We start from the raw sequence: 144,179 nt of genomic DNA on the forward strand, positions 1-144,179 counted from the left end.
GGCACATATTTAATTTAGATCAAAAGTCTGTCATATAGTTCCACCGGGGGTATTTATATATACCATTGACAAACTTACTAACTATACTATCAGTGCTTCAATTTAAAAAAGTTTAACATGATCATGTCACATACTACTAGAAACAGTCTTAAATTGCTTTGCAAATGAGGGTCTTTTATGCCTAAAATGTTAGATATACAGATTGGCTGTTGTCATAGGGATTGGTATTGTAACTTAATAGGGCACTAATATATATATAATTGACCTAGTCTGAGAAAACTGGTCTTATAACCTATTTAAAACTATCAAGAATATGTTGGTTTTAAATATTTAGGGTGTTGTAGCTCACTATGCAATGGTTGAAGCTATGTGTGCCAATTAAATTTTCACATGTTTTACACCCCTTCCAGAGCATCTACTGTACAAGTAGCCAACAGCTACATTTCCTGTCATTTTAAACTGAGGTTGACTGTATCAGGCGAGCTCCAGAAGGGGTGGGTGGCGTTGGCCTGGAAGGTGGGCAAAAGACTGTTTAAGAAATTGAAGAGTCAGGCAGGCAAGCAGGCAGATGAAAATTCGAGTTTGGTGATTTTTAAATTACTATATCTGGCCACCTGTAAGTATTTTCTTGCTTTTAATGCTGTGTTAGATACTGGATGGACTAATATTATTCTATAAAGATGATTTTTGTTGTGTAAGATGTTTCTAGGATGATAAAGGTGGAATTTTAGGTCATTTTGGGGAATCCTTGTTTAAATGGTACTACCTTACATACTGTTTGACAATATTACCATACTGTTTGATATATATATATATATAAATATAATTGCAACACACATCATAACCGACTTCCATTCTACTGCCTACACACACTAACACACATTTAAAATACTAACTATCACAAAGCTAATAGAGATTAATATTATTAATAATTTGCTGGTCAAGGCCATTCCAGGCCACTGACAACATTATCAATACAGTTGCTGTGATCTTAAGATTGCACCTCAGAACAGACTTCCATAAACAGTATATGGATCAGGAGTGTACAAGCTGAGCGCTACTGGACATCTGGGAATTTCATCATTATCAATGCGTATTGTGACATGGCCACTGATGACAGAGGACAGCTTGTGATACAGTGAAACACGAAGAAAGTCAACTGAGTATCAACAGGATCTGGAGAGAATATGCCTTCTGGGCTGGACTTAAACTTTTGCATAATAACAGGTCATACTAACCAATATAAGATGAGAGTGGATTATCAAAGAAAGACAAGGATGGTCCTATTATCTCCTATACCTCCACTATAATCAGTGATTAACAATGGTCAATTAATCATTGATTGACCATTATTCATCTAATTAGCACTATATGATTGCAATTAGTTTACTTGTACTTTAGGTGTAACAGGCTGTCTGCCTGTCTAGCCTTACCAATTTACCTGTAATAAATAATTATCTAATCCAAAACAGCCAAGCTGTAAATTAACCTACCATCACAGCCATTTCTTGGCCGCCACCTTGTGTATCACAACTTTCTTGACCATAGCCTTTTTGAGGGCCGCACTCTTTTTTTACAGCTTGGCTCTTTTTATTTTCACCAATACTTTTCTTCCAACTAGTCAATGGACAGAGATGGGGCTATCCAGGGATTTTCCCTACAAGTAACTCAATTGTGTACTAATAATAGGAGGCAATAAAGAGAAGCAAGATCATGTGATTACAAAAAACCATGCAGCATTGTGAGAAGGAGTGAAGGACAGGAATTGGTACTAACTCTTCCAGTATAGTGGGATGGACAGTTAACATTTGGATTAACTTGTGTAACTATCAGTGTGGTCAAAACTCAGACCAGAGAATAGAGGTGAAGTAGCCTAGGAATTAGCACCCACCAAACAGTATGGAGTACTTGTTCAGTCAGTAATTGTTTTCTTTTTTGTTTCTAGGTTGACAACTGAACTCTTAGACTAGTGGCACTGGTAGGATATAGTCATCATGTGATACAACACTAAAAGCGCCTTGTGCTTTAATTCAGGCTTCTTCCTAATCTCATATTAAGACACATATACGTACAGAGATGTAGTTAGGAATAATAAGGCCAATAGCTAGCTAGCATTCACTTAGAGTAAGGCTACAGTACATTAGTCATCTTGCATACAGTAGTGTAGGTATGAGTAGTGATACATACACATTTTTTAAATGCTGTATTGATGTCCATAATTATGAAGATGGGCATGTGTATGTGTGTTGCATGGTCAAACATGGCTTGCCTGCCCAATGCCCTGACATGGCAAAAGGTCTGGCTACGCCACTGGCAGGTTCTGAGAAAAAACTGCTGCTTGACAGTTCTGATGACAAAGGCCAGAAACCAATTCTGGTAATAACGTGAGTTTTATTTTCTGTGCACTGAAGCTGGGCTAGCTATTATCAGATCTGGTCAGAATTGAATTGTGAGCATTCTAATGCATAATTATGATGACATAATAAAACACATACAACACAAGAAAACACACAGGAAACTAAGTAAAAAACATTGAAACAAAATTATTAAATAGGTCAGTTATTGTCTATATTGCTGCACCATCCTCAAAACCCAGACATCTCCAACGGGTCCGCGATCCATGCAGACACAACACAGTAGCCCTCACTAAAGCAAACCCCAACCTTGCACTCACCCATGAGACAACATCACTATAGCTCATATCTCATTGAGCAGCAAGGACACTTGCAAGTCTTCTAATGAAGGAGGATGCTTCACAACCTGTAAGACCATCCACTGAAAAGCACAAAGGTGTAAAGTGAGCCGGCGTGCACAACAAGCAGCAGAATATTTTTGCTTCTATTCAATTTCAGCATGTAGGAGTAATGATTTCAGGGTGTGAGACAAATAAGACTGGGCATCAGTATCTACCACACGGACATCAAACAATGCCTCATCTTGAGGTAACCAAGCACCCCTAACACTCAAGTCTGAAAACCAATGTTTCTCCACTGAACAGGTTCAATTGTTGAATCAGAAACAATAGGCTCACGTCTAACCTAACTCCATACCATTGCTGCCAAGTCATTTAAACCAAATCGTCGAGTTATTAAAGCATCCCCTGGGTAGGGACCAGTCTATTTTGCTTTTTTTTCTACCTATTTTTCTTTCCAGCAATTCTTTTATTTTTCACCTATTATGCTCCATATTTTGCTCAAGAATTATAGATTTTGCTCAGCACTGATCTTTGTTAATTGAATATTTCCAAGTGCAAAGCTACAGTTTCGCCTTAAAGTGACTGTTCTATTAGAGTATCTCGATCAGAAATTACTTCTAACATGTAAAGCAAGAAGCCAGCTAATATTGCTTAACATGTGTGACTGTTTTATTAGGGTACCTCGATTGTCACTTGTTGTTCCTGTAACAATTAGCTATGCATTGTCGATATTTTAGCGTTCCTGACTGTTCTATTAGAGTATCTCGATCTTTTGTGCAATTTTTATGTCCACTTCACAAAAATTGCACCTATTATGCCAGCATTTTGCTCATTGCTTTTACCCAACCATTATGCCAAAAATTTTGCTGGCGAAATCGACGGGTCCCTACCCCTGGGTATATAGAATTTCATAAATGATGAGATTTTCAAAATCAAAGCATGAATAAATCAGGGAACAGACTACCAAGGGCGGAGGAGACACGTTTATTTAAGGGGGGCTGGGGTCTAGATTGGTGATGCCATGGCCTAGCTGTAAGTTAAATACCTAAAAAACAAGTTGATGTTGTGCTACTTCTAAAAACCAGGCGCCAAGCAGCTAGCTAACTCATCTGGATTAACTATAGACAGTATATACTACTATGAATTAACCAACTATGTATTACTACTTTGCAATAGGGTAGTTTGATAATATAATTAGCTATTTCTTGTATTTCGTAATTCATGAAATATTCGTAATTCGTTCAATTACGTTGCTATGCACTGCTAAGGAAGCGTTTGTTAAATAAACCGCTTTAACCAACATATTACGCACAAAACTATCTTCTAAACTGTTTTATAGTGTGACTAACGTGTTTTTCCCCACAAATTCTCTCGACAAAGCCTCAAAGCTGCTCTTCATTTTCGTTCGCGTACGTAAGGGATACGCCCCCTTTCAACTCGAAGCGATAGGCTATTCCTGGCAGTGTACGCGGCCTGCACCGTTGTTTTTCAGTTGCTAAATGCCTGAAAACCTCAAGGGGAAGGTAGTCTGAGGAAAGTCACCACACCCGTATTTCAGTCCGCCGAAAAGAAACCACCTCAGAGCAAAGTTCACCTGTGCAGAAGTTTAATACAGACTTCATTTCACTTTTACTTCTTACGTAAAAGCTGTTTTTACCGTTATTAAACGATTTTGCTCACGTGGGTGCGTATACGGACAAACATAGGTAGATAGGTAGATAGGTAGATAGATAGGTACACACACACACTTTTACGGAAACAATTACAGTAAACCAGGCGCACGCCCACAGCCGGCCTTCGGCCGGCTGTGGGCGTGCGCCTGGTTAAAAAAAAGAAGTCCACTACTTGCTGGAAATAATTGCCTTCCACCAGCTAGACTATATCTCCTTAGTTATAACTACATACGTAGCTTGCTACACTGCTCCTCTAAGAATACTGTGACTGCTCTATTAGAGTATCTCGATCTTGACTGCATCATAATGTATACCATATCATAATGTATACCATATCATAATGTATACCATATCATAATGTATACCATTATGGCATATCATAATGTATACCATATCATAATGTATACCATATCATACATGTAATGTATATTAGGGATCATGGTGGTTTGGGTTTTTCTGGTCAAACAAATCACCCAAAAATTAAACCAGCTTCACAATACCATCCTGTTTCCTTGGCAGTATTGGTTAGGTGGTATAATCTAGTGCAAAAAGTGCCTTCTGTAAAATAAATTACTCAATGGGAAATCTCTACAGACTGACTAACTGCCTGCCTGCAGCTGCCTGCCTGCCTGCAGCTGCCTGCCTGCAGCTGCCTGCCTGCAGCTGCCTGCCTGCCTGCAGCTGCCTGCCTGCAGCTGCCTGCCTGCAGCTGCCTGCCTGCCTGCAGCTGCCTGCCTGCCTACTTATTTTGTATGCCCATAAATTGAATTACATTTTTGCCTGCTTCTAAGGATATGTGCATGTCATATTGAGGTCACCATTCAAAGCTATAGAATTATTTAAGACCAAAAACCTTGCTGAAAACCAGTTGAAGACCAAAAAAAAAAAAAAAGGTCACAACAATAATAACTAGTTATCCTTTACCAACTATATCACGTCTGTTATGTAAAATAAAATCCTATTTATAGCTTCATAGGTAAGCTACACTGCTTCATGAACATTGTGACTGCTTTATTAGAGTAATTGACTGCTCTATTAGAGTATCTCGATCTTGTATGCAATTTCTTGAAGGGGGGGAATTTGCCCCAAATGTCCCATCCTGGATCCGCCATTGCATTTTAATATTGAAGGTGTAGGGCAAAATATTTTATTAAACATTGTCAGTTTACTAATAATAACATGCCTTCTATTAAAGGAAGCATTATAAATGCATGTCACCTGAAAAAGAAACAGATGGATAATATCTGGATTCAGCATTGTGAGTTCTACAATAACCACATAGACAAAGTATAGTATGAGCAAGTTTGAATCTATTGCGCGGTAATGATAAAATTATTTCAAGGGGAATTATATGTATGTTAGTTGGCCCAAATGTTATTGTAAGTCAGTGTACCTTCCATCACAACAAAAATTCTTCAGTTCTTACAATGTTTACCTCATCATTAGAGAATATCAGTGTAACAATTGACAACACAGTAGTTTCACATTCTACATTATATGGAGCAAAAGCATTTTTATCTACAGAAAGAGTTAAAATTGACTTGATAGGTCCAGTATTATTTCATAACATCAGTAACATAAATGACACAATTATTTTTGCACATAGCAGTAATATAACGTGCTCAAGTTACATTGAGTTTACAAATGTTACAGGAAGAACCATTCTTGCATGAACATTCATTTCACGCCTACAACACATACAGGCATATCAGCTTGTTAGTAAAGGAAGGTTCTATTATCAATGTTACTAATAACAAGTTTAAAACTTTTGCATCCAATAATGAGTTTTCATCCCGATTTTGGTTGCCTCCATATAACTATCCACCTTGCTATTTTCAGTATATACATAATCCAAAGTCAAATGTTTTAGAAAATCAAGACAGTTGTTCTATAATGTTTCATAATAACAGTTATGAAAACTCAGCAAAAGTTGCATACAAAAATCTTCCTCTTACTCACTGCAGTTGGTTATCACAGTCAGCATTCAATGTTAGTACTACAATGCCACTGGAGATAAACAGGAAATACATAAAGCATATAGACAAATCAGGTACATTTGATATGTTACCATAACACATTTGACCAAAGAACTTGTGTTATTGTGATACCAACAACCATTATGATTGTAATAAGGAGATAATCCCTCGTCCTATATATCCTGGACAGACTATAGTACTAAATTTTTATACTAATGTTGCAGATTTCAGTGATTTCAATACGATAATTACAAAATATCACTTGGTTGCCACCTACTGCTTGTGCTATCACTAATTCTTCTGAAATGGTACAAATTGGCAAAAACAAAATTTGCACTACTATAAAATACACCATTGCATTTCCTAAACAAGGATGGTGTGAATTGTTTTTGAGAGGTTTACATAATGGGATTGATAAAATAGACATTTATTATATCAGAGAATTACCTTGTCCAAAAGGTTTCATTAAAATCAGCAGTACATGTCAGTGTTACCCATTCTTTGATCTGTTTAACATTAAATGCAACATAGATGATCAAACTATACTACACAAATTATTGGATTTTACCAAATATTTCGAAATATTTCATATCGTTATGAAGTGTCATTACACTGTCCATTCCACTACTGTCTACCTTACTCATCACATCATAACTTCTCTACTCCTAACTCACAGTGTCAGTTTAGCAGATCTGGTATATTGTGTGGACATTGTCAACAAGGTCTCAGCACTGTATTTGGTTCATCTAACTGTCAACAGTGTTCAAGTATCTACCTGTTTCTAATTGTACCCATTGCAATAGCAGGTCTTGTGTTGGTCTTACTACTCTTTATTCTCAACCTCACAGTAACTGATGGAACTATTAATGCATTTATATTATATGTTAACATCATCAGTATTAACACACCAGTGTTCTTTCCTCAGTTAGGTGGAATAACACCAGCTTACACATTCATTTCACTAGTTAATCTTGATTTGAGCATTCAAACATGTTTCTACAATGGTATGGATGACTATGCTAAGGATGACTATGCTAAGATGTGGTTACAATTAGCATTTCCTTTCTACCTCATCTTCATTGCTACATCACTCATCATAACAAGTCGTTACTCCACTACAATACAGAGGCTCACTGCACGTAGAGCACTACCAGTACTTGCTACACTCTTCCTATTGTCCTATACTAAAATACTTCTTATAATATCCAGGGTCTTGTTCTCTTACACCAATGTTATTCATCTTCCCAGTGGAGATACTACAGTAGTGTGGTCACCTGATGCTAATGTACTTCTGTTCAGTGTCAAATTCATTACAATGTTCATAGTGTGCTCCATCCTCTTCCTGGTACTAATCCCATTTAATGTCATTCTTCTATTTGCCAGACTACTCTCAAGATTTACTCTAATTACCAAATTTAAGCCACTACTAGATGCCTATCAAGGACCTTATAAAGACAAAATGTATTACTGGGTTGGATTACAACTTGTATTACGAGTTGTATTATTTGTGGTGCCAATCATTGGATAGAAACATCAACATTCTTATTGTATTACATTATTTATAATCATTGAAGCAATACATGGCATTTCAAGACCTTTTAAAATTAAGATTAAGAGTCATCAAGAGCACATTTTCAACGCTTTGTTTGTAACGGCTCTGTACAGTCAAGATGCTGCAAACACATTTGCTGTCAATATAATGATTGGATTGGCCATGGTTCACTTCTGTTTGATTATTATATATCACATAATTACATATGCGCTAAGTCGAGTAATCAGAAATAGATTATGACTACACAACAGTAGATTAGTTAGATGGATAAAAAGACTGCAAAAGAAACCCAAATTCCAGCAGTTTGAGATGCATGATGTCAATGTTAGGATTCCAGAAGCTGTCAACTATTATGAATACCGTGAACCACTGGTACTGCTGGGTCATCAATAGACAACTACAGTATATAGCTATATAGTTGAAAAGATATCTGAATAATGCACAGCACATGCATCATAAGAATAATAATAATAGCTACTGTATATTTCACATCTACATTCCATGGACACTTTCAAACAAGTTACTGTATATTATGCACAAGTTACATGCTATACGCATACTTCTACATATAATACAGTATATGAAATAATTAGGAAAGAGTTGTAACAAGGACAGAACAGGGTTAGGAGTTGTGAAAGGTGATGTGTGACCAAATAATTATGAGAGTTGGTGAAATAGGAGACTAAAGGACAGAGTTGGGGTATATTAATTTTAAAAGTACATGTGACTAGTTCCTACTTTTATCCTATATAGTTAGGTTGCTTAGCAAGAACATGTGGACGAAACTGACACAAAACTTTTTTTTTCTGAGAGTTCCTTACCACATAAGGTTAAACTTTTTGATAAGATCCATCTCAGGCATGCCTGTTGGGAAGCCATTCAAGGCTTGGAAATATTCCTTTTTCAATTTTGGTGTTTTAAAATAGTAATTTGAAACTATACAATAATCTAGAGTATTTCAAGTTACATTAAAATATAAAGTATGTCAATAAAATATAAAGTATGTCATTATATAAATTTAAATATTGATCAACACATGTCTATGGTTTTTGTTTTATTCACAATTACTCTATTAGAGCAGTTAGACTGTACTGTTGCCTCCTGTAACACAAAGATAAGCATATATCCACTCTGCCTTTTACATGCACTTGAACCACAATCACTTACAGCATGCAATAATCCACCAGACCACCACTACAAGTATCCCTAGGCCGTGTTGTGCCCCACAGAGAAATCCATATACACTCTCCTCAAGCATGCACATATGTATTTTGACAGATGGAACCTTTAGATTAGCTTGCTTTGAAGTGTACAATTTCCAGCCTATAGGAGTCCAGATCTAGGAGTGCTTACCCCTCAGAGATTTAACCATGAACTGAAGCTTGTACCTGCTAGTAGAGTACATGTTTGCTTATGATACAACAATTGTATCATAGCAGAAAGATAAAAATAGTAAGGAAAAAGAACTAAGCTTTTCTGAAAACTAACAGTGCTGCATGGTCTAACTTATATTTGCAGGACTGATTTATTGAATATAGGAATTTGAAAGAATAATACTGCTAGAACAGTCAACATCTATAAAGTTCTGCTATACACAGTGATAAAATTACCCACTGTGCTAGTTGCAATTGAATTCTTCTTTGCATGTGATTTCAGCACAGTCTGCACTTTTGATTACTTGATCAATGAAATTTAATATTGCAATTCTGTGTTCTTTAAATCCTAATTCCTAACCTAGTATGCCAAAACTATTTTTGGCTGCTAAGTTTCACAGTAATGGTGAATGTAAACATGCAATACTAAAAGTTATTTTTCACTGCTACAATTTGGATTGCAATACTTCATCAGATTGCATCATATGTCTGAAGCATCTTTAAACTATAGCATTTGATATATACATACTTGTAGAGATACCGTACCTGTCCAGTCAGGTTCTGGTATAGCAAGGCAATTATATACGTATAATGTAGTTAGTCATTTATACTCTACTATTACTAAAAGCTGTTTGGAAATTCATGAAAAATATTCATGGTGATTGTTCCCACAGTTATACTGTACACACTTTGCTCTCACAAACCCTGGTGAAATTCTGTACATTATATCCACAATGGCGGATCCAGGATGGGGCATTTGGGGCAAATGCCCCCCCCCCCTCCCTAACCTTGTGGAGGAGCCAGCCATACTTCTGATTAAAATAGCTACTAAACTTTGTCAGGCCAAGAAACTCATGAAAATATGCACATTTTACTAGCATTTATTACAAATTCACCTGAAACCAAAGCGAACCAAAGTCAAACTAGCCGTGAAATTGTCTTTCAGCACCTTCGTACGTACTAAGCGCCTCTAAAAATAATTATCGCGTCGCAGTTGTTTAAGACATTCAGGGCCTTTAAAACAACTTTTAAGACTTTACAACTATCTGGAAAGGCCAAAATGGCAAAAATCAACAGTGAGACACTACTAAGAGGTGATTATTTGCTACTTCAAAAATGCAGCACTGAACTAGAGAATTTGGCTCTCCCCAACCAATTACAACTTAGCCTGTTTGTGCCCCTCCCCTTGCCAACTCCTGGATCCGCCCCTGATCCACTACTACAAATACACATTTTTAGCATTAATTCAGCTTGAGGCTTGAGTAAAGGAATTTTAATTTACAAGGTATACAGCTGTACTGTTGGATTAATGGTATGAAGAACCACACTGTTGTAGTCATGCATGTGATTTCAGCATGAACACCTTTTTCATGCAGGCAACAATAAAACATGTTTTCATATAAATAACAAGAGCTGGTGTAGTATAAGCTGGTAGGTTATCAAGCTATAGCTACTTTGCAAACAAGTACAAAATGAATTCTGTAAGATGAATGCATCCTATGACATCTGAATGACTACAGTATATGTAAGAGATATTTCATTTATACATCGCAAATATTACAGTGTATGTATATTCATTTCCATAGTGGAGAAGAGAAATTCCTCTATACAGCCGGTTTGTGGATCATAAAAGCTGTACACACTGTGAACTATAGTATGAATGAAAAACTTACTTGTCTGCATTGAATAAAGCTTGTGAGAGGAGTGTTACTGTTTATCAGCAGGTCTTGGTTTAATGTTCAACCCTGCATAATGTTCTCTTGCATGAAACAGAGCAAAATTAGCAATTATATGGCTTGCTGGTTTTAAAAATTCTTTAGTTACATAACTATAAATGCTTTTATGAAACGGCCCTTTTTAGAATATGGATCCTGTCAAAAAATTGAAGTTAAGGATGCACTACATATGTGGAGAAAGTTTGATGCTTTTCTCACTTGTATCCACATAAGTTTTAAATTTGGCTTTAAGCAACCTAACTAATATAACTTACTTTTTAAATGGTAACTTGAAGTTAGGCTTGTTTGTTAATACTAGGGCTGAAATGATCATGGTTGTTTAGTATTCGAGTATGTACACTGCTTGAAGTATCTTAGTTTACTACAGTGGTATATCCCCAGTATATGGAACAGTTAATTGTTTGTTATTTTAGTAGTTTTTCAGTAAACCCGCATTCACTGATGTTTTACTGAGAGTTTAAAACTTAGTAAAATAATCATGTTCCATAATATACTTAAGTTTACTGACACTTTACTATCAGTATAACACAGTAAGGCATCTTAACAAATTAGTAAACTAAGAATCTTCAAGCAGTGGTATGTATAGAGTCAACGATCAAGTTATCACGAATCCTAGCTACTTGTAGTCATACCCATTAAACATATTTTACACTGACTTTAAGCAGTTTACAAGTAACAACAATGATACACACACTGTATTAAAGTACCGAGGTTAGTGTTCCTGACATGAAATTATGGCAATCAAATTCTATAGCCTTGATTGTGTCACTCCCTGATGACAAATGCATCATGTGAGCTGGGTCATGTGATCTTAACAAGTACTTGAGTACCAATTTTACTATCCAAGTACCAAAATCCTTAACAAGTACTCGAGTATTTGCAGTATTTGTTTCAGCCCTAGTTAATATTTCATAATAATATTATTGTAGTCAGATAAGCCTTAATCAGCAATAGAAGAAGATGTAACTGTACATAATTATTTAATAGGTAATTCTATGGTCATTTCAGCTCAGTTTTAACTGTTCTGTCTGTTACTCAAGTTGAATCATGAAGAACAGCACACAGAATGTGTCTAAATTGGCTGTGATGCAAAAATTGAAGAGTGTTGTAGCTTTTAAAACATGATAACTATGTAACTATTGTAACCAGTAACTGTTGCAACTTAGTTAGTCTTTGGTCAGCTATTGCTATCCTATAGATATAACTGGTTATATTATTGGTTATCCATGTAACTTAGTTACAAAACTAACCAGTTACTTGAAGGAAACAATGAATTAAAATATCTAAAGCAGCACTGGGAGGATCAAAGGGAATGTGTGCAGTTGCCCATTATTTAAGTTTATAGAGAAGTTACTGATGTTATTGTTATTTTTTAACTCTTTACAGTGACCAGCACTGAAGGTCTGACAGCAACATGTGCTGCAGCCTTACGATTACCTAACCTAATTTCAAGGACTTAGACTTAGCGACTTGTAGCAGAAAAGGTGTAACAGAAAACGGTCAAAGTAAGGAAAAAAAATCCCTCCAGCCCCGGATTCGAACTGTAGAACTACCTCTATCTAATAGTACTACTACGTACTACAGTGATATCCATTCTTCTTTGGACCAGAGCTACTAGGCAGTATGACAATGCTGTGCCTATTGGGCTTCCACATATTGACTTTTTGTCCAGTGTAATGACTACACCATCTCACATGAGATTAGCATACTAACCAAATTAGTAGTAATAATGTTACAGTACATGCACAGATCAAAGGCACCCACTAGTAGCACTTGGGGAGCTTTAAGCATGGAGTGGATAAAGTCATGATCACAGATATTTCCTAGCTTGGGATGCGAGTAAAAGAAATGAAACAAAAAGGAATACAAAAGTAAGCCCATGATATGTACAAGGTACTATAGCTAACTGTGGTATAATTTATATGCTAAAAGGCAGCTGTCTGATTATCAGCAAAAACATCAAGCTTATTCATAGCCATAATTATTGTTGAGTTTTTATTGTTATTAGAGCTTTACAGTGAACAGCATTGTTCCTGTGAAAATTCCACACAAAAAATTGTAGCAGCTTATTGGAAGCATTTGGGGTTACAAGAAAGGTGCATTTGGGCTTACTTACGCCTAACCAATACCATGAAGTTATTGTGAGGCTGATTTCTTGTAAACATTTTTCATGAAAATTGAAAGCCTTTATGATTCCTACTATAGAGTAGCTACTGCTGTACTGTATGGTATAAGTAGCCAATTAACTAGTGGTCACACTATGTAACTTGTGATAGTGCATACCTACATACTTTACATCCTGAAGTGATTTGTAATACTTGCAGTGGTAGCCTTAATGTACTATGGCACAAAATGTGACAATACACATGTTATTATGTTACAGGAACAATATCAGCCAGGTCTGTAGCAGTAAGTAAACAGCAATGTCTGACTTTGACATTTCCTTCTTTTGTTCATCATGATGTGCAGTGGTGGATCCAAGGGGAAGAGGGGAGGGAATGGGCCTGAGATACTCTAATAGAGCAGTCAGTCAAATACTCTAATAGAACGGTCACCACATATAACACTATTGAGAATCATCCATAGTTGCTGAATTTGAAAAAAAAAACAAAAAAAAAAACTAGAATCTGTAGCACTATATCTTGTATTAAATGCACATGGTCTTGTGTATGCCATTTTTTTAGGTCCATAATAATTATAGCCATACCTAGCTGAACTATATACTCATGACTTTCACTTATCCTTATACAACTATTGATCAATGTAGTCCACTTAGAAAGCAGATGTTGTCCTTAAAACCATTCTACATCTTTCTTTAGTCCTGAAGCTTATGAAATAGCTTTAAATTCTGGGGTCTGCTCCACCCAGACCCCTTGCTCCATGTACCTACTACCCCTTTTCCAAACCCTGTATGATGTGAGGAAGTGAACCACATGAAACATATTAAATTATTCACTGTTGCTTTACAAATTTTTTTCAAGGTGTCACAGCAGCAACTAACCTGACACAACTGCATAATAAAGCTTTATAGTAGTAACTAATGTTTCTTGCTGATATCTATCAAGAACTGTGCCAAACATTGCTCAGCCAGAGTATTCTCAGCTATGGCAAACAGTGACATGAGAAACAAACATGTGTATCAGTAAACATTGTGTCTGTAAGTGAGGTACGTATTTGTATTGTTATAGAATTTTCACTTGCTATTCTAGTCTTGTGGTAAACTCGCTGTTTTCCAGTATGTCACGAGGAAAAATGAGGCTGGTTTGTAGTGATATATATTTTAAGGCAAGAAAACTCAAATTTCCCTGATCCCTATTATACAGTACTACTGTACCATACTGCCATACCGTGTGATAACTTAGATACTTCTTGGTAATGAAGACAGGGATGAAATGATTTGCCATAGAAATAAATATAATATATTTCCAAACATGGTTATACAACCAAGTATTAAGCAAAGTTTGTGTATTTACTGCTACCAATAGTATTTCAACTACCAAGTGCTAAATGACCAGATACTATTCAATATCTGACCATAACATGATTGTTTGTAATTTGAGTAGTTTGATTTGTGAAGTCAAGTCTTTTATAAATTATACATATTTACATAATTTAGTACCATACTGTATTTTGTGATGCACTATGTATCATTACTGTAAAAATAGCTACTACAACTTGGCTTATTAACAAGTAGAAAGACAATACTGTAGCTAAATCAACCTTCAGAGTAAAGCAAACAATAGTAGCAGCATCCTAACAAGTTTTACAGTGGAACTTATTGAACTATGGCTCAAAGCTTCTAGTAACTTTTTAACGGGTTACAATTGCGCAAAGCAAGTATTTTTGCCTTTAGTGAAATACACTGTATGCGATTCTAATAAAACTGTCAAATCAAAGTTGCTAACTGACTGTCATTAATGTTACTGACCATTTTATAAGAATCATATTCCAATGTATGGCAGTACTTTAACATTCCAATGTTGTCATTTTCACATACATGTATTCACATAACACAGAACACTATACACAGTACATATACTATACACTCTAGTATAATAAATGTGTTAATTTATAGATCAGTACATGTGAACTTTGGTAACATAATCCAAATGGTGTAAAAGTGTCAAGTGTACTATTAGAGGTTTACAATAGGCATCTGGAGATTACATATGCTAGTCTAAGACTATATATTGCTTGTGGGCCCTGAATTAATGTAAAGTAACGCTAAACATAAAAGGCAGAAATTAATACTATGCATATTGTAACTCATTGCCTATCAATGGAAAAGAAGATGTTTCAAGGAAGTCAATCATTCAAGTCATATACAGTACCTACTATATTAAATTGAATGTTTAATAAGAGCATTTCACTCTTACTGTATATAAAGTTGCTAAAATGATACAAATTTTCAATAGTCAACAATATCATTTACTTCACAACAGTGTTAAGCTAAAAGTTGTGGAGTTATCAATTATATAATCCTCTGTAATTTAAGTTTTAGCCTAATAACACATAATTGTGCACCAGTCTGTTATTCTTTGCTGCAGCACTCAAAACATGTTCAATTTCTAATGTTTTGATAATAAATTAAAAGTTGATGATAATTTCTCTGAAAGATGTTGACTTATTAACCACTGTGTGTAAGCCTGTACTATAATGGTTGCCTATGGAAAATTTATCACTTTTTCTGCTTAATGAAAATTTTGATATAATTTATGCAGTATGCCACTGTCATAAAACAGTAATGTGAAATTCACTATAACTATCTGATTGCTCTATTGAAGTTACGAACTATACTATATATGTATTAGATTTTTTGTTGCATGTATTTTCACAGGCAAATGATTTAATATTCATGATGCAATTATTATGTTATTATGCTAGTATTAAATACTTGATGCACCACCTATTATGCCAGCATGTATAATTGGCAGGTGCTTGTAGGTATAAATTATTATGAGCATAATACAGTACATTTTGAACATTGCAGCATAGCACTATTCCCAGGGGCGGATCCAGGGGGGGGGCTTTGGGGGCTGAAGCCCCCCCCCCCCCCCCCCCCCCCCTTCATATTTAGGCTTTACTTGATCAATATGCTTAGTATTATAATGAAATTTTGTCTTAGCATAATTATATGATCACTAATAATACAAATACTCATAAAACCACGTTATAAACATCTTTCCAAGGTATTATCAGTGGATTTATGCTAATTTAATAAAAGTTTATGCAACAAGGACTCGGATCAGCATTGGAGGTGTACAAGATCGAGATACTCTAATAGAGCAGTCAGTTAACTACTCTAATAGAACATTCACTGGAAACATGTAGTTAGTTCTGTTATGGAATTTTTCCAAATCTACCTGCACCTATGCATACAATGAAGTGCATTGGTTTGTTTAAAGTGCTTCATTCATCTACTTGTGCAGTTTGTATGTATGGCAATACTTAATTCAGGTACACAATTTCCATTGAAAATGCTCTCAGATTCAATCTTGTATTGTTCAAGCTTCAAAATTTTCCACTTTCAACATTGTTATTCTAACATGCACCTATTCAGTGTTGTACAATTGTGAGAGGGGTGCATCATGTACTTGGTTGTCTGTAACCTACCCAAACTTTTCCATTAGCAAAATTCTTCAGAGAACCATACCTACAATCTAAAGGCAGTATATAAAATATCTACAGGCAGAAAATATTATGAATTTTATGTGGAAATGTCTCCAAATTGCAGTATTAAATATTTTAGCATCTATTTTCAAAAATTTTCCTGGGGGGGCATGCCCCCAGACCCCCCTAGTTCCAGCATGCTTCGCATGCTGGGAAGTGTGCTTCACACATCTCTACCCAAGAGATTAGTACCTTGAGTTAGCCCCCCCCCTTTTATAAATCCTAGATCCGCCCCTGATTCCTATACAGTATTTACAAGTCAACACTCAAACTGTAATAGTAGATCTTAAATGTACATGTGTTAAAGCGCATGCACTTAATCCCACTAATAAATTATATAACTGATGAGGAGGTATTATAATCTAATCCAAAACAGCCAAGCTCTAAAAAAACAGTGCGGCCCTCAAAAAGGCTACAGTGAAAAAAGATGTGAATTCCAAGGTGGCGGCCAAGAAATGGCTGTGATGGTAGGTTAATGGTACAAATTTTAATAACGACAATTCAGGTGAATCTTTGTGCCGCTCGGTCTTGGCAAAAAATTCACCTAAATTGCCATTATTAAAATTTTTACCATTAACCTACCATCACAGCCATTTCTTGGCCGCGACTTTGGATTTCACATCTTTTTTCACCATAGCCTTTTTGAGGGCCGCACTGTTTTTTTTACAGCTTGGCTGTTTTGGATTAGATTTCATTTCTTTTTGTATTTGTATACCACAAATAGGCCAGCCTTGGAGCTTTTTAACCTGTCTTTTTTTTCTCTACCACAGGAAGAAGAAAAGATGAAGCAGATGTACTTTAAATATTTCTGATTTTATCAGTAAATGTACAAATTATATATGTAATACATATATTTATTACAGAACTCTCCATGGTGGTTTCTTTGTAACTGATCACTCTACAAGGTGACTTCTTCTTGCTGCCCTCTCTACAGGGTGAATTGTTAGTAGCTGAACAATCTACAAGGTTACTTCTTCTAGCTGATCTCTCTACAGGGTGATTTGTTTGTAGCTGAAATATCTACAAGGTAACTTCTTCTAGCTGATCTCTATACAGGGTGATTTGTTTGTAGCTGAATTCTGTGCAGGTGATTTGTTTGCAGCTGAGCTCTTTACAGAATGGTTTCTTTGTAGCTGAACTCTCTACAAGGTAACTTCTTCTAACTGATCTTTCTACAGGGCAATTTGTTTGTGGCTGAATTTTCTACAGGGTGATTTCTTTGAAGCTGAACTCTCTACATGGTGGTTTCTTTGTAACTGAACTCTCTACAAGGTAATTTCTTCTGGCTGATCTCTCTACAGGGTGATTTGTTTGTAGCTGAACTCTCTACAGGTGATTTCGTTGCAGCCAAACTCTCTACATGATGGTTTCTTTGTAGCTGAACTCTCCACAAGGTAACTTCTTCTATCTGATCTCTCTATAGGGAGATTTGTTCGTAGCTTAACTCTCTATAGGTGATTTGTTTGCAGCTGAACTCTCTAAATGATGGTTTCTTTGTAGCTGGACTCTCTACAAGGTAACTTCTTCTAGCTGATCTTTCTACAGGGTGATTTGTTTGTAGCTGAACTCTCTACAATGAAACTTCTTATAGCTGATCTCTCTACAGGGAGATTTGTTTGTAGCTGAACTCGCTACAGGTGTTTTGTTTGCAGCTGAACTCTCTACATGATGGTTTCTTTGTAGCTGAACTCTCTACAAGGTAATTTCTTTTAGCTGATCTCTCTACAGGGTGATTTGTTTGTAGCTGAACTCTCTACAGGTGATTTGTTTGCAGCTGAACTCTCTACATGGTGGTTTCTTTGTAGCTGAACTCCGTACAAGGTAATTTCTTTTAGCTTATGTCTCTACAAGGTCACTAGTTTGTAGCTGAATTCTCTACATGATGGTTGCTTTGTAACTGAACTCTCTACAAAGTGACTCCTTCTAGCTGATCTTTCTACAGGGTGACTGATTTGTTTGTAGCTGAACTCTCTACAAGGAAACTTCTTCTAACTGATCTCTCTACAGGGAGATTTGTTTGTAGCTGAACTCTCTACAGGTGTTTTGTTTGCAGCTGAACTCTCTACATGATGGTTTCTTTGTAGCTGAACTCTCTACAAGGTAATTTCTTTTAGCTGATCTCTCTACAGGGTGATTTGTTTGTAGCTGAACTCTCTACAGGTGATTTGTTTGCAGCTGAACTCTCTACATGGTGGTTTCTTTGTAGCTGAACTCCGTACAAGGTAATTTCTTTTAGCTTATGTCTCTACAAGGTCACTAGTTTGTAGCTGAATTCTCTACATGATGGTTGCTTTGTAACTGAACTCTCTACAAAGTGACTCCTTCTAGCTGATCTTTCTACAGGGTGACTGATTTGTTTGTAGCTGAACTCTCTACAAGGAAACTTCTTCTAACTGATCTCTCTACAGGGAGATTTGTTTGTAGCTGAACTCTCTACAGGTGTTTTGTTTGCAGCTGAACTCTCTACATGATGGTTTCTTTGTAGCTGAACTCTCTACAAGGTAATTTCTTTTAGCTGATCTCTCTACAGGGTGACTTGTTTGTAGCTGAACTCTCTACAGGTGATTTCTTTGTAGCTGAACTCCGTACAAGGTAATTTCTTTTAGCTGATGTCTCTACAAGGTCACTAGTTTGTAGCTGAATTCTCTACATGATGGTTTCTTTGTAACTGAACTCTCTACAAGGTGACTCCTTCTAGCTGATCTTTCTACAGGGTGATTTGTTTGTAGCTGAACTCTCTACAAGGAAACTTCTTCTAACTGATCTCTCTACAGGGAGATTTGTTTTTAGCTTAACTCTCTACAGGCGTTTTGTTTGCAGCTGAACTCTATACATGATGGTTTCTTTGTAGCAGAACTCTCTACAAGGTAACTGATGTCTCTACAAGGTCACTAGTTTGTAGCTGAACTCTCTATATGGTGGTTTCTTTGTAACTGAACTCTCTACAAGGTTACTTCTTCTGGCTGACCTTTCTAGAGGGTGATCTGAACTCTCCACAAGGAAACTTCTTCTAGCTGATCTCTCTACAGGGAGATTTGTTTGTAACTGAACTCTCTACAGGTGATTTGTTTGCAGCTGAACTCTCTACATAATGGTTTCTTTGAAGCTGAACTCTCCACAAGGTAACTTCTTCTAGCTGATCTCTCTACAGGAAGATTTGTTTGTAGCTGAACTCTCTACATGATGGTTTCTTTGTAGCTGAACTCTCCACAAGGTAACTTCTTCTAGCTGATCTCTCTACAGGAAGATTTGTTTGTAGCTGAACTCTCTACATGATGGTTTCTTTGTAGCTGAACTCTCTACAACGTAATTTATTTTAGCAGATGTCTCTACAAGGTCACTAGTTTGTAGCTGAACTCTCTACATGATGGTTTCTTTGTAACTGAACTCTCTACAAAGTGACTCCTTCTAACTGATCTTTCTACAGGGTGATTTGTTTGTAGCTGAACTCTCTATAGGTGATTTGTTTGCAGCGGAACTCTCTACAATATGGTTTCTTTGTAGCTGAACTCTCCACAAGGTAACTTCTTCTAGCTGATCTCTCTACAAATTTGTTTGTAGCTGAACTCTCTACAAGTGATTTGTTTGCAGCTGAACTCTCTACATGGTGGTTTCTTTGTAGCAGAACTCTCTACAAGGTAATTTCTTTTAGCTGATGTCTCTACAAGGTCACTAGTTTGTAGCTGAATTCTCTACATGATGGTTTCTTTGTAACTGAACTCTCTACAAGGTGACTCCTTCTAGCTGATCTTTCTACAGGGTGATTTGTTTGTAGCAGAACTCTCTACAGGTGTTTTGTTTGCAGCTGAACTCTCTACCTGATGGTTTTTTTGTAGCTGATTCTGTGACAGAACTCTCTACAAGGTAATTTCTTCTAGCTGATCTTTCTACAGGGTGAATTGTTTCTAGCTGATCTCTATACAGGTTACTTGTTTCTAGCTGATCTCTTGAATTCTCTTCAGGGTGACTGTTCTATTAGGATGGCTGCTCTATTAGGGTATCTCGATCTCGCACTTGCTGCACTAAGTTGGATTTCGTGTTATAACTCCGTAGCTTTAAGTCTGATTCTTCTACACCATTGAAGAGCCTTTCTAAGCTGATTACTCCTTCTATACAGCGATTTTCAAAGCATTCCCCCTAGCGGTTTATCTGGTAGGCGTGCCAAGTAGTCGTTTTTTATTAGCTAATCTCGATTGCGTAATTGTTACACACTGTTGGTTTTTTTGTTGTATCTTCCTGGTTTTTAGCTCGATTTCTTTCAAACCACAAAAGGTTTGAGGTTCAATAGTTAACCTATTCACCCACCGATTTTCAGCTTCTTCCCATACGCGGTTTACCCTGTAGGCGTGACAACGTATTGGTGTTATTTTTCGTGAATAATCGATCATAACTCTTTGCCTGTTTATTGTATTCAAGCCAAAGTTGGTACAGAGATGCGCCTTTATACCCCCCTTCTGTGTGCCAAATTTCAAGGCAATCGGATATAGTGTTCGCGTTTTATAGCAGTTTTTGTAAGTGTGCGAAAAGAGGAAGAAAAATAAGAAGAAAAAAACCAAGAAACTAAGCCAATTTTTGAAGTCGCATATCTCGGGAACGGTTTCGCTCTAATTTGGAATGTGGAGTGCTGAAGGTGGAGGGAGTGTCCACAGCAACAATCGTCTTGTTTCATCAAGGCAGCACAGAGCTACGGAGGTGCGAAAATTGCGTTTTCTTTCTTCCTGTCAATATACTCACGGGTGTTACGCGCCGGCTTCTTGGGCCGCACGACACACTACCGTGTGTCTTGATATAGTAAAACAAATAGGATGTGACTATTACGATACATTACAATTAATACTTATGATGTAATAATACATCAACTACATTTTTCCTTATGTGGCTAAACAAGTATATAGTTATCTAATCCAAAACAGCCAAGCTGTAAAAAAAGTGTGCGGCCCTCAAAAAGGCTATGGTGAAAAGATGTGAAATCCAAGGTGGCGGCCAAGAAATGGCTGTGATGGTAGGTTAATGGTAAAAATTTTAATAACAACAATTCAGGTGAATTTTGGTGCCGCTTGGTCAATTGGCACAAAATTCACCTGAATTGTTGTTATTAAAATTTTTACCATTAACCTACCATCACAGCCATTTCTTGGCCGCCACCTTGGATTTCACATCTTTTTTCACCATAGCCTTTTTGAGGGCCGCACACTTTTTTTTACAGCTTGGCTGTTTTGGATTAGATTTCACTTCTTTTTGTATTTGTATACCCCAAAGCCGGCCTATGGCCTGCTTTGGGACTTTTTTAACCTATCTTTTTTTCTTTACCACAGGAAGAAGAAAAGATGAAGCAGATGTATATGTTTATTACAGAACTGTCCATGGTAGTTTCTGTGTAACTGAACACTCTTCAAGGCAACTTCTTCTAGCTGATCTCTCTACAGGGTGATTTGTTTGTAGCTGAACTATCAACAAGGTAACTTCTTCTAGCTGTTCTCTCTACTGGATGATTTATTTGTAGCTGGATTCTGTACAGGTGATTTTTTTTGCTGCTGAGCTCTTTACAGAATGGTTCCTTTGTAGCTGAACTCTCTACAAGGTAACTTCTTCTAACTGATCTCTCTACAGGGAGATTTGTTTGTAGCTGAACTCTCTACAGGTGATTTGTTTGCAGCTGAACTATCTAGATGATGGTTTCTTTGTAGCTGAACTCTCTTCAAGGTAATTTCTTCTAGCTGAACTCTCTACATGGTGGTTTCTTTGTAGCTGAACTCTCTACAAGATAACTTCTTCTAACTGATCAATCTACAGGGCAATTTGTTTGTGGCAGAATTTTCTACAGGGTGATTTCTTTGCAGCTGAACTCTCTACATGGTGGTTTCTTTTTACTGTAGCTGAACTCTCTACAAGGTAATTTCTTCTAGCTGATCTCTCTACAGGGTGATTTGTTTGTAGTTGATCATGAATTCTATACAGGTGATTTGTTTGCAGCTGAGCTCTTTACAGAATGGTTTCTTTGTAGCTGAACTCTCTATAAGGTAACTTCTTCTAACTGAACTCTTTACAGGGAGATTTGTTTGCAGCTGAACTCTCTTCATGATGGTTTCTTTGTAGCTGAACTCTCTACAAGGTAACTTCTTCTAACTGATCTTTCTACAGGGTGATTTGTTTGTAGCTGATTTTCTACAGGGTGATTTGTTTGCATCTGAACTCTCTATATGGTGGTTTCTTTGTAGCTGAACTCTCTACAAGGTGACTTCTTCTAGCTGATCTCTCTACAGGGTGATTTGTTTGTAGCTGAACTCTCTTCATGATGGTTTCTTTGTAGTTGAACTCTCTACAAGGTAACTTCTTCTAACTGAACTCTCTACAGGGAGATTTGTTTGCAGCTGAACTCTCTTCATGATGGTTTCTTTGTAGTTGAACTCTCTACAAGGTAACTTCTTCTAGTTGAACTCCCTATATGGTGGTTTCTTTGTAGCTGAACTCTCTACAGGTGATTTGTTTGCAGCTGAGCTCTTTACAGAATGGTTTCTTTGTAGCTGAACACTCTACAAGATAACTTCTTCTAACTAAACTCTCTACAGGGAGATTTGTTTGCAGCTGAACTCTCTTCATGATGGTTTCTTTGTAACTGAACTCTCTACAAGGTAACTTCTTCTAGCTGAACTCCCTACATGGTGACTTCTTCTAGCTGATCTTTCTACAGGGTGATTTGTTTATAGCTGAATTCTGTACAGGTGATTTGTTTGCAGCTGAGCTCTTTACAGAATGGTTTCTTTGTAGCTGAACTCTCTACAAGGTAGCTTCTTCTAGCTGATGTCTCCACAAGGTCACTAGTTTGTAGCTGAACTTTCTACATGGTAGTTTCTTTGTAACTGAACTCTCTACTAGGTAACTTCTTCTATCTGATCTCTCTACAGGGAGATTGGTTTGTAGCTGAACTCTCTACAGGTGATTTGTTTGCAGCTGAACTCTCCACATGATGGTTTCTTTGTAGCTGAACTCTCTACAAGGTAACTTCTTCTAGCTGATCTCTCTACAGGGTGATTTGTTTGTAGCTGAACTCTCTACAAGGTAACTTCTTCTAGCTGATTTCTCCACAGGGTGATTTGTTTGTAGCTGAATTCTGTACAGGTAATTTGTTTGCAGCTGAGCTCTTTACAGAATGGTTTCTATGTAGCTGAACTCTTTACAAGGTAACTTCTTCTAGCTGATGTCTCTACAGGGTCACTAGTTTGTAAATGAATTCTCTACATGGTGGTTTCTTTGCAACTGAACTCTCTACGAGGTAACTTCTTCTAGCTGATCTTTCTATAGGGTGATTTGTTTGTAGTGGAATTCTGGAAAGGTGATTTTTTTGCAGCTGAGCTCTTTACAGAATGGTTTCTTTGTAGCTGAACTCTTTACAAGGTAACTTCTTCTAGCTGATGTCTCTACAAGGTCACTAGTTTGTAAACGAATTCTCTACACGGTGGTTTCTTTGTAACTGAACTCTCTACAAGGAAACTTCTCCTGGCTGATCTCTCTACAGGGAGATTTGTTTGTAGCTGAACTCTCTACAGGTGATTTGTTTGCAGCTGAACTCTACACATGATGGTTTCTTTGTAGCTGAACTCTCTACAAGGTAACTTCTTCTAGCTGATCTCTCTACGTGATTTGTTTGTAGCTGAACTATCAACAAGGTAACTTCTTCTAGCTGATCTCTCTACAGGGTGATTTGTTTGTAGCTGAATTCTGTACAGGTGATTTGTTTGCAGCTGAGCTCTTCACAGAATGGTTTCTATGTAGCTGTACCTTTTACAAGGTAACTTCTTCTAGCTGATGTCTCTACAGGGTCACTAGTTTGTAAATGAATTCTCTACATGGTGGCTTCTTTGTAACTGAACTCTCTACAAGGAAACTTCTTATAGTTGATTTCTCTACTGGGAGATTTGTTTGTAGCTGAACTCTCTACAGGTGATTTGTTTGCAGCTGAACTCTCTACATGATGGTTTCTTTGTAGCTGAACTCTCTACAAGGTAACTTCTTCTAGCTGATCTCTCTACAGGGCGATTTGTTTGTAGCTGAACTCTCTACATTGTGGTTTCTTTGTAGCTGAACTCTACAAGGTGATTTCTTCTAGCTGAATTATCTCTTTCTATAGTTGCATGAATTCCCTGCAAGGTAATTTCTTCTAGCTGATCTCTCTACAGGGTGAATTGTTTGTGGCTGATCTCTCTACAGGGTGACTTGTTTGTAGCTGATCTCTATACAGTTTACTTGTTTCTAACTGATATCTTGAATTCTCTTCGGGTGACTGCTCTATTAGGATGACTGCTCTATTAGGATGACTGCTCTATTAGAGTATCTCGATCTCGCACTTGCTGCACCAAGTTGGATTTCGTGTTATAACTCCGTGGCTTTAAGTCTGATTCTTCTACACCATTGAAGAGCCTTTCTAAGATGATAACTCCATCTGTACAGCGATTTTCAAAGCATTACCCCAAGCGGTTTATCTGGTAGACGTGGCAAGCAGTCGCTTTTTATTAGCTAATCTCGATTGCGTAATTGTTACACACTGTTGGTTTTCTCGTTGTATCTTCCTGGTTTTTAGCTCGATTTCTTTCAAACCACAAAAGGTTTGAGGTTCAATAGTTAACCTATTCACCCACCGATTTTCAGCTTCATCCCATACGCGGTTTACCCTGTAGGCGTGACAACATATTGGTGTTATTTTTCGTGATTAATCGCTCATAACTCTTTGCCTGTTTATCGTATTCCAGCCAAAGTTGGTACAGAGATGCTCCTTTATACCCCCCTTCTGTGTGCCAAAGTTCAAGGCGATCGGATATGGCGTTCGCGTTTTATAGCAGTTTTTGTAAGTGTGCGAAAAGAGGAAGAAAAATAAGAAGAAAAAAAAAACGAAGAAACTAAGCCAATTTTTGAAGTCGCATATCTCGGGAACGCTTGAAGCGATTTCGCTCAAATTTGGAATGTGGAGTACTGAAGGTGGAGGGAGTGTCCACAGCAACAATCGTCTTGTTTCATCAAGGCAGCACAGAGCTACGGAGGTGCGAAAATTGCGTTTTCTTTCTTCCTGTCAATATACTCACGGGTGTTACGCGCCGGCTTCTTGGGCCGCACGACACACTACCGTGTGTCTTGATATTGAACTGCTTTAATTAGCAGTGATCATCTGCTATTTCCCATTATGGTATTAGACCAACTGTTCTATATCATTCAATGTATTAACCACAATGTGATTGGTTGTAACATGAGTAAGTAGTGTAATTTTATAAATGGTGCAAAAAATGGGGTATTTACCATAATTGGTGATGTTCTACACAACAATACACCACACATCTCACTATAAATAGTTTAATTTGGCTTGATAAGAAGAAGCAGAAAGACAAGAAAGAATACTCAACCTTCAGAGGAAAGAAAACAACAGGCCAGCAGGATCCTGACAAGTTGTACAGTGGAACTTATTGGACTTTAGCTCAATAACAAGCTTCTAGTAACTGTCTTCATTCTACTCTAACTGATCTACCAGACATTATCACCTACAACAACAGTTATGAACATCATTACACAACTTGTCATATTGACACTGTCACTACTACTGGTCAATGCTTATCAATACTGTGATAACCTCCTCAAACAGTACAACACATTCAAGACTAAATGCAGTCCAGACTTGATAACTATCAACAGTTGCTGTGACCTCACTGGCTTTACACTCAGTAAAGCACCTTCTGCTGTCTACCAGATGATGACAAATTGTACTTGTGCATCTCCTTTCAATACAGTAACTGCTGATGTATACTGTGACATGAACACTACTGATGGAGGATGGATTGTGATACAGAGAAACAGGAAGGATAGTACAGTGGACTTTAATAACAAGAACTGGATTCAATATGAGGCCGGATTTGGTGACCATAATCAGGACTTCTGGTATGGCCTGGAGGCAATTCATTGTTTGACACAATCTGGCCAATGGGAGATGAGAGTGAATTATCAAAAGAATGACAAGACTTGGTCATACCTCCACTACAATCAGTTCAGTGTAGGAAGTGCCAGTGAAGAATATCCACTGACTGTTGGAGGGTTCACTGGAGAAGGTAGTGCTTACAAGATGAAGGAGGTTTGCTGTTAAGTATTAGTACTAACTCCCCAGTCCCTTCTTTAGTAAGTAGCCGTCAGCCTACTCCTCAAGTATCCACCTCACATAGTTTCATTTAAAAATTTAGTGGAGGGCAAAGAGGAGCAGTTTACAAAGACACAGGTATTAGAATTAGAAGGAAGTCCAGTGAAGGAAGAAGGCTATGACAAAGAGTTGCCAGAACTAGAGGTAAAGTTGCAACAGCAGTTAGATAGCTTTGTAGGGGAGATTCAGTGCCTGAAATTGTGTTTAGGAGAGAAACAAAGTTAGTTAGATGCTGTTAAGTGTGCTTTGGTTAAAGAGAAGACTGTATCGGAGGAGTTGAGTCAGAACAAGTCATTGCAACAACAGCACAGTTGGCTGCTCAAGAAGTTGAGGTTGAATAAAGAGTTGGAAGCCAGGAAGAGTAGTGTCAAAGAGCTTCAGAATACTAACTGTGAGCAGTTAAAAGAGTTTGATCAAGCTATGTTGGCTAAAGACCAGGAGTTGCAGAGTCTGAGAAGTTTGTTGCTAAGCAAATGTCAGATTACGTATGGGCAATTTTCTGAACTTCTCAGTACACTGGAAGCCAACTCAACTCGACCTCTCTACAGCTCTTCAAGAGTCAGTGAAGTCTTACCTATAGTGTAGGTGAGGTATTGTTTATTGTACCTGTTGCACAAACAAGTGTAACTCTAACACATTCAGTACCTACATTGCTGAGTTCAGGTGGTGCAACAAGGTTCCCACCACCGATTCAATTTGACTATAGCCAACCCAGGCTGGTAACAACTGGATTAACAGGGGTAGGGTCAACACCCTTGAACACACCTGGGTCAATGACTCAAACTACTGACACTAACATTGCACCAACACATGTTCATGCATGTCCTCCATCAGTACCTTCTGGTCCAGTCTACACTACACAAGCAGTTCAGCAACGAGAAAAGGCTCCACCATTTGACTCCTTCACAGCTGAGGACCCTGAAATAAGATTTGATGACTGGCTCCCTACTTTGGAGAGAGCAGCTGTGTGGAACGGTTGGTCTCAAGAGGAGACTCTAATGCAATTGGCAGGGTACTTAAGAAACAGGGCTCTCCAGGAGTGGAATTTGTTGAATAGAGAAGATCGTGGCACTTGTGAGGAAGCTGTAAAAGCTCTACATGTACGACTAAACCCTGGAAATCAGACACTAGCAGCTCTTAATTTTCACCATGCAGTACAGTATGACTCTGAAACCGTTGCGGACTACATAAGACGTCTAGAACGCATCTTTCAAAAAGGTTTTGGGAAGGACAGGATATTCCCAGAAACTAGAAGTGTGTTGCTGTATGGCCAGCTGCAGAGTGGCCTTATATTTGAGTTGAGCAAAGCCCCTGCTGTGTCAGGAGCAAGAAGCTACACTGAGCTTTGTCTAGCTGCCAGAAATGAAGAGAATAGATTGGCAGAGTTGAGGAAGAGACAGCAATATAGGAGAGATTGGCCAAGATATTCTGAGCAGAGATATTCTGTTAGACAGCCACAAGGTATAGAGGTACAGTACTATTAGAACCTAGTTCTAACTTAGTAGATATGCTGCATATTGAAGATTCTTTGTTAGAGGTTGATAGGGATGGAACAGCTGTGGTAGTGGTATCGAATGCTAGTAACACCTGTCCAGTCACTTATTACTGAAGAAAGGAGAAGAGTTGGGAACAGTCCAGGATGTACATATGGTTAATCTTCCTAAACCTAATCTAAATGCTAGTTCACAAGTTCAAATTGTGTCATGTGCTGAGACGAGGGCACACCAGATTTAGCTACATGTGTAGAGGATGGTAAGTTTACCAAAGAGAGCGAGCAGTGGAGAAGACAACAAACGAAGTCATTATGTAATGTTAACCATAATCTTACACCAGAAGAGAGTTCACAGTTATTAGAGTTGTTAGCTAACCATCATGATGTGTTTTCCCTAGAAGAAGGAGAATGAGGAGAAACTAGTCTGGTTGAATTTAATATTGATACCGGAGACTCTACTCCTAAGAAGCAGGCAGTACATAGAATACCTTAATTATGCAGCCAGACAAGAAATTGCTAACCAGCTAAGGAAGATGCAGCTTGAGGGAGTAATATATACAGCCATCAGAAATTCCATGGTCTAGCTCTGTAGTTTTGGTTAGAAGGCAAAATGGTGACCTTCATTTTTGTGTAGATTACAGAGGTTTGAATGCAGTGACAATAGCAGATTTATTTCCCTTACCTAGGATAGATGATCTCCTTGATAAGTTGGGCAAGGCCAAGTGTTTTACTACACAGTCTACACTAGATTTAGCAGCAGGCAATAACTCATTTTCGATACCACCTGTATGGCCACAAAGTGACAGTATACACTGACCATGCAGCAGTGAAAGCTGTATTGGGTGCCCCTAATCTGAATGGGAAATATGCCAGATAGTGGAATAAGGTACATGGCAGTGGAATCCAGGAAGTTGATGTTATCTACTGAGCTAAACAGAACAACTGTCATGCAGATGCTTTATCTAGACAGCATCTGCATGACAGTTGCTGTTGAGGATGAGGACACTGAAGAAGTCCAAATAGCACTTATTTCCAGCAGAGATAATGTCAGTATAATCAATCTTGTATCACAGCCACCAATCACTGCAACTGTCTCTCCAAGCTCCTCTGATGAGCAGTGGAATGATGGCTTGTTGCAGCCAATGATATTGTATCTGAGGGATGGTGAGTTACCAGAAGATGGTTATGCAGCAAAGAAAGTAGTAACTTAATCTTTACTGTTTACACTAGCTGACGATATTCTTTATTACATAGGACCAAAGTCTGAGGAGATGCCCACAGCAGTAGTTCCTTCAAGCCTCCAGCAGCAAGTCATGTCAGAGTATCACAGTGGAAATCTGACTGGACACTTTTCTGGGCCCCGTCTCTACAAATCTCTGATGCACAAATGGTGGTGGAAATATATGTACAGAGGTGCCTTGAATTTATGCTCAGAGTTGTCCCCAATGTGCCATTGTCCAAGGAGTTGGGAGAAAACAGAAACCTCCGCTGCATCCCATTCCCACCGAACACCCATTCTAAATAGTTGGAGTTGATGTGATGGAATTACCAAGAGGTACAGTAACAAGTACGTGGTTGTATTTCAAGATCTGTTCACCAAGTAGCCAATGGTTTATCCCACCCCTGATCAAAAGGCAATAAGGATTGCTCGTCTATTTGTTGAGGAGATAGTGCCATTCTTTGGTGTGCCAGAGGCTCTTCTTTCTGATAGAGGAACTAATTTGTTGTCCCACCTGATGAAATATGTATGTGAACTATTGGTTATTAAGAAGTTGAATACCAATGCCCATCACCCTGAATGTGATGGAGCAGTTGAACACTTAAATCGCATGCTTAAGTCCATACTCAGGAAGCAAGCTGCAACACATGGAGCACAATGGGATCAATACACACATGGAGTCCTTTGGGCTTATCATAACATTCCACACACCTCAACCAGAGAAAAACCATATTAATTATTGTTTGGTATGGACTGTCGTAGCCCTACAGAAGCAGCTCTTTTGCCCCAAAGATTACTGACGTGTCTGATTATCGAGAAGAGATGGTATTTTCTCTCTCAACAAGAGCTTTAGCTTTAAAAGTCAACCAGACGTCTCAGCAACTTAACGTTACAAACAACAACATGACAAGAAAGCTACTACAACAGAGACAGCTTAATATTATAGAATGGGTCCTTGTCTACTTCCCACAAGATGGTGTCGGTAAAATGAGAAAGTTATCTCAGCCATGACATGGCCCTTATAGAATAATATCACAAGATGACCCTGATGTGACTGTGAAGAAGATAAATTTTCCAGATGACCCACCTATCCAAGTACATCAGAGCATAGTGCAACAATGTCCTGAATTGTTTTCTAAAGGCTTTTACTGGTATGGTAGTAAGAGACATGGACCAGGACACCCACCAAAGAATGTACAGAAGAAACTAGAACAAATCGCTGCAGTACTAGATCAACCAGCAGCTATTAATCCCAATAAAGATACCTTAGCTGAGATAGTTACCGATGACTCTGATGGTGAAGATTCACAAAGTACATCTGACAGCATACCAGTGCTAAAGCGGCAAGTAACCAGCCCACGATCAACTGTAAGAAGACCAGAGTAGGAAGCTAAAAGGTCTATCCATGGATACAACCTAAGAAGAAGAATATGAGCCTAGGGTCTGGCTCAAAGTAGCAGAGGAGGTGTGTAATGTGGTGTCCTTTTGAAATTCCAGCCTGTTCTAGATTGTTCCAGATTATTTCAGAACACTGAACAATAAACAGTTACATATATAGGTCACATGATGTATAGGTCACCTTTGTGTATAAAAACCTTGTAGTTGTCATGATTTTTTGGGGACTTTAATAATTATTGAGGCTGAGTTGGAGTGCTGTAAACCAGTAGTCTTGCAATATTCAATTTAGTTCAAATATATTTATGTACTGCACATACTGCTGCTTTCAATTCACATTATTACCCGTCACAGTCACATACAATCACTACACTAACTATTATAATGTCAAAGTGACACAACATAACACGCAGTTCCTCCTGAGCTCCAAACAGCTATACTAATATAGTGTGTGTGTGCTGGTTGAAATAGAAAAAGCTTTACAATAATGCACTGCTCTAGCAGCTCTACTAACGCTACCTAGTAGGTGGTGTCTTCTGCTACTTCGCTCTTTGCGTTTGGCTAGAAAATGAAACAAAACACAACATTATAATATTACTGTAGATGTACAATGTGCATGACCTAATTTTTGAAATTGTTGATTTCGCATGCACACACACACACACACACACACACACACACACACACACACACACACACACACACACACACACACACACACACACACACACACACACACACACATCACTGAATGTTCAACCATGAATTACATGTCCTTCACATTATGAAATTAGTGTCAATAAGTGACACTATGAAGTCTTGGAACAGGTATGGTTACAAGCACATAGTTAATATTATCTAATCCAAAACAGCCAAGCTGTAAAAAAACAGTGCGGCCCTCAAAAAGGCTATGGTGAAAAAAGATGTGAAATCCAAGGTGGCGGCCAAGAAATGGCTGTGATGGTAGGTTAATGGTAAAAATTTTAATAACGACAATTCAAGTGAATTTTTGTGCCACTTGTTCTTGGCAAAAAATTCACCTAAATTGCCGTTATTAAAATTTTTACCATTAACCTACCATCACAGCCATTTCTTGGCCGCCACCTTGGATTTCACATCTTTTTTCACCATAGCCTTTTTGAGGGCCGCACTGTTTTTTTACAGCTTGGCTGTTTTGGATTAGATTTCATTTCTTTTTGTATTTGTATACCCCAAAGCCGGCCTATGGCCAGCTTTGGGACTTTTTTAACCTGTCTTTTTTCTTTACTACAGGAAGAAGAAAAGGTGAAGCAGATCTACTTCAAATATTTCTGATTTTATCAGTACATGTACAAATTATATATATAATACATATATTTATCATAGAACTCTCCATGGTGGTTTCTTTGTAACTGAACACTCTACAAGGTGACTTCTTCTTGCTGCTCTCTCTACAGTGTGAATGTTTGTAGCTGAATAATCTACAAGGTAACTTCTTCTAGCTGATCTATCTACAGGGTGATTTGTTTGTAGCTGAACTATCTACAAGTTAACTTCTTTTAGCTGATCTCTCTACAGGGTGATTTGTTTGTAGCTGAGCTCTTTATAGAATGGTTTCTTTGTATCTGAACTCTCTACAAGGTAACTTCTTCTAACTGATCTTTCTACAGGGCAATTTGTTTGTGGCTGAATTTTCTACAGGGTGATTTCTTTGCAGCTGAACTCTCTACATGGTGGTTTCTTTGTAACTGAACTCTCTACAAGGTAATTTCTTCTAGCTGATCTCTCTATAGGGAGATTTGTTTGTAGCTGAACTCTCTACAGGTGATTTGTTTGCAGCTGAACTCTCTACATGATGGTTTCTTTATAGCTGAACTCTCCACAAGGTAACTTCTTCTAGCTGATCTTTCTACAGGGTGATTTGTTTGTAGCTGAAATCTCTACAAGGAAACTTATTCTAGCTGATCTCTCTACAAGGAGGTTTGTTTGTAGCTGAACTCTCTACAGGTGATTTGTTTGCAGCTGAACTCTCTACATGATGGTTTCTTTGTAACTGAACTCTCTACAAGGTAATTTCTTCTAGCTGATCTCTCTACAGGAGATTTGTTTGTAGCTGAACGCTCTACAGGTGATTTGTTTGCAGCTGAACTCTCCACAAGGTAACTTCTTCTAGCTGATCTTTCTACAGGGTGATTTGTTTGTAGCTGAACTCTCTACATGATGGTTTCTTTGTAGCTGAACTCTCTACAAGGTGATTTCTTCTAGCTGATCTCTCTACAGGGGGATTTGTTTGTAGCTGAACTCTCTACAGGTGATTTCTTTGTAGCTGAACTCTCCACAAGGTAACTTCTTCTAGCTGATCTTTCTACAGGGTGATTTGTTTGTAGCTGAACTCTATACAAGGAAACTTCTAGCTGATCTCTCTACAGGGAGATTTGTTTGTAGCTGAACTCTCTACAGGTGATTTCTTTGCAGCTGAACTCTCTACATGATGGTTCTTTGTAGCTGAACTCTCTACAAGGTGATTTCTTCTAGCTGATCTTTCTACAGGGTGATTTGTTTGTAGCTGAACTCTATACAGGTGATTTGTTTGCAGCTGAACTCTCTACATGATGGTTTCTTTGTAGCTTAACTCTCTACAAGGTAACTGATGTCTCTACAAGGTCACTAGTTTGTAGCTGAACTCTCTACGTGGTGGTTTCTTTGTAACTGAACTCTCTACAAGGTGACTTCTTCTAGCTGATCTTTCTAGAGGGTAATTTGTTTGTAGCTGAACTCTCTACAAGGAAACTTCTTCTAGCTGATCTATCTACAGGGAGATTTGTTTGTAGCTTAACTCTCTACAGGTGATTTGTTTGTAGCTGAACGTTTCTTTGTAGCTGAACTCTCCACAAGGTAACTTCTTCTAGCTGATCTTTCTACAGGATGATTCGTTTGTAGCTGAACTCTCTACAGGTGATTTCTTTGCAGCTGAACTCTCTACATGATGCTTTCTTTGTAGCTGAACTCTCTACAAGGTGACTTCTTCTAGCTGATCTTTCTACAGGGAGATTTGTTTGTAACTGAACTCTCTACGTGATGGTTTCTTTGTAACTGAACTCTCTACAAGGTAATTTCTTCTAGCTGATCTCTCTACATGGAGATTTGTTTGTAGCTGAACTCTCTACAGGTGATTTGTTTGCAGCTGAACTCTCTACATGATGGTTTCTTTGTAGCTGAACTCTCCACAAGGTAACATCTTCTAGCTGATCTTTCTATAGGGTGATTTGTTTGTAGCTGAACTCTATACAAGGAAACTTCTTCTAGCTGATCTCTCTACAGGGAGATTTGTTTGTAGCTGAACTCTCTACAGGTGATTTCTTTGCAGCTGAACTCTCTACATGATGGTTCTTTGTAGCTGAACTCTCTACAAGGTGACTTCTTCTAGCTGATCTTTCTACAGGGTGATTTGTTTGTAGCTAAACTCTCTACAGGTGATTTATTTGCAGCTGAACTCTCTCTACATGATGGTTTCTTTGTAGCTTAACTCTCTACAAGGTAACTGATGTTTCTACAAGGTCACTAGTTTGTAGCTGAACTCTCTACGTGGTGGTTTCTTTGTAACTGAACTCTCTACAAGGTGACTTCTTCTAGCTGATCTTTCTAGAGGGTGATTTGTTTGTAGCTGAACTCTCTACAAGGAAACTTCTTCTAGCTGATCTCTCTACAGGGAGATTTGTTTGTAGCTTAACTCTCTACAGGTGATTTGTTTGCAGCTGAACGTTTCTTTGTAGCTGAACTCTCCACAAGGTAACTTCTTCTAGCTGATCTTTCTACAGGATGATTTGTTTGTAGCTGAACTCTCTACAAGGAAACTTCTTCTAGCTGATCTCTCTACAGGGAGATTTGTTTGTAGCTGAATTCTCTACAGGTGATTTGTTTGCAGCTGAACTCTCTACATGATGTTTCTTTGTAGCTGAACTCTCTACAAGGTGACTTCTTCTAGCTGATCTTTCTACAGGGTGATTTGTTTGTAGCTGAATTCTCTACAGGTGATTTGTTTGCAGCTGAACCCTCTACAGGTGATTTGTTTGTAGCTGAACCCTCTACAGGTGATTTGTTTGTAGCTGAACTCTCTACAAGGAAACTTCTTCTAGCTGATCTCTCTACAGGGAGATTTGTTTGTAGCTGAATTCTCTACAGGTGATTTGTTTGCAGCTGAACTCTCTACATGATGGTTTCTTTGTAGCTGAACTCTCTACAAGGTAACTGATGTCTCTACAAGGTCACTAGTTTGTAGCTGAACTCTCTACATTGTGGTTTCTTTGTAGCTGAACTCTACAAGGTGATTTCTTCTAGCTGAACTATCTCTTTCCATAGTTGCACGAACTCCCTACAAGGTAACTTCTTCTAGCTGATCTCTCTACAGGGTGAATTGTTTGTAGCTGATCACTCTACAGGGTGAATTGTTTGTAGCTGATCTCTATACAGGTTGCCTGTTTCTAGCTGATCTCTTGAATTCTCTTCAGGGTGACTGCTCTATTAGGATGACTGCTCTATTAGAGTATCTCGATCTCGCACTTGCTGCACCAAGTTGGATTTCGTGTTATAACTCCGTGGCTTTAAGTCTGATTCTTCTACACCATTGAAGAGCCTTTCTAAGATGATTACTCCATCTGTACAGCGATTTTCAAAGCATTACCCCAAGCGGTTTATCTGGTAGGCGTGGTAAGTAATCGTTTTTTATTAGCTAATCTCGATTGCGTAATTGTTACACACTGTTGGTTTTTTCGTTGTATCTTCCTGGTTTTTAGCTCGATTTCTTTCAAACCACAAAAGGTTTGAGGTTCAATAGTTATCCTATTCACCCACCGATTTTCAGCTTCATCCCATACGCGGTTTACCCTGTAGGCGTGACAACGTATTGGTGTTATTTTTCGTGAATAATCGCTCATAACTCTTTGCCTGTTTATCGTATTCCAGCCAAAGTTGGTACAGAGATGCACCTCTATACCCCCCTTCTGTGTGCCAAATTTCAAGGCGATCGGATATGGCGTTCGCGTTTTATAGCAGTTTTTGTAAGTGTGCGAAAAGAGGAAGAAAAATAAGAAGAAGAAGAAAAGAAAAACGAAGAAACTGAGCCAATTTTTGAAGCCGCATATCTCGGGAACGCTTGAAGCGATTTCTCTCAAATTTGGAATGTGGAGTACTGAAGGTGGAGGGAGTCTCCACAGCAAAAATCGTCTTGTTTCATCAAGGCAGCACAGAGCTACGGAGGTGCGAAAATTGCGTTTTCTTTCTTCCTGTCAATATACTCACGGGTGTTACGCGCCGGCTTCTTGGGCCGCACGACACACTACCGTGTGTCTTGATGTGAGTATACTCAATTAATAACTTTATACCAAAAATCTATGATTGCTTCAGCCCTAGTAATTACATGGTTGGTAATTATTGTACTGTACTGCTTAAGTAGCTTGATTTTTTCACTGATCAATGTTGCTTCATCCCAACAGGTGCTTTTTGGCATACCGCAGTACATACAATACACACATTGTGGACTTTTCTTTGTCCTCCATTGTGTCCCATTCTTTTTGCTGACAGCCCAAGGCTTCAAAAAACCACCATAAAAACATCTTTTAAAAGGGGCAAAAAGTACCTTTATGGAAGAGTCTTAGTGTATCTAAAGCATTAAACACCCTACTATTAATTTTAAAAGCAATTTTCCAAAACCTGATTTTTGGCCTGCCTGCCTGCCTGACCACAGTCGCAAGGCTAAAGATGTATTTTATGAACACCATTCTTTGCCACAATAACAAACTCATGTACCAGTGGCATGTGCTTTGTGGGGTTCCAATGAGTGTTCGCCATCTCTGTGCTTTGTGTTTCTATTTATCTTCAATCTACTTCTAGTCTTCTTCTCCATGCTAGAATCCATATCAAGGCATTAATTTTCCATACCAACACTAAGACATCACAAATTTATTTAAGCACTCACACTGATACATTACTGGTACACAGTTGGTAACATGCACCCCGCATGCATAGGTAGCAGAAAGAGGTTCTAGGAGGCCAAAACTACGTCCCTCAGTCTGTGGCTTCAGAGTGATATCTTACCGAAATTACCCTTCTTGGATTTGGCCTGTTTTACTAAGTTTTAAATTCTCAGTAAAACATCAGTGAATGTGGGTTTACTGAAAAACTACTAAAATAACAAACAATTAACTGTTCCATATACTGGGGATATACCACTCTAGTAAACTAAGAAACTTCACATTTTTATGAAGTTTTTGACTGCTTTATTAGGGTATTTGAGTGTTCTAGTACAGGATATCAAATTATCAATCTTTTCATATACCTAAAGTTGCTGACATTTTACTATCAGTATAACTGGGTACAAATACAGTAAAGCAGTTTAACAAATTAGTAAACTAAGAACCTTCAAGCAGTGTGTGTCTCTAAATGCAGTCCAAAAGCAGTCTAAAAGCAAAACAAAAGATTTCCTGCATGATAGGACCTCTCTGTCTTAAATCTATAGTTACACGCTCCCTAATTTTAAAACGAGTCAAAATAGATATTTGGGGTTTACATTACCATCCCAGTGATCTCTTTTTGTTTCATGGCTTTTTTCACCATATTCCCCTTCTAAAAGTTTCAATTTTAGTTCATGTACTTTTTATTAATCCAGTAATGGATTTATTTTATTGTTATAGAACTTTCAGTTTGTATGGGAAAGTTCAAAGGAAACAGTTGATTTAAATCTGATAAAGAACACTTTAGGGCAAATAGTGCTTTATTGTCCAAGAGTACTTTATTGTACGATTTAAATAATGTGCCTACTTTTTATACAGCCTAATGCCTAATTTTAATTGTTTTTATTTATCTATTGTTGTTGTAAAAATAAACTATTATAGATGCAAGCCTATAGTTCTTAGTAACTTCTTACCAGTTACCATTTTTGGTATGTATGGTGATATGTGTAGTGTTGTATCTGTCACAATGAAGAGTGAGTATGAATTAGAGATGAAATAAACGTAACAGCAATGTTACCTTCTCCCACACATCATCAAAGCATTTAGGTATGTCTATAAAAGCAATCCAGTGGTAGAATTCATATTGGCTGGGATGATTGATGACTCAGCGTGGCGAGTATCACCCTTCATTGGCTTGGGTGATTAGTCGTACTGGCGTGAGCCCCACAGGCTATTAGCCTGCTAAGGCATGTGGGAAACTGTGCTTTATTGTCCACAAAGAGTGTTTAATGAAACCAGCCTCAGTTCTTCAGCTTGGAAAAATTTGGTAAGCATAATCAATAACCCTTCCCACAAAATTTTCTATTTAACTAAAATGTTAATTATATTACAATACTAATACTAGTACACTAAACACAATACTAGTACATTGTACTAGTACTAGTGTGTGTGCTGGTTGAAAATAGAAAAAGTTTACAATAATAAACACTGCTCTACTAACACCACCTAGTAGGTGGTGTCTTCTGCTACTTTGCTCTTTGCCTTTGGCTAGAAAATGAAACAACACAACATTACAATACATACATGTTGGCTGTACAAAATATGCAGCCAAATATTTGAAATCATAACTTTGTACACACTATTGATGTTGATGTTCTATGGATAGTCACACCAATACATACACATTTACACTACAGCCATGCCGCTAGTTTGCTCAGGCTACTTTCACAAGTGGATTTCTACAATTATAAGTATAAGGAAAATAGGAATTTTAAGTTTGATTAGGAATCATAGAAAAAGCATAGAGAAATGAGGGAGGCTGCTTACACCTGCAGATATACTAGTGAACATTTAATCCCCAATTCAGTCATGTGTATAGGGACTAAATGTTCACTAATATATCTGCAGGTGTAGGCAACCTCCCTTGTTTCTCTATACTTTATCTATGATCCCTAATTGAACCTAAATTTCCTATTTTTTATACCTGTTTGTTTACTTTTTGTAGCATTAATTATTTTGACTGGCGAACTCACAACACAAAGGATGGTGACAGAGTTGATGTTTTCATCTGAACGCGCACCCCAACTATCAATTAGTGACTAGAAAGTGAAGTGGCCATTATGCTTCACAAGGGAAGGAGGGGACAAATAAGGATAAAGGTGCTCACTAGTGTTTACTTTTCAATTCATATTATTAGCCGTCAGGCCGTCACAGTCACAGTCACATACAATCACTACACTAACTAATATAATGTCAAAATGACACATCACATACAGTTCCTCCTGTGCTCCATACAGCTATAGTACTCATGTATTGAAATTAAATGACACTTTCTGAAGCTTTTGGTTTGTTAGTAACTGTGTGTAAAGATTAAAATATTGTTGCTTGTGGATTAATTTTATCCTTTGTAAAAAATTCTGATCAATACACTCTAATAAAACAGCCATGTCAAATATCCTGCATTATAGAGTACATTGATGTTATTTGTGACATGAGTTTTCACATACAAATGATTCATAGTATAACACAACTATTCTTAGTCTACCTATTTGCTAGCATTATGTTTGATGTTTCAGACACCTATTATTCTTGAAACTGTATACCAGCATGATTGGCAGGTTGCCTAAGCATAAATATTGAGCATCATAACACTGCATTTTGTACACTACAACATAGCATATTGAAGAGCATAATATACTTGTGCCTAATTCACAAGATGTAAGTCAACTGTGTCTTATGCTTGAGATGTGTTAATATTGCTATATCCTATACATGCACTGAATTCCACTATTCAGTTATATAACTAGATGAATACGCTTCATGCATCTCTTAATCTTAATAAAACAATACTGTGTTACAATATGTGACCGGGACTGCGAAAATAGGGCATGTAAGCACAAACTACATCCCATCACTCTACAGGTCATATCTCAGTACTGGTCTTCTTGCATTCTGTACCTTATGAATTAAATGCTTACTAAGAGCTGAAAATTGTAATGCCATGGCATAATGGTACAAAATGTTATGGATGATTAAAGTGTGAAAAAGTAGGCAAGAATCGTGTGCCCACATGCCCTATTATTGCAGGCCCGGTCACATATATCATGTTTGAGAGAACACTAACAAAATAAATTCCGGTATGGGTTCTGTGAATGTACTATGAAAGAGACTAAAATAATTACAGAAGTGGCCATGGAACACACTTGAGGATTACCACCTTTGTTCAAGTCATTATAGCACATTATCTGTGTGTACACTTACCAGAACCATCATCATAATTATAGGTACAATAAGTATTGGATTCTTAACAGCCATGCATGACTACTGGATCATGTAGGTAATACGTATGCAGTCAAGCTTTAAATTTACTATCTAGATACCTTGCACGTGATATGCTAGCTGTGTACTTCATTAATACAGCTATAATAATACACATGCATGCTGTAGTAAGAAGATTATGATGCAGCATATGAACAAGCATGCATCTTGTGTACAAGTAGCTACACCATCTTTGTAATTCAGTAGTAAATAATTAATTACTGTAGTTAAGGAAACTTTTTATGGTATGACTATGTCATTATTATAAAATATTATAGATATATCTCCGGGAGGTATATATGTCTTCTTGAGGGACGACTATTTTAGCCACACAGTGATCACAATGTATCAACATGAGATATCTATTATACAAACAAAAGTTTTCCTTTAAGTGGCTAAATCAGCATATATAGTTAATCATTTGCTATTTCCCTTATATGGTATTGGATCTACTATACTAACCATTCAATGTTTAACCATAATTGATTTCAAATTGGTTAGGGTATTTTTAATTTGTAGTGCAAAATATTATTTATAGTACCACATTTACCATTTTTATTGAGCCTTATTGTACCATATTCCCTCAAAAATAGCATATTTTTGTTATGGCATGCAATGAAAATGTCATAATTTTCAATAATGTAAGTCATTGTACACTACTAGAGAAACATCACACAGTAGGTATATGTGACCCGGTCTGCGAAAAGGGCTCTTATAGCCTTTCCAATTATCCATGTTTGGCTAATCGTAACTCCTAATCTACTAACGCTATCACCATGTAATTAAACCCACAGCTACTGCCAGGTTAGGGTTGTTGAGTGACCAAATTGTAGGCTTGTACCATATTCACCAGTCAAGTTATGGGTTACCATATATATGCAATTGGAAAGGCTATAAGAGCCCTTTTCACAGACCGGGTCACATATTTGTTTCTAAAAAATACATGTATGTACATGATGTATGTAGCTACATATCCATCCTGGTGTAACATTTACTAGTTACTGTACCTTCAATTCAACATACTGTAGTAAAAGTAACATCTCACTTTTGGTGGCATCACATCATGTGTATAATGTTATTCAGCAGTAATATTAATGAATTAGTTTAAGCAATTAGCAAGTTTTCATGTTGCATTGAGACTACAATTATAAATGTAAATAGACATTATGAACTCCCTGAAAATTCTCGTCTTCATGAGGGACCGGTGGCTTCAAGACCATACTGTGATAAAAAAAACCATACAGTAGTCTGATTGAAATATCTACAAAAATGTGTTATCCTTATGTGGCTAAACAAGTAATTATCTTTATTATCAGCAAGAGTTTCATAACAGAGCCTAAAATATTATATTAATTCTTGACATGACATCAGCAGTAATGATGTTTATCATCTGCTTTATGTTTCCCTTATATGGTATTGAACCAACTGTGCTAACGTTCTTTCCTCTGAAGGTTGACTTTGTCTTTCTGGCTTTTCTTATCAAGCCAAATTGCAGTGGCTATTTCTATAGTAAATGTGTGGTGTACTGTTTTGTTAGAATATCACCAAATATGGCACTACTGGACATTTTGTCCATGAAAATCCAATGAAAAAAATGGTCAACCTGTGAAAAGTAAAGTTTTGATTGGGTGGTTCCAATGAAATTTTATTTTAATGGAATTTTAATTGGATGAAGTAATGAAAAACCAATGGAAAGTTACCAATGAAAAGTCCATGAAAAGTGTTTCACAGAGTTTCCAGTGGAAATTTATCATTAGGTTTTCATTAATTTGCACGATTAAAATGCTATGAAATAAAATTACATTGGGGCCACTCAATGAATACTCACTTTTCACAGGTTGAACTTGTTTTTTATTGGATTTTCATAGACAAAATGTCCAATAGTGTGGTAACATGTTATATAGTTATTATATTTTTACACTACAAAATCACCCTTAAATTACTACCTTGCTCATAAAAATTATTATAATCAAACAGTAAATGGTATCTGGTTAGTTAGCACAGTTGGTTCAATACCATATAAGGGAAATATAAAGCAGATGATTAATATCATTACTGCTGATATCATGTCAAGAATTAATATAATATTTTAGGTTCTGTTATGAAACTCTTGCTGATACTAAAGCTAATTACTTGTTTAGCCACACACTAGGATAACATCTTTTGTAGATATTTCATTTCAGACCACTGTATGGTTTTTTTTATCACAGTATGGTCTTGAAGCCACTGGTCCCTCATGAAGGCGAGAATTTTCAGTGAGTACATAATGTCTATTTAAATTTTAAATATATATAGTCTCAATGCAATATGAAAACTTGATTCATTAATATTACTGCTGAATAACATCATTATATACACGATGTGATGACACCAAAAGTGAGATGTTACTTTTACTACAGTATGTTAAATTGAAGGTATGGTAACTAGTAAATGTTAAACCAGGATGGATATGTAGCTATGTACAACATGTACATACATGTATTGTTAAGAAACAAATATACCTACTGTGTGATGTTTCTCTAGTAGTGTACAATGACTTATGTAGTTGAAATTATATGACATTTTCATTTACATCCTATAACATAATTATGCCATTTTTTGAGGGAATATGGTACAATAAGGCTCTATATGGATAATATGGTACTGTAAGTAATGTTTTGCACTATATACAAATTAAAAATACCTTAACCAAATCAATTATGGTTAAACATTGAATGGTATCTGGTCAGTTAGTATAGTTGACCAAATTCCATATAAGGGAAATGGCAGATGATGATTAATGTCATTACTAACTATATTTTACTGATTTAGCCACTTAAAGGAAAACATTTTTTTTGTAAAATAGATATCTCATGTTTACGTTGTGATCACTGTGTGGCTAAAATATATAGTGATCCCTCAAGAAGACATAATTATATACCTCCAGAAGGTATATATATCCAGGGGCGGATCAAGAGTTTGAAAAGGGGGGTGCACTTTGCTGAAAAGTTGAAGAGCAAAAAAAAGGTCACTGCAGTAATGGCTGCCCTTTACCAAATGTATTATTGAGAGACCACTATATATTTTAGCCACACAGTGATCACAACGTATCAATATGAGATATCTATTATACAAGAAAACATTTTCCTTTAAGTGGATAAATCAGTATAATTATATAGTTAGTAATGGCATTAATCATCTGCTATTTCCCTTACAATATTATGGCTACTGGATCAACTATGTAAAAAGTTTTCCTTCAAGTGGCTAAATCAATTATGGTATTGGATCAACTATACTAACTGACCAGATACCATTCAATGTTTAACCATAATTGATTTGGTTAAGGTATTTTTAATTTGTGTATAGTGCAAAAAATTACTCACAGTACCATATTATCCATTTTATAAAGCCTTATTGTACCATATTCCCTCAAAAAAATGACATAATTACGTTATAGCATGTAAATGAAAATGTCATAATTTTCAAATACATAAGTCATTGTACACTACTAGACAAACATCACACAGTAGGTATATTTGTTTCTTAAAAATACATGTATGTAGATGATGTACGTAGCTACATATCCATCCCGGTTTTACATTTGTGACTGGATTTATGAAAAGGGATCTTTCACACACATCCAATTTACCAACTTTGACAACTCATCATTTCAGAATGGAAATCGCTATTGACTAAAATTTGGTCAGTAGTGAGCACCAACATAGCTGAGTGGATGGAAAAAGGTTTATATGTTTCTTGAACACTGTGTTACGGTCTTCCGCATTTATAGAGTTGGACGTGTGTGGAAGACCCCTTTTCACAAATCTGGTCACATTTACTAGTTCATCGCAGCCTAGTACTGTACCTTCAATTCAACATGCTGTAGTAAAGTAACATCTCACTTTTGATGGCATCACATCATGGGTATAATGTTATTCAGTAGTAATATTAATGAATCAAGTTTTCATGTTGCATTGAGACTACATTTATAAATTTAAATAGACATTACGTACTCCCTGAAAATTCTTGCTCAATTCATGAGGGATCAGTGGCTTCAAGACCATACTGTGATAAACAACCATACAGTAGTCTGAAATGAAACATTTACAAAAAAATGCTATTTTTATGTGGCTAAACAAGTAATTATCTTTAGTATCAACAAGAGTTTTATAACAGGGCCTAAAATATTATATTAATTCTTGACATGATATCAGTAGTAATGATAGTAATCATCTGTTTTATATTTCCTTATGGTATTGAATCAACTGTGCTAACTAACCAGATACCAATTACGTACTGTTTAATAATAATATGAGCAAGGTAGTAATTTAAGGGTAATTTTGTAGTGTAAAAAAAATATAACATGCTGGACATTAATTGTCTATGAAAATCCAATGAAAATAAAAGTTCAAGTGAGTTTTCATTGGATGGCCCCAGTGAAATTTTATTTTCATAGCATTTTAATTGAAATGAAAAACCAATGAAAACCTAATGAAAAATTACCACTGAAAACTCTGTGAAACACTTTTCATGGCCTTTCTTTGGTTTTCCATTGGTTTTTCATTAATTTGTCCAATTAAAATGCTAAAATTTCATTGGAATTACCTAATGAAAACTTTATACTCGGCTTTTCACATTGGATTTTCATGGACAAAATGTCCAGTAGTGCCATAGATATTCTAACAAAACACATTTACTATAAATAGCCACTACAACTTGGCTTGATAAGAAAAGCCAGAAAGACAAAGTCAACCTTGAGAGGAAAGAAAACAACAGGAGCAGGATCCTGACAAGTTGTACAGTGGAACTTGTTGAACTATAGTTCAAATCTAGTAACTGCCTTCATTCTACTCTAACTGATCTACCATCACCTAAAAACAACAGTTATGTGACGTTATCACCTACAACAACAGTTATGTACATCATTACACAACTTGTCATACTGACACTGTCACTACTACTGGTCAATGCTGATCAATACCGTGATAACCTCCTCAAACAGTACAACACATATTTTACACATTCAAGACCAAATGTAGTCCAGACTTGATAACTATCAATAGTTGCTGTGACCTCACTGGCTTTACATTCAGTAAAGCACCTTCTAGCTGCTGTCTATCAGATGATGACAAATTGTACTTGTGGATCTCCTTTCAATACAGTAACTGCTGATGTCTATTGTGACATGAACACTACTGATGGAGGATGGATTATGATACAGAGAAACAGGAACTATAGTACAGTGGACTTTAATAAGAACTGGATCCAATATGAGGTGACTATGTCATTTTTATAAAATATTATATATATATATATATATATAATATATATCCACTCAAAAACAGCCAAGCTGTAAAAAAATAAAAGTGCAGCCCTCAAAAGCCAGGGTGAAAAATGTTGTGAAATCAAAGGTGGCGGCCAAGAAATGGCTGCAATGATGTTAATGCTAATAAATTTTAACAATGTACACAGCCATTATTAAACTTTTTTAGCATTAACATCATTGTAGCTATTTCTTGGTAGCGACCTTTGATTTCACAACTTTTTCACCCAAGCTTTTGAGGGCCGCACTCTTTTTTTACAGCTTGGCTGTTTTTGAGTGGATTTCACTTCTTTTTTATATTTTCAAAACCCAAATCCTTACTGGGATATGATTTCCAGGCTGTTGTATCACAAGTTTTGCTAGCATATAGCCCTTATTATGATGACTATGATGATTGGTGCGAGTCGGTCATACTCGAGCAGACTGCCTGGGGCGAAACTAAGTTAATGCTACAAATATACCTGGCGGGGAGCAGGATAGTATAGCAACCGATTCGTGGACTGGAAGGACGCAATTGGCTCGTTATACACGGATACAACTCAATGAGCTCAACACCAAGTAATGACCTGTCAAAACTTCCAATTACAGCACACTATTACATCATATATTACGTGTATTATTGTTAAGTGTATGCGTAATGTCAACAATCTTTGAAATCCTCCAGGGGGGCATGGATGCGTTCTACCCACTGTTATCTGTTCTCTGGCTCGTTGAGCCGCAGCACACTGTGGACGATTGCTAGTAGGTTGATCACATGAGTCTTCAGTCACCACCTCATCATGAATGCTTTCAGCATCACCCTTGTCAGTCACTTCAAGTGGGTACAATTGTGTTACAGGCCTATTTGTAGTTCCATTTCCTGTACATATGTTTGCTGAACGAACTCTTCCGTCATTGCCCATGTTTAAACTCTCAATTATTGCCATCTTCCAGTTTGTCCATGGGCAGTCATCATAAACCTTGACTTGCTGTCCTCCTCTGTTAGAAGGGTGATGAAACTCCCTCAAGGATGTCAGGTACTCATGACGCCATCTTTTGGCAAAATGTTGCAGTAATTGGATTGTACTATTACTAAGCATCTTGCCTGATCTTACTAGCATCACGGTAGGTCGGATCCTGCAAGTCTTCAGTAGTTGCTTGCTCATGGGGTAGCTTGGTGAGTCTTCGCCCATGTAAGAGGTGTGCTGGTGTCAACGGTTGTGGATCAGCTGGATCATCAGAGATGTAGGTCAATGGGCGATCATTCAAAATTGTCTCGACTTCAACAACAATAGCTTCCAGTGTCACAAAGTTGATGCGTGCTCTTCCCAGCGTCTTCTTCACAGCCATCTTGGTGAACCCAATCAATCTTTCCCAATACCCACCAAACCAGGGTGCCTTCTTCGGGATAAACTTCCAAGTGATGCCTTCCCAGCCAAGAGTTGTCCTGATCTCCTCTGAGGAGAGTAATTCTGTTAATTCTTCAGCAGCTGAAGTGTAGGTGGTGGCATTGTCAGACATCATCACTTGTGGTAGCGATCATCTGGCAGCAAAATGTCAAAAAGCAAGTAGAAATGTGGCTGTTGAACGGTCTGCTACCACCTCAAGGTGCACTGCTCTAGATGTGGCACAAGTAAATAAACAGATATACACCTTCTGCTCTTCTCCACAGTCCTGTTTGACATAGAGGGCACCAGTGAATTCGAAGTCCACGCCTGTGATTGTAAAGGGTGGCACATCTTGTACTCGGACCTTTGGGAGTGGTGCTGTCTCTGGAGCAGTGTAGGGTCGGCCACCATGTCTTCTGCAGACTGTGCAACGATGGAGTATTTTCTTCACACATTGTCGTCCTGAAGGGATCCAAAATGATTGCCGAAGTGCTGTCAGGGTTGCTCCAACACCTGCATGGGAAAGAACAACATGCATATTGTTAACAATAAGTGTGGTTAAGTGATGGTTTAAGGGCAGCAGGTATGGAAACCTGGCCAGCTCACTTAGTGGAGCATTGTGAATCCGTCCCCCACACCGCAGGAGGCCCTTGTCATCCACAAACATCTGACAAGTGGAGGCTTCTTAACTGCAGGACGGTCACTCTTGGATCTGGCACTGGCCATCTCCTTAGGGTACACAAGTTCCTGGCAAGCTTGAACCCATCTGGATTGAGCAGAGCTGAGTTCTGCAGCTGTTAGTGGGTCGCCTAGCTTGGGCCTGGTTTTGTGCAAATTGTTGTTGAAGCTGTAAGTATATGCGGTAACTGCCAGAAGCCTATTCAATGTACTGTAGTTAGAGACATTGATAATTGTGTGGAGACCGCTGACTACAAGGATGGCTGGCTGTGGAGTAAATTCCTCAGCTATGGCTGCAGCTGCATGTAATTCTATGATAGGCTCTGGCTGCCATTGGGGCCAAGCAGTGGATGTGGTTAACCAAGACCGGCCTTTCCACCACAGGTTGTTGGGTGAGCTGAGGAGTTGGAAACTGATGCCATGTGTCAACAGGTCAGCCTGGTTGTCTATTGTAGGGCAATAGTTCCAGGTTACTTCAGGGACTGCTTCCCTGATCTCCAGGACTCAGCGACGTCAGCGTCTCACAAAGAGTGGCAGATCCTTGGTGCTCTTCAGCCAGTATAGGACAATTTGGCTATCTCCCCAACAGTAGGTAGGGGTGTTCTGTTGATGTAGAGCATCAAGGATGAACCTTGCAACTCTGGAGGCAACAACGGTAGCCATCAGTTCCAGCTTGGGCAATGTCAGGCTCTTCAAGGGGGCAACACGATTCTTGGCCATTACTAGGGTTGCATGGTCACCACTGGTAAGAAAGACTACTGCACCATATGCCTTGGTGCTGGCATCTGCAAACATGTGTAGCTGGGTGCCTTCTCTGACGAAGCCCTGCTGAAAGTAACGCCGGAGATAATTGAGTTGGATGTCCCTAATTATGGTGGTCCACTCTTCTTGAAGACTAGTATCTAAGGGTTCGTCCCAGTCAACACGACGCTGCCACAACATCTGCATGAAACATTTGGCTCGTACAGACACAGGACTGGCAATACCTAGAGGGTCAAACAACTTTGATATGTCTTTCAGTACCTCTCTCTTAGTGATTAGTTGTCGATTCATGGTGATGTTCACTCTCGGCGTCAGGGACAGTTGGTCAGTTTTGGTGTTCCACTGCAAACCCGAAATGTTTGCTAGATGGGAGTTGTTGGCTACGCCATCTTCCTATGCCTTCTTGTTGAGGGGCTCACAGTTGGATGTCCATGCCCTGAGGTTGAATCCTGCACTGGACATCAATGACTTCGCTTCCTCAAGGTACAGCAGCGTCGCCCTTGTTACACTCAGTAACAGGTTCAATAAAGCCTCTGGCTAATTGCTCCGTAAGGATTTTGTCGTATGACTGCAGCAGCCCAGGCGACTTGACAAGTCGATAAGCCAATGACCGAGTGCATTTCTGGCACACTTCAAAGTTGTTTGGCAGAGGGGGATGCTCCGCTTTCCAAGGGAAGCCAGCACAGTAGGTACCATCACTCCGTCTGGATATGTGAGAGTTACAGTACGATTGCAAAAACGTGACCGGATCTGCGAAAACCCGACATAATGGCGCATTTGACTGTTCTAATAGAGCGATTTGTGATATTTCTATTTGTTTCTCCAAAATAATTTTAGGAAAACTTTGGAAACACACTTGGCCCATAAGCAGTAATTACTTGCAACTTTCATGGGTAATGAAATCCTTACAAATGCAAATAAAATTCGTATAACTTTGAGGAATGCATTTTAAAGCCATTCCTCAAAACTTTCCAAGCCACGATTTGTAGCATCAATGAATTTATCACTTAACATGCTGCCAACTGCATTATTTTTAGGGGCCATGTGATAGTAGAATACAATAGTTATGGTTGGATCAGATAATTCCAAGAAATAGATTTGAAACACTCTAATTTAGATGCTTATATGAACTCCTTCTTTCCTTTTACAATAAAATTATGGAACCAACTAGATGATCATATTATCCAAGCTCCATCTCTTGATTTATTTAACAATTATATAAATTTGTAAATAAGTAGCTAACTACATATGTACGAATATACTCATGATTGAGTTTGTACATTAACAAATATATATATGAGAAGGAGAGAATAAACGTCTTAATGATTAAGACAAAATTCAAAAAGTAACCTTGATTTCAGCTAATGTTCCAAGTTGTTTATTATTGAATATTTATAATTTACTTAGCCACGTGTATGCTCTGGCCAAGTTTCAGCCTCATTTGGCAACAACTTTTGGAGTTACAGCCCTACAAAGCAGCAACAACAGAAAGATCGATTTGTACAGCAAGTATTGGGAAAATATATTACATGCGCTTACAAAAACGGCTGTAACTTACAAATACAATGCAGTACAGAGTTGCAACTTGTACCATTGTGTTCGCCATGAATAAGGGAGTCCATTCCTGGGTAGGTTTTGTCTTCTACTACCATTCTTCACTGTATACAGAGACGAAAGCAGTGAAGAAAAATCGATCGCGTACGATCGTTTCGACGTGACGTAAACAAACGCCAATAACGTACGTATGATTTAGTCTACTGCAACGCAACAAAGATTTGTGAACTCCTCTTGAGTAGGCGAATAAGATGATATCCAGGTTTTTATCATAGGATCCTTCCTTCACAAAGAACAAAGCGTTTAAATATTTTATGAAAATTTTTTTCGATTACGCAAATAATATTACCCATTGCAAATCAATGGCTTATACAAATATGCTATACAAAATTCTAACTAGCTTAACTACCAAACTAAGTACTTTAACTACAAAACTAGCTACCTTAACTACAAAACAACCTTAATTAATAACTTAGTTCAACAAGTCTATGCCATCTTCTGGGCATAAGCCATAATGCCTCAGGATCATTCAGTTTGGCATTATATCGCCAGAGAGTAACTGACAAGCGCTGAAGCTGTCTGGGAATACCACTTTAACAGTGGTACGGTCAGCAATCGTGGATAAGGTTGATAAAGCAAAGGGTGTCCAAACACCAAACGACTCGCAAACCAGGGTAAAAATTTCACCACCATGGTTGTTAACAGTTTCCAAATAATGGTCATCCTTAGCCTCCTCACCGGCAGCAGCAGCTACCCCAGCCTTAGATGCAGCAGCAGAAATAAAGGAAGGCTGAGTTGTGCACCTGACAGAGAGGTCAAAGCTTACACTGAAATTTTAGGCTTGCGCCATTATGTCGGGTTTTCGCGGATCCGGTCACAAATTGCTTACTCGAGTCAGTAGATGTTGTTACAGTGTCCTCAACTTGCCAGAATCTCATTAGGTTGTGTTCCTCCTGATCATGTCCTGCAGCAACATGTAGGGTACTGATACTAGCACTATATGTGATCTAGGGAGCAGAGCTGGTCCAGATAGCAGATATCCCAGTTTTGAACTCATTGCAGTTGGACCGGTTCCTCGTACAATATGGTCCCCTACCAGCTCCCAGTAGTAATCTGCACCTATAAGCAGGGATATTTCAAAATTTTCTGCTGCTGTAACTGGGTGTGCTAGTGGTAGTCCCAGTAGGCATGGTAACTGCAAGTAGCAATTTCCAACCTACCAATTTTTCACACATATTTTTGCTACTTAAATTATGCACCTTCAATAAACGTTTCACAAGCTGCCGTTCCAGTAAATGGTAGCCAATGCTTCGTACTTCGTAATGCACTTTACTGGATTAAAATCCATGCGGTATTTATTGAAATATAGCAAATCAAAGTTTGAGAAATAAAAATCCCCATAAGAAGCCCATACAAATAATTGCGTACGTAATTCTAATTGGAAGAATGCGGCACCTGTGATAGCCGAAGTTTCCGAGTGTTTCCGCGTGAATCTGCTGCTGATGAGGACGAAGAAAGTGGTTCTGGGCAAACCGTATATGCTGATATAGGACCAAGTGCCCTTGAACACTTTGATGTATGCAGGGTATACAGGTATACACGCATTGGCTAGTAGCGCTGCACCATTGTGGAGAGAGCTGAGCGACACATGCTGGCATACACAGGTTGTACACTGGTATACATGGGTATACACTCGTGTACACTGGTATACATGGGTATACACCAGTATATACATGGGTATACACTGGTATACAGGGGTATACACTCGTGTACACTGGTATACATGGGTATACACCAGTATAAGGTTCAAGAGAGGTTCCAGCCAGCTAGAGACCAAACTGGAAACGTCACTATATTCATAGTACAGCAGAAATCCGTTGACGACTTGGTAGTATCCATAACAAAGTCTATCTAGGGGTCACCGTCGACAACAAGTTTACCTTCAATAACCATATCCAAACAATCACCAATAAAGCTAACCAAATCAATGCCTTTATTTACAGAAACCTGCGCCACTGTCCAAGCACTGTGAAATGTAACTGCTGCAGAAGTATGGTCAGGCCAGTGCTTGAATATGCATCATCTGTATGGGATCCCCATACCTTAAAATAATTAATAGAATTGAATGCAGTAGTGTACAGAGAAGAGCAACCAGATTTTGGTTTTCAAGTTACTCTAGTGTTACTAACATGCTAAGCACACTTAACTTACCTCCTTTACAACAAAGAAGAGAGAGAGCTAAACTTATAATGAAGTATAAAATTATTAATGATCTTATTGATATCCCCAAAGAGTACTTTACCTGATGTATATCCTTGATGTAAATGATGTGATGTTCTTTCTGAAAAATCTCCACCACCCTCACAATGGATTTGACATCAATAATTTCATTAAATTTGCAACTGGTCACACACGTTAGCTTCTGGAAACAAGCTACTCCAAACAAGATCACCTGACAATTCTACTAGTAACTTCTATTTTAACCGGCTTCCTCGCATCTGGAATGCTGTTCCTATTATCAACTACCAGGACAACCCACTCAAGATAAAGGTCAAACGGCCTTATTATCTGTGGAACTATTTCACTGCCAATTTTACCTCCAACAACACCAGCTCTTTTTCATTTCTATGTCCATGCTCAAAATGTTCAAAGATCCCCCAACAACCTAACTTCAACTACCTTTAACCGTTAATTTCCCCTCTTTAAGTAATCAAGTAAGTAAACTTTGTAGCTAATCACTAGCTACTACAATTTAGCTTCTGGCCACTGACACAGGATGCCAGTGGACCATCAGTGTGCTGCCACGTGCGCCGATTCTATCATACCAACATCTGCAACTTGTATGTATATGTAAACTGTAAAGTTCATTATTATTATTATTATTAATACTTGTGTTGGTCTTCTACTGTGTATTAATCAGTACTATACTGAATAAAACTACGTGCAAAACCGAATCAGTACTGCCCAATTCGTCAGATGCGCGCGTATTGCTAGCGCATGGCGCTTTGTACACAGCAAGATCTTGGAAAAATACAGTACTATGTTCACCCAGAGGAGGTTGGACACGATACAAGTGCTTCTGAAATTTATTACTGTTAATTGCATATTTCTAATATGTGACGTGGAGTAAGTTTTAAAAGAAGTGTTTAGCAATATCCACACCACGTTACCTTGTAGACTGGCGGCGCCCGCCCTTTCGCATAGAGTAAGGGTCTGGTTTGCTTAGTATCACCGAGTTGTTCTGGAGGAATTTAATTTGAATGTAATGACGTAACAAAAATGGTCTTAACGGAAGTGCCTCACTCAAAATTGTGGCAGTGATATTGAACTTCCTACGGTGGCCGGTTCCGGGAGTTTCTCACTTATTTCTCAGTTATTTCCGAGAAATTTCTCACTTATTTCTCAGTTATTTCTCACTTCTCGGTTATTTTCTCACTTATTTCTCAAATGTTTCCCATTTCTCGCTTATTTTCCCGATTATTTCTCACTTCTCAGTTGTTTTCCCAGTTATTTCTCAGTTACATTTCTCATTTCTCAGTTACCTTCTCAGTTATTTCTCAATCGATTACGTGGTTTTGGCGCTTATTGGCGGGAGAAATTAAATCCTCGTGTTATGATGGATGAAGTAAAATTTCTTTATGAGTGTGTGAAAGCAGGAAAACTTTCCAATGCAGAAGCCAAAGAGTTTCTATCTTCTGGTGGGTCGTCTGAGAGTCGAGAACGAGGTCAACAACTGAAAGTCGCAGCGGGGGCTGCAACGGTTCCAGCGGTTCGAAATGAAGCAGATGCAGGTACGTATATAACTATTCTGAAGACAATTAGTGGCTAGTTGTTCCTTGTACAGCAGTAGGAGTATTAAGCAAGAAAGCTGAGTTGACGGCGAAATACAAAGCGATTCAAAAGGCAAACCGACAAGACAGTTTGAATTCAGGTAAAAAGGTTGGCGGTAAGATGAAGTCCACCGCTCGTAGCCCTGTCTTGATGAAGGTAAGTGTTGAATGTATCAAATGCGCTTAGATTCTGGTCTATATGTATACATAATGGTACTTTTGCACTTGTGAATTGTCCATTTACCAGTACTGCATGATCGTTTTAATTTCATGCTGCAATTTTCCAGGACAATGCCCAGCTCCCAAAATAGAATGAACTTTCAACACTTTACCACCCAATTTGGTACCTCTGCCACTCATTGGCCTGCCCTTGAGCTGATTGTTTCAATACCCAGTCCTGAAATTCATTTCACTTTAATGATCATAATTATAACTGGGGCATAATGAGGTGTACATTCACTCACTGCATGGTGTATTTATTCTTTTAGATTTCCATGGGGGGTATGAAATTCAATGGCCTCAAGCAATGTGGGACACGATGCAAGGAATTGGGTCCAATGGTTGCTATTTCACTACGCCCTGCAGCTACATATGAAGAGATAGTGGGAATGGCCAAGCAACAATTCTTTGCAGAGTCAAATGCCAGTACTGATGAGGAGAGATATGAGTACTTTTTTGGCAGACCCACAAGGTAGTAAACTTATGAACTCGATTGCTGGAAAACCGTGGAGTTTAGCACAGTACATCCATGTCCATGGATACTACCCATCAAAAACTAAAATTTACTGTGTTCAGGTATGTGCACATGGTAAACTACGTATGCACTTTAGTTTGGTAGCATGCACACCTTTTAGTGTGACATAATCTAGAGTTGGAATAGTTGACACATCTTCAAATGTATACACTGAGGAGAAATAATTATTGAGAATTTCTGCTTTGTCTTTTGGGGTAGTAAAGGTTTTTTCATCTTGTTTAAGAGGAGCAATTCCACAGTGGTCAGTTCTTTTAGATTTAACATAAGACCACATTCTTTTAGATATATTGTTGTTATCATCAATTAAACTCATTACATAACCGTTGTATGCTTTGCGGCACTCATGTTGACATTCTTTCTTGAGGCGGCCAGTCATCTTGATGGTGACTAAGCCTGGCTACATTGTATGAACGTTGCTTCCTCTTAGATAATCTCTTAATAAATGGAGTGATCCAAGGGTGGGTACATTTGTTACTTGTGACATTGGAAGGGATAGTATTTAAAATAGACAGGCAGAAATTCTTAAATTCATTCCACATTTGATCTATTGGGGTATCAATTGAAAAATTGGAAGTAAAAATATTACAAAAATATTTAGCACTGTCATGTATTTTGTCCCAGTCTGCTCTATTCCATTTATATACTGTTCTTCTAGCTGGTGATTGACGATTGGCTTTTATTAAAGAGTGAATTAAGACTGCCTCATGGTCACTTATTCCTGTACTGGCTTACAGGTAGTAATTAATGATGGACGATTTGTGACCAAAATATCTAACATGTTCTGTCTTCTAGTTGGAAAATCAACCATTTGGGTAAGCCCATAATCTTCTATAAAATTTAAGAAGAGATTGCATAATGCAGCTGTGTAGATGTTTCCGCTGATACAACTTCTTTCCCAGTTAACATTTGGGAGGTTAATATCACCAGCTATCCATATAGGAGAGTTAGGATGGTTTTTTTGCAATGTCGGCCAGTGAGTCACATAGGGTTTTCATGTATATGAGGTCATTATTAGGTGGGCAATAAAGAAAGCAAATGATTAAATGTTGGGATTCATTCTGATTAATACGACAAGCAACTACCTCTGCATTGTTGTCAAGATTGAGCTCTTCACTGATAATGCCACTTTGACATGCTACAAAAACTCCTCCATGTCCATCACTTCTATCTTTTCTATACACTGTATATCCAGCTAGAAAGATTTCATTGTCCTAGTTAAGCAAGCAGTTATCAACTTATGTTGATTTAGCAGTAGTTCATAACATAAGACCAGGTAAAGTTGATTGCTAGTTTCCTGTTTTGCATTGTTTTTTTTTTAACAGATGCAGGTGGGAGATACATTTTCTAAATGCATGCAGGCGGGCTGGAGGTATTGATTCATTATGGAATAAAAAATCAACACTGCTAGAATAGAGTACAGATTGTTACACAACAAAACGAGTATATCTACATAGAACTTACCATTTATAAATGACATGCAAGAACAATAGTTGAATTAAGAGTCAAATGTCCAATAGATTATCTGCAGGTGTAGGTGACCTCCCTTGTTTCTTTAATTTTTATTTCTAAAATCCCAAATTTTTATTTGTTTGCATTTTAAATAATATTGCAGTGCCTAGTGAGCCTATGAATAAAGATAGAACAGTGCCAGACTTCGTATTTTTGTCTGAATGCATGCCTCTACTATCAAATACTGACTCAAAAGTGACTGGCCATTCACACTCTCCAGCTACAGTATCAACCTCCTTTTGTGACAGTGTTACAAATGACATGGACAATCTTCATTATTTTATAAAAACATAAAGAATCTATCTCCACGGGCACTCCACCAATCAACCAACCAACCAACCATCAAATTGTGCTGGCATGATCGGTGCAGGCCTACTGCTGCTCCATTTTACATAGTGGATATGATGAATACAATACTCCTCATATTGTTGTATGCCACAATGGACTATTATGTATGCAAGCCCTTGGCCTTTCAACCTTGTAAATTGATAACCAAATACCGATACAGAGAGATAGAGGAGCTAATTGTATTTTTAGCTATACGATAGCTTTTAAATATCATCCCAATCCCAATATTTTATCACCAGCAATCAAGATTGTGGAATCCTTTACCAAGTCCTGTGTAATAGATGTGAGATGTCCAGAATAGCTATAGAAATTTTGTGAGGGACACTTTAATTCTTTAGCTACATACTTATGTGCACTATCAGTCATAATGAGCTGGTGAAGCTCACTATAGCTATAAATGAATAACACCAGAACAGATTTACACAACACATACTTACTTATGTGTCTCACGTATATGAATGGCGGTGTACCTGCTAAGGTTACTCCCAACTCCTTCAGTTGAAGAATTGTTGCTGCTGTACCGTATGCGTATGTCGTGTACCTTGTGCCAACAATAAGGCATAGGGATTTTATTTATTTATTATTTGCTTTACAGCATACATACAACAAGATACATACAGTATAAACATTAGTAGTCCTTAAAATCTAGTGTATGCTGAAGGTCCACTGGCATCCAGTGTCAGTGGCCAGGAGTAAGTAGTTATTAAGATTAGTTATAGCTGCTTATATCATATTATATAAACTCATTTAAAACAAGGGTTACAGATGATCAAAGTTGGGAGGTTTGGGGGACTTATTACAACAGCGGCAAACAAAAGAAAAAGCGCATGCATTGTCAGGATCAAAATTTAGTTCAAAATGATTCCATAGAAAGTTTGTAAGTTTGTACTTGATAGTAGGTAGGCTAAGATTGTAATTTATTATTGGTAAATGGTAAAACATTCCATATACGAGTGAGTTTGTTGAAATAGAAGTTGCTGCTGGAAACATTAGTATTTCTTATGTGTTGCAGTTTATAGCTAGATTCTGATCTTCTGTTTCCTGAAATGAATTTAATATAATCAGTAGGGGTTTTAAGGTTTTTAAACTTTATGTCACAGGTGTTCAAAACATACATTAAAGGCAAAATTTGAGCTCAAGTAATCGAGATTTATAGTAGCTGATATAGTCATTCAATATGTATTTTGTTGTGCGACACTGAAGCTGTTCTAGTTGTCTGATATCTGTTAATAAATATGGTTTCCATAGTGTTGAACAAAACATTAATTGGGATCTGACTAGTGATATATAGATGTTTCTTGGTTTATGTTAGTTGAAAAAGAATGTCGTAATAATCCTAACATCTGATAAGCCTTTGATATTATGTGTTGGTGGTGGGGTCTCCAGTCTAAATCTGATGAGATAATGATACCCAGATCTCTATGAGTAGTCACTTTGGATCAGAGGCGGAGGAAGTAGTTGATATGAGGGGGGCTGGGCTCACCCAGACTTAGTCTCTGGTTTGGTATGGTGAGACAAAAAAAAAAAAGGTCGTAACCAGCTGACAATAGCTGCCCACCTCACCAGCTACGCATTCATAGCTGATAAAGTACATAAAAATCCTTACATAGCTCGCTACACACTGCTCTAATACTGTGACTGCTTTATTAGAGTGACTGCTCTATTAGAGTACCTCGATCTTTATCGCGGTTTCAGCCCCACTACAAGAAGGATAACTTCGGCGTGGTATTATTCTGAGGGGGGCTTTGGCCTCCTAACCCCCCCCCCCCCCCCCCCCCCCCCCTTTCCGCCGCCTATGCTTTGGATATAACATTGTTGCCTATACAGTAGGATGTTTGCAGGTGAGGTTTAAAGGACATGGATGGCAGGTTCCATAAAGTTATTCAATCAGGTTTAACTGATGACCTTTCATCTGTATTAAATCACAATCATTCGTTTCAGCTGTGTGCCATGTGCTCTCTTAGCTTGCACCTGCAGGTGTGAGCAGGTGCACAGCAAATGCTTCTTTATTTCACGCGGCCTCGCGCTGAGTTATATTTTAGCGAAGGAGCTACCGAGGCTACATTCCCGGTAGATGTGGCGTAGTGGTGGCCCAACTGTTGGTATGAAGAGCGTTATTTTTTTTAAGTCCCGTCCCTTAAAGTAGTAATGTAGCATTTTCCCGAATTGCTCCGTCCCGTCTAGTTCCGGAAAGTAGATATGCACAAAATGGCCCAAAAATTACTTTAAACCACTTACCTTTTTTCGTAAATAAATTCTATCCTTTTAACTGTGATAAACATATTCCTTACCATTTGACAGAGGGAACCAGAGGAACTGTTGCTTGAAGAACGTCCAAGTATTTTCCATTTTTTGCCAAAGTTTAAACCACCTTGCAGTACAACGCAACTGTGTTGGTGACACGCCTAGCTCACCACAAGATTCGAAAGTGGAACCGGCTATACAAGAAGTGGTATGGACGAGGCATGAAGATACTATGAGCGAAAGTATTACGGCGTGTAACAATCACGGTTAATGCGATACGCTTTGTTACAAAATCTACGGTCTGAATTCTCTGCCCAAAATCTCTCAAAAAGGCCTAAATACTCACTGTAGTCTGTTGGATTACTATTTACGCTGCTCAGAACACTAATTCCCATGCTTGAGCACAAAACTGGCTTGTCCTTTCACGCGTAACGGAAATCAAACCGGAAATCGCTTGCGTTTCCTATCCCTTTACTCTATTATCTATGGTTTAATCACCCACTGGAGGTGCCACTGATAACTTGTAAGGGCAGTTTCAGCAATGGTAAGTTGCAAGCTCGAGCAAGCTTCAATTTGAGAAAGCATTCCGTTCCCTGGTTTAGTCCATCATTCCGTTCCGTTCCGTTCCGTTCTGTAGAATAGACCCAACCATGTTTACGAGGAAACCAGGATAAATTCATCAAACCATCTGCTACTGTTGATGCATACAAATTTAATTTTTACCCAAGATCAATTACCCTATGGAGTCAACTACCAATCAATGATATTTTTTTCCCTAAATGATTTTGATAGTATTCTGCAATCAACACTGACACATTCAATGAAAAATAGTAATTAATAATCTAAAGATATTGTTTTTATACTCAAATTTGTGAGTTTTACAATCACAATTAAACCCCAGTGCGTGGGAGTATCAAAGCGACGCGCTGGATTATAACTACCATACAGCTATACAGAGCGGCGCTGCTACTGTACGATATATTAGTTATCACCCAGTGATAACTAACTTATCACCCTGTTGCGGAGCCACTCAGTATCTTTCGTGACATCATAATAACCGCGAATGGCATTGTTTACCAATGGAACAAAGAGCCAAATAAGGAAATATTGATACAAAACACACCAATACAGCACTTAAAACTAGCTAAATCTTACAAGAAAACTGTTAATCCTTACATAATAACACTGCAAGTTACCAATACGATAGTTTAACAAATGTCAAGAATAGTCCGTGACGATTTTCACTCCAGCAATCACTCCCAACGGTCACTATGGTGAAGAACTAACTTCCTCTAGCTTCATCGTTCTGTCTCGGACTATGGTAGCCACTTGTTGGTCTTTATTTTTCTCTTACACACTACGCGACACCACCATACCAATTTCTGACGAAGGCGAATCGTACCTGGAACCGCTGCTTCATAACACCGCCCTTCGCTACAGTTTTGTAGGCAGTATGTAAGGTCTCTCTTGTAGCTACGAAGTAGAATCTCCACACAATTCGGACGAAATCTTGAGCACAGTGACAGGAACTCAAACCGGAACTTAATTTACTATCCGTAAACTTCTGCGCACTCCCGCGCACTGGGATATAAAACAGTTATATCCCGTATACTCGGATGATATCATTGTTATTCCACTCGTTCTCGGCTCCGCCTAGGACTCGTGTAATAACAATGATATCACCCTCGTACCGGGATATAACTATAACATATATATAATATACATATTTATACTGGAAATTGAGGCTTGCGCTATTGTGTCGGGTTTTAGCAGATCCGGTCACAAATGTTTATTGACCAAAATTCACCTGACAGTCATGTGGTGTAATATAGCCAAACATACTTATTAGCTAATATTGTTGCATACTGATTGGCTAGAGCATCAATATAAAATAGAACAACAGTAACCTTCTAAGTCCATTTGTACGGGTAAGATGTAGCAGATCGGTATGAAGTAATGATGCTACACTACTAGAGTATAGTATTTAAAAAACTGACTGGAAATAACCCGGGAGATACTCAATTGAGGTACATACAGTACGTAAACACCATGATGTGCGGTGTACAATGTATGAAAGTAAGCACATAGCTATAGGCTACAGAGCGTTAATAGCTGCTAAGCTATTTTCATATCTCCAAAGCCTCCTTAAACCCCCACTCACCGCCACAACCGTGGAAGACGGTTGTTCAAGAGTTGGTTGATGTCAAGTTGTTTTTTTCCGATCTCACCTTATTCCTCTACTAATGCAATAAATGAAGGGATCGCATCTAGTAAATGCCCTTTTCTGACTTATTTTTCCTAGCCATTTTCGAATGGGCTTTCAACGATTACGCAACTTCTCAATTCTAATTTATTTGTGACCTAATTTTAGAAAACCGTCCATATCCGCACAATTTTCAAAATGCATTTTATTTGTTCTTTGATTTCTACAGGGACAGAGGAATGGACTAGCCAACTTTCAGCTTCCTAAGTGAAGCAGCGTTGGAAATACAGCACTAGACAGCCGGACGAGCAAATAATTTGATACGTACAGAAGCTATCGAGAAAAGAATCTACAGGCGCTTACATAAACCATCATAACTTACTGATACAACGACGTATGGAATTGAATCTTGGCTCATTGTGTTCGCCATGAATTTGTGCATCCACCAAGGTATAGTTGTTCCCCTAGGCATGCTTCTTTGTTCGAGAAGGAAGGCAAATTCCCTGAAAAACGATCGTCGGTAAATTCTTTCGTCACCGCAACGTAAACAAACGTCTGTAACTTTGGAATCTTTTCGTGTGTGGAGATGAAAAAAGATTTTTTTACTAATTATGGACAGGCGAACAAGATGATGCCCAGGATTTATTCATTGGCGGCTTAATTCGCCCACCAGCGAGGCGATAAAAACTTACGTAATTTTTTTCTGGAGCTTGCGTTTTTTATCCATAGTAAGCATATGATAAGAATATGGGACATAACACATGTACATACTGAAAACTACACCATACTACTACTTATTACCTAACTATATACTTATTACTACCTACGTACTTAGCTTAACCAATGTCAAAGTAAGGAAATTCGTCCTCAGCAGTAAGCGAATACTGGCGGAGTATCATTTTCGCATTGTACCTCCACAAAGTCACAGACAGTTGCTGGAGAAGTTGGCGCCTAGCAAACTTTCGAGGTAAACCGTTTCTAACAGGCATTCCAGTACCCAAGATTTTTAAATTAAAAAATTCTCCGTTTTTTCCCCAATAGATCCCTGGCACAAAATAACAATTTGTGTTTAACTTGGGATTGCTCCGTCGTCCGACTCTAATTAGGATGAAAATCGCTGTGGGGTTTGTCCACACGCTGATCATCATGAAAATCTTAGTTTTATCGTGCGCGTTAAATATAAGTAAGTTTTGTGTTGTCTTATAATTTATTCAAGCCTTGTAATGTATGTAGAATACTTTAAAACTTTTAAAAACGTACGGTCGGGTGGAAGGTAGTTACTGGTGCTTACTTTAAAGTGCGTAGTTACTTCACTCAGGTTAGCGATTGTCAGCTCCAGAGCAATTTTCTGATGGTTGTGTCATCAGCTCAAAGTATAAACCACTTCAATTCTGGCATGACCGGCAATGCAATAATTGAAACCACAACTCCACCTTAGGTTAGCGATTCCGGAATTCCGTAAATTTTGCATAAAATTTTCTCCGTGAATCTTCCATTGGAGAGTTGACACAATCAATTCGCTGCCGTACGAGTGATTGATCAAACAATTGGATCATTTCTAGGGTTTCTGGGAGCAAGGAATACGATGGTGCAGTTAGTTTTCTACTACAAGTATGTTTGTGTGTAGTTTTATGCCAATTTTAAGATTATTTTGAAATATAGCCACCACAATGTAATGTTCTCTTTGCAAGAAACGACCTAGCACATGTTAGTTACACCAAGGTGAACATTTTTGTACATGTAGTTTTCAATATTACTATGCTAAAAGTTAGCAAATTTGCACCACAAATAGCTCATCTCTTTGATGCACCATTTTGGTAGCTGTCAAGGAGCTGTACATTAAGAGAAAAAATAATCATAAGCAGCTATAAATCAACAGTACAACTCCTTGCTTTGCATGCACATTGTATTTTTGAGTGGAGGTGACTGCTACAGAGTGGTTGCACTTCACCATGTGTATGCTGCTTTGCCATCCGCAAGATCCTAAACGCATGCAACTATTTAGTGGCTTTCTATGGAGGTGACCTTTATTCAGAGGGTCTTACAAGTAAGGTTACACTGTGGTCCATGTATTAAGGTATTGATAACAGAAAACAGAAGTTCAAAATGTTATTGCAAAGCTCAGTTATAAGCATTCATTCAATTGTGTCATTTTTGGGACTATTTTCAATGGAAAGATACAGAGAAAATTTTGCCTATTTTCCAGGACAAAATTGCTTATAACTCCACCATCCTATGACGGATTTTTAAAAACTAAGTGTTTATGAGATCCTTAGGGAGTACTGCACAAGGCTATGCTAAATAAAAACTATCTCCATTAATTTTAAAATTCTCCCTGAATCGCTACTTAGGTATTGTTGCATCATTGTTCCACCTCCACTTTAGTTGTTTACCTTTATAAGTTGCTAACTTGATGTTTTTACTAACTTGAGATAGCCACTTGCCTATGGGTATACACATATCGAAATAGCTACTTTCCTAGAACTATCATTGATTGGAAATCATTATCGACCTCATTAATTGAAATTACTGATAAGAAATTATTTCTAGATAACATTTGTAGCTAACTAATCATTTGTAAATAGCTGATCGTACATACTGTATGTTCCCCCCTTGTAATCCCCCCGTTCTGTAATTTTCCCACTGGCATTATCAGTAAACACTGCCTGCCCATGCCAGTAATAATAACAAATAAATGTGACCGAATTTTGGAAAACCGTCGATATACGCACAACAGTAGTTTTGTAATAAAATGCATTTAAAAACTATGGGTAGGCATTCCAACCCGATTTTTAAATTTTGGGAAAATGGGCTTTTATATGTTCAATAGATAGAGTATTGATTGCCGATCTCAGAAATATATAGTTTGTTGTGTTGGAATTAGCTACTTTGGCATGCACAGTGCTTAAAAACTGAAAAAAGGTACATTTTTTCTCTGGGCCTCCCCATACATTTTAAAGGGAAAATGGCACAATTGAATCAGGAAGCCATCTAGCAATCTGGACTATCTTGAAACTGCAGTTGCTTCTAGCTGCAAGTTTGTACATGTAATGAGAGTAACTTCAGGTCTTATTGGATCTCAGCAATCTCTGTATGCTTTGTGGTGAGCAAATATGTTTCACCTACTGCACACTTCTCAATACAATGGTTGTGGTGTTTGCGCTTGGTGAATAAAGTGAAGTGGATGGTGGTGGCGAGTGTGTCTAGTTGTCCTCAGAAAATGTGGTGGTATATTTACTCAGAGGCAGCCGAGACACCTATATTTAGGGGGTGCTTGGGGTTTAGCTTGATGATGCCATGGTAAGTCGAAGACCAAAAAAAACAAAAACAAAAGGTCATTACCTGCTGGCCACCTGCTGGTAATAGTTGCCCCCTACCAAATAGACCATATCTCCTTATCTATAACTACATATGTAGCTTGCTACACTGCTCCTCAAAGAATACTGTGACTGCTTCTATTAGAGTATCTCGATCTTGACTGCTCTATTAGAGTATCTCGAATAATGTTATTAAATAATTTTAGAGGGGCTAAGCCCCTCCATAATTTTTTCACAGGGGCTGCAGCCCCTCTTGCCCCCCTTCTCTGCCGCCCCTGTATTTACTACACTAGCTTTGTGTACAATATCATGGAAGAAGGATAATCTAGCAATCTTACGGCATTCTCTTAGAGTGACCCAATTTAGAGAATCTATCACAGTAGTTACACTACTATATGTGCTATAGTTGTTACATACCTATCTTGCACTTCTCCTCTGTTTTTTTTTTCAATGAGTATATATACTTGCTGGTAAGGGTCCCAAACAACAAATGCGTATTTTAAAATGGGACAAACAATTGTAAAATATGCAGATTCTTTGACTTTTTGAGAACAGTTTGATAAGATTCGCTTTAAAAATTAGTGTCCTGGAAGCTTTATTAACAATGCTATTTATATGAGAAGCCCATGACATACTGTTGTGTAAGATGATCCCCAGGTAAGTGTGTTCGGTTTTTGTGTCTAACACATGCCCATTAAGTGAATAGATAAAGGAGATGATAGATGGTGACTTGCTGCATTTCATGACTACACATTTAGTAATGTTGAAAGACATTTGCCAGATTTCAGCCCATCGAAATAAACAGTCTATATCCGATTGTAGTTGTTATGCATCAGTTTCAGTGTGGATTACCCTATATAGTAAACAGTCGTCAACAAATAGATGTAATGGAGATGATACTTGTTCTGAGATGTCATTAATATAATAAGAAACTAGGGACCCGCCGATTATGCTGGCATAATTATGAGCATAATAGGTGCCTGATAGCAATGAGCATAATGCTACCATAATAGGTAGAATATTTTATAACAGTATGAATTCTTGCTTATAAAAATAGATATCACAGAAAGATCGATATACTCTAATAGAACAGTCAGTAACTCTAATAGAACAATCACATAGTTGACTGTTCTATTAGAGTATATCGATCTTTTCTGTGATACGCAAGTAAGTTTGTCCACTATACTTTATCCATAAACTGGAAATTATTAGCAGAGCATGAGAACTGAGGCATAAATAATTGGGCATAATTTGAGCATATAAGGTAAGTATTGAGCATAAATTTAAGCATAATAGGTAAATTTTTGAGCAGTGCAGCATAGCATAATAGGTAAAATTATGAGCATAATCGGCGGGTCTCTATAAGAAACATCAATGGTCTTAAAACTGTTCCCTGTGGGACACCAGACAAGACAGAAGCAGGCAGAGAACACTCACCGTCCATTGCTACATATTGTGTTCTCTGAGTCAGCCATGTTTCTATCCATTGATATGTACAGCTATCAATTCCATAAGATGAAAGTTTTTGCATGAATCTTTTATGAGGCACTCTATCAAAAGCCTTAACAAAATCTAACAATATTAAATCAACCTGAAGATGATTGTCTAGAGCATATATATGTGATATCCTCAACCAGTGAAACAAGTTGTGTTTGGCATGAGTGGCCAGATCTAAATCCATGCTGGTTATGAATTATAATATTATTGCTATTGAGATGTTCCATAATAGTCTGATTGGCCAGTCAATGCCGGATCGCGCTTCTGGGCCCAGGAAACTCATCTGCATATGCATTCTTACCATTCTCATCATCTTCATGAAGCAGATCAAAATCCTAACATTTTGTTTTTGTACATTATATCATTGAGAAGAAACCACTTCTCTTGAAGCTAACTTAAACTCTAGTTGTATATTCCCTAGAGAACTGCTTTGCTGGTTACCCATGCACATGTAGTTAGGGCTAGTACTTTTATTTGCAATAAATTGAATAAGGTAGCCATATGATAATTACAATTATTCGTACTAACACAAAAGGCATGCACTTTGTATTCAAAAAAGTTAACCTTTATGCCTTGATTGTTAGAGTAAATATCACTATCACTAATAGTCTTGTGTGTATTAAACAAAAGTGTATTTGGTACTATGAAACCACCTGTATCTAGCTACTTGAAGAAGTATTTTGTATCTGTTATTGCTGCTAGAACAGGGAGAGTGTTTAAATATTATTAAACACTGCATACCAAAGTATGATCCTAAAGAGATGTATACATATTGTGAACAAACTAAATTCTTTTCAATATAGCCTGATTTCTGGTACTCAGGGTTTTCACAGTCTGCACTGCAACAGGGACCAGACATTGCCTTAGCCATGGATCATCATCTTATATTAGGCATATTAGCTAGACATCAACTACACAATTCAGTGAACTATAGAGTTGACACCCAGGACTATGCTAGTGACACATGTGACAGTGTTAGTATATGAATATTGAGTGTGGTGGGCCAGTTGTCATCCTCAAAATCACTCTGTATGTGAATGACTCTGATGGTGAACATTAGGACCACAATCATTAGCACAAGTGAAATACTATATCCAGTTGTGATAAAGTGGAACGTATATGTAGACAACAGTAAGTCAGCCAGCTTAACCAGATGGTGTTTGTGCATTAGCACAAGCCCAGCTGGGCACGAGACTATACTTTTGTACTCAGTGGCCTCGTGCATATACAAGGGTTTAACAAGAAGCCGTGACACAATATTACATCATTTTGTGTAATGTAATTTGGATTTGTGTAGAGCAAAAAGATCAGGAAAATCAATGTAGGACAACCAATTTTGAAGTGTTTCTGAGCACTGCAATATTGCATCAAGTAATCACTACCCAAAATACAAACCTTGTAGTCATACTTATTCAGTACTCAGGATTTGCTGAAAAAGAATGACGGGGTGACTTTTCTGTACAGCTAGTTTGTGAACTCAAAATTTAAATTACCTCCTAAAAACATCTGAAAGGTAACTTATTTCACCATGCCTGAGCTTATTACTGATTTTATTCTTCAAATTACCCAATTTTATTGGTGCTGATTGATAAGTTTCATATTTCTTTTGCCCTGCTACAAAAATGGCTGGTAATTTGTGCATGCAGTGCAGTTTTATGACCACATCTCTTCATTAAACACATCTATATGCGCATGCGCACTTGCTGAAACACCTGAAAACCAGACTTGGAGATAATTGCTTCAACTGTCAACACGATTGTGATGTTTACTGAGTTATTGTAAACAGTACTAGACTGACAAATTGTGAAATTTTATGTGCTTTGCACAGGCTAATTATTGCACTTTTAATAAAGGTGTATAATGGCTTTGTGGTTGCTGTTGTGTAAACAATAACCTTATTCTGTAGTGAGTATTTTGATATGTGACCCGCTGAGTGAAAACAAGCTTTTTTTGCAAAATTCTATTTTATCATAAAGCTGCATTATACACTGGATAAAAAAACACATGCTGCATGAAAAATTACGCACACTTTAATCAAATTTGTATGCACCAAATTAAGCTTGAATCAATAAATCCTATACACCTCTGGATTAGTCTGTTATAGAGAGTAAGAAAATCTATCGCACAGCAATGGATATGTGTGTTATGGGTGTTTATTTATGACGCAGTCAAAACAACATTCACCATCATCATTTCTTAGTTGGAATGGCCTTCTTCTTTGTCAACATGGGGGAGTACAGGGAAACCACTATACCTTGATTGAAATGCCAGTTCATGGTGCACAGATTGAGCCACGTCCCATCTTCATAGTGTGCTTCAATAACAAGTTATGATCGATTATCTAAATGCTTGTAATTTATTTCCTGTTACTATACAAATTGAATTTATTACTGTTCCAAATGTCAAGCACTATACAACTCTAAGATCATTCACCATAAAAGGAAGGCATTAGTTGGTCAGTCAGCCAGCCAGTCAGTCAGGCAATAGAAAATCCCACTAAATATATATATATATATTTTAATTTTGTAGCAACTTTAAGAAGTGTATTGAAGGCACTTTTGGGCTTGGTTATACCTAGCCAATACTGCCAAGGCACCATGAAGGTATTGTAAGGCTGGTTTTAGGGTGATATTTTTGGTCAGAAAAGCCCAAACTTTCATTATCCCTAATATGTGACCGAATTTTGGAAAATCACCCTTATGGGTGCATTTGACACATTAAATATTTAGTTCTGAAACACAGCATTATAAGTTAAATTCCTATCCAATTAAGGGTAGAATAAACCATAGATAACCTGAATTACAAGAATTTTTTTAGAAATATTTGAAAACTGTTTTCTTCTATTAACAGCACCATGCTAGTTTCAAAAATTCTAATTGTTTCAGGCGCGACCATAAGGGTGATTTTCCAAAATTCGGTCACATATGCAGTACTACCATACTGTATGATTGATACTTCAAGAGACTGAACATGTGTAAATAATTACTTTCTTTCAACATGCGTAATTCATAATGCTAGATTATTACCAAATTCATTCTCATACAGAATCAAAATTTCCTTGTGGAGACATTCCCCCAGACTCCTTAGAGCCAGACACTTGTTGAGTGACTTTCACTTTTGATTCCTAAGCAAATCTTAGAACTACCCAGCCAAAACCCTACTAAAAATTTTTGTAGTGGGTATTTGTCACTCAAGTATCAAGTTAGTTTTAGTCACCTGGGTATATAGATTCTTCTTTAACAGGTTACTTAATGAATCACATTTATAAGATAGAATAGTAAGGGATGTGGCAGTATCACAGCTGGTATCACACTGACCTTTGGTTCAGGGTTTGAATCCTGGAAATTTTGCATTTTCCCTTCATTTTGACAATCTTTGTTAATTACCTACATGTATGCAACTGGATGAATAGCCCTCCCAAACTTATTAGATCTGGTTGCATTTAATTTTGCTCACAAAGATATGGACAAACAACTTCAGGAAATAGAGGGATAGTTGTCCAATAAAAAAAAAATAATAATAATAAATGCAAAAGATGCAATGATAAACTATCATGTTCCATGTAATGCCATATTATTCTCCCATATAGTATTCGAGGAAGGATAAGGTATTGTAGCAACTGGGCAGCTGTACACATCCCCTGAATCTAAATTCATAAACTAGTATGACACACTTGCTCTTGCCAGCATACATGACATAAAAAGTGATTATGGATAAAAAGTACATCCGTTACATACAAGACAGTGTGAAAGACAAAATGAGAGAATTTGACATGATACCTCGCAACGATAGTGGCTATCAAGTTGAGATCATGACAACAAGTTATCTAATTAATGACACACATTCCTTTCCAAGTGATCATCGATTTCATGACTATGATTTATTTATGCTACCTTTACTCCCACAGCAGAGCTTAAGGAGAGATGATGCTAATGTGGTGATCCAAACATTTTACCATAGATGGAATTTCCTGCCAAAAAATGTTGAATTCCCCACACACATCACTGTACGATTCACAAATCCAGAGTATAGTAGAGACTTAATGAACTATACCAAACAACACAAAAAAATTACCAAAAATCTACTAGATCTGTTACAACTGCTACCAGATCAGAATCCTGACCTCAGAGTTATACTTATGTTTCTTTTACGCTGTACACGTTGGTTGGAGATCTTCTGTAGCAGGAAGCAAAAAAGAAGAGACAGGAATTATAACAAACATTTACATCAATTTGTCAGTGATTTGGTCATAATATTTCTCTTGCTTTTAAGTGAGTTATATCCTGTGGACATGATGCCTCTATTTACTGGTATTAAGAAACCCACATATGGCATAATTGATAGGCTCCCAAACAACCCAATATTTCTAGAACTGGTACTAACAGAAATGTGTAAAATACTTCGCATTTATATTGAAGACATTGTAGGCACTCCAAGCCATAGGGTACGAGCACTAGAAAAATCGCTGTACCATTACTTCACACGTCAAAATATGACATGGTTATCATGGTTAACTAATGCACGCAATGGAGAACTCTGTAAGATTATCAGTGACCAGGGTCATTATATGGCACTACAAAGTGAAAATATAAGGAGAAACCATATCACTACTATACACAATACTATACAAAAAATGCAAAACAGTAGAAAATTATTAAAACCTGAGACTTTTGCACAAGAGAGGCTCAGAATCTATGAAGATTGTGTATTAGTTATACCTCTAACCCAACTTGCACAACCAGATGCAGTGCCACAATTTCCTGAAAATGACAGAGTTGTTAACATATTTTATCATGTAACTTACCTTGGAGTTGTTTGGTGTATTCTTGAAGACTATGACCTTCCTGATGTTGACAGCGATGGCAGGTTTAATCTTAAGTATGGCAATTATATAGAGTTTTGTCGAGATATAGTGAGGAGTGTAATTACAAGGGTTAAGAGGAGCCATGATGTATTACCTAATGACAACATATATCATGTACTTTCTCAAATAGCAACATCCATACGAGAAATAATTATTTGTCGATGTTATCTATCAATAAAGAATTACAAAGGTGGAATTGCTCTAAATAGGAAACAGAAAGAACATATGATGGTTCTCATCCACTTTATTGCATTTCGGGTGCTTGTGATGTATCTATTACCACGAGATCCATGCCAATATGGTGAATCAAAAGTAAGTGATACGCTACCAGAGTACGCACAGAATATTCCACTTCCATTATAAGTACACATTTATGCACATTATTTTAGTCATTAATAATAGCAACATTACTTTTCACACGTATGTTACCAAACTTAAAAAAAATACTACAGTGTACATTCAACATTTATTGAGTACATATATAAAGGTTAACATCATGTACAGTGTATAAAATAGTGAATATTACATAGCTATATTTTATTAAGTCTGGACAATTATGATTACTGCAAACATAAGTTACATGAATTAATAGAGCCAAAAGTTTGTTGGAATTGGATTACTTGATATTTAGCACCAGCATTGCAGTTTATTACTGGTTGAGATTCAAATATTGATTATAATGTAATCTGCTGCTCAAAGCCGCACAAGTTTTTCCGCTTGTGAAAGTAACAATGTCTTTAACAATGAAGACATTGTAGTGAATTATTTTGTATGTTCATCGCTATGCTTGTATTTATACTTGTAGTGTGCTTAACTATATTGAACTGAAGGCTGCAAAACTAACAAAATAATGCCGTGTAAGTGTATGTTAATTAACAACTCATGCATGTACACATTCACACATGGATGGGTACAGCAGCACAAAATTTTACCTTGAGAAATATGACGTTAATACTAATAAATTTCAATAACATCGAATATTAAAATTTATTAGCATTAATATCATTGCCGCCATCTCTTGGCTGTCATTTGTTGTGATGGAATTGGATCACTTTAATAATTTCAACAATCACACACATCAGTGAGTACAACAGTTCAAAACTCAAAGCCTATTACACACACCTCATACATCCCGTACCTACTCATTGTTACAATCAATTACATATTACATAATAACTAGTCTGTTACTGCACTTCCTCCTTCCTTAAAACCTTAGTCTGTCTGGAGGTCCACAGTTACGTGTGGGATTTCTCCTAGAAAGAACCAGTTCAGAAGAGGGAGCAGGGGCGGATCCAGGGGGGGGGGGGGCTTTGGGGGCTGAAGCCCCCCCCCCCCTTCATATTTAGGCTTTACTTGATCAATATGCTGAGTATTATAATGACTTAGCATAATTATATGATCACTAATTATACAAATACTCATAAAACCACCTAATAAACATCTTTCCAAGGTATTATCAGTGGATTTATGCTAAAGTTTATGCATCAAGGACTCGGATCAACATTGGAGGTGTACAAGATCGAGATACTCTAATAGAGCAGTCAGCTAATTACTCTAATAGAACATTCACTGGAAACATGTAGTTGGTTCTGTTATGGAATTTTTCCAAATCTGCCTGCACTTATAAGTGCATTAGTCTGTTTAAAGGGCTTCATTCATGCATTTACTTGTGTAGTTAATATGTATGGCAATACTTAATTCAGGTACACAATTTCCATTGAAAATGCTCTCAGATTCAATCTTGTATTGTTCAAATTTCAAAATTTTCCACGTTCAACATTATTATTCTAACATGCAACTATTCAGTGTTGTGCAATTGTGAGAGGGGTGCATCATGTACTTGGTTGTCTGTATGCTTCAGAGAGCCATACCTATAATCTAAAGGCAGTATATAAAATATCTAGATATGAATTTTATGTGAAAATGTCTCCAAATTGCAGTATTTTAGCATCTATTTTTCAAAATTTTCCTGGGGGGGCATGCCCCCAGACCCCCCTAGTTCCAGCATGAGAAGCATACTGGGAAGTGTGCTTTGCACACCTCTACCCAAGAGATTAGTACCTTGAGTTAGCCCCCCCCCTTTTATATATCCTAGATCCGCCCCTAGGGAGTACTCTGTTCTCTGTGATTGTCTGTTGATACATTGGGACTATTTTGGTCTGGAGAAAGGACACACATGGATAAGTAGTCATCACTCTCATCAGATGCCATTGGGTTTTCTGTTGTGGTAGATTTCTCAGGTGAAAGAGTGTACCTGTGACTTTATTATGCAGCTGGTCAAAGTGATACCAAATTATGGAGCCATTTTCAAACTTAGAGTAGTGTAGCATACACTATAATCAGGGGCGGATCCAGGGGGGTTCAATGGGTTCCATGGAACCCCCCTTTTGAAAAAGCCTCTCTTACTCTAATAGAGCAGTCAAATCGAGATACTCTAATAGAGCAGTCACGGTAGTCTTTTTAAGAGCACTGTAGCAAGCTATGTATCTAGTTATAAAGAAGGAAATATAGTTGGTGAGAGCATCTGTGGTGGGGGGCAGCTATTGTCAGCAGGTGGTGACTTTTTTTTTGGTCTTCAAGTTACAGCTAGGTTGAAGTTGCAATTCCAAAGTGGAACCCCCCTTTTTAAAAGTCTGGATTCGCCCCTGATAATGTGCTAAAAGCTACATTGTCAGCAAATATAAAGCTACACGTATGTATGTATATATATTTCATCCTTCTCCATTCCCACTACCGTCATATATCACTGCTTGAAGGTTCTTAGTTTACTAATTTGTTAAGATGCCTTACTGTAGATATACTGATAGTAAAGTGTCAGTAAACTTAAGTATATGGAACACAATTATTTTACTAAGTTTTAAACTCTTAGTAAAACATCAGTGAATGCAGGTTTACTGAAAAACTACTAAAATAACAAACAATTAACTGTTCCATGTACTGGGGATATACCACTGTAGTAAACTAAGATACTTCAAGCAGTGTATTCACCCCAAAATATGTATCAGAAGAGCAAATCATAATGACTGTAACATACATGCCCTTAGCATACAAACATAGAAAGAATAAAGACACTAACTAAACTTTTAAGTCAGTTAATGTAGTTATCACAACAGCTACAGAATATACAATTAGATTTCCTTGACTAGGACACTTCATCTGGAAAACCCTGATCATGACAAATCCTAGCTTTAAGATTCTCATCACTGAATAGTGGCATTTGATGATAAAACCATGGCAGGTTAGGTTCTAAAATGTTTTCATTAGGACATCCTATACAAGGTCATCAGTCAATTAAAATTGCACTACTAGAGGGACCATTTAATGACCCAGACTCACAGTAATAGTTCTCATGGACAAACAATGGTGGCGGAGCACAAGTAGACTCTGCACATGGAAAACTTTATAACCTATTCCATAAGTCCAGATGTGTTTTCTGGGACTGCCATAAGTTGCTAGAAACTCCATCAACATATGGACTATCAATAGATCTACTACAATATGTAAGAACTCGAAACCCATCAGTGGTACCCTTCTGGTAACCTATCACCATTCCACATACTCTACTGCAAGGAACTCATTGAGTTGAGAATTGAGCAGAATAACATCCAGCAGCATCACTAGGAGCCCTCAAGCCAGAACAGGACTAGTAATCTTACTCCATTCATTGGGACAGGAATCTCCTTTGGTGACATTAATATCAATAATCCTCATCCAGTCTTTCTCTCCACCACACTAACTCCATATCAAAGTACCTAAACTTTTAAAAACGAAAAATGGTAGAGATTTTAAAGCTCCATACCATCATTTTTCGTAGTACATCAGAGCCCTAACCATTGTACTACTACTGCCCAATGCCAGCTCCAGAACCCTGTATAGTAAAATGCAAGATAATATTATAGTGATCTCTATAGCCTACGTTAAGGAATATGGCTGCACCCAAGCCCTAACTGGATTAACTTGCTAAAGTTGAACCTAACTTTGGACTACTAGAATTGTGAGAACTTTTAATTCCTTAGGTAGTAGAGGATGCTAATGCATTCTCTACTATTATTGGAACCAATTCTGTTATAATGTAATATGTGCACAGGCACGAAGCTTAAGCGTTGTAAAATTAGTGCGAAACTATTGTTTTCGGCTGACATGATGGGCTTAATTACTAAAATAGCAAAGTAGTTATTATGCCTTGCTTCAGCCTGTTACACTATGTTAGAAGCAAAGAACATTACAGGAAGGACCTCTGCAATCACAACAAAAACTCAGATGATTCCTGTTACAAATAATTTAATCCAAAACAGCCAAGCTGTAAAAAAAAAGAGTGCGGCCCTCAAAAAAAGGCTATGGGGAAAAAAAATGTGAAATCCAAAGTGGCAGCCAAGAAATGGCTGTGATGGTAGGTTAATGGTAAAAATTTTTAATAACGACAATTCAGGTGAATTTGGCCAAAACCAATCGGCACCAAATTCACCAGATTTTTGTCGTTATTGAAATTTTTACCATTAACTTACCATTTCTTGGCCGCCACCTTGGATTTCACATCTTTTTTCACCATAGCCTTTTTGAGGACCGCACTCATTTTTTACAGCTTGGCTATTTGGATTAGATATGTATATATGATGATACGTGTATATCAAGACACACGATAGTGGATGTCGTGACGACTGAACAGTAACTTCCCTATTTAGAACTCTAATTATTTAGTTATTATATTGTGCGCATGTCTGTACTGCACGTGTATGTTATATACTTTCGATTGTGGGTACAACACGAGGTGTTCAGATTGTACGTGGCTCGAATCTTCCTCCACTCCGCCAATCCCGAGTCGGACCTGTCCAGGATAGGAACGTTCCGCAGCATTTTGGTGCTGTGACCAGGTACAGTCCACTATATTATCATAACCTCCACCTCATTTTGGTGCTGTGAGCTGAAGAAGACGGATTATGGCGGACATTAAGCGAGCCCAATGTTCACGGAGAGGATACAGAACACACCTTAAGAAGATATTGGCGAGCGTCGACGAAGTGTTAGCGAACCCACAACCCCTCAGCGAAGATAATACAGCCACTCTGAGGGATCTCCATGATCAGCTTATACGTAAGCACGAACTTATAACCCCATTAGACGCTAAGATACTTGAAGCTACCGAAGAAGACGAGGCCATTGAAGCTGAAATACTGCAAGCTGAAGAGACCAACGCTGCGATATCAAGAGCAAAAGCCAAGATAACCCATCGCCTAAGTTCTATCACTGCAAGAGACACAACAATCTCTCCACGTGCACCTCCCCCACCTGCCACCGAGCGTCAGGCAGATCATGCAAGCACTGTTACCCGTCTACCTAAGTTAGAATTACCACAATTCAGTGGCAATCCCATTCTGTGGCAGTCATTCTGGGATACCTTTGAAGCATCTGTGCACAATAGCACCTCCTTAACTGGAGTACAGAAGTTGAGTTATCTCAGAAGCCAACTACAAGGAGAAGCAGCTCGTGTTATTGCAGGCTTCCAACTGACTAATGCTAATTACCAACACTCCATTGACCTGTTAAAGGAACGTTTTGGTCAACCACATAAACAGATAGAGGCTCACATGCAAGCTTTAATTGATATCCATAGTCCTAGTGGTACACTCGCCAGCCTACGTGAGTTTCATGACACTATTGAAGGGCACATCCGTAGCCTGGCTTCACTTGGAAAATCACAAGACACTTACAGCAGCATGCTTGTCACTATCATTCTTGGGAAAATTCCACCCAAGATCAAACAGAACCTAGCCAGGGCACATGGGAGACAAGAGTGGAAAATTGATGAACTGCAAGAAGCCATCCTCACTGAAATTTACATTCTTGAGGCAGGATCATCGTCACAGACAGATGCTCATAATTCTACCTTGCCACCGACTGCACTGTTTCATGCTGCAGCTACTAACAAGTCTATTGGTGGAGCCAGAGGTAAACCGCAGTGTCCATTCTGCAAAGGCCCACACTCCCCTTCTGTGTGTGATGTTATCAAGGACCCAAAGCAACGCTCAGCTGTAGTTCGTCAAGAAAAGCTCTGCTTCAATTGTTTGGGTCATCATAAGGTCTTCTACTGTAATTCCAAGCACAGATGTCACAATTGTAGGCGTAAGCATCACACGAGCCTATGCAGTTATGAGCCGCAACCCACTGGCCAACATGCTAAGCCACATACTGGACACTCCTCACAACCTACGCACGTTGGACAACACCACACTGGTGCAGTCTCAGGTTATCCCATTCCACCAGCTAACAATACACAGCCGCAGATCTGTAATCTCCCACCAACAAATCCTGTGAGCTCTAACACAACTGACACTACCTCATTGTCCATGACTTTGCCACCATCCTGCACTACACTGAACAGAGTATGCTTACTCAAGACTGCTATAGCAACAGTCTCACATGGGAACAGAAGTACAGTAGCCAACCTGCTATTTGACGAGGGATCCCAGCGATCATTTATCACTCAAGATCTGGCCTGCTCCTTAGTGCTACAACCTTATCAACAAGAAGACATCAACATCTCTTCCTTTGGAGCAAACTGTCAACTTAACCGCAAGATGGATGTTGCCATGATCAACTTGTTGACCAACGATGGACATGCTATACCGCTGTCAGTGATAATTGTACCACGTATCGCTACGCCACTACAGAACACTACTAGCATCAGTATGACTCACCTACCACACCTACAGAACCTCCAGTTGGCTCATCCACTTTCCGCAGAATGCGAATTTGAGATTTCTCTATTAGTTGGTGTGGACCACTACTGGGACATTGTAGGAGATCACATTGTAAGAGGAGTAGGAGGAGGACCTACTGCAGTGGCTTCTAAACTGGGCTACCTTCTCTCAGGACCAGTACAACTGGCTAACACTCAGCACTCAAACATCAGCACCATGATGTTAACAGTCAATCAACAATGTGACTTTGACCTTGAACGTTTTTGGAACCTGGAATCTGTAGGAGTGTCAATGAGTGATCTCAGTGCTGAAGAAGATATGCTTCAACACTACATCTCTTCGTGTATCACCAGAGACCCTGATGGGGCTTACGTTGCCAGGTTTCCTTGGCGACCCAATCCTCCCACCTTACCCAACAACCTCATTATTGCTCAGAACAGAACACGTCAAATGCTTAAACGGCTGGCTAAAACACCAAACCTACTAATGGTATACAATAGCATCATTGTCGAACAAGAGGCTAGAGGATTTATTGAACGTGTAAAGTCAACAGATAATGAATCCAGTATCCACTACATCCCACACCATGCAGTTGAGAAAGACTCGCCAACAACTCCTATACGGATTGTTTTTGATTGCAGCTGTCGGCAATCGTCTGGATATCCATGTCTCAATGACTGTCTGTTGATCGGTTCACCCTGTGTTAGTGATATATGCTCTATCCTCGTTCGTTTCAGGAGTCATCGCTTTGGAGTGTCTACTGATATAGAGAAGGCGTTCTTACACGTCCGTCTACATCCCGATGATAGAGACTATACTCGCTTCTTCTGGTTAACCGATCCTACTGATGTATCCAGCCAGTTTTGTATTTATCGGTTTAATGTCGTTCCATTTGGTGCGACAAGCTCACCTTTCATGCTCAATGCTGTTTTGCAGTACCATCTTCAGCAGCAAAACACAGCCGTTTCTGATGACATGAGATCAAACCTGTACGTAGACAATGTCATAACTGGTGGTGCAACAGAACAAGCAGTCATAAGCTACTACAGAGAAGCAAGAGCTATAATGTCCAGTGCTAACATGAATTTGCGCAGTTGGTCATCCAATAGTACTGAGTTGATGACAATTGCAGCTCAAGACAACGTCAGTGATGACAGTCAGTCAGTCAACATACTAGGTCTGCGATGGAATACTACAACAGACAAGCTCTCCCTAGCAGCCAAACCCACTATTTTGGCACATGATCATCTGGTGACTAAAAGAGAAGTCTTGCAAGATCTTTCCAAGATATTTGACCCACTAGGCCTTGCAGCTCCAGTAGTTATTAGAGCTAAAATACTGATGCAGAAGCTGTGGATACGTAAGGTTGCTTGGGATGAGCCCTTAGATGAAGAGATCCATAAAGAGTGGATAGATGTTGCCTCTGATTTGAAGTCAGTCACTCAACTTTCTGTTAGTAGAAGGTACTTTTCTTCAGCTTTCGTGCAACCAGTACTACACTCATTTGCTGATGCAAGCCTGAAGGCTTACGGTGCTGTAGTATTTCTCACACAGGGTGATGAAGTATCGTTCATAGTGGCTAAATCTCGTGTGGCACCCCTGAAAGAACTCACATTACCACGCTTGGAACTCATGGCGGCATTGGTTGCAACACGTTTGACCCACTTTGTGGTGAAGGCAATTCCCCTCAAAGACCCATCTATCTTCGTTTGGTCGGACAGCCAAATTGTATTACACTGGGTGAATAGTCGTAAGCAACTACCAACATTTGTTCGTCACCGCATAACTGAGATTCGGTCACTACTACCAACAGCTGATTGGAAATACTGCCCCACCCTGGAGAATCCAGCAGACTTACTTACAAGGGGAATCACCACAGAGGCACTGATGTCATCCACATTATGGCAGCACGGACCAGCATGGCTCACTACACCTAACAGATGGCCATCCTTTGATCAGCCAATTCTACCCCCCCTTCTTGTTGCAGCAGCAGTAGCAACTGAGTTTGTTCCAGCTGAACCCATCACACCTACAGTTGGTTTACATTGTGTCATCATGCTAGATCGCTTCAACACTCTTAGTAAGCTATTACGTGTAACTGCTTATGTGTTCCGCTTCATAGATAATGTAAGAGCTCAACCAGACCACCGACGTTATGGACCAATCAGTGCCATGGAGTTCACTACAGTGAGGTTCAAGTGGGTGAAAGATGTACAGCAGGATGTGTATAAGAAGGAGATAGCCAATCTGAAGCTTGTAGCCAGGCAACCGAAGACATCTAGACTACTACTTGTTCGTCAGCTTAGACTGTTTCTGGACGAACATGAATTCCTACACTGTGGTGGACGCATCCACAACGCTCCGGTGAGTAAAACAACCAAGTTCCCCTACCTCATACCTCCTAGACATCGGTTTTCCTATTTGATTATCCATGATGTACATGTGACACTGCACCATGCTGGCACTGGTGCCACACTAACTGCCTTACGCCAGACATACTGGATTCCAGCCGCACGCCAGTATATCAAATCAATTTTACGCCACTGTGTTACCTGCTTACGAGTGATAGGGCAGCCATATTCAGCACCAGATCCACCTCCACTACCTTGTTTGCGGACACAAGATGTTCATCCCTTCACATATACGGGGGTAGATTTTACCGGAGCACTATATGTGAAACGAGCTGAACAAGAAGTGAAGGTTTATTTGTGCCTTTTTACCTGCGCTACTACCCGCGCAGTTCACTTGGAAATTGTACAAGATCTATCTACTGAAACTTTCCTTTTGGCCTTCCGCAAATTTGCTGGCCGGAGGTCACTGCCGAAGTTGATGATATCTGACAATGGCTCTACATACATGTCGGCAGCTGAGGAACTTCGCTTACTAATGGAGAAGACAGAAGTTAAGGAGGAGTTAGGAAGGAGAGGTGTCACTTGGCAGTTCATACCCAAGAGAGCCCCCTGGTATGGTGGCTTCTGGGAAAGGCTAGTGGGGCTCACAAAAACCACCATTAAGAAGGTCCTTGGAAGGCGGCATGTATCTCTCCAAACCCTAGAGACTATTGTTGTGGAGATTGAGGCCATCTTGAATGATCGTCCCCTAACGTTTGTGTCATCAGAGATGGGTGACCCTGAGCCACTGACACCTGCTCACTTGCTGCACGGGAGAAGAATTACTTGCCTTCCCCATGAGATGGTGGATGTCGATGAGCTTACTGATCCCACATTTGGAAATGCCACTTCAATGAGGAAGAGTGCTAACACTCAAGCAGCCATAATCAGGGACTTTCAAACAAGATGGCGTCATGAATACTTGACTTCGTTAAGGGAACATCACAAGTCCTCAGGTAATAACATTCAACTGGTGAAGAAGGGTGATGTAGTGCTCATTCATGATGATGCTCCCCGAGCTACTTGGAAGATGGCTGTGATTGAGGACCTTATCATTGGAAGAGATGGATTAGTGCGAGCAGCAACAATTAGAACAAATAATGGGACAACTAACAGGGCTATCACAAGGCTCTACCCTTTGGAGGTAACTGCTGGACAGGAGGATACTGATGGGAATGTGCAGCCTACTCCAGGACCCAAGTTACAACCTGAGCAACCAGTGGTACGGACAGATTCAGAGACTGGGGGGTCTCATCCGAGACGAGCTTCAGCGAGAAGGGCAACTGAACAGTTCAAGACTTGGGCCAGAATCCTTGCTGCCCCCCCGGAGGATGTCGTGACGACTGAACAGTAACTTCCCTATTTAGAACTCTAATTATTTAGTTATTATATTGTGCGCATGTCTGTACTGCACGTGTATGTTATATACTTTCGATTGTGGGTACAACACGAGGTGTTCAGATTGTACGTGGCTCGAATCCTCCTCCACTCCGCCAATCCCGAGTCGGACCTGTCCAGGATAGGAACGTTCCGCAGCATTTTGGTGCTGTGACCAGGTACAGTCCACTATATTATCATAACCTCCACCTCAGTGGAAGCCGGCGCGCCACACCGTGGGTATATATACAAAATGCGCGTACAAAAATTACTTGACAACTGTTGCTACTCAGCCATACTTGGAGGCAAATTTCAATGGGACTAATTGTGACGAATGCTCTTGGTTTGCCACCACAAGCTAAACACAACGAGTATCACTGCCAGACGCTAGGATAAGGTTATAAATAAATATCAAAACTAGGTTTAACATATATAAGCGTAATATTAATTTTCGGTAGATTTCTCACGAATTAGCTATAGCTAGCGCTTTGTGGGATTTTGACTACAGCTATCATTATTATTTTATTATTATTATTAGTGCTTTACAGCGACCAGCACTGAAGGTCTGACAGCAACATGTGCTGCAGCCTTAGGATTACCTAACCTGCAACGACTTAGACCTAGTGACTTGACTTAGTAACTTGACATACTGACTGAATAAGGTGTAACAGAAAAGGGGCCAAAGTAAGGAAAAAAATCCCTCCAACCCCAGGATTCGAACTGCAGGTCACCCAATGTCTAGTCGGGGCCACACTCAGTATCCTAGTTTATACAAGTGACTATCCTAATGAACATGTCCTGTACTTCGCTAAACCATTGAGAACAGCTGTAGCCCTAATTTTGCCCTCAAACATGGCAGGACCTAGAAACTGTTGTTAAGCCCGCGCTTCGTACGCAAACTCCCTATTATTGACAGGAAGAAAGAAAACGTCATATTTACATTTTTGTATCTCTGTGATCCCTTATCCGATTGGAACCAAATTTGCTACAGAGTTTGCCGCCAGCCAGGGGAGTCTACATACCATATTTGAAATAAATCGCGTAAGCCATTTCCGATATACGAGCTGCCAAAGTTCGATTTTTTTTCTTTCTCATGTTTTCGCACTTGCAAAAATTGCTATAATACGCGAACGCGTACTCCGATCGCCTTCAACTTTGGCACACAGACAGAGAGAGTCCAACGGCTAATTCTAGCATCACATTTGGTGCAAATCCAATGAATGGTTCGGGAGTTATGACCGATTATTCGCGTAAAACAAGATCGATTTGTTGTCACACCTACAGGGTAAACTGCTACATGGAATGAGTTGAAAATTGCTATGTAGATAGAGTAACCATCGTAGGAGTGCCTTTTGGTGGTTTGGAAAGAATCGAGATAAAGACCATGGAGATATGACACAAAAACCCAACCTGTGTCACAATTACGCGATCGATTTTTATGAATAAAAAAGTATTAGTTTTCACGCCTACTAGGCAAACCACTTAGAGCAATGGTTGGGTGTTTCTTTGTTTCCGCTCTCTCCTTTGTGTACCTGTCTTTCTACCATCGATAACTATGGTGACCATCTGTTAGGTTGCTTTCAAGGCCCAATGAGAATACGTCGTCATGATGTTCTAGTAAACATCATTTATAATGCCCTTTCACAGGATCACCCTGGGGTTCTTAGGGAACAGAGAGCTTCTTATGATGATGGGTTGCGCCCTGGTGATGTTTTTCATCCTGACTTCCAGCATGGTCGTCCAGCTTACTTCGATGTCTCCATACGCTGCACCACTCAGCCTGCTTTTATCTCCTCCTGTGCTTCATGTGCTGGGGTGGCTGCTGCTCCTGGAGAGGTTGCCAAGGACGAGAAGCATTTGGCAGCTGTGGAGAAGGTGAGGTCAGATTTCATTCCATTAGTTGTGGAAACATTTGGAGTTTGGACACCTTTTGCTCTAAAAACTTTACAGAATATAGCTGACCGTACCACTCCTCGCAGCGGTGTCCCTCGGAAAGTTGCTAGAAAGAATTTACTACAACAACTGTCTGTGCAACTGTGGTCCAACAATGCTAAGATGATCTTGAGGTACTGGGCCCTTCAGGGCTCGGATGATGATAATCTCCTTTTCCCCTAGTAATAGTTTTCCCCCTGTAGCTAGCTGTAGTTTATGTAGTTGTAATAGTTGTTTTTAATTGTAATCTGTGCTCATTAAGTTTCCGTAAAAAAAAATATTTTTTCACCTTAGAGCAATGAATTGAAAATCGGTATATAGCTGGAATAATCTTCATAGAAAGTCCTTGCAGTAGTATAGAAGAATCGGATTACAAACCACTGAGTTATGATTCGAAAGCCAACTCCGTGTAGCAAATGCGAGATCGAGATACTCTAATAGAACAGTCACCCTAATAGAGCATTCAGCTAATTTATTTACTCCAATATAGAATTCTATTACATTACAAGTTATTCTGTAGGGAGTTCAGCTACAAACAGTTAATCTTATAGACCGGTCAACAAGAAGCAAGTCACCCTGTAGAGAGTTCAGCTACAAACAATTCACTCTATAGAAGTTCTGCTACAAACAAGTCTTCATGCAGAGAGTTTAACAACCAAAATCCACCATTTAAAGACTTCAGCTCCACTAGCAAGTTACTCTGTAGAGAGATCAGCTAGAAACAAGAGAGAGCTCAGCTAGAAAACGTCACCTTGTAGAGAGTTCAGCTACGAACAAATCACACTGTAGAGAGATCAGATATAGAAGAAGCCACCTTGTAGAGGGTTCAGCTGTGAAGTGATCATCCTCGAGAGAGTTCAGCTAGAAAATAATCATCCTGTAGAGAGTTCAGCTACAAAGAAACCACCCTGTAGAGAGATCAGCTAGAAACAAGTCATCTGTAGCGACATCAGCTACAAAGAAACCATCCTGTAGAGAGTTCAGCTACAAACAAATCACCCTACAGAGAATTTGGTTACAAAAAATCACCATATATATAGAGTATTCAGCTACAAACAAATCATCTTGTAGAGTGTACAACTAGACACAAGTCACCCAGTAGAGAGATCAGCTACAAGAAGTTACATTGTAGAGAGATCAGCTAGAAGAAGTTACCTTGTAGAGAATTCAGCTACAAAGAAACCATCATGTAGATAGTTCAGCTACAAACACATCACCCTGTAGAGAGATCGGCTACAAATAAGTCACCCTATAGAGATATCAGCTAGATACAAGTCGCCTTTTAGGGATCAGCTACAAACAAATCACCCTGTAGAAATATGTGTTGGAAACAAATCACCATGTAGAGAGTTCAGCTAGAAACAAGTCACTCTGAAAAGAGTTCAGCTACAAAGAATGGGAGTTTCAGCTACAGTTTGGTTATGTATAAGAAGTCACCTTATTACCTACAGTATGATTATCTTTAATTTCATTGTTAAATATACAAATATTTTTAGTTAGACAAAAAAACTGTACATAGTATTTCTTCCTTTGCTCCACAATTCCTGCATAAAAGAAAAAAACAAGTTAGAAGGAAGCACCACAGCCAGTTAATGGCTGGCTTTGTAGCTTGCAATACAAAAAGAAGTGATATCTAAACCAAAACCATCAAGCTGTAAAAAAAGAGTGCGGCCCCCAAAATGGCCAGGATGAAAAAAGATGTGAAATCCAAGGTGGCGCTGTCACAGTGATATATGTTTCCCCGGGTAACGTGTTTCCCGCACACATATCCCTAGGGATCCGTGTTTCCCCGCACACATATCACTAGGGATCCGTGTTTCCCACCAAAAGCTGTCAGTGATATGTGTTTCCCGTAGCGATTTTTTTAATATTTCACCGCACACACATATCCCTAGGGATTCGTGTTTCCCCGCACATATATCACCAGGGATCTGTGTTTCCCACTAAGATATAGCCATCGTGCAGTAACTCCAAGGTCCTATGCGGGCTAGTTGCAAACAGTACGTGATCCAACCATTCAGTAGATATATTGCTATCTAGCTAATAGACACCCATGCATATTGCATGTATATAGATGAAGGGGGGGGGGCTAACTCAAGGTACTAATCTCTTGGGTAGAGGTGTGCAAAGCACACTTCCCAGCTTTGCATGCTGGAACTAGGGGGGTCTGGGGGCATGCTCCCCAGGAAATTTTGAAAAATAGATGCTAAAATACTGCAATTTGGAGACATTCCCACATAAAATTCATAATATTTTCTGCCTGTATATTATATATACTGCCTTTAGATTATAGGTATGGCTCTCTGAAGCATTTTGCTAATGGAAAAGTTTGGGTAGGTACAGACAACCAAGTACATGATGCACCCCTCTCACAATTGCACAGCAATGAATAGGTGCATGTTAGAATAATAATGTTGAAAGTGGAAAATTTTGAAATTTGAACAATACAAATTCAAGATTGAATCCGAGAGCATTTTCAATGGAAATTGTGTACCTAAATTAAGTATTGCCATACATATTAACTACACAAGTGGATGGATGAAGCCCTTTAAACAGACCAATGCACTTGTTGGATGAAGCCCTTGGATGAAGCCCTTGGATGAAGCCCTTGCACAGACCAATGCACTTGTTGGATGAAGCCCTTTAAACAGACCAATGCACTTGTTGGATGAAGCACTTGATGGATGAAGCCCTTTAAACAGACCAATGCTAGGACTGCTCCAGCTGCGATGGAGCAGTCCTAGCATTCTGTAGGTCTTAGGGATTATGTTTTTGTAGTGTTGATCCCAAGATAGGTCTGATGATATTATAATACCGAGATTTTTATGTGAACTATTTGTTAAAACCTGTGTGTCAGCTATTTTGTAATTAGTGATGATTTTTGCATTAATATATAGGTGGACACTCTTTTTTGGATTAAAGAACATATTATATCTCGTACTCCACAAAGTTGCTGAGTCTAAATCATTTTGAAACAGTGAAATATCTCCATGCAGGACTACAAACAGTATTATAAATCTTGGTGTCATCAATGAATAGTAAAGTTTTACTGATGGTAACACAAGATGGTAAATCATTCATGTAAATAATGAAGAGTAGGGGTCCCAAAATACTGAACCCCAGATAGAACCGGCAAGGGGGTAGATAATGACTGACTGCATGCCAAAGCTGTAGCTACATTGATTAGTTATACATAGCTGCAATCACATGATTTACTCTATATATAGCTAGAGATAGTATTTTATTGTATACATGTACTTGTAGCTACTGTTTTATTAAACTGATGCTATAGCTACATAGCCAAATCACAGCACAGTTTAGCAGTTATAGTTGAATTCCAGTGAATGGCTTGATTTCCTCCATCAACATGTATAATTTATTACTTGTATAGGTATGGCTAGCTATGATTATTAAAAGTGCATGCGCGCCTATGCTAACACTACGTACGTTACACATGACTTTAGGGGAAACATATTACCCGGGGAAACACATATCACTGTGACTTGTAGGTCACTAGCGAGTTAGTGATATGTGTGCGGGGAAACACGGATCCCTAGGGATATGTGTGCGGGAAACACGTTACGCGGGGAAACATATATCACTGTGACAGTGCCAATAAATGGCTGTGATGGTAGGTTAATGGCAAAAATTGTAATTACGACAATTCAGGTGAATTTGGTGGCGAATCCTATGGAGGAGGAAACGCCAATTCACCTGAATTGTCGTAATTAAAATTTTTGCCATTAGTAGGGTCCGCAATCCGAAAAATCAGCTTTTACAAATCGATCCCCCTACCATTGTGAGTTGTTCATTGTAGTATCCCATTGCTAGATCCACCATGAAACCGGAGGCACGATTGTTGTCTTCACAGAAATATCGATTTTAGTATTTCTTGAGATGCAAAAATTGTTTTTAAAATTTCGTGCTCCACACAAAGAACAGGATAGAACTTGCTACTTAGCTACTGTTACATTTAAGGCTGCATAAGTTTAATTCATAGATTAGCATTATAATGTACTTATTTCAGCAAGATGATTTATATTTGAGTACTTGACAAAAGTTCCGTTATTCTATGCATCGTATGACGTGCAGAATCGATTTCTTTACACGTCGCTTCAACTTCCTTCTTAAGTTCATTGACTTCTCCTCGTAACTGCTGTATCTGTTCTGTGCAATGCTTTACTTCCAACTTCAAGGAATTGAATTCGTGCTTTGAGAAAGTATACTGTGCCTTACAACCTAAAAAGTAATACATTATTTTGTGCTATGTAAAAACTATGCGATACCTGTCTCAGCCATGTAGATAGTTAAACAATGCTGGAAATCAGAGCTATGTGTACATGTTAAAAATAATATAAAAACATGATTGGCAGATCCCTGTTTCCTCTACACTTGTTTGTTAACATGATTCATGATTTATTATGAGCAAGCTCATATATTATGTACACCACATGCATTGAATAGCACTACACAAGTTAGTATATAAGCTACCTGACTAACATACCCCAATTACTAATTATGGGCAAGTGAAATGGTCATTTCATTTTATTTCATTTTAGTTCCAACTACTGTAATTTCTGCCTGTTACACAGTTTTCCATATGGAGAACAGTATACAAAGTGCCACCTAGCTTATTTCAACTGTAAGAGGCATGAAAAATTAAGGACGCATTATTAACGTGTTTTGATTAAGGTGTTGCTTGTGAATCAACACCTTTGCGCTAGAGCAGAAATAGATGGGACACAAATAAAGATGAAAAGGGTCCATACAATTTTGCTTGTTTAAGGTAACAGTTAGTCAATCAGTCAGTAAACACCCCCAATTCTATATAAAAATTTAAAGGAAGCATTTCATGTCACTTCGAAGGAATGTGTGGTGTGGGCTTTATAGTACTCAACCATTACTGCCAAGCTACAATTACAGGGGTGGATCTAGGATTTTGCTAAGAGGGACAAACTGGTAGAAGTCACTACACAGTGTGTGAAGCACACACTGTGAAATTTTAGGGGGTCCAGGAAATTTGCTTATTGAGATTGAATTTGGTAACAATTTTGACTCCAAAGTAACACTGCAAGTTGTAAATGTCATGCAGACTGTTTCACTCAGACTTTACTCTGAAATCAATAGCTCATGACAAATATGTGCTAGCTAGTAGGCACAAACACTTAGCCTGGGCAATGCTGGCTAAAGTATCTGAAAACAATTAACTACAGTGGAACCTCAGTTATCCGAACCCCTGGGGACCACCTAGTGTTCAGATAACTGAAAAGTCCATAACTCTGAAGTTATGTGCAAAATCACCTTAAAACAATGTATTTAACACTTTTGCAAACAATAAAATTTTTATGAATTTTTCGACTACTCTAATAGAACACTCACTATAATAGAACGATCATTTTCGGCGTTCGGCTAACTGAGAATTCGGATAACTGGGGTTCCACTGTACACCTTTCTGTTGTGTCTCTAGCAGAAGTTTATAGATAGCTTTTTCAATATGAAGTAGCGTGACATAATGATTGCGAGACACTTCAGGTAACTTATTGTCCCATTAGTTTTTGATGAAGTCAGAAACTCTGTCTAGAATAAGAATTATATAGTTGTAATGTAACACTCTCAGCTCCTCTGCATTTGAGTATAGCTATTGAACTATGACTGCATATGTGACTGCTTCATTAGACTATCTCGATCTTTAAAAGTGGAAAATCTAAGTCATTTCAGGCTTTGAAATAAAGTAGAGGTCCCTCCCCTTCCTTGTGCTATTATTTGTTTATAAATGTATTTGGATATATTGTGTATAATGTACACCTGTTTGGATGCTGTTCAATGTGTCTATGGAATAATAAGCAGCACTATCTGAATGGGGCCTCATCCTAAATCTGTTCCTGTATTATGTAACAAAGAAACTAGTATATTATAAGGATGTAAATCAGAGGAATGACAACCACTTGTGTAATCACCAGACTTTTAAATGAAGTGGTTAGCAATATATCCTTAAAGCACCATCGATACACAATATTGCCTATAGCTAGACTTGAGCCAATTATGACGCTTTTGAGCAATTAAGCCTATACACAAAATTATGCTTGATTATGCTCGAGAGGTGACTTTTTGATAAGAATGCATCAGCACTTTTAGAGTCAAGTGACTGCTCTATTAGAGTATTTGAAACAAAAAATCGACTCTTGACTGAAATTCTACCGGGAGATCCATCGTGGTATCCACTTTACCAATAGTGCTTGTCCCTTTAACCTACTAGAAACGCCTTGTTTAACTTCTGACTTCCATTTTGACATGATTGGAGTACAGGAGTGTCATTGTTTAATTACCATACCACGCACACAACACTTGTTAACAAAATACCCTTTAAGCACTGTTGGACATACACAAAATAGACTGTGTACACAACTCATACATCCACGACAACTATATTTTACCACAACTCACCAAGATTGCTTGAGACACGTGGACACGATTAGGCGCTGGCGCTTCATAATACTTTTCATGTGCTCTCTACGATTCCATCTCGACAGTAAACGAAGACAGTTATGTTTCACTATTGTCGTGGTAGTTTTACAGTGATATTTCTACGTTGGCGAGGTAACAATCACGGTGAAAATCATGTCTACGTTGACGAGGTAACAATCACGGTGAAAATCATGTCATTTTCGGTGAATTGAGGCTCACCCAGATGGTTAACAAGTTTCAAAGTTAACTATACTTCGTATGTGAGTTCTTTGTTGATGGATGGTTACTACTGTGGTGTGAGGAAGTTTTGGCTATCATTCGTTTAGTCTCCGTGGACGAAAACCCGATTTTGGAGCAAGAAAACTTGTGTAAATGATGCAGCAGCGGGAAACCTGCTTCGCTAATCAAACTATCAATCTTTTTAGGTGAAGATTTACTCACAGAGGAAGGTTTAACTCCAGTATTAGAAGAAAAGATGAAGGCTACCGAGAGATATCGCTCGTAGTCTCGTGATTTGCAGATATTTCGATCGATTTGTACCCCAAGAAGGCAACAGAATTAGCCGCTACTGCAGCTGTATTCAAGTGAGAGTTAGTCGAACATGTAACAGCAGGTAGCATATAATTTTGAAGATGTTGATTTTTTACATTGGTAACCCTACTTTATACCCCCTTCTGTGTGCTAAATTTCAAGGCAATCGGATACGGCGTTTGCGTTTTATAGCAGTTTTTGTAAGTGTGCGAAAAGAGGAAGAAAAATAGGAATTAAAAAAACCAAGAAATTCAGCCAATTTTTGAAGTCGCATATCGCGGGAACGCTTGAAGCGATTTCGCTCTAATTTGGAATATGGAGTACTGACGTTGGAGGGCGTATCCACAGCAAAAATCGTCTTGTTTCATCAAGGCAGCACAGAGCTACGACGGTGCGAAAATTGCGTTTTCTTTCTTCATGTCAATATACTCACGTGTGTTGCGCGCCGGCTTCTTGGGCCGCACGACACACTACCGTGTGTCTTGATATAGCAACAGTTAGCATTTACAAGGTGGAATATCACATTATAACCGACTCCCATTCTACAGCCTATACACACTAACAAACATTTAAAATATTATCACATAGCTAATAGAGATTAATATTAGGCTGTTACAAGCCACTGACAAAATTACATATTTCTATACAGTTGCTATGATCTAAAGATTGCACTCAGAACAAACTGCCATAATACAGTATATGTGACCAGATTTGCAAAAAGGTACCTTTTCCACACATTTTACATACCAGCAAACAAAATGGTGTAACCCTTGAGTCCTTACACTGATCAACTTGCTCTTGGTTTCAACATGCAGCCAGATACATAGGCGGCGGAAAGGGGGGGGGCTAGGGGGCTAAAGCCCCCCTCGGTCTGCTGAGGGGGGCTTAGCCCCCCTCAGAATGATATCACACCGAAATTATCTCACTTGGAGTGGGGCTGCATGAAAACCGTGATAAAGATCGAGATACTCTAATAGAGCAGTCACTCTAATAAAGTAGTCAGTGTGTAGCGAGCTATGAAAGGATTTTTATGTAGTTTATCAGCTAGAAATGGTAGCTGGTCGAGTGGAAAGCTCTTGTCAGTTGGTTGCGACCTTTTTTTTTTTCTTTCTTTTTTTTGGTCTTACATTACCAAACTATAGAAATAAGTCTGGGTCAGCCCAGCCCCCCCCCCCCCTCATATCAACTATTTCCTCCGCCGCTGGTGGCTACACTCATAAAATATTTGAGGTAATTATAGGCTATGGGTTAAAAGTTATGGCATCTCAAAGTTCAAAAAATGGGTCAAAGTTTGTGTGAAAAAGGTACCTTTTTGCAAATCCGGTCACATATGGATCAGGAGTGTACAAGTTGAGTGCTACTGAACATCTGGAAGTTTCATCACTATCAATGTGTATTGTGACATGACCACTGATGACAGAGGACAGCTTGTGATACAGTGAAACACGAAGAAAGTCAACTGAGTATGAACAGGATCTGGAGAGAATATGCCTTCTGGGCTGAACTTAAACTTTTGCATAATAACAGGTTATACTAACCAATATAAGATGAGAGTGCATTGTAAAAGAAAGACAAAGAATGGTCCTATACCTCCACTATAATCAGTGATTAATAATGGTCAATCAATCATTGATTGACTCATTGTTCATCTAAAACTATATCTAATCCAAAACAGCCAAGCTGTGAAAAAAAAGAGTGTGCCCCTCAAAAAGGCTATGGTGACAAAAGATGTGAAATCCAAGGTGGCGGCCAAGAAATGGCTGTGATGGTAGGTTAATGGTAAAAATTTTAATAACAACAATTCAGGTGAATTTTGGTGCCGCTTGGTCTTGGCACAAAATTCACCTGAATTGTTATTATTAAAATTTTTACCGTTAACCTACCATCGCAGCCATTTCTTGGCTGCCACCTTGGATTTCACATCTTTTTTCACCATAGCCTTTTTGAGGGCCGCACTCTTTTTTTACAGCTTTGCTGTTTTGGATTAGATTTCACTTCTTTTTGCATTTATATACCCCAAAACTGGACTATGGCCAGTTTTGGGGCTTTTTAAACTTATCTTTTTTTTCTTTTCCACAGGAAGAAGAAAAGATGAAGCAGATGAATACTTTAAATATTTCTGATTTTATCAATAAAATTAATGTACAAATTATATATATATAATGCATATATTTATTACAAAACTCTACATGGTGGTTTCTTTGTAACTGAACACTCCACAAGGTGAGCCCTTCTAGCTGATCTCTCTACAGGGTGAATTGTTTGTAACTGAACTATCTACAAGGTAACTTCTTCTAGCTGATCTCTCTACAGGATGATTTGTTTGTAACTAAACTCTCTACAAGGTAACTTCTTCTAGCTGATGTCTCTACAGGGTCAGTAGTTAGTAGCTGAACTCTCTACAAGGTGACTTCTTCTAGCTGACCTTTCTACAAGGTAATTTGTTTGTAGCTGAACTTTCTATAGGTGATTTGTTTGCAGCTGAACTCTCTACATGATGGTTTCTTTGTAGATGAACTCTGTACAGGGTAATTTCTTCTAGCTGATTCCTCTACAGGACGATTTGTTTGTAGCTGAACTCTCTACATGGTGGTTTCTTTTTAGTTGACCTCTACAAGGTGATTTCTTCTAGCTGAACTACGTCTTTCCATAGTTGCATGAACTCCCTACAAGGTAACTTCTTCTAACCGATCTCTCTACAGGGTGAATTGTTTGTAGCTGATCTCTCTACAGGGGGACTTGTTTGTAGCTGATCTCTATACAGGTTACTTGTTTCTAGCTGATCTCTTGAATTCTCTTCAGGGTGACTGATCTATTAGGATGACTGCTCTATTAGAGTATCTCGATCTCGCACTTGCTACACCAAGTTGGATTTCTTGTTATAACTCCGTGGCTTTAAGTCTGGTTCTTCTACACCATTGAAGAGCCTTTCTAAGATGATTACTCCATCTGTACAGCGATTTTCAAAGGATTACCTCGCTCGGATTACCCCAAGCGGTTTATCTGGTTGGCGTGGCAAGCAGTCGTTTTTTATTAGCTAATCTCGATTGCGTAATTGTTACACCCTGTTGGCTTTTTCGATGTATCTTCCTGGTTTTCAGCTCAATTTCTTTCAAACCACAAAAGGTGTGAGGTTCAATAGTTAACCTATTCACCCACCGATTTTCAGCTTCTTCCCATACGCGGTTTACCCTGTAGGCGTGACAACATATTGGTGTTAATTTCGTGAATAATCGCTCATAATTCTTTGCCTGTTTATCATATTCCAGCCAATGTTGGTACCGAGGTGCGCCTTTATACCCCCCTTCTGTGTGTAAAATTTCAAGGCAATCGGATATGGCGTTCGCGTTTTATAGCAGTTTTTGTAAGTGTGCGAAAAGAGGAAGAAAAATAAGAAGAAAAAATGAAGAAACTAAGCCAAATTTTGAAGTCGCATATCTCGGGAACGCTTGAAGCGATTTAGCTCAAATGTGGAATGTAGAGTGCTGAAGTTGGAGGGCGTGTCCACAGCAAAACTCGTCTTGTTTCATCAAGGCAGCACAGAGCTACGGAGGTGCGAAAATTGCGTTTTCTTTCTTCCTATCAATATACTCACGGGTGTTGCGCGCCGGATTCTTGGGCCGAACGACACACTACCGTGTGTCTTGATAATAAATAGTTCAGAGTAGGAATGCTAGCACAAAACACAGATGACTATAGCAATTACTTGACCACTAATCCAGTAAATGGTATGGAGAGCGATATAGCACCTAGATAATGACAATGACTCAGACAGCTGGTAATTATCACCTTGTAGCTTTTATCACTCTGGATGGTGTTACCATAGCTTCTCAACAAAGACAGCAAAGATCTATTCTTGCTGAGATGAAAATCAATTGCAAGATTCATACTTATGCTTCACTGTGACAAATGTTGTACACCACTGCACATATTACCAAGTGTATATTTGAGATAATTTATCTCAGTTAATGTTACGTGTTACCCTGCAGTGTTTACTAAAATTTAAATACTAAACATTCTCAACTGGACATGGATAGCTAATGGCATACACACATACATGTTAGACCAGATAAATTTAATAACCCTGCAATAACCAGTCTATTAAGGCTATTTACTGCAGTGCACTTGAACATTATAGGTAATTTTGGACCTCAACATTACTACATAATCCATTTAGTAGAAATAATTTCAAACTTTTAATTTAAAACTTAATCATTATGACATGTAATTACATTATCTTCTCTTTACTGACTTATTATGTACATTGTTATTGCTCCTTTTTAACACTGACAATCACATCATAATATATTTACCAACCTACTACAAATTAAAAGAGAATTTGTTTTACCCATGCATGCAATTGCAAGCTCATAGTCATGGTCAATCCTCAGTGGATGATCCAGAAATTTGGTTTCACTCTGATGCAACATGCACGATCATGTGGTGACAAAGTATAGGGTAGATGCATATGCAGCCTACATATAATAGATCCATAACCATAAAATATCTATCGCCTAACTAGCTAGCAATTGGTACAAATCACCCATGCATAACATAACCTTTACAAAAACTTTTGAAGCCATAATAAAGTCAAAAGCAGTTACAGCACAAAACTGATTATTATTTTAGAGGCTCTTAACATGCTTGAATTACAATTTGGGTGATTTTATAATAAAGGAAATTAAGTTATGATGTTTGGCCACTAGAGGGGTGATTGAAAAATAAGCAATCTCTGTGGTTTTGGCTTTGGATATATTACTCTAACTGTTCTATTAGAGTATCTCAATTTTGTAATTTTTTACAATTTTAAATGAAGCTAACTGGTTTCCAGAAACCAGTGAGCCCCCTAGAGTCATGCCTGCATATTACTATGAACTTACAGAAAAAATAATACGTAATTATTATAGCTATATGTTGTACAGTATATGCACATCTACAAATAAAGCAAACTTTAATACAGCGTATTAAACTTGCATGTAATGTTAGCATAATATTGTTATGTTTGTGTTTTCTACAGTTACAGTTATTTGATACAATTAAATTTTACTAATTACAATCTTTTTGCTATAAAATAATTTTACGAACAGTTGTAACATTTTTGTGGCTCTTCTTATTCTGTGGTGACTGAAGTCACTGCAAATACTACAAAAGGTAACATCATCACATGTACACAGATTTTGTCACATATTTGTATCAGAATAATATACGCTGCACACAAACACTGCACTATGGGGCTGTATACTAATGTAACAGCAAAATAGGCCCATCATATATGCATATACACAGCAATTGATAAGTGATTATAATTATTATAGTAAAGAAATTTGCAAAGTAAATTCAAGTAAAATATGTAAGTACATGTCACATTATGTAAACAATTTAATGTTACATATGCAGCTACATTGTGCTTTGAGATATTTCCCAATCAAATCTTATCATGCAGATCTATATAGCTCCTTCTTATATAATAGAGAATTATCATCCATACACATGCGACTACTACAACTGTTGGTCCCTACACATATGACATTCATATTTACATGCATTTATCTTAATCTGTCTAAATAATTATCTATGTACTGTATATACTCATATGGGAAATACTGTATATCACCACATTCTTAAAATGATTTACAGTACATCACACTGTACTGTAAAATTGCAATAAGGCAATAAAAATTAATACAAAACTGATGTATGTATAAGCGGTAAATATATTTTACATTTATAACACGCTTACAAGGGATATGACAAAATATATACACGAGTGCTGCAGGTGCAAGTGCGTATATAGTCACCGGGTTGATAACAACGTGACCACCATGAATGCCAGTTTGTATTCAACAATGTGACCAACATGAATGCCAGTTTGTATTCATTCATGGCTTTAATAGACAATTTAATATCAACTGAAACCTTTGTTGTGTCAACAGAAACCTTTTATAGCAATAAACACCAGATTTAATGCTACTTTTGGATGAGCAATAGGTGCTCTAAAGAAATAAACTCCTGGGTCATAATTCAAGGTAATACGGTATAATTATGTGACCAGATTTGTGAAAGGTACCTTTTCACACAACCCCATTTTTTGCATTTTAAAACTTCATAACGTTTTGATCATGGCATATAATTGCCTGCAATTTTCTATGAGTGTAGCTACAATATTTGGCTGCATGTTGACACTAAGAACAAGTTAATCAGTATAAAGAGTCAAGTGTTATGTCATTTTCTTTACTGGTATGTGAAATGTGTGGAAAAGCACCTTTTTGCAAATCCAGTCATATATATACTGTATAGTCCTATAAACCACATGCTACCTGCTTGCCATGCCATCACTTTTTTCAACAAGAGTTATAAATGATTGGAATGTACTCCCACATGATTCAGTTGATGTAAGTTCAACAAATTTGTTTAAGACACACCTAGATAGATTTACCAATATGATATTGTATAATTATTTTTGTAGTAGTTTGATTATGTTTAGATCAGGTTTTAACAGGCTTTTCCTTCTTACCTGTACCCCCAATAACCCCCAATATATATATAATATATATCAAGGGCAGCCCCAGGAATTTTGGTGACTGGTTTAAAAACTTTTGTTATTCGCAAATTTAAATCTAGGTGGGTATGGGGGCAATATTTTCCAGAAGTTGTGTAATTTGAAATTGAATCTGGTAGCAATATTGACAGTTTAAAAATATAATTATGTTAGGTATAATGTAGGCTGCTTAATCAAGACTCACGGTAGTGAGTCGCGCGGCCAGTAAAGCAGAAACGCGCGCCGCAGACAATAAATGACGCGACCACTACGTGAGGATTTTACAAGAACGAACGTTCTCAAATTTGGCCTTCCTGTAATCCACCCGTCACTTACGCTATCCCTCTGAAACTCTGGAGTTGAACTCATCGTGTCACTAGTAACTACCACACAAGCAGTGAAGCAAATCCATGCCGATTGTTTCGTGATCGAGATTGCCGACATGAAAGGGGACGTTTCATTTTTTTTTTAATTTTTTTTTTTTATCGCATGCGGTTAGACGCAACCGCAGGTGTATGCCTTGCGTTCCTTTGTGCATTCCGAACATTGATCGCCCTGTTATCGCTTCAGTATTCACTCAATCACCTCAAGATTCACATCATCGATTTCACCATACATGATTACCCTACAGTCGTGATTTCAGCACCAAACGAAGTTTCAGTCGTCCTCAGTCGACCTAGAGGCCAAATACAAATCCCAGATTGTTGTTTTCCGCAATACTCGCTTGGCATGTAGGGCAATGTGTCTTTAAACTGTTCTGAAAGTTTCGTTCAGATTGAAACATTTGTTTTCGAGAATGGCTAGTTTGAAATTTGAATTTAGTCGCCCCCACGTCATTTGCTCTCTAAGAATTTTACTCGGAATTTAAAGAATGACGCAGAGCACAACTGCGGTCTCTGGGTATTGATGAACTGGCGCTCTATGTAGTTAATCAGTACATATAGCCACCAAGAAGTGTGCTGCCATAGATTATAGTCCATAGATATAGCTAATCTATGGTGCTGCATACCATCCTTCGTTTTGAAATTAGTCGCCCCCACATAATTTGTCCTCTAAGGGCGCGGCTTAAAGAATGACACAAGAGTACAACTGCGGTTACCAGTTGTTGACACAAGCTGTGAGTAATTAGCACATGTAGCTAGCTTAAAAGGAAGTGTGCAAAATCGCCTAATACAATTGTCACCATGCATTATTGCATTTTATAGCACCCCCACACAAAATTACACATGTAATTACAACATACAGAGGAGACACATGAATACCAAACACTTTTCACAACAATAATGTAAGAATTGTACAATAATGACTGTAATATAACTGCTATGCAAATGTTTTCCAGTGGCCCGCCATGGTAGCAAGTCTCACATGACGGCATGTATATTCATCCAAACACAATGGGAGTAACGAGTGAGTATGATGACAACAAGTTGGTATGACTCCATTTGTAGAATCCAGATGAGTGGGTGTGGCTCCAGTATGTCTAAACGGTTAACAAACATTCCTGTTATAAATACGTGCTAGAGTTGCAATATAATAGTATAGTATTTAAATGCAATAATACATAGTCTCCATTGCATCACTATCAAACGACACTAAGTGGAGGATATTGTTGCATCTCTAGTATGTACACTCTATCAGTACAACCTATCTTAATGGCCACTAGTATAGAAAGACAACCACTCTTGAAAAGCCAATTCCAATTGAGAATTTATACACTGTTACCTGCTGAATGAGTGAAGGTGGCAATAAACAAGTTCCACCGTAATTTATACACGTGATCTGATCCTGTATATTCTGTCAGTGGATGAGATCCACTTGGCCAGGACAAAATGTGACTCAAGTGCCCTGGATGATCCATACTCAACCAACTTATGACCCAGTGGCACAATGGAACTGACTATTTATAGAGAATACAATTACATTTATTTCTAAGATGTGTGGATGTGTGGACACATTACAACACATTACATGTACATACAAGACACGCTACGTACTGTTTTAGCATTTCAAGTCACCACATTATACACGTACCAGTCAACAATGCTTCATAGTGCCCATCAGTAAACCTGAAGAAAAGTTACGAAAAATAAAAATTCACATAAGTACAATGAAACCTCATTAATATGGCAGGCTGTGGGACCAAAAAATTTGGCCTGAATAACAAGGTGGCCTTATTAATGAGGTCATAAGTAATGCTTAGCTATATTTGGGACCTACTAGAGGTGGCCAATATAATGAGGTGGTCTTATTAAAGAGGTGGCCACTAAGTGAGGTTTCACTGTACATATAGTTCACAATATTGTGAACAATATTAATGGTTAACAATATACACTGAAACCTGCAGGTCACTTCTTGTGGAAGATTGCTCTCTACACAAAATGACACATTCAGAGATTGTATTTAGATGGATGATACAGTAACGCATTGTGACTTCAATACTCGTGATGTGTCACTGCTAGGCAGCAACCATATACACGGCACTGCCACATCGCACTTGCTCGCACACACAATTTTGCTAACGATTTTACAAATTGATAATTAAGGGGTGTGGCAACTAGCTGTTTCCCTTCTGTACAAGTGGCCACCAAGACAGGTCCACTGTGGATGAAAGCCAGGCATTAGATATTTGGTATTTCATGTGTTGAAGACATTCCAGGGCTTCTGGTAGTCTCAAATCTCACCACAGTTTAACTCAGGCAGTGTTGTGGTCACCACTAAACTACTGGAATGCTGTGTTATGTTCATCTTATGCTTGGCTACTATATTGTAGAACTGAAATGGATACTCTGAAAAATATATCCTATGGATAATGACTTCATCACTTTCTTCATCAGGAGCTTATAAGGACCAACAGTGAAACTTTTTACACTTGGGGCTGACAGTCAACTGCCTATGTCTGAAGCAGTGCTTTTGGTGCTCTAACAGATTGGCTGCCCCCTTGCTGCCAGCACTCACTGTCTCATACGCTGTCATACACTAAATCCATCTCTATAGCCAGTTAGAACAGCATGCTTCTTACCTTTTTTTAAGGCCGCATAATGCAGCCACCTCTTTAAAAGGCAAGGTTAGAAAATTTTGTCCCTACGGCCTGAATAATGACCAGTTTTCACTGTACTATTAGTGATTAGTGATCATGGGGGATTATTTATTAAGATACTAAGATATACAAACGCTACAACCTCTAAATATAGCAGTAAATTTTTTACCCTGGTCCAATGTCTCATAATAATCGTGACTTCGTGAGAGACTCTACTGTGACAAATACATGTTTATCATGATATGTGCTAATCGCCTTTTTACAATTAAGTTTTACAACACAAATACATGTATAGTTAAACTCACCAATTGCGACTAAATCCCTTCAACACGAAAAGACAAATAATGAGACAACCTTGGAGACAACAGCCACACAAGCCTATTCTGGTGCGTTTATTTAGTAGTAATATAAATTTTAAAGGCGTTTATTTACAACAGGACATAATTACGCGCCCCTCTATTGTCTCTGTACATACTTGCCTTTTCTTTACTATTCTCATTTCATTTCACAAGATCTCTTGGCAGGGGCGTAGCTTCTTCACTTGAATTAGTCAATGCTTGAAGTAGATCGAGATACTCTAATAAAACAGTCACATTTCTACAAGTGCCATATTTTTATATTGTAAAGTCTGTAAGTAGCTAGTAATTTAAACTATACAATCCGATGCTAAGCAGAAGTTGTAACTATGCTAAATATTGATTGCTGTGTTCAGCGGTGGAGCAAGTAGTTGATATGAGGGGGGCTGGGCTGACCCAGACTTATTTCTATAGTTTAGTAAGGTGAGACCAAAAAAAAAAAAAAAAAAAAAAAAAAAAGGTCGCAACCAACTGACAAGAGTTTCCACCTCACCAGCTACCATTTCTAGCTGATAAACTACATAAAAATCCTTACATAGCTCGCTACACACTGAATACTTTATTAGAGTGACTGCTCTATTAGAGTATCTCGATCTTTATCACGGTTTTCAGCCCCACTCCAAGAAAGATAATTTCGGTGTGATATCATTCTGAGGGGGGGCTAAGCCCCCCCCCCCCTTTCCGCCGCCTATGGCTGTGTTACAGCTGTTTTGTGACTGCTCTAATAGAGTATCTTGATCGTTTCAATGCAGTACAAGATGAAAGGCAAAGTGTTGTTAAGGGTTTACTAGTTAAAATGGGTGTTAGTTGACTGCAGTTGCATGCCACTAACAGGGCCGTCCAGAGAAATTAGAGGGCCCAGGGAAAAGAGTTAAAGAGGGGCCCAGGGGCAAGGAAGGGTCTAGATCCTGACTGCTCTATTAGAGTATATCGATCTTTCTTTAAACAGGTATTCAAGTGGCCCCTTTCAGGCTGTGGTAGGGGGAAAAATACCCCAGTTACCCCCAATGTGGGCGGCCCTGGCCACTAAAATTACAGTTATATTTTAATATTCTGTCACTGTAATCTGGGGTTTCTGTCAAAACCATGGAAACTACTGACTCACCTACTGTTATCAACAGTGCATTGCTTATTCTAACAAAAAGTATTGAAATCCCATCCAAAAACAGCTTATAGCTGTAAAAAAAGTGCGCGTCCAAGTAAAGCAGAGTTAACTGCGACAAAAAGTAATGATATCATAATGCGGCCATGTGCGAGGTGTGCAAGTTGTAATATTAGCTAATCAGATAATACAATGTTATTGTTAAAGTGTTAATGAGAACTATGTGATGCTGCTAGTTTTGAAGTGTGTGAGCATCTTCATAAATGCCACATAAATTTAATTCTCAATAAAGCAATGTGTATAGATTCTCTGATAGTAATAAATAGTTTGAGTTTGGCCGCCTTTCCTGTATACAGCAATGCTACGAACAAAGGAAAGGTGGCCAAACTCAAACTATTTATTACTATCAGAGAATCTATACACATTGCTTTATTGAGAATTAAATTTATGTGGCATTTATGAAGATGCTCACACACTTCAAAACTAGCAGCATCACATAGTTCTCATTAACACTTTAACAATAACATTGTATTATCTGATTAGCTAATATTACAACTTGCACACCTCGCACATGGCCGCATTATGATATCATTACTTTTTGTCGCAGTTAACTCTGCTTTACTTGGACGCGCACTTTTTTTACAGCTATAAGCTGTTTTTGGATGGGATTGTGCTTTACTGTAGGTAAGTATAGCTAGTTACTTACAGTTCTTAAGAGAAATACAAAATGTGGCTGTTCTATTAGAGTGGTTGACTGCCCTATTAGAGTATTTCGATCTGAACTTTTGTACCATTGCAATTAAATCACCGTAAAATATAATTTTGATTACCTGAATACACTTGACCAGTTTCTGGAAACCTCAGAAACCCCCTAGATTCGTTCCTATATATATGTAAGGCCACTCCAAATAAATTATCTGTTTCCCGTCCACCGCCCACATCTAGTTACTGTCAGCTCTAAATATTCTATTATTCCGTATTCTTCCATTATTTTCCGGTTATTCCTGTATACTGAAAAGCTCAATAAAAGCCATCTTGAAACAGTGTCAGCTCACGTGTCAACAGTGTTATCACGTCAGCACAAACCTCACGTTTGTGCTATTTTTGCAACTTAAAAAGAAAGGAACAAGCTTAAGCATGCTTTTATGCAGCTTTTTATGATTGTGCTAGGAAAATAATGGCTTGAAAGCTGCTAATCTTATAATGAAATAATGGAAATGGACCGCCCGCCCGCATGCAAATATGCTTGAGTCCAGGACGGGTAACAGAGAATTTATTTGGAGTGGCCTAATGAGCAAAACTCAAACTTTCAAAGATAGCCGGAGAGATGACGGCTCATATTTGTGACTGTCTCTGGGAAAACCGTTCTTATCGCCCATTTAAAAGTATCAAGAAACGTCGGTTTTAAATATTCAGAGTGTTGTAGCTGGCCAATGGTGGTAGCTACGCAACGAGCTACGCATACCAAATTTTCACACGTTTCACAACAATTTCTTACCTTCCTGATCATCCACTGAAGAAGTAGCCAACAGCTGAGTTTCCCGACATTTTAGATAATTTTTAAACCGAGGTTGTCTGTATCAGACGATCTCCAGAAGGGTGGGAAGCAGGGGCCCTGGAAGGCGGGAAAGATGGTGTTCAAAAATTGAAAAGAAACGCGTGGGGATGAATTAGGCCAAGTTATGGGCTATTCAGACCTCAAAACTGGCTAAAATGAAAGGAAATTTACAGCACAGGTCATTGTCCAACACCACGCCGGAGTAGTACAGCCACACACAACCATCATCTGGTTGGCCAGGGCTCCATCAAGACCCCAGACCACTCGTACGGCTCGCCACTGTGCTCTAAAAAAACAGACCACTTTACTCTGGTCGACTGTGGCAGTGAAACTTGATAGCTAGTGCATTCATTAAGCTTTGTGTTTGTGAGAATAAATCACACTTCCTGTCTTGGGCGATAAGAACGGTTTTCGTAGATCCAGTCACATTTTATCTTTCAAAACATACACTGTAATATTTTAGTTTATCTTGCTCCATAAAATTAAGCAATTTCAAAATTATTGGTAAAGTAGATTTTTACAAAATTCTGTCAAGTTCCGTTACATCTCTTCTATCACCAATTTTCATCTTTCAAATGAACAAAATTTCAAGCTATATAAATGTTTTCTGAGGTGACCTATGAAATTTCAAGTCATTACCTACACCTTGGTATTTCCTATTTAGGTAAACTTACGTAGTCTTCCAGATAAATCTCTTGCTGCATGGTAATCACTTTCATTCAATGCAGCAACAAACCCATTGTACTTTTGTGCAAAGCCAAGTCGTAAACTAGGTATTATGACATTATCCAACAAATACATCATTTTCTCTCTATTTAGTGCCTTGCTGTCAATTGCTTCTTTCTCATTGGTGATAATCGTTCCATTAGTAATCAACTGTGGTAACAGGTTATACCAGTTGGTAAGTGTGTCAACTGCTTATACTGTTGTATAATTTAGGTTTGAACAGTTGCACAAGAGCAACAAACTCCTGTAAAATAATAACAAATACTGAAACTACAGTGCATATAATTATATCATATAATAAAAGTACTGTAAGTGAACAATTCTACAAGTAAAAATTACAAAATTTTGTTACTTGTAACTCTTAGCAACTAAAATAACTTCTTGACTAAGATGAATTCAACAACTAGAGTGATATTGCTAATTAAATAGGTTAAATTTTTTAATTCATCTCTTTTGTGTGACGCTTCTTTTATGCCTAATTTCATAGCTTGTACCTTCCATGCTATTGTGCTATTTAAGTAAAAACCGGCCATGTAAATGCTTCATCTTATTAAATCTAGCCCTGTAATTGGCTTTACATATACTGTACTACAAGTTACAGGGTGTAGATACATAAAGTGCTGGTTCTGTGAAATAGCCAGCTGTTATGTGATGGATGTAGTTTGTACCCAATTGCAAATGCCAGGCATGGTTACATTTTGTGTTAACATAATTATCTTGGCACTAAATGATGTTAGCTGTCACTTTGGTAGATGTTGATTGCAGAGGAATCACTTCATTGCATTAAACATATATTGTATGTTGCATACCATGATCATGTAAAACTTCAAATGAGCTGCCTGGTGTATACACTGCTTGAAGTTTCTTAGTTTACTATAGAGTGGTATATCCACAGTATATGGAACAGTTAATTGTTAGGAATTTTAGTAGCTTTTCAGTAAACCTGCATTCACTGATGTTTACTGAGAGTTTAAAATTTAGTAAAACAATTATGTTCCATATACCTAAAGTTACTAACATTTTACTATCAGTATAACTGGATACAACTACAGTAAAGCAGCTTAACAAATTAGTAAACTAAGAACCTTCAAGCAGTGATATTAGGTAAGTATATAGACCTATCACCACAGGTAAGCATACATACCTACAGGTGCCTGGGAACAGGTGAGTATATTATATAAACTCATCGGCAGTCAGTGTATGTGACTGTCTCTGGGAAAACCGCTCTTATCGCTCATTTAAATTTAAAGTATCAAGAAATGCCAGTTTTAAATATCAGAGTGTTGTGGCTTGCCAATGGTGGTAGCTACGCGTACCAAATTTTCACACATTTTACAATTTATTACCTTCCAGATCATCCACTGAAGAAGTAGTCAACAGCTAAGTTTCCCACCATTTTAGATAGTTTTGTAACCAAGGTTGGCTTTATCAGGCGAGCTCCAAAAGGGGTGGGAGGTGGGGGCCTGGAAGGCGGGAAAGATGCTGTTTAAAATTGAAGAGGAATGTTTTGGGATGAATTAGGCTAAGTTATGGGCCATTCAGGGCTAAAATGAAAGAAAATTTACAGCACAGGTCATTGTCCAATACCACAGAGCTGTACAGCTACACGCAGCCATCTCCTGGTTGGCCAGGGCTCAATCAAGACCCCAAACCACTCGTACGGCTCACCACTGTGCATTAAAAAAGCACCCAATGCTGCAATTTCAAATTGACTGTTACACTACAATTCATGCATACAAATAGGTCATAGGCATAGAGAATGACACAGGAAAGGAGGCTATGCAGTTTTTATCTCAAAAAAAGTGAACAGATTTTCCTGTAGATCAGTGAGAAGAATAAGAACAAGAAGACAAGATGAGCATAATGGATTATTAATTATTTCTTTAAAGGGTTACCTTTTTCTGTTCCTTTTAAATCCATGTTTAAGGAGGTGTTTCTGAGGTAGTGTTTAGGTGGTTGTTCTATTAGGATTTTGGCAAAAACAAAACTAGGTGACCTGTATGCATTATAAAGTTATGAACCACTACTATTGTTCATTATTCTATATAATATACATAAATGCATACCTTTAATGCAGGATTTGCTGTAACAGCACTGTCTGCAAATGTTACTATTATTTAATGTGTACATAAACAAGTACTAGTGACCTGTAGTTGTCATGTTGCAATGTTTATCAGTATAGGGATTAATGATACTACTTGAGGAAAAGACTCTAATGGCTGTCAACAAAGATTCTACTGAACTAGTTCTCTTATTAGTGCACACAATGGTAAGCGTCCTATTTTTTGTGGTTGTCCAAGAAAATTTCATGAAGATTACAAGTTATACTCAAGTGAAATCATACCATTTATGGTGAAACCTGTTTAATAAGGTCAGAATATAGTGATCAAATTTTATACAGGTAGTTGCCCTGCAACAAATATGCCAGCATAATAAAAAGCATAATAGGCTGAAGTACTATGCCAGCATAATGCTAGCATACTAGGTGGATATTTCAAATTATGGAGCTTATTTCCATGAAAATAGATCGATAGTCCCTAATAGAGCAGTCAGTGGAACTACAGACTGCAATAGAACACTTAGCTTCTTAGATCAATGCTCTCTAATAGAACAGTCACTTTGTAGAGAAATATTCTAATAGAATATTAAATTCCTGAAAGCATTTTGGGAAACATTTTAAGCATATTTGACTGCTAGTCTGATCACCTGTCTATATATACCAGTCAATTTGATAATCTCCCAATGTGTCATGTAATTTATGTTACAGTATGTGCAAGGTGACCTCCTGCCTGTCTAACTCAAAGGTAACCACATTATATAGGTTTAACTGTACATTTATCTCTTTGAAATTCTAAATAGCTCATTTCTATTCTAGTTATCCCGCACCCCTTTTTGTGAAGTGTTTACAACTACTAGGGACAGTCACTGCACTATTCAGCACACACTATTGTGTACATGTAACTATAGACAACTTGAAATTGATACAGAAATTTTTAATTCAATTATGAATGGCACATTGTTATCAAGAAATCACTATATAATATTATGTATATAGATGAGCATTCCTTTATGTACATGAACTCAAAAGCATCACCAGAATAAGAGTAAATAAAGGTGTGGTGCAAAGACGAGTGCTGAAAATTTAAAAATTCAATATACAAAGGTATGTCGTACGTAGTTTAGATCACCACATAGCATTTTGTTATGTTAAAAAGGAGAATTGGTTGAATGTGTGTATATACTATAAAGTACCTCATGGATTGTATAGCAACCTATTGTCAATTTTACTGCAGGCAATATAGTATATAAACAGAGACATCATTCTATAGTATGAAAAGCACTTTATATTGTATGTTTGTGTAGAAACTACTGTGCAGTGTAGTTACTCCCTCTTGTGCTGTAACATGCTGAAGTTGTTAATATAAATGATTTTCAAGCTAAATTATACATGCACACACACACTGACACACACACACACACACACACACACACACACACACACACACACACACACACACTCATAACTGAGGTATTTGTGCATTAAAATATATAAATAAATAACACTGCAGGCAGGTAAATCCCTGCTTAACTTGCATCCCAAATCTCAGATGACCTAGTTGACAAAGCCAGCTAGAAATTTTGAACAGGTGAGGCAGACCTTGCAATGCTTATGTTGGACCAGGAAATGATGCATGCACTCTAGCATGTGAAGAATACTTAACTTGCATAGCATGCTCCAATTAGGGGATCTAGGGTATTCCCCCCATGATTTTTTTTTGAAAATATGGAAATACAAATTTTAATCTGGAGGTAATTTTAGTTATACTAGTATAACAAAAATACCACAATAGTATAATGTACTGTAGTTCAGGTCTTGACTCAACCGAGAAGTATAATTATGAGCACTACTGTTTGTAACAGACTATCTTCAATTTATCCTTAATATCTAGATTGTTAAACTTACCCCACAAAAACTGAATGTAGAATAGTCTTTTTAGCAGTAGTGACTCTATACTGTCCTTACATATCGTTGTTATCCATTCCAGCCAGCACACACAAAATGTCAGACTACTATTTGATTAATGTGTTAACTGTTGTTAAATATATATCATAGTAAAAAAATCTAGAGTATCTAAGTGTTTATTAAGGATTAAGTTCCGATATTTCAGGGTCCTCACATCTAGGAATTTTCTTTCTACATAACTTAATAATGTTATCAGATAGAAACTGTGTAACTGATAATCCTTCAGGCCCACCATGTATCCACTGTTGCAACTATCGTCACTACTTCACATTGCAACTGGTAATGTCTACAATGTACCACCTGATAATCACTACTATCCTAACACTACATGTCATCATTGTCATAACCTATAACACTACCTACTCAATACCACCAAATACTTCACCTCTAACACTCAACTACACTTCCTACCAGGACTACATATCCTTCACACTGATCTCATCATACAAAAGGTTCACAACATTACACTCATTGGTAGTACAACTAATGGTACAACACCAGACACAGTCATCCAGTGTAACTCATCAATTGGTATTGTAATGACTAACATTACTAACTTGATAGGAACTAATATAACAGTTAGGAGCTGCTTGGGTAATGAATATCACAATGCTACAGTCTTGATCAAGCAATGTACAAATGTTCAACTGAGACATGTAGTGATAGAGGAGAGCCATAACTCATATGGTATAGTTGGCATCAACATTTTGGGTGACTCACATTTCTCCTATATCACAAACAATGCTATAATGATCATTTACAATGACACTACAGTGGATATGGAGAATCACAGTCTTACAGTAGACCATTATCATGTCAGTAATATTGATAGTTTATTTCAACAAAAAGTAAAGCTTAAACTCCATCAACAAACCTACAGAGTAAGAATTAATTTGCTAAATTCAACCTTTCAAAGACTCAAAAAAGATATTGAAATTTCCTCTGATTTTACTAAGTAGCTATACATAAGTATATATATAGGTAGTTTACTAAAACTATGATTTACATAGGGAAATGGATAAGACAAATGAAGGAAGTTATACAACACCTTTATGCTCACTATGGGATAATGAATACTGATGAATATGTGATGGTTGCTGACCAACATGCTTCACAGCAAACTAAGAAGAAACAAGATGTTCCAGAAAGAGAGTCATCCACAGATCATGATGATGTTGCAGAAAGACATTCATCTCCAGCTGATGGCATCCCAGAAAGACAGTCATCTCCAGTTCCTGATGGCATCCCAGAAAGACAGTCATCTACAGATCCTGATGATGTTCCAAACAGACAGTCATTTCCAGATCCTGATTGCATCCCAGAAAGACAGTCATCTCCAGATCCTAATGGCATCCCAGAAAGACAGTCATCTCTAGATCCCGATGACATTCCAGAAATACAGCCATCTCCAGATCCCAATGCTGCAATAAACTATATACTAGCAGAAGCAAATGCCTTTCCACCTATTTCCCCATTAAAGACACCACCAATAAAAAAGAAGACCAAGAAGAGACATTTAGCTGAAGACTTTACTCCACTTGCTATCAGACGTCCTCGAAGAAAATGACTTGCATAGTTAGATAAGTAAATGTAGATTTAGTGTATTATTGTTCTCTTTAGTATGCATATTAATGATTAAAGTATAATACAAAAGTTTGATTGAGAAACAACAAATTGATTGTGGTCTTCAGCTTGTGGTATTCTAAGTGCAGAACTTTTATGAATCAGTGATCTGTAATTTTTTAGTACTAGACTATAATAATTCATGTAGTGATTGCATTATGCACTGTTGTCAATATCAAAATGCAGACTTGAAAGTTGCCAGTTTTAGCAGCCTATAAAATTGCTAGTTTTGAAATTTGCCAGGTTTGGCAGCCTTGAAAATTGCCAGTTTGACAGCCTCGAAAGTAGCCAGGTTTACTTGAGCAGCCTTGGTAATTGTCAGTTTTGCATGGCAGCCTTGAAAATTGCCCTATATATTTAATTGCCACAATTGGCAATTAGATAATTTCCCATTACTACCAAAATTAAAATCTATACCGCAATCAAATATATCACACACTGATATATAAAGTATAATACAAGTGTGGCATTGTGCATTGTTGTCAATATCAAAAGCCAGACTTGAAAATTGCCAATTGTGGCAGTTTTTTTTGAATTGCCACAATTGGCAAATAGATCATTTCCCATTACTAACAAATATGAATCTATACCACAATCAGATATATCACACACCAATATATAAAGTGCAATGCAAGTTCTGGAACATTAGTGTTACCAATGGTTAAACTATGAATTTACCAAATAGCTACGGCTAGATATAATTTGCAAAAAGTTGCCAGTTTTGGCAGCTTTTGAAGTTGCCAGTTTTGGCAGCTTTGAAAGTTTCCAAAAATGGCAAACAGTAGGTTTACCAAAACCTGCCAAAAATTGCTTGTGAACATAACTGTGAGAGATGCTTGTGTGCATGTAATGCTCTTGATGTTCAATTAAATGTTTATTTATTGGGATAGTGCTGGCCAGCTAACTATATAGCAAGGAAGTTCACAATAAAAAATATCTGCATGAGTATAAATTATTTGCAAAGTCCTAGCTCTTTCACTGATGTGGTGTACATGGGCAGGCATGCATGGGCTGGGGTTCTGAAAACTCCCCTCTGAAAATTCAAGCTAAAATAGCTGTAATAATAAAGGACTAACCATACAATAAGAAATCATGAATCAATGTAATTTTGAAGTATTTTAATGTTTAAAATGTGTCAGTAGTGGGGGCTATGCCTCAAGACCCCTGCACTTATGAATCACCATCAAATATGGGTATCACCACCAATTATATAGTAGTGAACCAGTTGCGGATCTATGATTTTTAAAAGGGAGTTTCTGAAAGTTTGTATAGCTAAATAAGGCATCTGATGACAATTCTCCGGAAAATTTTGAGATTTTAGAATCTCTGAGATCTGATTTTAGGCTATTTTTAGTTAGCAATTACAATAAATTCAATACTTTAAACTGTAAATAGTTACTAAATACTATAGCTAACTATAGGGCAAATATGGTGACTACAAGCTGTAGCTTTGATTGCTCTATTAGAGTAGTTACTTGACTGCTCTATTAGAGTATCTCGATCGTTTTAATGCGGTGGGAGATGAAAAGTGAAGTGTTGCTGATAGTTTAATAGCAATAAATAGTGTTGGTTAAGTGCAACTGCATGCATGCTACTGGTATATAGTTGTTTGTTATGATAAATTGTCAATACAACAATGTTTATGTAATGAGAATGCCACTAGCTAATTAAATTTAAAAGGGAGTTTCTGTCGAAACCCCAGAAACACGTCTGGATACCACCTTGGAAAAATGCCTTGTGTATTATTTTAGCTATGTACTTAACCATTTAGTCTGCATGTGCACTGTACACCTCTGTCCTAAGAAAACACATGCAACATTGTACAGTACAGTCAACTAGGCTTGAGCCAATTATGCTTTGAAAATTGCCTATTATGCTTTTGAGCAGTGCTCAATAATTCAGCCTATTATACTCAAAAGTATGCTCTCAAAATCAAGATTATGGTCGAGAATTGACTGTTTTATTAGAGTATATCTGCATTTCCTGACTGCTGTATTAGAGTAAGTGACTGCTCTATTAGAGTACCTCGATCTTATTTCCATAAGTGTGAATAAGCAGTCAAGAAATTAACACTGCAAGGTTTTTGTTATAAAATGCAGTAATAATGTGCAGTGTGCTCATGCTGTGCAGTATTTTTGGCGCGCGCATTGCGCGTTTTAATTATAATCCTTGAAAATCGTCCTATTATGCTGGCGTAATGCTTGATGCTTTTGCTAGCCTATTATGCTCGAAATTATGCCGGCATAATTGGCGCAAGCCTACAGCCAACAAGTCACATGTGACTTAGATAGCTCATGTCACTTAAGTGTGACACAAAGGAATAATATAGTTATTGATTAAGTAGAGGAATACTGAGCAAAACACTGATAAGTAGATAGTAAATGAATAACTTCATGTGTTGATTATTTCAATGTATAGAAGAAATGTATCTAGTTCAAGTTACTAAAATTAATCCAAGCATGCGCAGTTGCTGCACATACCTTAAACAGTAACCCCTTACCTGATATTCCATCTGTAATAAATCCACATGGAGTACAACATCTACTCGCTAAACTACAAACTCACAAATCAGGGGGCCCTGACAACCTTCCCGCCCATTTTTTAAAAGGAGTTTCAGCTGAAATTGCTCCTGCTTTAACTATGATTTTTCAAGCATCTCTTAATCAAGGTGTTCTGCCACATATTTGGAAGTCTGGAGCAGTAGTCCCAGTTCACAAGAAAGGCAGTCGTACTGAATGTGGCAATTACAGACCGATATCTCTTACCTGTATCTGTTCCAAGATCCTTGAACACATTATTGCTTCTAATAATCAGACCACCTGGATGCTTACCATGCATGTTCTTTGTGATGAACAGCATGGCTTTCGCCACCGTAGATGTTGTGAGTAGCAGTTAATCTCTACCATAGATGATTTTGCTAGTTGCCTTAATGGAGGGGCCAATGTGATGTTCTTTTTCTCGACTTCAGTAAAGCTTTTGACAGAGTGCCTCATTCCCGTTTACTTTACAAACTCAACCACTATGGCATATGTGGTCCTCTATTGAAATGGCTTGAATAATTCCTGACTAATCGATCCCAGCATGTTATCCTGAAAAATTGTACTAGCCATGAAACCAGTGTATTATCAGGTGTACCTCAGGGCACCGTCCTGGCACCCCTACTATTTCTACTTTATGTTAATGACCTTCCACAGTGCGTCCGCAACAAAATAAAACTCTACGCTGATGATGTTTTATTATATTCTGTTATACATTCTGAAGCGGACTGTGTCTGCCTGCAGAAGGATTTGAAATAGTTACATCAATGGTTTATATTGTGGCAAATGGAATTTAATCCCTCCAAGTGTGAATTTTTGCGGATGACTAATTGAGAGGAATCCTATCACATACCAGTACTCCATCAGTGATGCAGTCATACAACAAGTAACACATGCTAAATATCTGGGAGTTACAATTGATGAAAAGCTATCATGGAATGAACATATTCTGAAAGTAACCAATAAGGCAAGGCAAGTTAATGCATTTTTACGTCGCAATATTTCTAACTGTCCTACACATGTCAAATGTAACATCTATAAGATCATGGTGCGCCCAATACTTGAATATGGCTCTACCATCTGGGACCCCCACACCCACCTAAATATTAACTTACTAGAAATTATCCAATGAACTGCTGCAAGATTTTGTTACAATAATCATTTTAAACTTTCCAGTGTTTCTAGAATGTTGAACCAGCTCAGCTTACCTAATCTACAGCAAAGGAGAAAGAGAAGTAAATGTATCTTGATGTTCAAGATAATTAACGACCTTATAGACATTCCTGCCAGCCACTTTGTACCTAAACAATGTTCAAATTATACAGTATGTCAGATTTGAAGGGATTAGTCAGAATTATACACCTGCAACTGTTCTTTGGAGTTATTAGTGCGTACTATCAATTTTAGACCATTTAGGGGAAGTCAAATATTACAGTGTTGTCAGCCGCTGGGGACTGCGCCCCCAAACCCCCGCTGCCATAAACTCCTATACTATGTCAAATTTAACCCCCTTTGACAAATCCTGGTTACGGGCCTGTATTGCCTCGTTAAAGGGGCTATGTGCTTGATGAAGCCATTTAATATTTTACTGCCAGTTAAATCATGTAATATTTTAGTACGTAAGGTGCTGACGTCAAGCCAATAGCTGCGTGGGAGAGTAATGTCAAAAATCACCAAGGGTTAACATTGTACTACTGCAAAAGGAATAAACAAGCAGCTGAGGACTAATTAACACTACACAACAACTTTTGCTTTTGTATCGCAGCTAGGCGTGTTGTAAACAGCTGTAAACAGCGATGCTATTGCAATAAAACGAATCGCTCATCTCGGGCAGAATTATCACGCCTACTACAATGGACCGCCTTTGTCACGATATCAGGCAACTCGGGAACATTCTACGCTTGCTCACCTGGTTTACACTTGTTGTACAATGCCAGCAAAAACAAATTACACCATTTTACAGTGCACGTGTTTGTGTATAATGACGTGTTTTGTTTATGATTACATCATAAACTTAAATGGCTTCATGATGTTAACAAACTGAGCGCATAGCCCCTTTAACTGCGAACTTGAGAATCGCCGGAAGAAAAATACAGCGAATGTGATTGTGTGCAATCTGTGCATGCAGTTAGTACTGATAAATTGATCAAAGCTATGGGCAGCCATATAGCAAGAGGTCAATGAAAGCAGTGGGTACACTGCGGCTAATTAGATTGTCCACATCAGTAAAATATTCATGTACTTGAATGCATTCCTATCAGCTTCTTAGTCAGCCTTTACCCTATGCACTAACAAAGCAAAGCCTAACACACACATGAAAGGTAATTCCTTCAGCTACCACATGCCTTCAGCTACCACATGCCTGCCTGCATGGTGAACCAGAACTGGGACATCTGTGTGCTACTAACAGACATAATTCTCCTGGGCAGGACTAGTATAGCTAACCCACAGAAAGGTGTACCATATCTCATCTGAATGTGTGGGCAGCCCAAGTTACACCTGTACCTTCACCCACTATATATGCTATACCAGAGCTATGGATGGTCTGCATGCTTCCCCAGCTGTCACCAGGTCCCCATTTAATAGCTGGGTAAGCTGGAGCAATGTAAGTAAAATTTCTTGTTCAAGGAAACAAAAGCTCAAGGAAACAAAAACAGCAACTGGGCATCAAACCTGGCTGAAACCTTTCAATTGCCAAGCTCTGACCACTTGGCTATGCTGCCTCATTTACTTAGATACATACACACACACACACACAGAGTAAAAAATAAGTAGTGAATACTGTGGTAAATAGTGAACGTCACTGTATTGACATTTTAGTGACCGTCACTAAGAATTTTCAGTGACGTCACACTATTTTTTGCACAGTATTCACTGCTTATTTTTTGCTGTGCACACACATACACACACAACATTAAATAAGCCATAATTGTTACTCAGTTTAAAATGTGCCCATGCAAATTATTCCCTATATCAAGGCACTGATTGTGCCTACTAAAGATAATGGATTTGACAGTGACTGCAGACTGTTATAATTAGCAGCTATTATAGTAATTTTTTGTGATTCAAAACGTCTATAGGCCATGCTTGCATGCATGGGTCAAAAGCAATAGCAAAAGTAAAAGTCCTTCCAAGCATTGGCACTGCTTGAAGTTTCTTAGTTTACTATAGTGGTATATCCACAGTATATGGAACAGTTAATTGTTTGGAATTTTAGTAGCTTTTCAGTAAACCCGCATTCACTGATGTTTACTGAGAGTTTAAAACTTAGTAAAACAATTATGTTCCATATACTTAAAGTTACTGACATTTTACTGTCAGTATAACTGGGCACAACTACAGTAAAGCAGCTTAACAAATTAGTAAACTAAGAACCTTCAAGCAGTGTGGCAATGCAAAGACTAACAGCTGTTGCTTCAAGCCAATAATGAAATAATGTGCTGTGGTGGATACCCCATATGCAAATTCATAGAGTATATTACTATGCTACACATCAGTGTCTGCTTTGAAGTGCTATTACTCAATAAGCTTCACACATCACTGTGCCAATTGTGAACACTTGGCACTTTTTAAACACACACATTAGGGTATAAGGCTGCAGCTACTGCCAGGATCAGGTAACACAGTTAAGCAGGACACATATGCATAGCTGGATTACATTCCATCTTAAGAACCTCTAAGATTAAAGCAGCTCTTAACTTGCTTACATGCAGACACTAGTTGAGCTTTGGTGTGCATATGTAGCTGCTAATAGGTGACCAGAAACTCATTTACAGCAGAAAAAAGAAATACAGTAGGTAGCTATAGTTTATGTATTTAACTAAAAGCATTTAAATGTATAGGTCTACAGAATATGTAACCCAGTCTGAGAAAACCAGGCTTATCGCCTATGGCTGTTGCTATTGTTCCAGCAGTCACGTGAATAAAAATAAAACTTGGACAAAAAAGGTCCTCAGATGAAAAAAAAAGAAAAACACAAAATGCCTTGAGCGGTAATCGAACCCAGGACCTCCAGTGCTTGAAGCCAGACTCCTACCCATTGTGCTACATGGCTCCCATCTACCATGCTCCCTTAGTTTCTACCTTATATGTCTCCGAGTGGAGTAACTTCTATATAGTATATATTGAAGGTGAAGAAGAAACTAAAGCTGAACCCGACCCTAACCCTAACACTAGAGCTACTTTTCACGTCCCCTAAAGTTGAATGCTCGGGGCAACCTACTAGACGCATTTCCTAAAGTTGAATGCTCGGGGCAGCCTACTAGATGCGTTCCCTAAAGTCGAATACTCGGGGCAACCTACTAGACGTGTGCCCTAAAGTCGAATACTCGGGGCATACGTAGCATACAACTAGTGTGCTTAATAGTGAGAAATCTAGTGGACTGCCGGAACATTAGCACTGACAAAATATTTCCGGCTGCCAGAACAATAGCAACTTCGTAAAAGTATCGAGAAATGCCGGTTTTAAGTATTTAGTGTGTTGTAGACTTGTAGCTCGCCAATGGTTGAAGCTATATGTACCAAATTTTCACACGTTTTACACCAATTCCTTACCTTCCAGAGCATCCACTTTGCAAGTAGCCAACAACTAAGTTTCCCGCCATTTTAGATAGTTTTTAAACTGAGGTTGACTGTATCAGGCGAGGTGCAAATTGGGTGGGAGGCGGGCAAGATGGTGTTCAAAATTTGAAAAGGAAGGCAAAGGGATGAATTAGGCCATTGAGGTCTCAAAACTGGCTTATATGAAAGGAAATTTGCAGCAGAGGTACTCATTCAATACCACAGAGCTGTACAGCCACATACAGTCATCCCCAGGGTGACCAGAGCTCCATTAGGGCCCCACACCACACGTACGGATCGCCACTGGGCTTGGGAAAAGCAGTCAGCAAAACCAGACCACTCAAGTCTAGCTGATTTTGATTGTGAAATTAGATAGTTTATTCATGTAGCTTTGTGTCCTGGGTGAAAACTCAAATCTGCTGACATGGGCGATAAGACTGGTTTTCCCAGACTGGGTCACATATTTGAATATAGTTATGTGTAATTCTTCAACTCTATGAATACCACCAACCTTCTCTGATGTCATTACTCATGCAGTTTATTAGCAGATAGCCAACTTCAGAAGAATTTTACTCCTCATGCAAGTCCATGCACATTGCCAGCTACTAGCTACAATCACATTTAGATCTACAGTTGATCCCATAATGTTATTTAGGCCTACGGGTCTCCAAATCTCTAGTGCATCTGTAAACTGTCCTGGTCAACATAAAAATTATCATATGCATGGGTGGATTGCATTCAATCTTAAGACAGGGCTGGGGGAAGCATCAAATTATTGGTCAGGCAAAGCTATCAAAATAACTTGGTGATAATAAATTTTCATGGATAACTTACTGTTACAGTAAAATATTGGTCAGGCTCTTGCACGGGCTGCCTGGGCACTTCCCTCAGCCCTGTAAGAGCCTCTGAGATTAAAACAACTCTTAACTTGTTGACATGCAGACACTAGTAGAGTTTTGGTGTGCACAAGTAGCTGCTACTAGGTGACCAGAAACTCATTTACAACAGAAAAAAGAAATACAGTACGTAGCTATAGTTTATGTATTTAACTAAAAGCATTTAAATGTAGGTCTACAGAATATTTGAATATAGTTATGTGTAATTCTAGGCCCAGGCCTTACTACTGTCACACTTTTCGAGCAGGTGGAAGGTGGAATACTTGACAGCCTTGCACGTGTTTCATCGAACAACAGGGTCTAATACACAGACAGGAGACATTGTTCTTATTCATGATGATACCCCCAAGACAGTGAAGGTGGGAGACATTGTTCTTATTCATGATGATACCCCTAGAGTGCTGTGGAGGCTGGCTGTAATAGAATATGTTGTAAATAAAGGAGCTGATGGACTCATTCATTCAGCCACTGTGAGAACATCTACTGGGAGAACGAACTGGCCAATAGCCAAGTTATATCCCTTGGAAGTTACAGCAGCAGAGCTACCTACTTCATGTCATATTACTGAAGAGAATTCCACAACACCAACCCCACAGCCTCAGCAGCATAGAACACCTCGCCAGCACCAACCCCACAGCCTCAGCAGCATAGAACACCTCGCCAGGCCGCCTTACAGGGACGTCGGGGGGTGCAACAATGGACTCACTCCTTACTTGCCACCCACCCCCCCCCCCCCCGAGGATGTCAAGTATTGATTGACAGCCAATTATGCTATGGTAATTTAATATTATTTGGCTGTATATGTGCATGTGTGCTTCTAATACCTTAAGACAGATGAAACCGTAACTACACGTGGCACTGAAACTATAGTCACTGTAATCCGCCACTATACTTCACAGAGATGGTGGTTCTAGTAAGTGAATACAATTTTTTTTATTTGTATTACATAATTATTCATACCTTTGTTACCACAAGAGAATACAGTTCCACAGAAGAATGAGAACATTTTGATACCCCAGGAGACTGAGAGTACTGTTATCTCACAGGAAGCTGGGAGCATCCCCATGCCCTAGGACACTGAGATCATTCCACAGGAGGCTGAAAACACCCCCAATGCCACAGAATATAACACATAAATATATAAATATAAAATGCATAACACATACAATTATATACAGTTAGTCTTCTGGAAAGCAGTGAGCAAAATAATCATCTTTGAATTGGTTAAGGTTGATTTGGCAAGTACACAATGACCTTGTCTTCTTCAGTTTTTTTCTGATCCAATTTAAGAAAATACTCTGATAATGGGTAAACCCATTCACCTCCAGGCCTTGGATTTGTGAAACAAATTCTCTTATCAATCTGTAGTTTTTCATTCATAACATACACACGCATATGCATCGATGCTGTACTACGCCATTTATAATCATCATGGGGTGGGATGTATACAGAACATGACGGCTCACAGAAGTTTTTCACAATCGTCTGATAATCAAAAGCATTCTCGTTAGTGATCGTTTTTAAAGTATCAATCTCTGTGCTCTTGAACACTTCGGCCCACGAAGTAGGACTCTCCATCATACTACTCGTTTCGGTTGTATGTCCTAGTCTTACCCCATCATCTCCCATAATTAAACATCCAACTCCCTTGAGATTCCCTCTCTCATTAAACTGTGAAATGACGTGAGCGGAGAAATTTGTAAAATCTCTATCAAGATGATCTATTGCTTTAGCTACACCTCCACCTACAGGTAAATTCATTACGTATTTTATCCACACACCAAAATCTGTGTCATTCCTGATAGTACACTTCGACAAGAGTGCACCCATGCCAGTAGAGAGCCTCTAGCTAGTTGGTATATATGCACTGGCTGTATAGCTCTACAATATGTAACTGTATAAACATTGTCCGGTTAGCTATATATAGCACCACGCACAATACCTTTTATGGTGCTAACCGGACAAATACCTTACCATACCTTTTGTGGCTGTTAACGATATCCACAAAGATGAAATTTGATGTCATAGCTAATTGAAAAAAATGGCTGTGTTAGTGTGGGGGCTTGTCATGCTGCAGGTGGTCCCCGCCGCAAGTGGTCCGGCCGGACCAACTACCGCGCCTCAAGTAGTCCGGCCGGACCATGTAAAGTTGCTGCAGATGGTCCGCCCTGCTGCAACTGGTCCCCCCTCCACTATCAGCTTCCCAGTCCGTACTAGCTCAACGTCTTGATAAAAAAAAACGCAGTGCCCTCCACGAAATACGAGTCATGAAGCGAAATTTGAGTAACGCATGACCTATTATTAAACTAACTGAACATTGCCGCATTCCCGTGTAACATGTTGTGGGTACGTGTCCCTTTCGATTCTCCCTTCAAAAATACAAACATACTCTAATAGAGCAGTCAGTCATTTAATAGAACAGTTACCACTATATGACATGTCTTAGTAATTATTATTATTATTCTTATTGTTAATTAGCAAAGCCCACTAGGGGCAACACACTAATGAGCATTACAATCACTTATTATATTATATTACTTACAGCGTTGTTAAATGTTTCAAGATCTATTGTGTCGATGTTAGGAATTGAAGGGAGTTCCATTGAATAATTGTTCGAGGGAGGAAGGAGTATTTGTATACATCAACTCTTGTTTGCAATTGAGTTAGCTTGAGAGGATGTTGAGCACGGGTGGAGGACACTGGAGTTGGTGACGGTAAGCAATGATCAGGTATTGCTAGTAAGTTCCTGACAATCTTGAATAGGAAGGTGAGTCTAGCAATTGTTCTTCTGTTTTGAAGTGTAGGCCATTCAAGACTGGTTAACATGTCTGTGATGCTATCATGGTTTTGGTTAGATCTGTGCCAGGGTTTGTTCAAAACGAAACGAGCAGCGCAGTGTTGAATCATTTCTAGTTTACTAATACTAGTGTGATGATAGGGGTCCCAGATGGTTGAGCAGTATTCTAATGTCTAATGATTGTAAGAGCAATTGTTTGTAGATGTGTTCTTTAATTTCTGATGGTGCATTGTGGAGATTTCTTTTTAAGAATCCAAGGAGTCGATTTGCCTTGTTACAGATGTAATTGATGTGAGGATCCCATGATAATTTGTGGTGGAGACGGATTCCAAGGTAATTGTGTTCTAACTGTAGCCAGTGGAATGTCGGACATTTTGTATGTGAAAGTACTCTTGTTATGGTGTGTTGTTATCTGTAAAATTTTACATTTGGAGATGTTGAATTCCATCACCCAGTCAGTTGCCCATCTTGTCAGTGAGTTTAAATCATCTTGAAGTATTTTAATGGTTTTGTAAATAAGGATACACTGTATCATCTGCAAAAAGACGGAGGATGTTGGCAATGATGTCATTGGTACAAATCAAGAATAGAACTGGTCCAAGAACATGTGCAGATGCAGTTGCAGTTGCCAGCAGTATGTGACAGGATAACAATTCAATTCAACTATAAGCCAAGGCCGGAGGAGACGGTGTTTGGTCAGGCCTGAGCCGGACCAATAATCTGGAGTTGGAACCAACTAGCTGACCAGCTCGAACTACATTACTCTCATGCAATCTTTGGACGATCACATCTACATGTAGCTACGTACATTTTACAGATGTTATTGAAAATGCATGACACAAGTAGTTACCTAGTTTCTCAGCCTAACTAAAGCACAGAACTACACGTATAGTACCTCCAATTACCTTACAGTACAGCATAGCATTCGTATCGTTTCGTACAGAAATGATTGTGGGTTCTACGTACAGTATCACATGTGCTGACAGTTGGCATTTATCACATGTAAAGCATTAATACAATACAATACAATACAATAAGGCAGGTGCCTTCTTTGATTCTAAACCAACACACTTATATCACAATTCAATCTTCATAAAATAATCATTAGCATTCATTGGCTTGTCTCTCTTGGCTTCTTTTACTGGGCGAAGGGCTGGCAGTGACAAACCAGGTGTAACAATCTTAAGGTATCAGGGATAACTAACTGTAGGTGGCCCTGTGCTGATGACGAAGGGCAAAAACGTCTACACAGTACACCATCTTCCAGAACTGCATGCTTAAGGCCTGGGGCCACTGACAGACCTTCAACCTTATTTTATGCAAATAATCGGTCATAACTCCGTGAATGTTCATCGGATTCCTACCAAAGTTGGTACAGAGATCCGCCTTAATGAGCCCTTTAAGTGTGCCAAATTTCAGTCCGATCCGAGCACGCAACGTCTGCTGGTAGTGGGGAATCGCTATTCAGAACAGAAATGATCGGTGAGAGCATCTGATCGGCTTGCTGGGCAGTTTTGATATTAGCTATAGGAGGAGAAAACTGATGGAACATTCCAAGCACAGAATTTGATGGAGCAACACGAGACAAAGCATCTGTGTTTGTGTGATTCTTCCCTGCTCGGTGTTCCCATGTGAAATCAAACTGTTGCAAGTACAACATCCACCTTGTAAGGCGACCACCAACATCTTTGACATTACGGAGGGAGGTTAGTGGGTTGTGGTCGGTCGGTTAACAATTTGAATGTAAAGCCATAGAGGTAGGGATAAAACTCCTTAATAGCTCCAACAACCGCTAATGCCTCCCGTTCAATTGTTGAATAATTACGCTCTGGTTTTGTGAGTTGTCGGCTCCAATAGGAGATAACTGTTTCTCTTCCATTCTGATGTTGGCTAAGCATAGCACCAATTGCTAGTTCCGATGCATCGGTATAAAGCACAAATGGAATTGAAAAGTCTGGGTATCCCAGAATAGGAGGTTGTATCAACCGTGACTTTAAGTGATCAAATGCTTGTTGGCAAGGTGTGCTCCAATTAAACAACTTCTTGGGTCCCCGCAGTATTTTGTATAGTGGGTCTGCAATGTGGGCATAGTTAGATATGAACTTGCGATAATAGTTGGTAAGGCCCAAAAACTGCTTAAGCTCCTTAACATTGGTTAGTACTGGGTAATGTGATACAGCCTCAATTTTCCTTGGGTCTGGCTTTACTCCTACCGCAGATACAGTATGTCCCAGGTACTTTACTTCCCATTGTGCAAAGAGGCACTTGGATAACTTTAATTGTAGATTAACATGTTGTAGTGCTGTAAGTACATTCTCTAGCCATTCGAGGTGAGTTAAAAAAGCTAAACACAATAATATCATCCAGGTATATCAAACATTGTTCCTGAGTAAGGCCAGCAAGGGTGCGCTCCATGAGGTGCTGGAACGTGGCTGGAGCATTTGTAAGCCCGAAAGGCATGACATTGAACTCAAAGTGACCCAGCGTGGTTGAAAAAGCAGTCTTTTCCTTGTCATCTTCCTCCAACCCAACCTGCCACTAACCTGCTGCTAGGTCCAGGGTGGTAAAATAGCAAGATCCTGCTAAGGAGTCAATAGTAGAATCAATCCTGGGCAACGGGTACGCATCACCGTGTGTAACTGCATTTAACTTCCGATAATCGATGCAGAAACGCCATGAGCCATCTTTCTTCTGCACCATTACCACAGGAGATGACCATGGGCTGCAACTTGGTCGAATTACATTCTGTTCTAACATACGGTTAACTTCAGTGTTGATAGTGTCTTTCAGTGCCACAGGCACACGGCGCATGGGTTGATGGATAGGAGGCCCAATAGTTGGGATGGAGTGTTTTACTGTTGATGTGCAGCCTTGTGGTCCTGTGGTTGGTGCAAATATACCCTGGAATTTTGTCAGAAGATTTAGTAACTGGCTACGTTCATTTGCAGTTAGGTCTGGAGTAGCAATGTTGTCAAAACTAGGTGGATTGTTGGATGGATATGGCAGGTCTTCTGGAGATGCTCAATCTTGTATTGATACAGATAAAATGTTGTCCTCTGGTGTTGCTGCACCCAATCTCATTCCTTGAAAGATTGTCACAGGGGAAGGGCTAGTGTTCATCACCTGGATGGTCACGTTGTTATTTTCTATCATACCTAAGGAACAAGCTAGATAAAGATGAGCTGGCAGTGATGGTGTTGGCTCTATTAGGACAGTTACTCCATTCTTGTGGGTGGCTTCAACCCTTCCTGACAAAAGCTGAATAGACCTTCCTGGTATTTCTATGTCACTCACTGCACGCAGGATAGTATTCACACTATCAGGACATTGGGAAACTGAAGTTCTCTGGCTCAACACAATAGGAATAGAAGGCCCAGTGTTACCCCCAAATGACAAGGTGTTGTTGCAACAATCTAATATTGCACCATGTGTCTGCAAAAAACCTGCTCCAAGTAAGCAGTCTACAGCCAAGTTCCTAACAACAATGAACTTCTGGATTGTTGCAAACTCACCCAATAGTATGTCAGCACTTACTTGACCAATGACATCCAAGGGGGAGCCATTCGCACCTACTGCTATTGTCTTTATAGCGGTGATTGGGATATGTCTAACTATGTGATGACCTACTACTGACACTGTGACAGCAGCACCAGAATCCAGCATGAATTTAATAGGTGTAGTATGTATGCAGCCATTAACAGAAAAATTGAGTTTACATGTACAGTGTCTGAAAGTGTTTGGTGGATTTCATTTAAGGCCTCGCCCAACCCCCCACCTTTCGGGCTGACCTCTCCTCGTTTAAAGGACAGTCCCTTTGTAAATGTCCTGGTTCCCCACATGTCCAGCAAAGCCGCTGCCTTGGTGGTCTAGGTTGACGATAAGATACTCTAGGTGGCTTAAGTTTGGTTTGCAAAGCTTCGAGCTGTTTTGTCATTTTCTCCATTAGTATTTCCAACTGACCATTCTGTTGTGCTGGCTGTTGGTGGATTGCATTGATGTTGTGCACGTCTTCCTGAGCAGACTCAAAAGAAAGAGCATACTCAGCGTCAGTTGCATGCTTGACAGCTTCATCGAGCGTACCGGGTTGGCCCTTAAGGAGCAATTGGCGGCAAATAGGAGGTGATAAACCAGTTAAGAACCGCTGCAGAAGTATTGCAGAGGTGAGAGCTTCAGTAGGGTAAGATTCAACAAACAACTTTTTAAATTCCATTACAAAATCCCTAACCTTCTCACCCGGGAGTTGATGCCTTGACATAAACAGTTGTCCTGCAGTTAATGGGTCTCTAACCAGCCCAGCTTGTTTCATCAGAGCCTTTTTTAATTGCTCCAAATTACCACGAATAGTATCATCAAGGCTTACATAAATATCTACTAGCTTGCCCCGCAGTAGACTTGGCAGTAGACTATCAGCTTCCGTTTAGCCTCGTCCCACTCCTTAACTTCGGAGACCAGTTCAAATCGTATCCACGACCTCTGGAAATCTTCCACAGTGATCTCTGGAAGTGGCAAATCTAAGTGCTGTGCCATCGCTGTAACCTGAGAGCAATACATCATCTAATCAACAAAGAAACTTCTACTTCAACAGACTTCCTCGAACCTTCAACAGCTTACCAGTAATTGACCTAACTCAACCCTTTGTTACCATTAAATTTCAACTAACTAAAATCCTATGGCAGCATTTTATAAGAAACTTCGATCCAGACAACCAGCATAGTTTCCATTTTACATGTCCTTGTAGCATCTGCTCCAAACATCCCAAGCCACCTAACTTTGATACATTTAGCAGCTAATTGTAATTATATAAGTAAGGTACCTATTTGGTGATTATTAGTTTCTCATCCACCGCCCGCATCCTTCTTAAGCTACCGCATGGTAAGCCATTATTTACTCTGCGCATGCTCAGAAGAACACGTGATACCAAACTGTTATAATTTTTGTTAATGAACGCTACAATGCACTATATATCACTAGGAGAACTGTTGTTTTCCTTGGCAAATTGCTGCAGTGTCAGTTGCAATCGTGCTCTATCGACTTCATCAAAGCAGGCTTTCAGTTGACTGTCGAATAATAGTTGGCGATCACGAAAATTAGAATCAGCTGGTGAAGGAAATGTTTTTACTATTATTACTATTACTAACACTTTACAGTGACCAGCACTGAAGGTCTGACAGCAACATGTGCTGCGTTTGTAGTAAGAAAGAAAGACAATTTGGACAAGGTCTGTACATCAGTGTGTTAATATTATAAAATAATGGCATAATGGTAATACCCTCCCGCCCGCATCATAATAATTAGAAAGGCTGGATGAGAAACTAATAATCACCGAATAGGGGCCTAATGATAAGTACTTAATTTAAGTTATGGGATCTGGTACTTACCAGATTACCTTTAGTGCAATTGTATACAAACTCACTTCTATTGTTGTACAACCATGTACACCTGTAACATTGCACTATAAAGCTAATAATTGAATTAATTGAATACAGGAAACGAAAACAACTTGAACTCTAAATAAAGCCTACTCGCCTGTCCGGGTACCGTTATCGCAACTGATTCACCACGGTACCACAGCTTGTTTGGTTGTTTACGAAGAGTTCAGGCGATCCCACTCCTGTCACCAGTGTAACAATCGTCGAATTTACGTCTCGAGCCACAACAACAACGATTAGAGTAAGTCATCAATAACCGGACGATCCTTTTCCCGGACACCTGTAGCTGCCAAACGGATAAACCGATCAGTCTAACATTTGGAGCGTATAAAGTTCTAGGCTGAAGTACTTATAATATAAATTTTTAGCCCGAACGCTTGAAGCAACTAGGAATACGAAGCCAATATATCTGTCCGGAAAAGCAATCAATAACCTGACAAAGCGATCAATAATCCGGACAGTAGCCCTGAACTCAGTAACTACAGCTCCGATTTCCGCCAAACTCTAGGGCATGTAACATCAGTTTATGGTCGTGTGGTGATAAAAATTTGGAGTCTCAGCTATGTTTGGTTTGGAAGATACGGCTCGTTGAAGTCAGCCTGTTTCGTTGACTACCATTTCCGGACACAGCTATTCTTTGGTTTTTGGGAAACCAACGCATTTACAAGATCTCCACAGCCACCCAAATGATGGAAACAGTTGCTGTGAACATTGTGCTACTGCTGTTTGATCCAGGTATAGTCCTTTTTGTCTGCAGCAACTCCTTACATGCCATTAACTAATGTTTTCGAGCAGATGGGTTTAGTATACAGTGCATTAACATGCCCATGCAGTCCAAATCTCTGCATGTATGATGGTTTTGAGACATATTTTTATAGTTTAATGATGTAAAGGGTACACTATGAAAGAACATTCTTCAATTAGCAAGGGTGCTAGCTGGTTTGTCCCACCATTATAGTCAAAGTGTTCAACCTCTATACAGTGATACACGAGGTGATACATCAATAACTGGACAATCTTTTTTCCAGACACCTGTAGTTGTCGAATGGCTGAACCGATCAGTCTGGTATTTGGGACACATAAGGTCTTAGTTGAAGTGCTTTCACGTTATACTGTGCATAACTTTGCAACCAAAGTCACTTGGAAAGAACCTGTGGAGATTCATGAACACCTAAGGGCATCATTATTATATTGCTTGTTTCCTGTCACCCAACTGAACAAATGGTTATTTGGGTGGGAGGTGATATTGATTATTAATATTATTATACACTTAACTCAGTCTCTGACTGCTCTATTAGAGTATCTTGATCTTGAAGGCTGCCAGGGCTGTACACCCATGCACCTTGTTGAACAACAGTGGAGGAACTTCCAACCTTCTGCTATGTTTCCATGCACACGTGATAATATATTTACCTTAAAACTTGGTCACTCTGTGCCTCCTACTATCATGAAATAGTGCAATTCACGTGATCTATAATCACAGTTAAAATTTGGTGCGCCTACCTAAAAAAAGAAGGAATATAATAATTATGGCCTAACTATAGACAAGATCAGATATCACAAGATGCCTCCTAGACTCTAGAACAGTCCCTTTAGAGTTAAATGCCCTAATAGACCATTTCACTGATTAAAATGTTTCTGCATATTTGACTCTGGCTTAATTGCATCTCTTTCTTTCAAAGCATTATTGTGTGCATGGTGTGAAATGATGGTTATCATAGTTTGCAGTCAAATCATATACCATCAACCTTTATTTATTAATGTCATTGTAAACTAGCTACCTGCAGTGGCCAGCCATATTAACTTATTCTGAGCAACTACAGTGCTCCCTCGATATTCAACCTCATCGGTATCAAGACATGTTCAGATAATCAAAAAGTTCGGATAATCAAAGCCCATTCATTTATACAGAGTCCTGTCCAAATACTCTAATAGAACATCCATATTGGACAGAATGCTCTAATAGCGCAATCATTTCTACTGTTTGGATATCCAAGTGTTCGGATAATAGAGATTTGAATATCTGAAGGAGCACTGCATGTAGTTGAGGTATTGTAGAAGTTCCGACTTCGTCAGTCTATCAATAACACAGGGTTCAGCTGTACAGATGTCTACACACCGAAATAAAATTATGAGAGCTAAATTAAGATCATCAAGATCATCTTCATCAAGATCATCTTCATAGCATATATACTTCTTTGGTTATAATGGCATGTATACACATCAACTTAGGATATCCACCACAGTATATATGTACCTGTTCTTGTAAGTAGCTATCTTTTCCTATCTTACAAAACAGTGGTTATTATAAGTGACAGTGCTATAATCACTATAACTTAACAAAGAAGGTTGTAGCATTATATGTCACTGAATTTTACATAAAATATTCAATGATTAGCTATGTAATAAGCTTCTTGGTACAAATCCACATGTTAATGATATCAATTCTCAATTCCTTGAATTACGATTGAAATATTTTTAAAACTGGACCCTGCACTAAACAACATCACCTAAACATTAAAATGCTAATTATTTCATGTGTGACATTATGGGTGATTTTCTCACAAAGTGAACTTTGTATCAGGTAGTAAATTATAGACAAGCTTTTTAATTTAAATTATTTTGTTGGAGAGTTTATAATTATCCAATTTCCAATTATCAAATATCCAATTTAGTACATACTTAAAAAGCAGATATGTAGTTGGTGCAAAGTTAATCAAAATGTAACAGTGCTGCACATGCCCATGCTAGGTATTTGCATCAACTATAAGTTGCTGTAAGACCCTGCAATTGTGTCAAATTGAAAATATGATTTCCTGATTAGCTAGGTGTACATCTGCCATCTGAGACTATAAAGCCTTTTGTTTACAAGCAGACTGTAGTTATAAGTCAGTAGATTTTTATTAGTCCAAGGATTTTAGAGCTGCTGTTGGTAATTGATTAAGCAATTGGCAAGGGCTTAGGCAGGGGGGTTCGGATGGTTCGGATGAACCCCCCTTTCAGAGGAAAAAAAATTAAAAATTAAAAATCTTACAGCCCTGGAGCTCTCTGGTATAGCTACTTGCCCACTGGTGCTCCTCTTGAAGGTCACATCACATTAATGCTGAACCCTTTGCTGAACCATTGCAAATCATATCTATTGGATTACGTGATCAATTGCGCACGTGATGCATGAAATGGCACGAGTGAAATGGCGAAGGACTGTTCAATAGTTGGTTGAGACATATTACAAGGCAGCAGCTGCTAAACTTGAGTGCAGAGACAGATCCAGGGGGGGTTCCAAGGGTTCCATGGAACCCCCCTTTTGAAAAGCCTCTCTCACTCGAGATACTCTAATAGAGCAGTCAAATCGAGATACTCTAATAGAGCAGTCACAGTAGTCTTTTCAGGAGCATTGTAGCAAGCTATATCTCTAGTTATAAATAAGGAAGGAAATATAGTTGGTGAGGTGGCAGCTATTGTCAGCAGGTGATGACCTTCTTCAACTTATACAGCTAGGCTAAAGTTGCAAGTGGAACCCCCCTTTTTAGAAGTCTGGATCAGCCCCTGAGTGGTCATGTTATACATGTGTCAGGTTAGCACAAACTGTGAATTGTTGATGTATAATAACTGATGAATGGTTTGTTTATTTGTTACATGTTGTGGGCACGTGATGTCTTGAACATATTGGAGTACAAGCCAAGTCTGAAGCTATTGACCATCAACAGGAGAACCAGCCAAGAGTAATGTATATAGCTGGAAAGAGGTATTGCCAACTAAGGGACTCGAGTGTGGAGGGCTTCCATGTGCTAGGAATTGAAGTTGGCTGTCAGTATGCTGTCTGGAAGTGAAGATTAGTTAAGTTTTACAATAGGTTTATAGTTTCTATAAGCTACATAAACAGCAGTGTGTAGATTTTAGCTAGTTAGATGCACAAACAACAACATCTTTTAATGTTACTGCCTAAGGGCACATCTGTGTATGCATCATTTTAGTTCAAACATGGTCTAGGGGAAGCACCCAAGCCTTCCCCTTAAGACATTCCACTTTAAATCCGAACCCCCTTCAAAAAAAAATCCCGGCTATGCCCCTGATTGGTTGTTAGTAATTGGTTCAAGTAATTGGTTGTTTGCTGTGGATAAAATACATATTCATTTGCTCTGTAGTCTCAGGAAGAAGACGCATTAAACAATAAGGCAACATACTGTGCAGAAATTTAATAAACACACAAGTTAATGCACTGTAGGACAATCTGACAAATGCACTATACAGATTTGAAATTTCTTCAATAATAAGCAGGCTGGGGTGCTAGTATATCCCATGCAGCATTTCAGTAACATTGCAATGCTCATACATCGATTAGGTGGCTATGGAGATCATTAAAATGCATGAATAGCAGCGTCCGGAAATAGTTTATGAAATTAGATAATTTTAGCGTGCTATATCTCATTCTCATAGTTGAGGCTCCAGACTTTCGTCAACATAAACCATAGACTAATGTTACATTCCTTAGAGTTTCAGGAAAATCAGAGTTTTTGTTACAGACTTCAGGGCCACTATCTGAATTATTGATTGCTTTGTCCAGTTATTGGTTGTTTTTCTATACATATGTGCGTCATATTCCTAGCTGCTTCAAATGTGTTCTGGCTGATATTCTGCATTTAAAGTACTTTAGTCAAGACCTTGTATGGTCCAAATACCAGACTGATTGGTTCAGCTATACGACAGCTATACAGGTGTCCAGAGAAAGATTGTCTAGTTATTGATGTATCACAAAGGTTGAGCACTTTGACTATAATGCCTTAAATGGTGAGATAAACCAGCTAGCACCCTTGCTAATTGAAGAATGTTCTTTCATATTGTACCCTTTACATCATTAAACTATGAAAATACGTCTCAAAACCATCATACATGCAGAGATTTGGACTGCATGGGCATGTTAATGCACTGTATACTAAACCCATCTGCTCGAAAACATTAGTTAATGGCATGTAAGGAGTTGCTGCAGACAAAACGGACTATACCTGGATCAAACAGCAGTAGCACAATGTTCACAGCAACTGTTTCCATCATTTGGGTGGCTGTGGAGATCTTGTAAATGCGTTGGTTTCCCAAAAACCAAAGAATAGCTGTGTCCGGAAATGGTAGTCAACGAAACAGGCTGACTTCAACGAGCCGTATCTTCCAAACCAAACATAGCTGAGACTCCAAATTTTTATCAACACACGACCATAAACTGATGTTACATGCCCTAGAGTTTGGCGGAAATCGGAGCTGTAGTTACTGAGTTCAGGGCTACTGTCCGGATTATTGATCGCTTTGTCCGGTTATTGATTGCTTTTCCGGACAGATATATTGGCTTCGTATTCCTTGTTGCTTCAAGCGTACGGGCTAAAATTTTATATTCGAAGTACTTTAGCCTAGACCTTTATACGCTCCAAATGTTAGACTGATCGGTTTATCCGTTTGGCAGCTACAGGTGTCCGGGAAAAGGATCGTCCGGTTATTGCTGACTTACTCTATCATTAAACGTGGTCAACAATACAATTACGCATGCGTGAACTTATATATAGTGTTACATAACAATGTGTGCATGTACAAGTCAGCGTGTTACACAGGTGACTCATTCCGCGGCAAGAAGCTGTACACCCATACATTACATGGTGGCCATCTGGATGAGATGTTGAGTAGAAATCACTCCTCTTCAACTACCCACTCGTCCTGTCGAGATACTGAGCAAACTCTCAGTCTCACCCACATCGCGCCATTTTCGAATACTGATTGGTCTCGTGACTGTCCACCAGTATATTTACGTGATGATCCGTTCACTTCATACAAACCGGTATCAAGACACACGGTAGTGTGTCGTGCGGCCCAAGAAGCCGGCGCGCCACACCGTGAGTATATTGACAGGAAGAACGAAAACGTCATTTTCACACCTTTGTATCTCGGTGATCACTTATCTGATTGGAACCAAATTTGCTACACAGTTGCCCGCCAGCCAAGGGAGTCTACATTCCAAATTTGAAGGAAAGGAAATCGCTCCAGCCATTTCCGAGATACGAGCTGCCAAAGTTTCGTTTTTTTTTCTTCGTTTTTTCTTCTTCTTCTTCTTCGTCTTTTCGCACACTTGCAAAAATTGCTATAACAAGCAAACGCGTGCTCCGATCGCCTTGAAATTTGGCACACAGAAAGGGAGTCCAAAGGCGAATCCTAGCATCAAATTTGGTACAAATCCGATGAATGGTTTAGGAGTTATGACCGATTATTCGCGTAAAACAAGATCGATTTGTTGTCACGCCTACAGGGTAAACCGCTTCATGGAATAAGTTGAAAATTGCTATGTAGATGGAGTAACCATCGTAGGAGTGCCTTTTGGTGGTTTGAAAGGAATCGAGATAAAGACCACGGAGATATGACACAAAACCCAACCTGTGTCACAATTACGCGATCGATTTTTATGAATAAAAAAAGTATTAGTTTTCACGCCTACTAGGCAAACCGCTTAGAGCAATGAGCTGAAAATCGGTGTATAGCTGGAATAATCTTCATAGAAAGTCCTTGCAGTAGTCCAGAAGAATCGGATTACAAACCACTGAGTTATGATTCGAAAGCCAACTCCGTGTAGCAAATGCGAGATCGAGATACTCTAATAGAACAGTCACCCTAATAGAGCATTCGGCTAATTTATTTACTCCATTATAGAATTTTATTACATCACAAGTTATTCTGTAGGGAGTTCAGCTGCAAACAGTTAATCTTATAGACAGTTCAGCAAGAAGACAGTCACCATGTGGAGAGTTAAGCAAATATATCACTATAGAGATTCAGAACATTACAAGTCACACTGAAGAAAGTTCAGCTATAAACAAGTCATGCACTGTGTAGAGAATTCAGCTACAATTAAGTCACTCTCTAGAGAATTCAGTTACACAGAATTCAGCTACACACAAGTCACTGTGGAGAGAGTTCAGCTACAAACAAATTACCCTTTAAAGTGATCAGCAACAAACAAAACACTTTGCAGGGTGTTCAGCTGCAACAAATCAAACTTTAGAGCGATCAGCAATGAACAAATCAACACAAATCTACCTGTAGAGAGATCAGCTAGAAACAAATCACCCTGAAGAGAGTTCAGCTACAAAAAATCACCCTGTAGAGACATCAGCTAGAAACTAGACACAATGTAAGGAGTTCAGCTACAAGCAATCACCCTGTAGAGAGTTCAGCTAAAACAAATCAACCTGCAGAGAGATCAGCTACAAACAAATCACCTTATAGAGAGTTCAGCTACAAACAGATTACCTGTAGAGAGATTGGCTACAAACAAATCAACCTGCAGAGAGATCAGCTACACACAAATCAACTTGTAGAGAGATCAGCTACAAACAAATCACCCTGTAGAGAGATCAGCTAGAAACTACACACAATGTAAGGAGTTCAGCTACAAACAAATCACCCTGTAGAGAGATCAGCTACAAACTAGACACAAAGTAAGGAGTTCAGCTACAAGTAAATTACCCTGTAGAGAGTTCATCTACAAACAAATCAACCTGTAGAGCAATCAGCTAGAAACAAATCACCCTGAAGAGAGGTCAGCTACAAAAAATCACCCTGTAGAGAGATCAGCTAGAAACAAATCACCCTGAAGAGAGGTCAGCTACAAAAAAATCACCCTGTAGAGAGATCAGCTAAAAACAAATTGCCCTGTAGAGAGATCAGCTACAAGCAAAACACCCTGTAGAGAGTTCAGCAACAAAGAAACCACCATGTAGAGAGTTCAGCTACAAACAAATTACCCTGTAGAGAGATCGGCTACAAACAAATCAGCCTGTAGAGAGTTCAGCTAAAACAAATCAACCTGCAGAGAGATCAACTACAAACAAATCACCTTATAGAGAGTTCAGCTACAAACAAATTACCCTATAGAGAGATCGGCTACAAACAAATCAACCTGCAGAGAGATCAGCTACACACAAATCAACTTGTAGAGAGATCAACTACAAACAAATCACCCTGTAGAGAGATCAGCTAGAAACTACACACAATGTAAGGAGTTCAGCTACAAATAAATCACCCTGTAGAGAGTTCAGCTAAAACAAATCAACCTGCAGAGAGATCAGCTACAAACAAATCACCTTTTAGACAGTTCAGCTACAAATAAATTACCTTGTAGAGAGATCGGCTACAAACAAATCAACCTGCAGAGAGATCAGCTACACACAATTCAACTTGTAGAGAGATCAGCTACAAACAAATCACCCTGTAGAGAGATCAGCTAGAAACTAGACACAATGTAAGGAGTTCAGCTACAAGCAAATCACTGTGTAGAGAGTTCAGCTACAAACAAACCAACCTGTAGAGCGATCAGCTAGAAACAAATCACCCTGAAGAGAGGTCAGCTACAAAAAATCACCCTGTAGAGATATCAGCTAGAAACAAATCATCCTGAAGAGAGGTCAACTACAAAAAAATCACCCTGTAGAGAGATCAGCTAGAAACAAATCACCCTGAAGAGAGGTCAGCTACAAACAAAACACTTTGCAGAGAATTCAGCTACAAACAAATCAGCTTGTAGCGAGATCAGTTACACACAAATCAACCTGTAGAGAGATCAGCTAGAAACTAGACACAATGTAAGGAGTTCAGCTACAAGCAAATCACCCTTTAGTGAGTTCAGCTACAAATAAATCACTTTACAGACAGTTCAGCTACAAACAAATTACCTTGTAGAGAGATCGGCTGCAAATTAATCAACCTGCAGATAGATCAGCTACACACAAATCAACTTGTAGAGAGATCAGCTACAAACAAATCACCCTGTAGAGAGATCAGCTAGAAACTAGATACAATGCAAGGAGTTCAGCTTAGGCACCGGCCTATTATGCCCGAAATTTTACCTGTTATGCTTTTGAGCATTGCTCAAAAATTAAGCCTATTATGTTCACAAATTATGCTTTCAAAATCAAGATTATGCTCTAGAAGTGACTGTTTTATTAGAGTATATCAGCCTTTCCTGACTGCTCTATTAGAGTATCTCGATCACATTTCTGCAAAGTGTGAATAACCAACAAAGAAACGGTTTAATAAGTTATATTACGTGTTTTTGATTATAAAATGCACTAATAATACTATTGGCAGTGAATATTTGCTTTCTTTCAGTCGCACGTATTGCGCATTTAATTAATTTTTCAAACATCGTCCCTATTATGCTGGCATTATGCTTGATGCTTTTGGTCACCTATTATGCTTTAAATTATGCCGGCATAATCGGCCGGTGCCTAGTTCAGCTACAAGCAAAATCACCCCTTAGTGAGTTCAGCTACAAACAAATCAACCTGCAGTGAGATCACCCACAAAAACGCACTTGTACAGAGTTCAGTTACAAACAAATCACCCTGTAGAGAGATCAGGTAGAAGAATTCACCTTGTAGAGAGTTCAGCAACAAAGAAACCACCATGTAGAGAGTTCAGCTGCAAACAAATCACCCAGTAGAAAGATCAGCTAGAAGAAGTTACCTTGTAGAGAGTTCAGTTACAAAGAAACCATCATATATATAGAGAGTTCAGCTACAAAGAAATTACCCCGTAGAGAGTTCAGCTAGAAGAAGTCACCTTGTAAAGAGTTCAGCTACAAAGAAACCATCATGTACAGAGTTCAGCTACAAAGAAACCACCTGCACAGAATTCAACTACAAACAAATTACCCTGTATAGAGATCAGCTAGAAGAAGTTACCTTGTAGATAGTTCAGCTACAACAATTCATCCTGTAAAAAGTTCAGCTAGAAGAAGTCACCTTGTAGAGTGTTCAGTTACAAAGAAACCATCATGTAGAGAGTTCAGCTGCAAACAAATCACTCTGTAGAGAGTTCAGCTACAAAGAAACCGCCATGTAGAGAGTTCAGCCTCATACAAACCGCCTTGTAGAGAATTCAACTACAACAAATCACCCTGTAGAGAAGAAGTTACCTTGTAGAGAGTTCAGCTACAAAGAAACCATCATGTAGGGAGTTCAGCTACAAAGAAACCACCATGTAGAGAGTTTAGCTGCAAACAAATCACCTGTAGAGAGTTCAGCTAGAAACAAATCACCCCGTAGAGAGATCAGCTGGACGAAGTCACCTTGTAGAGAGTTCAGCTACAAAGAAATCATCATGTAGAGAGTTCAGCTGCAAACAAATCACCCTGCAGAGAGTTTAGCTACAAAAAAATCACCCTGTAGAGAGTTCAGCTAGACGAAGTCACCTTATAGAGAGTTCAGCTACAAAGAAACCATCATGTAGAGAGTTCGGCTACAAAGACACCACCATGTAGAGAGTTTAGCTGCAAACAAATCACCTGTAGAGAGTTCAGCTAGAAACAAAATACCCTGTAGAGAGACCAGCTAGAAGAGGTTACCTTGTAGAGAGTTCAGCTACAAAGAAACCATCCTGTATATAGTTCAGCTACATTTCAAGTCACCCAGTAGAGAGATCAGCTGCAAAAAAATATCCTGTGGAGAATAATGGGCATGTAATAAATATATGTATATAATTTGTATAATTACTAATAAAATCAAAAATAATTGAAGTACTAAAATTCTTCTTTAAGTTCTTTTCTTATTCCTGTAGTAAAGAAAAAAAACACATGGGTTAAAAAAGCCCCAAAGCCAGCCATAGGCCGGCTTTGCAGTATACAAATACAAAAAGAAGTGATATCTAATCAAAAACACCCAAGCTGTAAAAAAAGGTGCGGCCCCCAAAAAGGCCATGGTGAAAAAAGATGTGAAATCCAAGGTGGCGGCCAAGAAATGGCTGTGATGGTAGGTTAATGGTTACATTTTAATAACGACAATTCAGGTGAATTTTGTGCCGCTTGGTCTTGGCACCAAATTCACCTGAATTGTTGTTATTAAAATGTAACCATTAACCTACCATCACAGCCATTTCTTGGCCGCCACCTTGGATTTCACATCTTTTTTCACCATGGCCTTTTTGGGGGCCGCACCTTTTTTTACAGCTTGGGTGTTTTTGATTAGATAGTAGTATACTGTATTTTTGTAGCTGTGTAGCTTTTTATTGTAGCTGTGTAAATCCACTGTATAGTCCTAGCTAAAGGGGGCCATGCTGCATGGGTTCCCTGTGAAATTTGGGGGGAAAGTTGTAAGTTGCTAGCTAGTTTTACTTTAAAATTTAGCATCAATTTTAAATTTTAAGGCATTTTCAAGCCTTCAAATTGCAAAAATTCTGCAGCTCTTGGTGGTTGCATCCCCAGACCCCCTTGAACTTCTAATTGCTAGCTATAACTATATGAACCATACAGCAAGTTTCATGCTGTGTCCCCTGTATGTCAGGTCTACAATTATACATAGCATAGAAAGTCTGAAGAACAACAGATAGGCTTGAGCATACTTATATAGCTAGCTAGCAGTGAAATATCACTAAAATTGCATATCTGAGTGTCTAATTTTCAAAAATTTCCTGTGGGGGCATGCCCCCAGACCCCCCCCCCCCCCCCCCCCTAGAATGCTTGTGCTTCGCACACTGTGCAAACAACTCCTCTCTCATTGGCACGTATATAGTAGCAATTTCAACATTATAGTCAATGGCCTGACCAACTCAATTTTCCTTCCTCCGGCCCTGTAAGCTTTGCAGTGCAATGTTGCAGGTGTATAGCTACATGGTTGTAGCTACAGCAGTAAAAGTGAGTTAGTGTACAATTGCACTAAAGGTAATCTGGTAAGTACAGACCCCATAATAAATTACCTTAGCATTAAAATTAAGTACTTATTATTATATTTAATTACAATTAGCTGATAAGTGTATCGAAATTGGGTGGCTTGGGATGTTTGGAGCGGACAAGTAAAATGCAAACTATGTTCGTTGGGTGGATCAAAGTTTATCATAAAATGTTGCCATAGGAATTTAGTTAGTTGAATTTAGTGGTAGCAAAGGGTTGAGTTAAGTAAATTACTGGTAAGCTGTTGAAAGTTCAAGGAAGTCTGTTGAAGTAGAAGTTTCTTTGTTTATTAGATAATGTGAAAACATGTTCAAGTTTGTTACAGGAAGAAGACCTATGTAGTAGAATGGTGGCAGAATTTGATGGAGGTCTGGATATCGAAATGATCAGATGGATTTTGAAGTGATTTGATGGAGAGCAAAATGTCACACTGATCATAAATATACATTGATGGTAGTAGGTTGAGTTTAATAAGGCAAGTTTTGCAATCAGAAACATAATCATTGAGAATATATTTAGTAGCACTAAGATGCATCTCTGGAAGAGACTACAAATAAAGCTTCTGGGAACCTCCATCTAGGCCTGCGCCTATTATTCCGGCATAATCTTGAGAATAATAAGTCACCAAATTCGTGAGAATAATTCCGGAATAATAGGATGGTTACAGACATAATTTTAGAATAATCGGACGACCACGGAAATAATCGGTGGAATTAGGGGGTGTGTCTCTTCTTGAATACCTAGAAGAAAGAGTTAAGCTACCACAAATGATACAGGAGTGCTGGCTGAAAGGAGCCGAAAAACCTCTAAAAGATCGATATACTCTAATAGAACGCTCAAATACTCTAATAGAGCAGTCAGATCATTTCATGTTAACAATCTGCAGCCAGCATCAGGGATTTAACTGCATGCTTATCTGCAATTCTGAAACTTGTACATCTTATACCAGTGTACCTTCTTCTAGTCTTTGAGCATTATTATCTACCTAACTTAGTAGCTATACAGTAGTTACAACATATTATTATAATACACTAATAACTAAAATTAATACACTTGAATTATTATTGTAGATAGCTATTCTAAGTCTGCTGTAACTATTATGGATAGAAAATGATGTGTAAGGCGGAATGCTTCATATATGGCTATTAATAATTCTACTTCTAGCAGCATCTTGAAAACTAAGCGACTATCACAGATATATCTGATTGAGAATAATGATGGAATAATAGGCTGGATACAAGAATAACAAAAAGAATAATAGGAGAATTTTTTGGGAAATTCTGGAAAGAACAATAGGTAAAATTTTGAGCATAATAGGCTCAGGCCTACCTCCATCACTTTTAATTGGTGTAACTTGTAATGCTCAATTTACCATCTCCACTTACCAGAGGGCATGACACACCAACTGAACAGTTGACCAGCTTTCTTAGTTCTATAATAAAACATGGTTGAATCTCTATACTCTGATTTAGGCTGGAGTATACTGTATATGTGCCAGACACACTCGAAGTTGGAGTATGTCAAAGTGTGTCTGACACACTAAAAATGCTGCAATATACACACTTTTGCACATGGTGTGCATATTGTTGTGTCAGACACACTTCATTTTTTACAGTGTATGGGTTAGACAGCTGTTCTACCAATGGTGAAAACCATTGATTAATTTTGGATATAGGCTTGGACAGTGGTTGGGAACTAGTTACTAAATGTCTTTCTGGCAATGAGTATAAGCAGAATGCATAATATTTTATATAAACACACACAACTTAAGGCTAGTTGAAAATAAGCAATCATTAAATTTTGTTTAGTTAGTTATGTAGATTCTCCATTTTAGAATCTGTTATTAACTTTGATTTAACTTGATGTGCTTTTCAGTCACTTGGAACAACTAATTATGACAACCAGTAAGGATTAACATTTTAGGACTTACAATTACAGCAGATACTGTATACTCAGTCATGTTACTTAGCAGCTGTCAGCAGACTTGTGTGTGTGGAGCCAGTAAAGGTCACTGATAAAGACAAGCTGATTGAGTTGTACAAGAAATTTTTTGGACAAAAAGGTTGCATTGGAATTTTATTTTATTTCTATTTCAACTATTGTGATAATGAGTTAGTGCTACGTATACTTTCATGCTTTCCATTTCTTGAATCCTACATGTAGTTGAGATTCATACCAGCATTGGCAAAAATAAATTTGCATTTAGTGGATTCTCTATAATTATCCACTGTTTTACCCATGAATGTGTGAAGGCATCAGTGCTATGACCAGACCATTTGGCCAGTGTTACAGTAGGTTAGGATGATTACCAATCAAGTTAGATATAATTTCCAAATCTGAAAGCTCTACTTGATGTCCATGCAGCTATTAAAGTTACTATATATTTTCACCATTTTACACTGGGTCATGGGTGTCACATGCATAGTTATATAGGAAATGTTCGCAACAACACTTCACAAAAGCACTGACACACAATTCATCGCAAAGACTGTTACGGCCACTCAAAGTTGTAGGACTCTAAAAGAGTATATGCATGCAATATACAATAATATTATGTGTAAGTAATTATACTAAGTTATTTATTGATCACATAATTATTAACAGAGTTTTAAAAATTTATATGTTTTCTGATTTAATAATTTGATCAGGCATGCAGGCTGTTCCATAATCTAGTGCATGGTGGCCGGAAAGTATTTATGAACATTTATCCTTGAAAATGATGACATCTTCTTCTTGTGCATTGGCTGTGAAGGATATGGTTGGTAGCTGTAAAGAGCTCAAGTATTATAGCAGGTGAAATTACTATTGTTAATTTGCAGTTCCAGTTTACAACTGCCATGCACATATTGATTCAGATGGTACTGACCTTCCTGGTGACTTTAGGACTACAATATCAGCTCATCATGGGCTGTATAGTGTTGTACATGAGATCAGTGAAGGTGTTGCTGTACTTGTAGGGAAATCCAGCTCCTAATTTAATCATGGCTCATGTCAACGGTATAGAATTGCTTTTCCAAAAACCTCTTTTAATTGCATTTTTGTGATATGTATTATACTTTTTATATCGCACTGTAGCTGTATATGCGTGGATGTGGGTACATTATATGCAGCCGATATACCTCCAGTAGCCTCTTGCTCTGCCAGTGGATTGTGCCAATCAACCTCAATACTATATGCATGAACACTAACAGTTAGCTACTAATAATGCATGGTATCAGCTAAAGTTTTGTTTATATGTCATTTATCTTGTCAGCATAAAGCTACATTGCAAGTTTAACTGTATGTATTAGCTAGCTACAGTGTCCCCCAGAAGCTTATAAAGCTTTTTACAGGACTAAAAATTTTGGATGTAGAGTGGTTTAAATTGTACTGCTTTTTATGTGGACTACATTGATCAAGAGTTGCATAAGGACATTAAAGTGACAATCATGAGCAGTTTAGCTATAATTATTATTAAGGAATGGTATACTTAAGATCGCATGTATTTTCTTTGCAAGATATCCTTAGTAGTTAGGCTAAATGTACCAATGCAACTGTAAATGTTAGATGACTGTTCTATTAGAGTATTGACTGACTGCCCTATTAGAGCATAGATTATATACCTTACCCGGGTAAGGTATATTATCTATGATTAGAGTATCTCGATCTTGTATAACACGTACGCATACTCAGTAGTAAGGCCACAGTGGAAGGTCATAAAAGAAGCCAGGTCGGCCACGGCACAGTGGGGCACTTTGTGTCTAGCTGTATAAGATTCTCAAAGATCTATGATCGATTCTATGATAAAGCTAGTGGGGGACCACTTGTGGCAGAGGGGGACCAACTGTGGCGGCGTAAATTGTCTGGGGGGGACAAGTTGTAGTGCTGCAAGTAGTCCGGGGGGACCAAGTATGGTGGGGTCTATTCTACGGAACGGAACGGAAAGGAACGGAATGATGGACTAAACCACGGAACGGAACGCTTTCTCAAATTGAAGCTTGCAACTTACCATTGCTGAAACTGCCCTTATAAGTTAGCAGTGGCACCTACAGTGGGTGATTAAACATAAGATAAAAAGAATTAACGGATCGATTGTGGGTTTTTGTTAGTTGTCATTAGTAACGAAATATTAATTGTGGGATGAGCTGTATTAGTGATGTTCATCCATGGTCATCTATACGGAAGGGAACTTTATGTGAGCTGTTTTTCTTATTTAGACTTTAGAAAACAGTCTGGGCCAGCCTTTCAAGTCATAAGTCAGTGTACAAATAAAGCAAGCAGGAAGATACTGGTAACAGGAAAGAGCCAACTGAATTAAAACTTGAAGAATTTAGTGCAGTGTGTGAGGAGCAAACATTTTGGCAGACCGCAAGGAGGATATATTCTGCAAACATCGCTGAAGTGTATGCATGGAGTTATTTATATATTAGGCCACTCCAAATAAATTCTCTGTTTCCCGTCCTGGACTCAAGCATATTTGCATGCGGTTGGGCGGTTCATTTCCATTATTCATTATAAGATTGGCAGCTTTTCAAGCCATTATTTGCCTTGCCCAATCATAAAAAGCTGCATAAAAGTATGCTTAAGCTTGTTCCTTCCATTTGAGGTTGCAAAAATAGCACAAACGTGAAGTTTGTGCAGACTTGATAGCACTGCTGAGACGTGAGCTGACATGGTTTCAAATGAGCCTGTCAGTATGCAACAATAACCGGAAAATAATGGAAGAATATGGAATAATGGAATATAATAGAGCTGACAGTAACTAGATGCGGGCGGTGGACGGGAAACAGAGAATTTATTTGGAGTGGCCTTAACGGCTGGTGCAGTGGACTAATGCCTTATTCAATAGTGAGCAGATTTTATCTGTTGCACAATTTAAGGATGTGTCTGAATGCTAGCCTTGAATCAGGCTAAATGCCAAAACTCCTAGATTAGCCAAATCTCAATTATAAGCTGCATGTGAAACCATGCCCGTAGCCACCAGGCAAACGTGATTTGGACCAAGATGTGTGTGTAATTTCAATGTATCTAGTCAGACCTGAAATGGAACACTCACATTACATACCACCTAAGAATCCTAGGATTTCTTAAGTGTAACATTTCACATGCTTCACTTCAAACAAAACAGGTTAAATTTTTTCGTCTATTTTCAAATGATTCCCAGTCCAGCTGGTCCATGAAATTACAGAGGGATCACATGTATTTGTTACAGTGCAGGCTGTCCTGTGTGGATCTACTCTAGAGTTGAGATTTCAAGGTAGACTCACTGCCAATGTACTGACACAATGGCGGGTCCAGGATGGGGCATTTGGGGCAAATGCCCCCCTTCAAGAAATTGCATACAAGATCGAGATACTCTAATAGAGCAGTCAATTACTCTAATAAAGCAGTCAATTACTCTAATAAAGCAGTCACAATGTTCATGAGGCAGTGTAGCTTACCTATGAAGCTATAAATAGGATTTTATTTTACATAACAGACGTGATATATTTGGTAAAGGATAACTAGCTATTATTGTTGTGACCTTTTTTTTTTTTTTTTTGGTCTTCAACTGTTTTCCAGCAAGGTGCCCCCCCCCTCTTTCCAAACTCTGGATCCGCTCCTGCTGACACTAGTACTGTTGTAGCATATTTAAGTGGAGGACAAATGAATACAGTAATGTTAGATTATTTATGTATACAAATTTTTCATAATGAAATTGATATCCCATTTTGATTTATACTTCCACTTTGCAACATATTCAAGAACAAGAAGCTACCACACTTTTAATCTCCAACCACTGTCGTTAATTAACCAAGATCTCACTAGTCTGTAATTCACCTTATTGTAGTGATTTTATTGATTCATCTGTATGTTTTCTTCATTTTCCTTTGAAGTTGTACCAAGAGTTCATAATAAGGTGGAGAGTGTCTAACTTGAATGCATTCACCAAACACCCTGCTTAAAGTAACACCCCTGGCCTTATTTCAGAACAAAGGCTTTACCTTCAGCAACACTAATCAACAGTTTTCTATCCCCAGTAAAGGTGTTGATTTGATGAAAGGTGAGCTTTACACAGGGTGTTTGTACAGGCCATACTGAGAGTTAGACACTCTCCCCCATACAAATATTATGAACTCTTGAGGTAAACAAAGATACGTTTCTCTCCCATCTTATTCTAGGATTCTATTGACAAGGAAAATTCAATTAATTGTATACAGGCTCAAAATTGAGAAAATATAAAGAAAGTGAATTAATATTATACAATCAGTTTGCTTTTGGATATTTAATGTCTCTAACCGCAACAAAAAGAACCGACAATCGATCCTTAAATTCGTTTTATCTTTCTTGGGGTACGTTTGATTACCTGCTGGAAGTGCCACTGATAACTTGTACAGCAATGGTAAGCTGCAAGCTTCAATCTGAGAAAGCATTCCGTTCCGCAGTTTAGTCCATCATTCCGTTCCGTTCCGTTCCGTAGAATAGATCCCACCACCAAGTATGGTTGCTGCAACTGGTCCGGAGGGACCGATTTTGGGGGGACCGGTTGTAGCATGACAGGCTTCAGAGACTTTAGCACGCAGTATTCGAAATGAATGTTGTCTGTAGTTTTCTACACTTGGAACCACGAGATAAAGGGTGGGGTAAAACGGGGACTGGGGCAATAGGGGTAAAACCGGGACGGGGACAATAGGGGTAAAACTTGGGGAAGTAAGGATTAAACCTGGATGGGGACGGCCAACAGGGGTAAAACTGGGATAGGGACAGCAAGTACCACAGAAGTTATGCCCCTAGTTGAGAAAACAGGAACTGGTGATGTTTAATTAGAAAGAAGAGCCGAAATGGCGGCTTTTGTCTTCAAGTCAGTTCAAGGTGGCTAGCAAGATCGGCACGACATTTGCTGTAGTAGCTGTAAGAGTATCATGACATAGCTAGATAGTATAACTTGTTTTTGTTTATTATGTACTGTTTTCTTATGTCATTAATTAGAGTAAAATTTTTTTTAAAAACGTAATAATACTATCTATCTATGATCATCAGCGGAAAGGGAGCCTCAGAATGATATCGCGCCAAAATTATCCTTCTTGGAGTGGGGCTGAAAATATCGAGATACTCTAATAGAGCAGTCACTCTAATAAAGCAGTCAAAGTATTAGAGCAGTGTGTAGCGAGCTGTATATACGTAAAAAGTTTCGAGGTAGAAAACTTTCGTAGATGAGCGACTATGACAAGATTCAGAGGAAAATTTTCGTAGCTAGGCAGTTGCTATAGCTAATTATTTACACAATTACTCGATTCGGAGGAAAATTTTCGTGGGTGAAAGGTGATCTACGAAATCTACGAAAATTTTCCACCTCGAAATTTTTATGTATTTTTTATTTAGGCAGTCGCTATTCGCACGGTCACGTGTGAATAGCACAGAGCTATTCGTACGTGACCGTGCGAATTGCACAGAGCCTCGCTCAGAGCTATTCGCACGGTTACTAAGAGAAGACAGATGCAGTTGGCATGCATGTAC

The 144,179-nt window shown here is 38.5% G+C and overlaps 2 protein-coding genes and 3 long non-coding RNA genes across 16 annotated transcripts; 2 read left to right on the forward strand and 3 right to left on the reverse strand.

The window, feature by feature from the left end:
- Positions 1 to 38,268: 38,268 nt before the first annotated feature.
- On the reverse strand, positions 38,269 to 62,179 carry LOC136252100 (uncharacterized). The gene is made up of 3 exons (XR_010699354.1): positions 62,043 to 62,179; positions 41,208 to 41,421; positions 38,269 to 38,430 (listed from the first exon to the last, which is right to left on the reverse strand). It is a non-coding gene; the product is annotated as an uncharacterized lncRNA (long non-coding RNA).
- LOC136253435 (uncharacterized) lies at positions 53,379 to 54,482 on the forward strand. 2 transcript variants are annotated; one of them, XM_066046107.1, is made up of 3 exons: positions 53,379 to 53,654; positions 53,708 to 53,850; positions 54,182 to 54,482. In XM_066046107.1, the coding sequence occupies exons 1-3, from the start codon at positions 53,477 to 53,479 to the stop codon at positions 54,386 to 54,388; spliced, it is 528 nt and encodes a 175-aa protein (XP_065902179.1). In that variant the 5' UTR covers positions 53,379 to 53,476; the 3' UTR covers positions 54,389 to 54,482. The 2 variants fall into 2 exon arrangements, with proteins under 2 accessions (XP_065902179.1, XP_065902180.1); XM_066046108.1 differs by having other exon boundaries at positions 53,711 to 53,850.
- LOC136252097 (E3 ubiquitin-protein ligase RNF12-B-like) lies at positions 60,338 to 108,798 on the forward strand. Of its 11 annotated transcripts, XM_066044471.1 has the most exons (8): positions 60,339 to 60,575; positions 69,155 to 70,741; positions 71,235 to 71,286; positions 85,724 to 85,894; positions 103,233 to 103,314; positions 105,317 to 106,302; positions 107,390 to 108,044; positions 108,174 to 108,798. In XM_066044471.1, the coding sequence occupies exon 8, from the start codon at positions 108,191 to 108,193 to the stop codon at positions 108,728 to 108,730; it is 540 nt and encodes a 179-aa protein (XP_065900543.1). In that variant the 5' UTR covers positions 60,339 to 60,575; positions 69,155 to 70,741; positions 71,235 to 71,286; positions 85,724 to 85,894; positions 103,233 to 103,314; positions 105,317 to 106,302; positions 107,390 to 108,044; positions 108,174 to 108,190; the 3' UTR covers positions 108,731 to 108,798. The 11 variants fall into 11 exon arrangements, 9 of the variants coding, with proteins under 9 accessions (XP_065900541.1, XP_065900543.1, XP_065900536.1 ...); XM_066044469.1 differs by having other exon boundaries at positions 60,338 to 60,575; positions 107,390 to 108,798; XR_010699352.1 differs by lacking the exons at positions 71,235 to 71,286; positions 85,724 to 85,894; positions 107,390 to 108,044; positions 108,174 to 108,798 and having other exon boundaries at positions 60,414 to 60,575; positions 105,317 to 105,408; positions 105,907 to 105,943; positions 105,999 to 106,156.
- On the reverse strand, positions 86,895 to 89,304 carry LOC136253112 (uncharacterized). The gene is made up of 3 exons (XR_010699961.1): positions 89,271 to 89,304; positions 87,113 to 87,156; positions 86,895 to 87,065 (listed from the first exon to the last, which is right to left on the reverse strand). It is a non-coding gene; the product is annotated as an uncharacterized lncRNA (long non-coding RNA).
- Positions 97,537 to 100,201, reverse strand: LOC136253096 (uncharacterized). The gene is made up of 3 exons (XR_010699950.1): positions 99,703 to 100,201; positions 98,355 to 98,426; positions 97,537 to 97,840 (listed from the first exon to the last, which is right to left on the reverse strand). It is a non-coding gene; the product is annotated as an uncharacterized lncRNA (long non-coding RNA).
- Positions 108,799 to 144,179: the final 35,381 nt, after the last annotated feature.

This window comes from Dysidea avara, chromosome 4 (genome assembly GCF_963678975.1).
Source record: "Dysidea avara chromosome 4, odDysAvar1.4, whole genome shotgun sequence".
Lineage (NCBI taxonomy): Eukaryota > Metazoa > Porifera > Demospongiae > Dictyoceratida > Dysideidae > Dysidea > Dysidea avara.

Bases quoted from the DNA above. Each gene is read 5' to 3' on its own strand.
- LOC136253435 (XM_066046107.1), top strand. From the start codon at position 53,477: ATGATGGATGAAGTAAAATTTCTTTATGAGTGTGTGAAAGCAGGAAAA. The intron at 53,655-53,707 runs GTACGTATATAA...TTCCTTGTACAG, and splicing joins TCGAAATGAAGCAGATGCAG to CAGTAGGAGTATTAAGCAAG. The intron at 53,851-54,181 runs GTAAGTGTTGAA...TTATTCTTTTAG, and splicing joins GTAGCCCTGTCTTGATGAAG to ATTTCCATGGGGGGTATGAA.
- LOC136252097 (XM_066044464.1), top strand. From the start codon at position 69,275: ATGGATAAAAAGTACATCCGTTACATACAAGACAGTGTGAAAGACAAA. The intron at 70,742-103,232 runs GTAAGTGATACG...CTCTCTATTTAG, and splicing joins GCCAATATGGTGAATCAAAA to TGCCTTGCTGTCAATTGCTT.